The 144,179-nt window shown below is 42.7% G+C and overlaps 2 long non-coding RNA genes across 2 annotated transcripts; both read right to left on the bottom strand.

Moving 5' to 3' along the window:
- Positions 1–5,134: 5,134 nt before the first annotated feature.
- Gm39235 lies at positions 5,135–11,033 on the bottom strand. The gene is made up of 3 exons (XR_879137.1): positions 10,869–11,033; positions 8,826–8,932; positions 5,135–5,197 (listed from the first exon to the last, which is right to left on the bottom strand). It is a non-coding gene; the product is annotated as a predicted gene, 39235 (long non-coding RNA).
- Positions 11,034–53,352: 42,319 nt separating this feature from the next.
- 4933400L20Rik (RIKEN cDNA 4933400L20 gene) lies at positions 53,353–129,936 on the bottom strand. Its single transcript, NR_045730.1, has 5 exons — positions 129,853–129,936; positions 98,425–98,547; positions 97,963–98,244; positions 69,005–69,122; positions 53,353–53,613 (listed from the first exon to the last, which is right to left on the bottom strand). It is a non-coding gene; the product is annotated as an RIKEN cDNA 4933400L20 gene (long non-coding RNA).
- Between the last annotated feature and the right edge of the window lie 14,243 nt (positions 129,937–144,179).

Genomic DNA, 144,179 nt, shown 5'->3' with positions numbered 1-144,179 from the left:
AAAGGGAATAATCTCTGTAAAAATAAGCCAGTGTGGAGGCAGGTGCTATACTGTGAGGGAGAAACAACCAATATGTTTCAGAGGGAGAGAGTGTGTGGGCTAACTCTGCATAGGTAAGGCTGGCAATGTGACCTGGAGATAAGCACCGAAGATTCTAGAACACCATGCCTAGGGTGTGAGAAGTCATCCGGAATGTAGAAACCAGTGTGGTGGAAAGACAAGCTTTCTGAATTCTTGAAGCTGAAGCAGAACATACAATGATGAACTGAGAGGAACTGAGTCAGGCAGAACAAATGTTTGCTCTGGCCAATGTCCATGCAGTGGCCCAAGTTACTGGAAGCAGGTATGGAAGATCAGATACATTTAATCTATAGCTCTGTGTATAGAGTTCAAGTTTATTCCTGGAAGTAGCTTTGAGACACTCTGAGCAGATGTTCCCTTCCAGGATGTGGCTGACAAAGCAATCAGGTGTCTGGCACCAGGGAAACCTGAGATATAAATTAGCACCACTCAGAAAAACCATCCACGGAGTCTGAACCTGCAGGTTAACATAGCTAATTTTGTTGGGCACAAACAGCCATGCTCCAGTGGCTGCACACTGGGGGTCTGTAGATTTGGAACACATCTTGATGCTTCATTTTGCCAAAATCATTGCTGTTGCTTAGAACATTTTTCATTAGAGCAAAATTGTTGGCAAATTTTATTGCATTTTGTTTGAGAGAAGTTTCTGATGTAAAATATGGTGCTAGATATGGGTTAAGCAGAAGTTAAATTGCCCACAACTGTGGGGTGCTCTTCCTGTGTGTAGATAGAGTTACATGTGTAAAGATTAAAGTGCTGGGGCATTGCTTTACAGATTTCTTTGTTCAACCAGCCCAAAATAGATATGAAAGTACAGAGAGGGAAAGGAAGATGCCCGAGGTTACATAGCAAGTTCATTGCAAAGTTGGAAATGGTGTATGTGTCACAATACTGTTATTTCTGGTTTCCATGTCACAGGATAGCCAATCTTTCTTCCTCGACAGACCAATGTTAGAATCACTTGGCATCAAACAGAATCCAGAACAGAGCTCAAGAGAAAATATGTCTAAAGACGTAAAGCATGGTGTCTATTTCACAATCGAACATTCTAGAAAGGATGGCAGAGCTACACCTTTTTAAGTTCAGATGAGCAGTCTACAGTTCTGTAGACTTAAGTTCTGTATTTTTATCAAATCTAGCTTTATGCAGTTGTTTTGCTAGGCTTCAAAGGATCTTGCACAGGCCAACACTGGATGGACACTAAGGACAATTCTGATGTTTTTGGTCTCTGTCACCTGCTGTACTGGCTGGTTTTGCTTGTCAACTTGACACAAGCTGGAGTTATCACAGAGAAAGAAGCTACCCTTGAGGAAATGCCCCCATGATATCCAGCTATAGGGCATTTTCTCAATTAGTCATCAAGTGGTCATTGTGAGTGGTGTCATCCCTGGGCTGGTAGTCCTAGGTCCTATAAGAAAGCAAGCTGAGTAAGCCAGGGGAAGCAATCTAGTAAGCAGCACCCCTCCATGGCCTCTGCATTAGCTTCAGCCTTCAGGTTCCAACCCTGTGTGAGTTCCAGTCCTGATTTTCTTTGGTGATGAACAGCAGTATGGAATTGTAAGCTGAATAAACCCTTTCCTCCCCAACTTGCTTTCTTGGTCATGATGTTTTGTGCAGGAATAGAAACCCTGACTAAGACACCTGCCTTATGCAACACATTACCAGCTTCTGCTTATTTACCGTATAGAAATCTTCATGTGTCTCCTCTCTTCTGGAGCCAGTTCCTCTGAGTTAAAACAGTTGAGAAGAAGGGCTCAAATTCAGGAAGCTAAGCAAACTTGCAAGGCTCAATTAGTTCCTGAAACTAAAGAGGTTCAGGAAGCCCGGAAAGCTACAAGAATCACAAGTTGATAAATCAAAAAATAATTTGCTGGGGTGGAAACTCTTTGGCTGAACTGCCTTCAAGTTTTTTGGTGAACTCCAGGATTCAGTTCCGGAGACTTCACCAGGGAGGGGGTCTTTTTCATGGTGCAGCTACCTTTGCCGCTCACACATCTGTATATCCCCCATGCATGCTTTCATAAGGGAACTCTATAAACACCCTGGAGCAGAATTGGTTTTTGCTGTGTCATTGGCAACTTATCTTGGATGAAAAAACCGTCCTTCCAGGAAAAGCCACACAACATCTAGTGCAGTCCAACTTCATCACCTTTGATGATTGTGGGCCTTTGTAACAACCCACAATTCAGTCTTTCTGCCTTCCTTCTTTTCAAAGGGACCTATAACCCAGTCACCACACAGGATCAAGATTTAAAAATTTTAAAACCTGTATCTAAACATGTGTACCTGTTACTCTAGCTTAAATCCTCCTGACAGCATGTGCTTGGTTTGACCTGGTCCACTGGTCATCCATATCTCATTCCTAGCTACAGCTATGGATTTCCTTCCAGTCATCCAGACTCCCAAGGCTCTCTCCCACGACAGAGCCTTTTCACACCTGACCTTACTTGCACCTCCCCTTTGCAGACTTCAGATGTGATTTGCCTCCTCAGGTCTTTGTCTGATCTTCAGACTGGATCAGTTTCCCACATTATGCCCATGTACAGAGTGATGGAGTTTATTTGAGGTATAGCTTGGGAGTTATGTATGTAGCTTTTAGTTAGTATTGAGACTCCCCATCCAGAGTGTGCATTCTAAAAAGGATTGATTTCGTTCTATGTTGCTGAGCACTGTACTAAGGTTAGAACTCATCACAGTGAGAGGCTCTAGCAAATACTGTTGAATGAATGTCTTCCCAAGACAAACAAAGTCTGGATAAAGAAGTTCTAGCAACTTGGTTCTGCTTGCGATAAGATTATATTTCTAAGTTAATGACATTAGTTCTCAGGCAACATTAACAAAACAAAGGGTTGTGGCTGATATACTGGCCCATAAACAGGCTTAGCACCCGGTACCAGCCTCTGAAGTCTATGAATCTTTGTAATTGTTGCTTTATAGGTGAATCGCTGTTATAATCCTAGCCATACCCTTCATCTCCCCTCCACTTTTTGGTTCCATTGGCAGGCCTTAGTGAAGCAGCTTTCAGCAGTAGGGTCTTATTAGAGCCTTTTATGGCGTATATGAGGAGCTGAGCATTCTAGAGTGAGAAAAGGCAGAGAAGGACTGCCAGCTAGGACGGCCACAGATGCTGAGCTCACATCAGGGAGAAACTGGTGAGCAACCCAGTAAGCAAAAGCAAGGCCAAGCAGGTCCAATGCAAGGGCTTTGGGGAAGGGGTAGGAGCAACAGCAAGACAGTGCACTAGCTGCTTTTCTCACTGCTGGACAAAATGCTTGAGAAAGGTCACAGGAAGGAAGGAAGGAAGGAAGGAAGGAAGGAAGGAAGGAAGGAAGGGAGGGAGGGAGGGAGGGAGGGAGGGAGGGAGGGAGGGAGGGAGGGAGGGGAAAGAAGGAAAAGTGGAGGTTGTTTGGCTTACAGTTTAATGGTTCAGTCCATCATAGCAAGAGTGCCATGGTGCCAGGATCTCAAGGTGGCTGGTCACATTGCATCCACTGTCAAGATGCGGAGAGAGATGGATGCTAGTACTCAGCCCACTTTCTCCTGGTTTTGCTTAGCGAGGGGACCCCAAGCCTATAGAATAGAACTGTTTACATTTAGGGTGAGTCTTTCAACTTCAATCAACTCCAATAGAAACGACCCCACAGACATGCCCAGACATTTGTCTCTAAGGTAATTCTAGATCCTGACAAATTGACAATCAATATTAACCACCACAGACACAACCAATATGGGCACATCCCCTGTAGTAGAGAAGACTGCTCTATTATAGGGAGGTGGGCATTCTCTTGTGGATTTTGTGAAGGAGTGGTTTCAAAGTAGAATGAGCCAGCAAACATCCTCTAGTTCCCTCTTCTCATCATGGTTTTTGATTCTGATCCAAGTCATCTCATTCTGTTCTGGCTCCATTCCTCAATTACTCTCTTTCTATTTAACTTATAATTATTTTTTCTGCAATCTTCTTAGCTTGTGATGGGTACCGCAATGGGCAGAGGTCCTTAAAAATGCATCAGCAGGCAATTTTGTAGTTGTGTGGGCACTCTAGGATGGAGTTGAAGAAGCGTAGATGTTACCTGCGTGATATAGTGCCATGGGATCACTTTTTCAGATACTGTCTATTATTGACTTTGGCTACAACACTGTTACCTCAGTTCCGGATGGAGCCCAGTTTACAGGTATAAGCAGTATATTGTCTCTTTTCTCAAAGGACTTTCACTATCTTTACGGAAGCACAGTAGTACCTAGGAATAGTTTCCTATAGCACTTCTTCAACACTGACAAAATATCAGAAACCATCCTTAATATCCAACAGTCATTCTTAATAGGAACTTGAAGGTATGGGAGTGAAATTAAATGATTAAAATCTCTCTAGTAAAAAGAAGCAGTCAACCTGAGAGTAAGATGTCCACCAGTTACACGTGAGAAGATGGTACTCTCAGAGCAAAATCAGATAGATGACTAGTCAATGCTGAGGATGTTAGACACCAAGCAGGCAAAAGACACTTCACGTAGATCCATTTTGTTGGTAGGATTGGGAGGCAATGCCCTAACTGGAACCCCTAGGAGCTATGGAAGCATCTCAAGTCCTCTCATTAGTTTCTGGCTATCTGCATCTGTTTTTAAATCACTGTTCCCAGGATGCAGTGATGTGAAGAAGGGCGGGTGTTCTCCTGTTTGGACATGATAGTCAACCTCAACCCGGTATGGAAATGAAGTGGCAACTCCTCTGGTAGGTGGGAGTCACAAATTAGGAGCTAGCACTCTTTAGCTATGTTTGCCTAGAGCAGCTGAGAATAAATGGTATCTTGAGGATCAACATTGTCTTTTTCAAAGAGAACGAGGAACAGGCAGGGGATGAAGCAGTGGCTGTAACTGGAAATGGTGGGCACAACACTCAACAGACTCATGGTATCTTTCTATGCTGCCTCCAGCCTTTGAAAAGATTTTGCAGTAGATAAATGCTTTCTATGCACTGGAACTTGGTTCAGTAGTTAGATATTTTTAACACTTCTTCCAGCTTGAGATCTGAGAAAGAGATTTTTTTTTTTTTTAGCAGCCATCAAGGGTGCTTTTACCCACTTGTTGACTGTATCAGTCTGTCTGCCACATTCCAGTGTTTCTGTGAAGTGAATGAGTTAATATATCAACAAATAGAGCAAACACAAAAGGGTTTCTTTCTACTAACAAAAGATATACTTTTTGCTTAATTATTCACTTTTAAAAAATTGGATCCCTGCTTTTTGAAGAGATAACTAACCAACATGGGTCTGGGAAATGGCTCAGTGGGTAATGTGCCTGCTATGCTCTCGTGGGGCTCGAGTGTGGATCCCAAGCACCCATGTTAAGAGCTGGCTATGGCAGAATGCACTGAGTCTAGCATTGGTGACCGGGGCAGAGATGGGTGGATCAAAGGGCTCATTCAGCTTGTCTAGGGAAGATGGTTCACTCCAGGTCCAGTGAAACACTCTCATCGATCCCTCACTCAGCACACACTCACACACCACTTTCCACACACCAAGTCTAACCAAGATAGAGATGACTACCATCTTTTTAAAAATTAAGGAAAAACTCAACCTTGACCTCAAGGGGGGCATATTTACCTTTAGTGACCATGCTACCTCTTGCCTTCTTAAAATCTGTCTCTAGAGTCTAAACCGTTTCATCTCACATCTTTACTCAGGGCAATTAGTTGCCTTCTGAACTCCTTTTGGAGGTCATCTTGTCAGTTAGATTTTTTTTCCTCTGTGACAGTATATGGGTGTATGAGGTTAAGTAAGGAGTGAAGGAAGAAAGATTCACTTTAGATTTTGGTTTCAAAGATTTCAGTTCATGGTTGCTTGGCTCTGAAACTGCAGAGTTTACGCGTGATGAGGCAGACTGTCACAGCGGAAGGACAACGTTTCTCATCCCATGGGAGCCAGAAAGCAGAGCCTGATAGGAAGAGGCCAGAGCAAGACAAAGTACACCCTCTCTGACCTCTTTTGGAGAGCTAGGCCACACCTCCTAAGGTTTCTTGGCTAGCCCCTTCCCTCCCAAATAAGGTCACCAGCCGCAGGCTAGTCCTTCAGCACAGGAGTCTCTGAGGTACAGACTGTTTTATATTTAAACTGTGACAGTCACCAAATAGCTCTATGAAACAATTTCCCACACATCTCCTTGTTCTCTATGATTTCTGTGACATTTGTCATGCTGTCCACATTTTATATTTGAGACCCTTCCATGTTTGCTGCCTCTCTGACCAGCATGTGCTCACGACTCAGCCCTTTTTATATCTAGATCTGCTATTTCTAAGGACTTTAGGATATTTTTTTTCATTTACTTGACTAATTTGCATTTAGAGTTTACCAGACAAGGAACAGAACTCGAGATTAGCCACTGCAGACCTCTAACAATCTGTATCCTCCACTGCAGTAACCATCACCCTCGATAATCACAGTATAAACACTCCAACTCCTCTCATTGTCTACATGTCTCATTTGTCCTTTCAAGGATTCCCATTGCTTTTATGATAAAATCCCAACCACTTCCCTTAAATTAGTCAGTTATGCTGAAGATGACGTGAAGTGGATAGGCTAGTATTGAAACAGAGATGATAAGGAGGAAGGCACAGCCAATAGGGTCAGGCCAAAGGGACTATAGAAAAATGCAAGTCAAAACTGAGCTGACAATAGTGTATCAAGATGTATGTTCAGGAGTAAGGCTAGAGAGGCCTGACCTAAAGTGGGTAAAAATCTCCATCAGAGAGTAGGTGATAGGGTCTGTGGAGTGAAAGAGAAAGGTCAAAAAGTCAGCTGACCTGGAGAGTTGTCAGGTTTGAGATTTAGGTCACTGGTTTCCAGTCTTCCCTTTAACCAAGGGCCAACCTTTTACTGATCCCTGCTGGGTTTTTAAAGATATTTCTGTTACGCTGGCCTGGATTTTGCTGCTTGCAGGTTTGGGAAGGTTAGAGTTTTTTTAATGTTAGCAGACAGAACTAGGATGTGGGGAGAATGAAGTAGATACTGTCTGTCTCCGTCTAGATCAGGTCACCAATTTCTGGTTACAGAAAGAAGAGTCCTTGGCTCTTTCAAGTTTTCTCTCTGTGTTCTGACCTCTTAAAAGCCCTGCGTATTTTACATGGCTCCCAGGAGCCCTCATTCTTTGTAAGACACCATTGTGTGCAGCAAAGACCCACTTTCACTTTTCCAGAGAAGGATGACTGGGAGTCACCTAACTCAGTGCTGTCCCCCTTCTGTGGCCAATGCTCCCTGCTGGGAGCTTTGAATGTCTCTGTGGCTGAAGGAATGAGATGGAATGGCGTCAATGAATGTGACTCTGCAAACGCCTCACTTTCAAAGTTTATGACTTGAGATCACATTTCCCTGAGTTCTGCCAAGTCACACAGTGATTTGTGATAACCCATTCTGGTGGATGATTTAGAAGAGCCTAAACGATATTTCAACAAAGCTGCAGGAGAGTTAGGCCTGTAGAGATCCCATGGGGGCTCCATTCTGTATATTTGTATATTCCTCTCTTCTCTTTAGGGAAGTGGACCTGACTTTACCCGAGCTCTGTTCCTTTTGGATAGGCCCGGAGTACCCTCCTTTATCTTCTTTTGTACCATTGCTTCAGAACTCCCCCCAAAAATCACCGTGATGAAGAGAAGAAAACATTAGTTCCATACCTACATAGGGAATTAGAATAACAAAGGTACATAAACAAGTGCAAATGATTTTAGTTTATAGTAGAGGAAATTGAAAGCCTTAGAGGTTGGCTGACACTTTTGAGGCAAGCCAAGTGATGATATCAACATCATCCTATGTCTATTAAAGTTCCAGAGTTCCTAAGAAGGGTTGCTGAGGACTGGGGACATTTTCTTTGAAGAAGATGTCATGTGAGGTCTGGACCAAGGGTTCTGTGTGTCCCTGTGACTCTAGGTCATTGGAGGGAAGATTCCAGTTCACTATAATGAAAACACTTTCTGATGAAACGCATGCTTAACATGGCTCTACCACCCAGCGGTGACAGGGAGGTTGGATTATACAGTAACTGGGTCTCCCAGAGTCCTTACACCCTACAGTTCGGTTACATGTCACAGCTGTATTATTGCTCAGGCCTGAAAACATCTACATGCAACTGAACAAACAGTTCTAATGGAAATTGATTTTTTTTCTCCCCAAATCTCGTGTGTGGTTTTCATCATGATGAGATTACAGAATTATTCTTGTCATTGGTGTTGCCACGAGGCACTATAAAGTGTGTGAAGGATGCCGAGGGGTTTCAGATGTTGAGTTTAAAGTGTTTAGGGATAAGCCTAAAATTCTGTTAACTCTGAATATGGTTCCAAAATTGAGCTCCATTTTCTCCATTTCCTTCAGCTTCACCATCTAGAAGTTGAATGTCCCAATATGGTAGAACTAGCACATGTATGAACCTAATATGCCTATTCCACTTCTTTACCCAGAAGATGAAGTTTGCAGTGTTTAACACACAGTTTCTGTCCAGATCAAATGGCAGAATGCAGTCAAGGCATCTGTTGTACTGCTGGGCCCATGGTACTTATTAAGTGATGCTAGGGGTCACTATGACTTGTCCCACATCAGTCACTATGTTCACATTTCACACCGTGATTTCTGAGATTCATGGTGAACTATGACATTTTTTATATTTAAGGCAATGGTTCATGGACTCAGAGCTGACATGGACAAGGAATGCCTGATGAGTTCTCTCTCTCCAGAGCCTAGTGATCTCCCAAGTGTCCTACTTACCGAGGTAACACCCACCAAGACTTCCGACTGAGTGCCTGAGGACGTTATCATCAGCATAGCAGAAGGGGGCATATCCCTTTTCCTTCCTGAGACCCCATTCTCCTTGTCTGCAGTATAAGAAGGTTTAGAGTAAATGGTTCCGTAATCACCCCCCCCCCCTTTCATGTTTAACGGGCTCTGGAATAGCTCTAAATACAGATTAGGTATCCCATGCACCAATCTACACAGCAAGGCCACTTTGGAATAAGGCAAGTGTGGCAGCTAAAGGGTACAAAATTTAGGCAAGGTAATAGGTTAGGGCTTACTCAAATGTGAGCTAGGTACCCAAGAAAACAACTCAAGCCCCCTTTCTCACCCTACTCCTTCTTCATAGGGTGGGAGTGTACGTGGAAGAATTAAGCACTCAGTGTCCCCAGAGATTTATCTATTTTTAAACACCGGAATTGTGTACTATGATAGTTTTAATAAAAATTGGCTGGTACTTTGAATAGCTCCACTCAAAAAAGACATTCTTGAGAAAGGCTGCTATTCATTTGGTTATATATTTCTGGCTTCTGGGGGAAGTCAGTAGGGGTATTTGCTTGTACAAAATAGAAGTACCAAGAAAGGGAAGAGATGAAGTTACTGCCCCAGCCAATAGACATACCAAGGAACTAATTTCCAGTGATACGGCCATTATTTAAACAAGTGTCTCCCCTGAACAAACAAAGCAGACCAATGGAATTTTCACACTTAGTTCTTTGGTTTAATTGTCTATTTGTTTCAAAATGAAAGCTAATTAAAAGATTATTCTCATATGCTTTAATCACACTATGGCTAACTGTTGGAAAATTTGCAATTAATTGATGCAACAGTTGACATAAGAATGCATTTTTAAAAAATAACATCACTATTTGAGTACGCAGAGTGAAGCAATTAGTCCTTCATTAGCTCTGAGTTATTTCAAATACTTTGAAATAATATTGTGTTTAATGTTTAATCATCATGGAAATATATCTGGCAATGGTGCTAGCTCTAGCATCTTGAATTAAATATGGCCCATTGCAGGTCAATAGAACTCAGGGAGAAAGATGTCAGCCTTCTAACACCTGGCTGTGAGCAATTCCATCTTCAACCAAGTACCTGCAGGGTGAAAGTGTCTTAAAGTGTGTTCTTAAAGTGTCCATGGTGTCAATTGTAGTTCCAGGTATAATTGAATAGAGCCTACCAAGACAACCTAAGAATATAGGACCCTAATTAGAGTGGAGCTACAGAAGATGAGGAAAGGATTAGAATTTGGACTTAGTCTGGCCAGTTTTTTATCCATAGGAGATGCATTCTAAGGCCCCCAGTAGTTACCTAAATCCACGGATGTTGCTAAACCCAACATCACACACACACACACACACACACACACACACACACACACACACACACACACACCCCACATGTTCTGTGGAACTCTTTAGAGTTTTGTCTATGATTATCCCAAGAACTTTTGCCTTTTCACAATAAAAAGAAGCACTCTCCTGCTTCTCTTGAGTGTATATGAACTGTCAAACATCTCTACCCTTAAGGTTTGGTGCTATTAAGATAAGAGTTACCCGAACATATGCACTTTGGAAACTATTAAATGCATAGGGCTGGACAGAAGGGCAACGTATGCAAGATGATGGAGTGTGACTTCATCATACTGGGCACCTCCGAGTTTCTCCCTCCATTTTCTCTTCTCTTCTGGAGTGCTGGGGATAAAGCTCAAAGTGCCCTACCACTGAGTTCCAGTCCTAGCTTTCATGATGCTAATTAGAACAGCATGCAATATACAATTCAGACACTTTGCATGAAATTTTTCACTTGGTATTTTTAGATAATTATTGATTTTGATAACTGAAACTGTGGGAAGTAAAAGAAACAACATGGATGAGTGGAAGGAGGGGGCACTGTATTTAGACTCTGGGGATCAGCACTCCAGAGAGAGGGGTGCCATTGGTGCTGTAGGCAGGTGCATTGAAGTTGGATGGGATCAGGTTTCCCACAACAACAGAGTTGGAAAGAAAACCCTACCTGACAGTAAGACTTCAGAGGGATCAGACATCAAGAGGCTCATTGGCAGGCAATGGCCATGGCTTTAGTCCACAGCTGGAATCAAAGGAAGCTGCTCAAACCTGTGGCAACGTGCTCCTTCCCGGGAGCTTCCTTATGGTCATCAGACCCAAGTAACATCACAACTGTAGGTCACAATTCCCCTGGATTCATGGGAAACACATCAAAAGGCTGTAAGTTTCCATCCTCTGGAGAGATGCCCGTGGACAATAAACAAGCTTTCATATCTAGGCTTTGTACTGAGTTCTGTGTTCTTTTCTTATATACTTCTCATGGTAACTTTCTGAGATAGGCATGGTTGTAAGGCCCATTGGAAAGCTAAGGAAACTGAGGCATGGAGAGCATGATGGAAGCAGAGATTAGGACCAGACTTATGAGACAGTTTAAGGATGGTCTTTAAATTCCATTACCCACAGGAATCCGGATATCCTTCTATAGAGAGCTGGTGGGGAGCAAAGAGAGATTTGTATGTGGAGAATACAAAGAAACACATTAATGAGTGACATATAAAATCAGATCTATTGTCATGATTTCACTGTTGTCTTGTGGGGTCAATCAAATCACACAAGGCATTCTATCCTAGTATAGAGGAAAATATCACTTATAGAAAGTAGATCTATTCCCTTACACACACACACACACACACACACACACTCTTGGCAACTGGCTGAAGCAATGTTAGAACCTATGTATTTCTGACTCTGAATTCCCTTGTCTTGAGATGTGGGTGTGTTTGTGTGAGTGTGCTGTGTGTGCAAACAGAAAGCAGCAGCTCTCTTGGGGCACTGTGCCATATTGGAAGCTCCCACTGCCTTATCAATCAAGATAGAGACTTCAGGGAAACAAACATAGCTTTCACGAGCCTGGGATGATGTCTTCTTTTCTTACCAAAACCAACAAGGATTTTCAACTCAGAATCAAAAAATACTGAAGACCAGACTGGGTTAGTGGCAGTGATGCATATGCCAGACCACTTTCCTACAGATGTACTGGGAGGTCAGAGGTGAAGTTCTCAGGCAGTTAGGGTGGTATGGTGCTAGGAAATCTGGGAATGATAGGGCAATAGCATTTCTATAGCTTGCTCTTACAGTGAAGAACAAAGGGATGCCTCTTAGGTCTGTCTGTCTGTCTGTTTCTCACAACACAAGCCAAGGCACTATTCCTTTGACAAGCTCACCCTCTGCTATAACCCCAGAGTAGTCTATACTGTGGCTCCTCTCATAGGCAGTTTGGTGGGAGAAATGAACAGAGACTAACAGAGACATGACTCATTAGATTGGTGGCAACTACAGGTATCAGGACCCCAAGAAGATGTGGCTGAGGATGGAGTGAAGCTTCAGGTCTTATTCTTTTCACAGAGGAAGTGAGGGAAAAACAGTAGAATCTCAAGAGCTATCTTTGGTACTTTTCTATTGCTGTGATAAAACACTATGACCAAAACAATTTATGGAAAAAATAATTTATTTGGGGCTTAGAGTTACAAAGGCTGAGAGTTCATGACCATCATGGCAGGGAGCTTGACAGCAGGCTAGCAGGTGTGGTGTTGGACAGAGAGTTTACATCTTGATCCACAAGCATGCAAACAAGAGGGATACTAGCAATGGAATGAGTTTTTTGAAACCTCAAAACCAGCCCCAGTGACACACCTCCTCCAACAAGGCCACACCCTGAATCCTTCTCAAACAGTTCCATCTCCTGGGACCAAAGATTTAAATATATGAGCCTATGGGGGACATTCTAATTCAAACCACCACAGGATCCCTGTGAGCCAAGGTCTGGAGGACAGGAATGTGCTCTATAGATTGAAAGACTGAAAAGAAGTTTAGCATGACAGTGTAGAAAAACAGAGGACAACAGAGTGGAGCTCTTCAAACAGGATTGGGAAGATCTTGAAATTCTCTGTAGCCATTGGGGTCTCATTCCTTTCCTCTAGGCAGTCCTCAGGGAGTAAGCAGAGGTTCATAAGCAGGGGATGAGAAAATCATCATGGCTTTCAGGTGATAATTTGAACGTGTTTGTAGTGTGGCAAATGGTTAAAGGAAATGTGTGTGTGTGTGTGTGTGTGTGTGTGTGTGTGTGTGTGTGTGTGTGTGTGAGAGAGAGAGAGAGAGAGAGAGAGAGAGAGAGAGGGAGAGAGAGAGAGAGAGCAGCTTTTTCTATTGGAACTATGTACATTGGGGTGCACATAAACACATGCATTCATGTATATATTTGCTCATAGTCTCCCTCATTTCTTACAAAGAAGGGAACACACACACAGACACATATTAACATAAATGTAATAAATACTGATAGATAGATTAAGTTCCTGATGGAGTTGGGTTTATGTCTGGGATCAGTAAGTATATGGACTCTGTAGTGTGTTGAGTAACTCCAGACATAGCCCTGGGGTTCCCAGAGGCCACAATCAGGGGGAAACCAAATGGCTGAATTTTTCAATCTACAGTGGTCTCTAAAGGGAGCCTCCAATACCTCTAGAAATTCCAAGACTGGAGAAAGATGATCTGAAAAGCTGCCAAGGAAAAGGAGTGATGAACAACACACCCTCCTGGAAGAGCTCTAAAAACACCATTCTGCCTGGTGGGGTTTTGAGGTGGATGAGAATGGTCAGAAGATGGCTCCCGTGGATACTCATTAGCAGATTTTACAGGTGATTCCTAAAACACTGGCAAGGCACAAAGGAGTAAATTCTCTGGGCTCACAAAGTCTCCAGTTTCAGTCCTCAGAACATCTTAGAGAGTTCAAATCCCTGTGCCTGGAACCCAATACACACATGCCCTCACTGAGGCCCTAGCAGGAAATGCATTGCCTCTCACAAAAGTCTTCTAGAATCATCAGGTTGCTCTAGAGCAGCATTTCTCAACCTTTGGGTCACGACCCCTTTTGGGAGACTCAAACAACCCTTTTATAGAAGTCACCCAAGACCTTCAGAAAACACAGAGATTTACATTATGATTCATAAAAGCAGCAAAATTACACTTATAAAATAGCAATGAAAATAATTTTATGTCTGGGTTCACCACAACATGAGGAACTTTATTAAAGGTTCGCGGGATTAGGAAGGTTGAAAACCCCCACTCTAGACCTTTTTAACTGTTTCCTGCTCTGTCTTTAAGCTGAAATGTGCTATCTCTGTGTGTGTGTGTTTGTCTGGTGTCCCTGGGGGGGAGACGTGTGGATAATTGTTATGACTAGGCATCTACCTGTGAGCACTGTCTCTCCCTCAGCTGTCCTTTTTCACCTGAAATGGCTCTGTTGCAGCTCAGTCTCAGATGAGTTCTCTGGCAGCGATGATAAAGCACTCGGCTTAGAGAATCAAGTCAGTGGCTGATGCTCATGATGCTCAAGGTTTCTCCTGGGGATGCAGTGGCTTGTGCCTGGAATAGCTATGTAGCTGTGCGACCCCGGCAACAGGGATGGCTAGTGAGAAATTCCCAGAGGGAGGAAGAGGGTGGTTCCTCCTAGATATTTCCTATTGGGTGAGGGGCTAGCCTACTCACATCTTTAATTTCCTGTTGTAAAGAAGGGTTCAGTAGATAGGATACAAGTCTTACAGATGCTGTAAGGCAGGTGCACTGGGATCATCTGCTCTCCATCTTTTTCTGATCTTCTCTGTGTAACAGATGTTAACTACACAGATGCTATTACTGGTATCTTTTCTTGCTGCTTTCAAACTGGTTCAGTCAATGGGGGACTACAAGAAGATTTCACACAAGGGTCAGAGAATATATTTAAATCACTCATTTCATCAATGCTGGAAAAGTAGGGGAAATAAAGTCTCAGATTTCTTTGGATCCATAGTTAGTCTAATGCTGTAGGCTTATATTTTCCAAAACCTACTTTAATAAGTGCACTTAACGTTTTAACCTCCTTTGTAGTCTACCACCCACAAGAGGTAGGGGAAAGGAAAGGTTAATACAGGATGTGGACCTGTTTGGAAATAGTTCTTTAGGCAAAAGCCAATTTGTGCTGTCAGGATAGCAGCAGTTCAGGTCACACAAAGCAGCAGTGGTAGCTTGATCTACTCACAAACACCATTCATGAATCAGCAATGGCAGTTTGATCCAGAAGAGACTCTGCCAGACTGCCTGGAAGTGGCAAGAAACCACTGGAATACTACCAGAAGTTCTTTGGTGAGTTTCTCTCTATGAAGCCATGACAAACTGTGATAAGCAAGGAGTGGCAAGGCAAACCTATACTATGTAGTGTCATCACTGAAGACCAGTGTCAGAAAAGCCCAATGAGGACCAACGAAGAGTAGCAAGGTAATCTGATACAACACAGCATCATCCACTGTCTGTTGGGTTATATTTATATTCTTTCCAAACATCACATGTTCTCTCAAGTGTGTGCTCTAGCAAAACGTCACATTCCCTTTTTCTAGGCAATTTTCAGAGAAACACCACATGTCTGTTCTCAGCAAAACATCCTCCCAAGTGTCTGCTTCAGCAAAAACATCCTCTCCTAAGACAGTTTTTAGGAAAAAACATCACATGACACAACTGAATCTCCAAAGAAACCAGCTATTTCCACTTCATAACATGCTTAATCAGCCCACTTCATCATTTAGTGAAGGGTCATTGTCACACAGGTACTTTGTCAGACTAGCCTTGGTTGATTCTATGTTTCTGAAATAATCAGTATCGTCATAGTGTGGTCAGCATTCATCTCTCATAATCATCTCTTTCTTAGAATGCTTATTGGGTGGAAGATCGTTAACAGGCTCTTCTCTTCTGTCTCCTCCTAGCTTTTGGTAACTTCATTATTTCAGAAATGTTGGTATCAAAGGTCTGAGGCTCTACTGTTACCAAATCCTAGACTGCCCTATCTAATTAGTGAGCTTTGCCTGCACTCCCCCACACTGCATCTTCAAGATGAAGCTCTCTTTGAATCCCTCCCATCTTTTGGCACACTGCCTCTCTTGATTGGTACTCAGACTGCTTCAAGAAGGAACATGTTAATTCCTTAAATAGGATAACAGCTTTTTGAAATTCGAGTCTTAAAGAAAATGGGGATATGAATGGAAGATCTTAGAGGCAGGTCAGCTTGGAGTCGGGGTCTATACTTAGAACATAATCTACAGGATCTCATTTATGTTCCCGAACAGCTCCAGAGAAAGGCATGCTGCATCCAAGACCAGCCAGGCTTGTGGAGGACAACTGAAAACATTATTCTTATGTTCCTTCCTGTGGTCAGAGAAAGGACACTATCAGTCAGCTCACATCAAGGTCTCAAAATTGCCCACAGTCCCGTAGTTTTTCTTGTCAAAGACCTACCCTAAAGTCTAACCAGGAAGCTGGACTGGAGGGTGAACAGAGGTCTATAAAACAATGGAGGATGTGTCTGAGTGTCTAGCAAGAGAAGGGATGACTCTGGCAAGACTTGTTAAGAGCTAAGTTGTGTTAAGCAGTCAAGTCATGAAAAAGCATGCATGACGATTAATCTTGGTTACATTTGGAAGTAACTAAAACCCAAGAAACTAGGTGAATCTGTGAGGGATTTTTCTTGGTTGGATTATTTGAAGTGGAAGACCTACTTTAAATTTGGATCATCTGAGGTCAGAAGATACACCTTAAATCTGGGTCACATAAAAGGAAGAAGGGGCAGAAGAAGGAAGCCTATGGTTTCTGTATGCTTGTCTTTGCCCTCGCTGGCAAATTCATCTTTCCTGAGACATCCCTGCACTGTGTTAGAACCTACTTCTTCAGCATTCCAACATGGACTGAAAACTGGCAGCTGCTTAAGACATCCCTAGGAAGCCAGCATCCAACCTAATGAACTAAAGAACTACTAGATCCTGAGTTCTTCCTACAGGACATATCTCCCCACCTCACTCACCCCATGTGTGAGTGAGTGTGTGTCGGTGTGTGTGTGTGTGTGTGTGTGTGTGTGTGTGTGTGTGTGTGTGTGTGTGTGTGTTTGTGTGCCTTACTAGAACCCTGACTAATATGTCCGTGTTTGGAATCCCTGAAATCCTAATTAAGAAGCCATACAACCTTTCAGAGCCCACAATTCCTCAGCCATTGACTGGGGATCATGATAGAATCTGTTGCGAAGGGCCTTAATAAGACTTAAGTCACACAGAAGTTTGGCATACTCTCTTACCAGTATTAGGCATTTGACAAATAGTACTTATTGCCTTTGTTGGTAAACAAGAAGTGTGGCTGTTCAGGCAGCTCGGACAAGAGACAAATGAGCCATAAGAATGGTATGGGTGTGATAGGTAATTCTTGTCAATTGATTAGACTGAGTAGTGTTGCTGGGTATGTCTATGAGGTCATTGCCAGAGAGAACTAACTAAGGTATGAAGACCCAGGCTTGACGTGAACAGTTCAACCCTCTACGATGGGACTTGAGTGGAATATGAATGGTTGTTACCTTTTTTCCACTCACAATCATTCCCTTGATTTTTTTTTCCAGCCCAAAAGACAGGGTGGCTCTCACCTCTCAGATTTGTTAATATCTTTTTTTTTTTTTTTTTTTTTTGTGGGACATCTTATGAAACGATGCCCATAAATCACAACAAATTCATTCTTGGGAGAGAAATAACAAAGCTTGATTTTGCTCTGGTTGAAAAACATCCCCAGGGTCACATAACTCGTGGGAGGTAGAAGCAGGATTAATTAAGATGCTGCCTTTTCTGGCCTCCAACTTTATATGTTCTTCTATTTATCACACTCCTTCAGCCATTCCTTCATTGAAATTAAGAACCAGGCTTCTAAACAGAGCCACTTGCTTCTCACACTTACTTCTTTGCTTCAAGAAACCCTATTTTTGTGGCTAGCTCAAACATTGCTGCTTGTTAAAAAAAATGCCAAGGGACAAGGAAACAGGGCCTGAAATGTTTTATCTGGAAAAACAAACTCACATGCAGACAAACAAGGAGACAATTAGTTTTTGTTTGGGCTGAAGCCAGAAGGGTATTTGTGTCATGAAAGAAGAAGTCTGTAGAATGTAATAGGATTATTGTAGGGTGAGAAAAACCATTTGGTGGGTGATGGGCAGTACACATTAAAAAAAAAAAAACCAACAACAGAGGAGCAAAACAAGCCTATATACATCTTTTGTTCATACCAAAAGAATAATAATTAAAAATTAAATCATATATGTTGGCACCCAAGTTTACTGAAACTCTATTCTTAGTAGCAAGAAAATGGAGCCAGTTTAGATGTTATCAATGGATGAACGGACAAACAAAATGTTGTCCATACACACAATGTAATTTTATTCAGCCACAGAGAAAAATGGAATCATGAATTTTCAGGAAAATTGATAGATTTGGAAATTATTACATTAAGTGAAATAACCTAGACTGGGAGAGATAAATACCTCATATGAATATGTGAATCTCAGATTTTAATTTTCATATTGAATATAGATGGAGGGGTGGGTATAGGTTCTGAAACAGCAAGTTTAGGATGAAAGAAGAAAATGAAGCCTTAAAGAAGGGGAAGGGGGAAAGCGAAGGTAGCAGAATCATGGACATGGAAAAGGAATGGCTCTGCTAAGGAAAGGAGAGGCACAGGCCGGGGAGGCAGAATGAATATGGGCAGAGGAGCAACAAAGCAAAACGGCTATGGAAATATGATAATGAAATCCCAGTAATCTGCATCCAAATAAAAACAAGAAAGAATTTATAAGCCAAACAAAATAAATAAAAACCATTTAAAAATTCAACGTAGGAATGGCCTAGTGGCTGAAATCGCACTACTATCCTCAAAGATGATTGCTTCCTTTGCGAATCTCCACTAACTCTGAGTCACACGCTGTGTTAGGCACTCCACTTACATGCTATAATTTAAACTTCAAGGATGCTACAACGTACATATTGTTAGTTATATTTAAAACATGTTTTCCTACAAATATTTTGGTCATATTCTTTCCCCTCCTCCAGCTTTGCCCAGATTTTCTTCCCTCCCATCCTAAATAACATCGTATACTTTTTCTCAAAACCAAAAATAATGCCTACACACACACACACACACACACACACACACACACACACCACAAAAATTTCCCAAAACAAAATCATGTCCATTTTGTGGTGGCCAACTGTTTCTCAGCATATGGCTTGCCCTGGGCAAAAAGCGTCTTGGGCAGGGTTGGACTTTGTACCCATTTCCCTTTCTCTGTGCTGAAATTTGTCTAGTTTGAATTTGCACTAGTCTGTGCATGCTTATCGGAATCTCTGTGAGTTCATGTGTGCTTCATCCCCATTGTGCCTGGAAAATACCATTTCCCTGGAGTTACTCTCCACCTCTGGCTCTTACAATTTTTCTATCTACTCTCCTACAAGGATCTCAGAGCCCTGAAGGGAGGGCTTTAATGAAGGCACTCCATTCAGAGCTGTGTATTTTGCTTTCTGTATGTTTCCAGTTGTAGGTTTCTGTGGTAATTGCCATCTATTGCAAGAAAAACCTTATGTGATGAGGGTTCAGTGATGCACTAAACTAGGAGTATAGAAATATGTATTTATAATCCTGGTATTGATCAAAGGAGCACCTTGGTGGTGTCGTTAGGGGAAGACCACATGGCAGTCTTTTCATCCTAGCTTTGGTGACCAAAGCTGCCTTATGCCTAGGACTCATAAACATCAAATCAGATCCAGGCAGTGCAGCACTGGAAGAAGAAGACAGACAGAGACCCACAGAAATGCCATGTCACACAAGGACATTCCCTCTAGCTCACAGCACAAACGGACCACAGTTGCCCACTTGCTGCCTTGATGCATGTACGGAGAATGTCACTCAGGGGTCCTCTAGCTGCACACTCAGCTTGCAGGGGGAGCCACCACAATGTGAGAGTATGTGGTGGTCAGATGGGAGAGAAAGAGAAGTGGAAAAGCTTGGGCATTATGAAGAGAGATGGAACTGGAGACTGGAAGGTCGCTGTGAATGACAGGGCAAGAGTGCAGGAGAGCTGTCCCTGCCATTCAACTGGTATGATGTGGTGTGGGTACTGGGGTGAAATGCCACCATCTTCAGTAGTGGGGAGAGCCAGCTCTGGGGTGGGGGAGGAAGACAAGAAGGTAGGTAGGAATGGAGAGAACGAGTGCTAGCTCAGCTTTCTCATTAGCTGTAGCACTAGGTAGAGTGGACCCTACACGCTGCCTGTGTAATGCAATGGAGCTGGTTCTGGAGGCATGGGTGTGGGTGAGCCAGCTCTAAGGGCATGATAGCAGAAGAATTTATTCTGCCTCCTGGAGATGGCGGCATTGCATGTCTTAGCCAGAGCAGTGTTGGAGAGCTTGCCCTGATGGTTCAGATAAAGGAGAGCCCCCATGCTGACCAACCAGGCCCAGATCCAGGGTTCTCAGTTGACCCACTCACAAATCTATATCATCTTCAAACAGCTGGGATATAAGAAGAGTTTAGTCTTGCTGATCCAGGTAGGATCTCCATGACACAGGCCAGTATTGGGATGACCCAGAGGAGTCCCAGTGAGGATATCATATGGTGTCACAGAAGCCAGAGATCTCAGTCTAGACTGATGACTAGATTGCAATGAACATTTGCAAGTGAAGATGTGTGGACAGTAGGATGTACTGGGGGGGGGGTACTGTAACATACTACAGCTTCCGCACTGTGATTGTTTTTACGTAGTTTGTTCGTTCATTTGTGTGTGTTTTATTTTGCAGGGAGAGCAAAGGGTGGATATGAGGGGACAGGGAGATGAGTGTAACTGGGGTGGATGATGTGAAACTCACAAGGAATCAATAGAAAGTTTAAAAAAATGTACTTGGGTTGTTTTATTGCTGTGTTCATTTTGCAAAATAGTTGTCATAGGTTTTTATCCTAAGGCCCATGATCTATTTAGTTTTCCGATCTTGACCTCATTAACAGTGTCAGGCATGAGTGTCATCTAATGGACTGAGCCTTGACTTCAATGGAAAGGTGGTTGGTTACTCTTATAATGTTTGTGTCACTATTGTATCCATTGGTATATTTTTCAGGCAGGTCACTATTGTAGCTCAAAGTGTCTGTGTCTGGATGAAACTGATGATTGCTTTTCTCTTTGGATGGTTTACGGTATTAGGGCAAAATAACTTAAGAAAAAAATGAAGAGTATAAAATGAATGTGGATTCTGAGTCTCTGTCTGACTCATTGTTCTCATTTCTAGCTCCTATAAAACCTTTTAGGAGTCTGGATATGCCCCATAAACCTAGATGATGGACAGGAATGTGGATAGCTAAGCACTACAAAGGTCTAAGTCAAAGTTTATAATTGGTTCTGGTCCAAAATCAAATGCATTGTTTGTAAAATTCTCCTGAGGCAGCAAGACAGCATAATTCCAATGGAAATAGGCCCACTGTTGCCTATGATGTTAGAACTGTTATCCTCTGAATCATGGCTTTCTGTGGGTGACATATGGATATTTTAACTCTCTTCCCTGCTCCTGATATCTAGTAAAACCTGACCTCAATACAAACATGCTGATCTACTGACCAAATTGGTTGATTGAGTAATTGATATATTTGGAGCTTTACAGCTAAGAGCTTCCAACTCCTGTTGGGAATTGATTTTAAACTCTGTAGGTTAAAAACAAAATCTATCAACTCCTTTATAGGGAATGGTGATGAGGCCCAATCTTATTAAAGAGAAACTGGCAATTTATCATCCTTCAATATCTCAAGGCTCATTGTGTGTGTGTGTGTGTGTGTGTGTGTGTGTGTGTGTGTGTGTATAAAATCTTGCCAAGATCTCAATTTCTTATTCAATATCTAATTTATTTAAAGTTTGAAGTTTTATTGATGGAGGGGCATCTATAATTTTTATGTCCAATTTTCTGAATAGATAAGAAAGAAAAGCTCACAAAGATGAACAGGCATGGTGGACATAAAGGATTTTGTCTACTTAAAGAACCACTCTCTCTAAACCTTGGCTATGATGATTTTCTTCACAACCTAACTTCTTTGTTTTTGTTTTTTGTTTTCTCTTTTCAGGAGAGGAAGAGTCAAGCTCTTGCAAATGTAGCCCTGGGTCACCTACATCTGGAGTTCATGTTCTTTTCTGCCTTTGCTTCCAGAGTTCTGGGATTACAAATGTACACTAGCACATCTGCTATGGACCCCATTGCTTATGGTCTTTTTGTTCCTGACAAAAGAGTCCTTTGTCTGCATGGTCAACTTTGTTTTAGAAACCCTTTCTTTCTGATCAACACTCACACGGTGTTTACCAAAAACTTATCATTTAATGCATTTCACAAGCTAATTATACTCTCAAGCAATAAATTGAACCCTCTGGCCAATGGAGGCATCTACCTTGTCTGGATTGGTCATGACTTTATCTTATCGGACACATTCCACCTGAGAGCTGGGTATCAAGGAAACAAAGCTGGTAAGGTTTAGAAGTGAGTGCATGGGATTGACTGGGTATATTCTACTTCCTGTTGTGACAATGATGGGCTCTTAGTGGGGCATGGAATCTTAAGTATAGTCAGATGGAATAATTCTTGAAATAAATCACGTTTCTGACTGATTTATGGTAGCCCCCATTTTTGCAGGCACAGGAGGAGAGAGTCCTAACAGATAGAATAGGAAAGCAGAACCACGGATGGATGCAGCCATGTCCTCACTGAGATGCTCCTCATTTACGTGACCCCATGAATTTCTTCTTCCCTAAACACCTTCTAACCACTTGTCACCAAGAGCTTTCACCAGCCCAGGTGAGTTTATTTTCTCCACTTTGCACCGAGGTGAAGCTCAGCAAGGTTGGACTTGAAGATTACAAAATGATAATTGTCACAGCAGGCTCAGAGCCAGAACCAAGTGATCAGTCAACCCCCTCAGCACCCGACACCCGGGATGAGTCAGAGATCTGTTTTCCCATTATTCCCTTGAGTTACTTTATAATCATACTTGCTTATTTTTAATGTTTTCTAATTATAAAATTAATCCACACCCATCGTGGATATTACAAAGAAGCATAAAGAAGACGATAAATTTACTCACGATCTTGCCACCTAGAGGAAATAAGTGTTGCAGGGGCATGCTATTTTCTCTACAGGCATCAGAAGCCTAAATGTTCACTGAACTCATCTGCTTTCTTAATGAATAGATAAAATTGGCACAACCCTCCCCCTTCTCCGATTCTCATCAGTCCAATGTCGTGGAACCGAGCACACTCTCTGTCCTGCACTAGATGTGATATTGTGTTGGCAGTTCTTTAAGCAACTTGAGTCCTTTGTTGATCTGTCATTTGGAGTTCATAATCTTCAGAAAGTTTATATAAAAAATCTAATAAAATCATCAAATAATTTGAAGACATACAATGTTTGACCCTGAGGGAGTATAATAGTAGTGGCTTATGAGTTTGCTTCCATTTCCAGTTAGAAAACATTTTTGTAAAATCCTATACAGTATCATAAGATACAAATACGAATAAACAAATGATTTTTTTTTAAAAACTCAGAGCCATCTACAACCTATACATTACCAAAGATGAACTCTAGGTCACGGGAGAGTTATTTAGAAATCATGATTTTTTTTAAAAAAATATTTAGATAAATTTTAAGTGGCTTCCATTTTAGAAAGTAGCCAAACAAACTCTGCAGACCCTGAGGAGAGAGGGAGTAGACTAAGAGGAGAAGAAATAGAAAAAGAAAAAAAAAAGAAAAGAAAACAAAAGCAAGAAAACAAAAACAAAAAAACAAAGCAAAAAACACAGCAAAACAGTGCACCATTGCTCTTGAACACTAGAGTGAACTGGCACATGCGCAGCATCTGTGTAGGAAGGGGCTGCTGAGCAGAGAGCTCAAACAGTGGGCTTCTAGCCTTCTAAGCACAAGGACCTGAGTCCAGTCCTTAGATCTAAGGCACAAAAGCCAGATATGACAATCCTAGGGCTGGGGAGAAGAAGGGTCCCTGAGGCTCACTGGTCAGCCACCTTAGTGAGGAGCCCTCATCTTTTTCTTAACTTTATTTTTTTTTTTTTACTTATTTACTTTATATCTGGCTCAGTGCACTCCTCCAGATCACCCCCACACCATGCCTCCTTCCCTCTCCCCTGAGCCAGTAGAGGCTCCTCTGGCTATTTCCCCACACCCTGGTACTTCAAGTCTCTTCAAGGTTAGGTGTTTCCTCTCACCTTGAGTCCAGACAAAACAGCCCAGCTAGTAGAACATATCCAACTTACAGGCAACTGTTTTGAGGATAGCCTCAGTTTCAGTTGTTTAGGACCCACGGGAAGGTTAAGCTGTACATCTACTACATATGAGCAGAGAGGCCTAGGTCTAGCTGGAGTATGTTGTTTGGTTGGTGGTTTAGACTCTGAGGGTCCCCGAAGTCCAGGTTAGTTGACTCTGTTTGTCTTTCTCTAGAGTTCCTTTCCCCTTCAGGCCCACAATCCCTCCTCTTCTTCCATAAGAGACCCTGAGTTCCATCCTGGTTCCCGAAGACTGATACCTGAGCTTGTCCTCTGACTTCCACATATATAGACACATGTGTATCCCCTTACCACATTTATACACAAAAGAAGGTGAGGTGCTGGTACTATACTTAGTTATTGCTGAGTCCACTCAAGTTCTTTCCATGTTCTGACTTGTTCTAATTGTGTTGTAGAAGGGAATGGACCCATCCAAGTACTAATGACTAAGTATGTTCATGCACACATTTGGAGACAGTTCTGGGCTCTGTGGATCACCTAGAAAGTGTGTGGGGATCACTTGCTCTGCACCTTGTTGGATGCTGGAGATATCATGGATGTGAAAAGCAGCTGCAAGTTTATGTCTTCCATTTCCCTGAGGACTTACTCCTGATCTGGGGAGCCACATATAAGCAAAAAAAAAAAAATCATTAAGTTATCATAAAATTGTAATTAGTGTATGTGTCATATGAACACAGTCTGAGAGATCAAAAATTCTGTGGTGAGTCGATACCTAAGCTATGTTCTGACACTCGTAAGCACTCAAGGATGGAGGTTGGGCCATCCTTGAGTTGTGGTGGATGGGGTATTAGTTTCTTCTGCACACGGAAAGAAAATGTGTGTCCATAGCACAGGATGTGACTGAGAAAGGAAGCAGATTTGAGGACAAGCAAGTCCTTGTGGATCATGCTAATTATTTTATCCTTATCCTAGGAGTCATAGGAGCTGGGAGTCTTTGGCATCTTTTGAAAGATGATGAAATTTATTCCCAGGAAAGGTGAGGGAGAGATGGAGGAAGGAATTGTCATTTAACAAATTAAAGAGGCCTTAGCATAGATGTTACTGCACATTTTGATACTCTCCTGTCACTATTCTGAATGTATAAACTTAGGGCTTGAAATAAGGGGCATTAACTTCCCTTCAGCTCTGGTGGCTTGAATTCAGAGGTGAGCTAAAAATTCAAGTATCCACAAAGGTGATCTCTTCCAAGTGTTCCAGGGCAGAATTTATTCCGCATCTCTATCAGCTTCTAATGGTTGCTGTCACTCTTGTTTGTGGTCGCTCATTCCAGGTTCTGCCTCTGTTTTCATGCGACTTTCTCTCCTCTGTCATCCCATATCATCCTGCCTCACTCTCATAAAGAAACTTGTTGTTATATCTTCTTTGAACCACTGAGATGATCAAAGATACCTTTATTTCAAGATCCTTAATTTGGTCTGATTTTCAACATCCTTTTTTGCCAATAACACAGTATTCATAGGTTCTCTTTATTGATATTTGAGTATTTTGGGGGTCATTATTAAGTTGGCCATAGAAGAGAGCAGGATCTGGGGCATGGATGTTGCCTGGAATTTTGGCTTACAGACTGGATGGATAGTGGTGAGATGAAATTGTAGTCACTGATAAACTTAGCTTGATCATGCTGAGTTGTATATGTCTGAGTAATCTGAGAACAACTGTCTGACAACTTGTAAATATAAGTCTAGAGTCCAAAGGAAAGCTTGGATCTAGAGATTTTGGGAATTGACACAGCAGGGTATAAATAGTATGCTCCACCGGAAAGATTGCCCATTCAGAATATAAAGGAAAGTCTAGAAATGTTTGTAACCAAACCTTGATGGACTTAGAGGTGAATGATGAAATAAAGAGGATTGTCAAAGAATATTGGAGGCAAGCAAGCATAGGGAATACCTTATTACCTTGGACTCCACTTGTCTTGGACTATCTCCATACACTCTTGTAATGATGCTCTTGTCAACATGAGGCCATCACCCGCATGTACTATATATGTCCACCCCTCTTCTAATTAACATAGCAATCAAAATTCTCCACCTGCCTGGAGCTATGTGTGGGTACCACTAAAAATAATGAGATACATTTTTGTTCTTCAAATAAACATCAATAACTGCCTTTTGTTTCATTGAGAGTCTTTTATTCAAATTTATCTTAGAATATATGTAAGTACCAAAAGGGTAAATCTAGCCTAGACTAGTTTGTGGTATATGCTTAGTAAGATAAATTGTCTCCTCTTACTTTAAAGGGTAAAAATCCTTGTTTGCCACATACCTATGCATAGTTAAAATAAGATGCATCCTAAAAAGGAAATGAGCAGTAGAAAAATGATTAGGTATCTCAAATTTGTCAGTCATACTAGAGAACCACTGGCCCATTGCTACTCTTGACAGTGTATTCTGATCTTTACTATCAGATCTTTACTTTGTGTAGGCTTAGGTATTTCAAAACCTACTTTAATAAGGGTTCTCAAATGCTTCAACCTCTCTTCTAGCCCACCGACCCAAGGTAAGGGAGAAAAAGATGGTTAATATGACAAGAGGGATGTGGACCTGTTTAGAAGTAATTCTTTGGGGAGATTCCAATCTTTGTTGTCAGGATATCAGCAATCCAGTCTAAAACATCAAACACAAGTCATTAGCAGCTTCTCTATCTAGAAGAAATTGTGAGGCTCCACCCAACTGGCACTAGTCTGCAGAAGTGGGAAGAAGCAGCCAGAATACCACAAAAAAGTTTACTGGCACATTCATCTCTATGAAGTCACAACAAGCAAAGATCAGTGAAGAGCAGCAAAGTGTTGCAAGGCGAACCAATACAAGATGAACCTCTCCCTGTTTATGGGATTCCATTTACCCTGTTTTTAAACATTACACACCCTTTCAAGTGTCTGCTCCAGCAAAACCTCACATTCCCTCTCACATGTTTGTTTCAACAAAACATTTTCTCATAAGACAGCTTCCAGAAAAATATCACATTACTTCTGACAAGGCAGCTTCCAGAAAAAAAAAATCATGTGACACAATTGAGTTTCCAAAGAAACCAGAAATTTCCACTTCAACTTTGCTTCTGAATAAAGTCTGCTTGCCTCTTTCAGTTCTTAGGATAAGATGAAAACAACGACAACAACAACAACAACAACAACAACAACAACAAAAACACCAAACTTGGAAACGTCTGGTTCAAACACTAACTACCATTAGCAGATCCAAATCCAGAGGGGGTGGGAAGAGGGTGGGGAGTCCATTAGGCTTGTGCCAGAAAGCCAAGGGGGAGGTGATTTCAAAAAGGTAGTGGACTATTCTCAAATGTCGTAAGCCCCAGTTAAGTTGAGAACTGCAACTGCCCATGAACTTTACCACGTGGGTGCAAGTTTCAATGGTCTCTGCAGCTGCCACAGCCAACAGAGTAATGAGCCAAGTAGGTGGATCAGTTCAACACAATGAGTCAGTGTTGGCTCAAACCTCAAGAGTCTGACCTTGAGTGGTTTATTTTAGGCATATTTAAGAACAGCAAAGTTAGATGTGAAGCAAGTAAAGTGTGGATGGATGGACAAGTAAAACAAAGCCCACCATGCTGATTTTCTAGTTGTATATTTCTACACCTGCCTTCCTGAATACACGCTAAATACTTACTTCTTCAGGGAAGAGTTTCCTGGCTACTGGAGTCTCCCTTTTAAAAGTTCTCATAGCCCCGTCTCTTCCTCCTATTCAGTTATGGTTTGAATGTGAAATAGCCCTTGTTAGAGCCCTGGTCCTCATTTGTTGGTGCTATTTTGGGAGATGATGACCAGCCAATGAAGGTTAAGCATGTCTAAGCAGAAAGGTAGGGACTAGGAGGACCTAGGTTTCCTTTAGAAGATCTTCTCTTTTCCATTGTCAGTCTATCCATGTACCTGGCAAAGGAGGTGGGGCTTAGCTGGAAGAAGTAGTCACTAAGGAACTATCCTTGAGGATATCCTATCCCTGGCCCCTTCCTGCTTCCTATCTGATGTGAGGTGAGAGCCTCCTCTGCCTCACATTCCTATTGCAAGCAACCATGACTGAATCTCCGAAGCTGTGATGGATTTGACTTTTAGGTCATTCTTTCATGTAGTGGGTCACAGTGACAAAAGTTTATTGATAAGGTAACCCTCATCAACAAAAATTGAAATGTATTTATGTGTGTGATGATTTTATCTATGCCATTTATTTTATTCCTTGAAAATGGGATCTGGTTAATTTTCTGATGATTGTTTTCCCAGAACTCAGTCCCAAATTGGCACATGAATAGCTTTTCTGAACAACCCAAAGAGCTGATGAATGCTTCAGTTCTAAGTAAGACAGTGGAATACTTTCTATAAAGCAGACATGGGCTTTGGTATCAGCAATGCAAAGCTTTGAATCCAGAGGCTTCTGTTTTTTAGTAAGCCTTCTGATTTTGAACATTTAGATTATCTGACTAACTCTGGGCATCATGGTTTCACAGCTATACAGTGGGATGATTGCTTTTATCTATGGAATACCACCTACCTGTTGGAGTTTGATGCATTCTGCCCTAATAGCAATTCTTCCTTGTCAAAAGCTAATGATCAGACATACAAAACAGGTGATACATATGAATTTTGTAAATGTAACACTTTGGGATAGAAAATAGAGGTAGAAAAAGTGTGTGGCAAGAGAGAATGTTACCACGTAGTGGGTGTTTAATGAGTCCCATTCAGTGGTTGTGTTGGGTTTAGCTTTGCCCTTAGCATATGTGCTTGAACTCTGGTAGCTGATGAGGCAGGATTTTCTAATTAGAGAAGATGCTCTAGTGAAAGCCCCTATCTGTACATGAGGATGAGTGTTCAACACAGATCTGCAGAAAGGCAAGGACTTGGTGGACCTAGTTTTCCTTCAAGAGGGTCTTACTTATCCCTTTGCTGTTGCCATTCCAGATGGACACTGGGAAAGAAGAGAAGAGAAAAGAAAAGCATTTTGGGAGGCTGAGCTCACACCTCTGAGGTCACATGGGGAGACAGGCTGCTTACTAAAATTCGGGAGTGATTTCAGTTTATTAACTTGGGCCCCTGTAATTAAACAGTCCTGTTCATTAGCATCTCTGCTTGTATGCCTTCCCTTTTCATGTTAGAGTTGACGCTCAAAGTAATTATTTATATGATTTCTCAATTTGTTTTGGTTTCTGTTTTCCCAAAGTGATACTTTTGCAAAATTCATAGACAGCACTTGTTTTGCATGTCTGATTGTCAGCTCTTGACAGGAAAAAAAAAATGACTGCTAGAGCAGAATCGTCAGATGGAGTCTGTGTTCTGGGTGTGGGGATGTTTGGTAATTCTGAGAATGTGCTTCTTCTGAAGAATTTGCAAGGGGATTTACAAACTTCACATGCGCTTGTGTGTGTGTGTTGTAAATCTGGGAGCATTTAAGATTACTGTTGAACAATTATTAAGGTTGGCTTGGGCATGGCAACTGACAACTATTTTATTTCCTAGCATTATGCAAGAATAATAGTTTTCATCAAGAGGCAGATGGGGAGATAGAGCACTCAGTTTGAGGCCCACCTTTTCTTTTTTGTAGATCTTTTTTCGTGATTGATAGGAATAATTCCACCCAAGGGCATTTGTGGGACATATCTCAGGAACTGTCAATCAAGATAAGGCAAACTGTTGTTCTTGTCTCTGGAACATTTACTACCCTTTGCCATTCATGGGAGACAAAAGTCAAATTGATCCGTGCACCAACAAAAGACACTCCAAACATAACAGTAGTGGGAAAGAAAACATAGTGCCACATTGGTGACATTTATAACAAAGGATGCTGATGTAGGTATGTATGCACTTGTGTTAAGGAAGTAGAGATGAAGAGGAAAAATGAAAAAAAAAAGGGGGAGGAAAGGACCATTTACAGTGTTTTGGAGGCAGTTTCTCTTTGCAACTATAGTGAGCTGACAGCTTTGATATATAGCTTTTCTTTCCAGCTCCCATCTTACAGATATAAAAGTAAAATCTCAGTGGTACACCTGAGAACATCTACTAGAAGATGTTAGAGGCAGGAATTAAATGCCATCTATCTCCCTAAAGCCTGTGCACTTTCTGATGTCCCTTGTAGCTGCTCCAACTCCAATTACCATGTGTTCTGGGAAACAAAATAATTGACCAGTAACTCCAGATTTACTGACCAGTCACTAGATGCTGAGATTTTGGTTTTATGCCTGAATAATGCTCAGTGAAATGTGTGTGTGTGTGTGGGGGGGGGGGGGGGTCAGAGGACCATTTGGACTTAGAGCCAGGATGATATAGTCAGAAACCTTTAGGATGACAGTGTGAGCTAATACAAATACAGGAACCACTGTGATCCCACTCTATGGATGAAGGAAAGGAGAAACAGAGTAGTACATGGAAAAATGGATGATAGTTGGGATGCTATGAATGATGAATGCTGCTCCAGGGAAAACACAAGCAAGCAGAGGTATATAATCCACAAGTCCCAAGGCCTATTTTCAGCAGAATACCCGGTATGCCCAGCAGGGTAAGTGAGGTCTAGATAAGAAGCACTGAGCTTTGGGTTCAGAGCAATAGCATGGTCATGGAATGAAAAGGCAATGTGTGATCTTTGAAATTAAATAAATAAATAAATAAATAAATAAATAAATAAATAAAATCTGTGATATGCAGACCTTAGCCCTACTGCTTGTTCAGTAGGTGGTTCTGACAAGCCATTTAGCTTTCTAGAACTCAAGTCCATCTTCTGGCAAAGAGAACAAAGCAATAGGACTTTATTGCAGGATCCCAGTGAAGATTTCATAAGTTCGTATCTGCAAAAAGCCCAGAACACCACCTGATCCGCTTGGTTGAGGAGTACTCTATAAATACTTGAGGAAAGAGAAAAAGGAAAAGGATTCACAAGAGAAAACCACAAGATATTTCAAGGACTAGAGGGCACATGCAGTGAGTCTTCAAAAGCAGCAGGGTTTCCCTGGATCTTATGTGAACAAACTCCAGTGGTAGTCCAGGATGAGGCAGGCAGAATGCCCTAGGTACTTTATAACATTCTGGATGCTCTGGAGAGGATCCCATGACCCTGCACCATAGTTGATGATCCAGTTAGAAGTAAATACCCATGGTGGGTCAGTCTACCTGGTGGTTATCCTATTCTGATCTCCATGCAAGAGAAACATCCCAAACCACCAGGCTGAAGGCCTTGTACAGATTGTGCTGAGTCATGCTGAGTTCTGCTTAGTCACTCAGAGAATGAATTGTTAAGCCCTACTGGACTCGCAGCTCTTGCAGTCCTTGCAGCTGAGACTTTCAAGATGAGCTCTCAGAGCTAAGCTCTGCTGCCAGGACCCGTTGGGCTGATCACATTAAGGGGGATTGACTGTCATGTGGAGTTGAGCATCCCAATGAAGATGTATATGTGGCCCACAGAGGCTGTGATTTTTGACATGTCACCTCCAGCATAAACATTTCAAATTCCACAGCTCACTGTGGAAATAATTTGGAAGAAGGAGATGAAAGTTATCATTTATTTAGGGGGCTTTATCAACAGAGGGCTTCTCTAGCTTTAATAAATGAAGTGTGTGGCGAGTCACTGAGGCATGAGAGACCATGTCTGCCCACGAAGGGCTTTGAATAATTTACATCCTGGAAGGGTATTTTATGACAGTACTTATAATCTTCTTATTGGTTCAAAATCAACATTTACAGCTGATGTCTTTGAACTGATGTAGCAGGTAAGCTTATCTCTTTATTAAGTGACTGGAATCAAGCACGCTCCAGAAAAGGAGCTTTCATTGAAATTGATTTCTCTTTGGTTATCAATATTTTATTCTCCCAAACAGCCAATAAATAATAGAGGTCAGTTATTAATTTTTCATTTTAATTAATATATTAGTAGAGGGAACTCTTTTAATTTGAAAGGGCATAAGAAGGAGCTTTGGGATTTTACAGAGATGCCCTTATTAATGCCTCCATCCCTGACTATCATTTGGCCTCCCAGCAGAGGCCTGGAAATTGGTCACCAGAAGCTGTGAAGGGTATGAGAGGCACTTCCAGGTAAAATGTTGACCTTGAACAGTCAAAACGAAGAAAGCTATACCAGAATGTCTGTGAAACAGGAGGAGAGCATTTTGCTTCCACTATTTCTTCAATGTTTGGGATCTACAGGGAAATACAGCATGTCACCTAAGAGTCCACAGGACTGTTTGGAGATAACCATGAAACACTTACGAGGTAATCAAAGTCAGTATGTCCCTGGGAGGAGCAGTCTGGCTCAAGTGAAGGAGTGTGAACATTAGTGTTCTCCAATGTTGATGCCAGGGGTAGGAGAGTAATCCCCTAGACTCAGTTTCTCTTTCTTTCATTGTAGAACAGATTAGTGATGTTAGTAAGTTTATACTGACAAATATGCAATTTCTATAAACAGCACTGTACCTGTTTAAAGAGCTACTCTAAATATCCTCCACTGAGAGGCTCTGGTGTTCAAGAGTCATTCCACCAGGGAGCACAAACGTGGTGCTTGTGAATTGGATGCTGTGTTAGTTAGCTTTTCATTACTAATGAAATGCCAGAGACAATTAACTTACAAAGCATAAATGTTCTAGTGGCTCACTTTCAGGGGTTCTAGTTTAAGACAGGGAGTGAGAGCCTATTTGCTTTGGGCCTGTGACTAAGCAGAACGTTGCAACAGGAGTGCATGGTGCAGCCAAACTGCTCTTATGACCAGGGACCAAAAAAGGATGAAACAGAGTTCTCCAATCTCTTTCAAGGGCATACCTTTATGATTTAAGGTCTTCCCATAATGCCCTACCTTAGGGAACTTTCATTATCTCCATATAATGTCATTCTGAGGAATGAACCTTTAATATATGGGCCTATGGGGGGAGATAGTGGTAATCAAGATCCAAAGTACAATTGAAGCTAAAACATCTCCTGGGTGTTGTGGATTCTTCATGCCTCTAGACCAACAAGCAAAGAAGAGGTCTTTCAACTGGTACAAACATTTCACTTACCATGAAAAATCAGAATGCTACTACACAACATTGGAAGGATATCAGGGGAAGGTAGGACAAGGAGTTTCCTGGGGAAACTCTTAATTGTTCGTTTCCTGGGGTCTTAGCTAACAGGACCATGATGATCCAACAAAACCAAGACCATTGAGGACTGACTGGCCCTTTTCAGAACTGAAAGCTTGATTTACCTCCAAGATAGAGAATACCTTCTAGGAAGAGGGGGAAGATGGTTATAGAATGTTCAGTAGAAGAGACTATATGTGTACCAGTGACCAGAGGACTCAGGCAAGAGTATAACCAGCTGACAGCATACTTTCAATTGTTTAACAGCCAGTGGGACCTGACATATCCTGCTATTTGGGGCACACAGTCATTTGACCTGAAAAATCTATGGATGTCCCTTGCTTTTTTGTCTTAGGAGGATGGTCTTTCTGGAATATCAACCTACTCCTCACTTTTGCTTTTAGGCTGTAGCCAATGTAGCGAAAAGGAGGTCAGACAGAAAAGAAGAAGGTAGTATTTGTCCCCCGACTCCCTCTAGATCCACAAATTGCCTTAAGCTGTTTGATAAAGTACCTTTACCACAGCCTTATATGGATCTACTTATGAGATTATTAGGTCTCTTCCTGCCCCATTTTCTGGGCTGTTAAAGAGAAGACCCAGGCTAATGGAGAGATCTGTGCTCTGCACTCCATTTCCTGGATCGTTCTTAGTGACATCAATGGCTTGCCAGGTTTGAAGTTCCCTTCCGGTATGGTATAGTCCCTCATAAGCAAATTCATAATTCATGACAAGGTTTAGGGTGTACCTTGGAATATTGATGTGAACACAGTTTATAGATATATATGAGGAATTTAGGAACTGGAGGATAAATTAAGAACGGGTGCTGCAGAATCCCACTGCCTCTAGCAGATGTGCTTGTGACCCCGTTGCTTATGCAATTCAGCAGGTATTGCCTTTCCACTTGCCCTCTGCTGGCCAGGAGGCCAGAGAGGAGGCCAGGAAGCAAAGACTCAATCAGGCTTCTGTGGCTATACTTGAGGAGGTGTTTACTTCACGTAATTAAGGAGAGTAGGTCACTGAGTGCTCTTTTCTTGCCTTCCAATCAAAAGCAATACATTAGGCATGCTGCCTCCAAAACTCCTTCAGTAGCCAGTTGGACAGCTGCCTCAAGAATGAACACTGATTGGAGCTATAGAGAAAATTCCTGCCCAAGCTCACTGATGCTGACTGTCTTTGATGTAAAAAACAAAGCTGCTCCCTGTAGGCACCCCCAAGTGAGACTTTGGGAAAAGATGGAAACAGGACAGGGTAAGTTCATGGATTTTGTTCACCATGACAGTCCTTGGGACAATGATTCAAGATCAGTAGCAACTTGGCTTCCTTACACATATCTTTCTTCCAGAGCTCTGTTCTGAGATTGGTCTTGCTGTGCCAGAGGGTTTAAAAAGAATAGGACTTGGCTTTGAGGTGCTAGAGCTAAGCCAAGAGAACAAGGGGAAGAGGTCAGCAGAGTACAGTGTGAAACTAACTGGTTTATCACAAGACAAGGAGAAAACAGAACAGGAGGTGCTGAACTCAGTAGAGCACATCTGAGCTCCCCCTATGACTGGGTCCTCAGAACCCCACCAGATATTTATGCAATGGACGAACAAAGGAATGAATGAATGAATGAACAGATGCAGAAAAGGCAATAGAATTGTTGAGAAAGTCTTCTGTAAATATGTGTGAACCATCTTGAATTTCACATCATGCTGGCCAGAGGTGAGAAGAAAGAGATTGGTCACTACACATAGAAGATGCTGTAAGGGGATCCTTACATTTGATGCAGATGGCACAAAGAATCCCAACTATAGTTCCAGCATTCCATCTTTGGTGGTCACCTTTGGGGCACAATTTGATAGAGCTGGGAACACATGGGAAGCTGTCCAAAATGCAGAGTGCCTACAATATGATGCTTTTGAGATTAACCAAGCCCCATGGAAAAATAAAATTGGAAAAAACACCCACAATAACAATTTTGCTTTCTAACCTGTTATTTTAAAAGTTCAGTGTGCTTCGTCTGAGGAGAATTGGGCCAACAAGTCAGATGAGGCTTATTTTGAATGTGTGTTTTGGTTACTTTTGATAATACCAAAAAAGTGATTCATACGTCTTGACCTAACCAGGAAGTCAGTCAGTGCAGAGGACTGGACTCAGTCTCTCAACTTGCGGGAGAATCAGGGTTCCAGTACTCAGATGGGCAAGGAATTGGTGGCAAGTGACAAACAGAATCAAACACAAGGAAGTGTCAATCTGAATGTAATGTCTCAAAGTGAGAGTCAGACTTATAACACAGAAGAAAAACAAGGAAGTTAATGGATACATCAGTCAAGGTACGTTGAGATGCATAATGGCTCAGAGAAAATACATACACAAAGTCTAGCAGGAACCAGGCAGTGTTAACAACTGAGATAAGATCAGCCTTATCTAAAGTCACCTATTCACAGCATCCAGATGAAAGGGTTAATACACCCAGGTGTAATTCTGGTCTATTGTCTAATCCACCACCAGGGGTTTTCTGTTCTTGTTAACCTTTTCTTTTCTTTTTTTTTTAAAATTAGGTATTTTCCTCATTTACATTTCCAATGCTATCCCAAAAGTCCCCCATACCCACCCCCCACTCCCCTACCCACCTACTCCCCCTTTTTGGCCCTGGCGTTCCCCTGTACTGGGTCATATAAAGTTTGCAAGTCCAATGGGCCTCTCTTTCCAGTGATGGCCGATTAGGCCATCTTTTGGTACATATGCAGCTAGAGACAAGAGCTTCGGGGTACTGGTTAGTTCATATTGTTGTTCTACCTATAGGGTTGCAGTTTCCTTTAGTTCCTTGGGTGCTTTCTCTAGCTCCTCCATTGGGGGCCCTGTGATCCATTCAATAGCTGACTGTGAGCATCCACTTCTGTGTTTGCTAGGCCCCAGCATAGTCTCACAAGAGACAGCTACATCTGGGTCCTTTCAGCAAAATCTTGCTAGTGTATGCAATGGTGTCAGCATTTGGAAGCTGATTATGGGATAGATCCCTAGATATGGCAATCACTAGATGGTCCATCCTTTCGTCACAGCTCCAAATTTTGTCTCTGTAACTCCTTCCATGGGTGTAACCTTTTCATGAATAATACAATACTCTAGTTCCTCCTTAAACCACAACCCTCCTTCTCCCTAGACCATTGTAAATTCCTGCATATGGGAGTGACTCGGCTGTAATTCTGTTTACTTTGTTGAACTAGCCCTGAGATTTTTAGCTCTTCTCTAGTAAAATACTGGAAGAAAGCATGCAAGACCCTCCATACTACCACAGGGACAAATTTGGTTATGGGACACCAGAGACTCTCCAGGAGACAAATTTCTATGAAATTTTTTGCCTCAGGACTGTGACCAAGCTTTTGGACTTGCTATGCAGACTTCACAGGAGTGGGTGTGGCAAGTCAGGGACTTTCCTCAGTCATTTATTCAGGACGATGGGGTGATTCTCACTAAGGCTTCTAATTCAGCTCTTCTCTTCAAAAGCTGAATGAAAGCATTCACATGATTTAACAGGAAAATATTACTCAATTATATTCTAGTGAAGCCCCCCACCCCTGCAATCAAGGGGGTATGGGATTATATTCCTAGGAGCTGACAGTGTCATCGAAGCATTACTTGGTTTGAAGTCCGTTGTTTGGTCTTCAAAATCAGATTTTTAAAACCCGACTCATGAGGATAGCTGAGCTGGCTTTGTATTTGTATATATTTAAATAACTTACTAGTAAGCTTACCCTGATGCAGAGAGCTAGGTACTGTGTAAGAAGACAGCACAGAGATGTCTCTGAAGATTTGTCTGTAGATGTCTAGATGGATGTGCTTTTAAATGATGGCAAACCTTTACCAACTCAAAGGAGCCTCCTACTCAGAAGGAAGCGTGGTACCTCTAATAGGGGAACAGAAGGAAGGTTAAAAAATGAACTATGTATGACAGCTGGATGATGGGTTGGCGAAAGGAAAACTGAGGGATGGTGGACAGTTTGAAACCAAGCACAAATGAACGAACAAACAAACAAACAAACTGGAGCTACTGCTCTGGAGAGGCTTCAGAAAGTGAAACTAGCAAAGGTTACTGGAACCTAGAAGAAGCTGTCCTTACTGGAGAGGGCTTCGTGTGGAACTGTGGCTTTCAGAATGGGTCTAGCTATTGAGAGCCTGTAGATGGAAGATTGAACCATGGAGTTGACCCTACTCCCTTCCTTTATTCTATAGTGCAGGCTCAGACACTAGAGGCTGAAATCACAGCACAAAGGGATCACCTTCAGGGAACACAAGAGAGGAGCCAAATCCTTCTCTGGAAATAGCAGATTCTGCACGAGGCTGACATGAATGATTACGGCTGACCGTTTTGCCATGCTCAGTTCCTTCTAGAAAGTACAGGTAAAGATTGGCTGCTTGGCCAGAAACTGCAAGGAATCAGTTCGTGTGCTGAAAGCTCAGTGGACTCAGTATCCCTTGGTGACAGCCATGGGATGAACTTGAGGGATAGCTCTAGTTGGTGTTGTGCATACATTTAGGGCCCCACGCCAGAGCAGGTTGGAAATGGATTAAGGAGAGAAAGCACACTGAGGGAGGTGGGTGCAGGAGCAGAGAGAGATGGCAGCTATGTGAATGTCTGTGTGGTTAAAGACCAAGGGTTGTGGCTTTGAAGGTGAATAGGAGCACCCCACAACACATCCTCATCACCATCCTTAACTGTCTTTTCACTACAGCCACCATCAAGCTTCACCTTCTGTCGATCGACCATGTGTCTTAGGACCAGCAGGTGGGTGTTCCTGCCAGCATCTCCTCAGAAGACAGGAGCACAGAAGGCTTGTCTTTAGTGAGAGAGTGAAGAGGGGACATGGAGGAACAATTCCCATACAGTCCTGTGAGAGAGTCCAGCTCTGCCATTCTTGGTCAGGTCTTGACTTTTGTTTTACTACTGTCTGGAAACCTCCTCACTCAGCATCTTTGAGGAAGAATGACCTCAGGAAGTTTTGTGCATGCTCATGCTGCATGGGCATCCTGCATAAATGTAAACTGTCATTCTAACTGCCATTGTCATGCCATCATTTTATCCCCTGTCTGTCTCTCTCTCCTTTCTTTATCCTTTTGCCAGTCAAAAGCCTCTATCATTTGACTATAGTCTTCAAATATCAGTGTCCCATAAGACTGGCCAGCCACATTGGGGTTTTCAGAGCACCACACTGGGTGTCTCAAGAGACAGAGAACTGTGCCTTTTCTTCTTTATAACAAAGTGTGTGTGTGTGTGTGTGTGTGTGTGTGCGTGTGTGTGGTCTTTCTCTTCTCTTCTCTTCTCTTCTCTTCTCTTCTCTTCTCTTCTCTTCTCTTCTCTTCTCTTCTCTTACTTCTCTTCTCCTTCTCATTCCTTTCCTCCCTTCCCCCCATCCTTACCCCAGCATCCTAGGATAACCAACACACAATGTCTAATATTCTGATAGACTACCAACTACTTTCTGATAGTCCATGGTAACTCCCATTAGCTGTGTAGAAGCTGTGTAGATATACAACCTGAACCTCAAACACGGGGCATGTTTAAGGTTGTCTAATTCGTTTTACTCCAGGTCTGCCTGACACTGAAGCTCTGTGCCCCTGCTTCCTGCTCACCCTATGTCTGTTGGGATCCTATGGTCTTCTCCTTTTGTTGCCTCTGCTTTTCACTTTGGCATTTCTAAAGGAATTTTCCCCTTTCTCCTGGTGTCCCCAAGATGTCCTTGAGGCCAAGAAGGTCAGACCTTCAGGTCAGGTCCCTTCAATAGGCTGGCTCTGGGGAAGTTCAAATAGAGTCTGTGTGGGCCTGAGACAGGGAGGGACATCCCCATTGGCCTAGAGTAGGGATGCAGGAAAACTGTTGAGCCAGATTGCTAGCCTGCCCTTGGTGAGCATGCGCTCCTTCTGCCAAGGGGTGATCTGGAGCACCGAGGCAGTGATTAATAAAGCCCTCAAGCCCACGGCGCAGACATTTTTATTAGCAGTTGCATGTACAGATGTAGCAATTTTTAGAACAGGAAGCAGCGACACATACCCTGGGGCTGCTTCAGCTCCTGCAGGCTCCATTCTGTATCCCAAGCTCTGAGCTGAAGGAGGGGATCCTGCCTCATCTTTCCCATGCTGGGCTGCAGTCGCACAGGGAACAGCATATGGCTTTCATTACTGGCTTGCTCACAGACTCACCTGCAGAGCTGTGTAGCGTCCACACAACCCCTGTGTTTTGCCTCTGGTACATGTGCAGAGACATGTCTGGCATGCACCCAGATGATGCTGAGGCTGTTCTGGGGAGTGGGGGGGGGCACACACAGAATCATTGCTATAGGACCATGATCCTGGCCACTGTAGGAATCACCTGCAAATCCTTTAAAGACTAATAAAGCCTGAGTCTCACCATAGAGCAGCTGCAGTGGGGAATCGGACACGGTGCCTCCCAGAGCCCCCAGATGATTCTGCTGTACCAGTTAATACAGACTTTAACTCAAGATTCATCCACTCTTCAAATACCCTGCCGACTTCACAAAATTAAGAATGACCATCTTTGACCATAATGGCGGGGGGATATAACTAAAAAAACTACCTACACAACAGATAGCTCCCTCCTTCTTCACTTGTTTGATGGGTTGAATTGGCCAAGAAAACGTTACTGAGCACACACTGTGCACCAAGAGTTGGACTGAGCAGCAGATCGGGAAGAGCAATACAGACCACAGACATCCATGGACATAAGCTGGGGGCTAGTCTGTCGAAGAGAAAAGATTCAAAGTCGTTGAATATTTAATACATACATGCAGGTTATACCTAGTGTGAGTTTGTCTATGTTCCCATCCAGGTACTGACCAGACCCAATCCTGCTTGGCTTCTGTGCTGTGTTCAGGATGCACTGGGTGTGCTAAGGAGGGAATGGACACGGACAAGTGCACCCATTTTCAGGAAACCGCTCTGCTGCTTGTGTCGGCTCCTAGGTTTCTTCTGGTTCTGGCTGGACTGAAGAAGCCGTTCTAGTCGCCCTAGAGCTGACATCCCTAGGAAGCCGATCAAGTAAATATTCATCCTTCACTATGGGAGAAGCCCATCTGGCCTCCTCTATAGATGTCAGCCTTGCGTGAGACAATGTCTTGGACACACTAACACCATGCACTTGGCTGCTGGAGAATTACCATATGTGGAAAGCCAACCAGGCCAGGCTAATGTTGGTTATTTATTTATTTATTTTAGCTTTCCCATGAGAATTAACATTTTTAAGTGTATGCATCTCTGTGTATTCAACATACTGTTTGTGTTTATCAACAGAAGGCTCAAGTCATGAGGTACAGTGCATGGTCAGCTTTGAAGAAGTTTTCACCCGGCTCAAGTCAGAGATGGGATACATATTTCATTTGGGGACTGCGAGTCCTGGGGACTTGGGTACTCATTTTCTCTAATATTGTGATGGCAGAGAGGAAGAGAGTTCTGTGAATTCAACTGTAGAAGAATCACGGCTGTCCCCTCAGTGTACCAAGCGAGCCTAAGCCAGGGTTGGTGAAGCACAGTTTTTATAGAGCATCTGAGACGTCGGCATGTGGCTGAGGGCATGACACTCGGCCAGTGAATTCACCTCACCTCAGCCGCCATTTCTCCCTGCCTCCACACAAGGCTTCACATGGCCAGTGCTTCCAGAGAACGCAGCCATGTTGGTTACAATCTCTCTTTTTTAGGGAGGTGCTTCTTCAGTCAGTAAAGTGCTTGCCATGCAAGACCCGCGTTCTAGTCCCCAGAATCCATGTAAAATCAACACAGCTGGGCACCGCAGCGTATGCCTGTGATCCAGGTGCTGCAGAGGAAGCGACAGGAGGATTCCTGGGACATTCAGACCAGCCAGTCTAAGGGAATCAGTGCTCCAGGTTCAGCAAGAGATGCTGACTTGAAAAATAAGGTGAATGACCAATGGAACAGATACTTGGTGTCTATCAGTGGCCTCCATGTGCATGGACACACAGAATTTTATCTATGAGAGGAAACCTCAACAAATGGAAAAACACAAACCCAGAGTCAGACGAGGTACTGTGAGCTTTGGGGAGCTGAGAAGGATGGGTAGTATTAAGGTTGATAAGCCTGGCTCCCATTCTGCCTCCCTAACAGGGGAGAGGCTGAGCTGCCTGTCACTTGGCATATGGTTCCTGTAGATCAGTCCCTTGAGACAGACAAGTGGGTTTTCAGAGTTTTCATAGGTACAGTTTCTTCTACCCACATAGCATGATGAATATAGACTAATGACAAGTGACATGTGATTGTGAGGCAGCTTTTTATGTCACTCTCCTCCGTTGGGTCCTTTGTCTATGATGGAAGAAGGCAAGAGCCAGGCTTCATCGCTAGGACTTTGATGAGCCTCTAAGTCCCCTTGTCTGTCCTGGAAGAGTGGGCTTCCTGGTAACTGGGTAAGGCTCTCTGGAGGTTTCCCTTTAGTCACTCAACAAAGCAAGAAGAATCCTTTGCTAGAGAGAAAAGCTGATGTCACCTCTTCTTTAAGTGTTGCTTTTCTTAGTGATAAAAATTAAATATGACAGTGCCTGGAGACTTGGCTTGGTGGTAACCTGCTTCTGAACAAGCATGAAGACCGGTGTTTGGGTTCACAGCACCCACGCAAATGTTGGATGCGGTGGTGTTACACGTCTGGAACCACAGAATTAGAGGTACAGAGACAGAGAGCTCTAGGGGATTCACTGGCCGGCCAGCCAGCGTATCCAAAATAGTAAGCTGCATAGATGTGCATGTAGGCTAGTAAACCTGCACACACACACACACACACACACACACACACACACACACACACAAGTGCACACACATGCATGTGCACACATACACACTCACACACATACACACTCACACACATACACACTTACACTCACACACACACACGTGCACACACACAGACTCACACACACGTATACACACACAGTCACACAAGTGCACACACACGCACGTGCACACATACACACACATACACATGCACATGCACACATACACACACACTTACACACACACTCACACACACATACAAACTCTCTCTCTCTCAAAAATTAGCTATAATGAATGGCATTATTCATGGTGTTTAATTGTGTGCATGTCTGCATGCTTGAAAAATGGAAGATACATGATAATTTCAAGGCCCTGGCTTGAAGACCTGATTTTGTCTATATTTTCTGCTGTGTGGCCTTGGCGAATTCCCTTCTCCTCTCTGGATTTCAATTGCTGATCTGTCAGAGACAAGACTGGGTGATTGGCCTTAACATCCAATAGGCTCTAAGGAAGTATATTTACCTCAAACACCAGGAGGTTGCCAATTTAAAAAGATAGATGATGACAGTATAGACTCAAGACATTCTTCTAAAAGGCCATTATTTTCCTGGACGAGAACCCCAAGGTTTACAAAGAAGAGGAATGACCTGGTCCTCGTTCTCATTTAACATGGCATTCAGACTGCAGTAAGTTCAGATCCCAGCCCTGCCTTTCAATCATCAAAGCAGTTGCTGTAATTATTGTTTAGTCCACCCGAGGCTTAGTTTTCCTGTCTATAAAATGGAAATGACAGCCTTGCCCTCCTAATAGTGTGAGAGATGTCTCCAGCAGTCTACTAGGGAAACCCAATGAAGGATAAATGGGACATAATCTTTCCTGTTACTCACCTTTGATCCCTGTTTCTGAGCACAAGGCATGACACACAATGACACTAAGTATGAGATAGCAACAATACCTAGCTATGTGAGCCCAGCTCTTCTTATGCCCCATGCACAGAACATATATGATTAGCGAGTAGTGGGAGAAGGAGTAAATGTGGCCATCTGTGGTGTGTGTTCATTTCCAAAGCTAGGCTGGCCATAGGCTTTTAAGTTAATTGCTCTAGGTAGAGGTTTTACTTTTGCTATTTTTATTAAACACTGCTTCAAAGGACAAATCTCTGCCAGTTGTATGACTGCCAGTTGGGAAACTAGACAAGCTATGGGTGTAGGGAGCTTAATGGTTTCCTCATGTCAGGGCCTTGGGTATGAATTCAAAGAGACCCCATATTAAAGCAGATTTGGACTAGCTTTGCAACCCAACCACCAAGTGCAGAAAGAATTACCCTCATTGTGCACGTTCTTCATTGGTTGTGCTCTATGGTCCTTGTTACTTGAGTGGGGCATTCTTAAGTGGGGGATTGCATCCTCTTTACTGCCCCATGTGGACAGTGGCTTTAGGGGGCTGTAATTTATCATGTGAAACCCCCAATGCAGTCTTCATCCTAACGCAGCACTCAGTGCAGGGCCTGGGCTAGCTGCAGTGATTGCTTTCTAGTTCTCTGGTCTTCATCACACTCTTGCTATGGGAAACTGAACTCATGTTGGAGATTATGGAGGTAAAGCTCAGAGACCTTGTCTCTCACTTGCTCAAGGGCTGATAATCGAGTTGCCATACAGCCAGCAGCATCAAGAGAATTGGAATTGGTGTGTTGTTCGGTCCCCAGGGTCAGCTCCATGAATCATAGTTGCCTGAGTACTTTACCTTTGGTGGTGGCTTTTGCTCTCCAAGGAAGTCATACTGTTCTTTGCTACTTGTTTGCTTAAGCCACAACCTCCCATTTTTGAGTCCACCCTTCAGGAAGTTCTAGGAGCTTCTCCAGTGTCACCTCCACCTCTTGCCTTGACCCTATATCAGCCACTCCAGTTCCTGTGTCTGTCATTCGGGGCCCTGGTAATAATATCTCCAGCCTCGTTTTTGCCTTTTGCCTTCACCCAGATTCTCTTCTAGCATAGTTAGCTCTTCTTCTCCATTTCCCACAAACACTGTCTCCTGGTGTGGTTGCTGGTTCCAGCATCTTCCTGGGCAATGTATCATTATCCCTTCAGACACTTTGCTTTTAGTTTCGTGTCTGTCTCAGCCTTCCAATACATGGCTCTATCCCTCAGCTCCAGTAATCTTCTGTAGTGGCATCCATCAGAAGGGTTTGGAATCCTAGTGGGCTGGCTAAAGGGTAGCCAGTGGGGCTCCCAAAAAGAGATCTTCCCACAGAGGGCTTGCATTTCTAAGAAGTACTTAATAGTACATTGTTTTCCTACAACACACTGTGCCTTTGAGAATCCCGTGGTCCATGTATCCATCCAAGTTCAGTTTCAGCTTAGAATCACCTAGGGAGCTTTAAAAATATTATATGTACCTGCCCTACTCCAAGCAGTTGGTCAAAATCTCTGAAGCAGGACCAGACACTGTTATTCTCACTAACTCCCCTGAGGATGCTAAAATGGTGCCAACCAAGGCTGAAGACCACTGGTCCAGCGAGGGACCATCCATAAGGTAAACAGGGAGCCACTCTGCTAGAATCAGCAGGGTATTTCACTTTCCCCAGAGAAGTGTTAGGGCAAATGGCTTGAGCAAGGTATCCTCAGACCTGGGTTTCAGTTCCAGCTTAGGTTTGTATAGCCAGGCAAGGGCCTCAGCATCTCTGACCCCAGCCTGGGGCTTACAGCTGTGATGCGTCTGAAGGATCTGAGTGCCTTTTCCACATCAACCCTCACATCAATTCTCACATCGATTTTCACGACATGAGGTGGCTATTATTAGTTGTCATCTTGACATCTGGATTTAACCAAAACACAAATGGCTGGGTGTATCTGTGCAGCATTGTTTTTTCTTAAGTAAATCATTTGAAGTAGGAGAACCCACTTCTGATCAGGATGTTGGAGGTGAGAAGATCCACCTTTTATCTGGGCCCCACCTTCTGCTGTCCATCTATATGAAGGACATAGAATAAGCAAGCTGCCTCTCTCTTTGCCTGCTTGCCCTTGCTGTTGCTAGCAAGTCCATTCCTTCACTGGCATTAGAGACTACGTCTTCAGGATTCGGGAGTATACTGAAGACCGGCTGAGACATCCAAGCCTTGCAGACTGAACAACTACTGGATTATTGGACCTTCGGTTGGTAGACAGCCACTGTGGGACTAGCTGGACTGTAGTCTGTAAGCCATTTTAATAACTTCCTGTCATTCATACATATTCACATACACATATATACATATGCATATACATATATATATATATACACATATGCATGCATACACATATATTCCCTGACTGACATAGTCTCTGTCATACTGTAGATATTTCTAAACCAAAAGGCTAGGATGTTTACTGAACATAAAAGCGAACTAAGAAGCACAATGAACTGCTCAGTGGCACTAGTACCATGTCAGAAGATCTATGAATTTCATATGACCATACTGCCTTGTAGAAATAGTGTGGGTTTGCCAATGGGACTTTCTGTGTATCAAGAAGGGGTTCTTAGGCTGTGGACCAGCAAATTTACCCATGATCAATGTTCCTTAAGATCTTCTGAGAAATGCAGTTTGTTGAGTCATGCTCACCCAGACTACCAGATCGGAAGCAGTCGGGAGGGCCAAGCCATTGGGTGGTCACAAGACACATTTGTTATTACGAGCTTGAGAGATGATGCTGTGATGCGAGCAGCCTCTCCTTTTCCCTCCCCCATTATTGTGTCAGGAGCTGATGTTGGTAAATGCCGTGGGCATTTGGAGAATAACCAGTTTTACAGCCTGTTTGAAAAGAGAGTTTGAAAGCATGTATCCATTGCATTCATTGGCAATTTTTATTCACATCATGTAACTTTTTCCTGACTTTCATTTGGCCTTGGCATTGGATATCTTTTAATTAATATAGGTAAGAAAGGAAAGGCATATTATCACCTACTAGGGTGGTTGCTTTTCTTTCAAATGTGTCCATGCCCAGCTTCACTCTTGTGATGAACACACAGCTCCAGGGTCTGGGTTTGATTATAATGGGAGGAAAGACATCATTGGGATAGATGTTGTTCTGTGTGAAGGGTGAGCTAAATTAACAGCTGGACCATGTTCAGGTCAGAAGAGGGATGGGCTTAAAAGGCTGCAGAATGGCTGCATTGTGTCAGAGCAGTTAAAAGGGAAAGTCCCTTTTACTTTCAGCACAAGGGGGACATCTACAAGGATTCCAGGTCTGCTTTTATGAATATGAGGCTCTAAGAAGTATTGCCGTTTTGAGCTGCGGGGGACAATGTCACCTTGATCCGCCAATTTACTGCTGCCAGCAGTCAAAAGAGCCAAACATCTTCACAGGCTGTTCAATCCACTTTCATTTGATCACCCAAAGAAGAGCCTGGGACAATAGCTGTTGGATGTGACATTGATGTGATATATATTTGCTCCAACTGAAAGGAGCAGGTGTCTTTGAGGAGCTCAGAACTAAGAAGGGGGTCTGATTCCCCAGCTCCCTGGCACCCTGAGCAAGTCAAAACAGGGGCCTGCATCATCCTGACTCTAGCTTGACTGAAGTTTCTCCAAATGAAGACATTTTTCAAACTCCCTAATCCATCACTGATCAGACTCTTGAGTCACCCCATTTGTCCAATCTCAGGCAGATCCCCAAAGCATCCTTGTCTTACCCTGCTTCACTGCTTATTCATATACAAAGAACTCTTTGAATTCTATCTCAAGACCATAACACAACCCTACAAACATTGGGGAACAGCATTTTTCTGCCTGGTTTGTTTAATTGGTGTCTGCCAGGTACCCACACCCCCTTCAATCTAGCTCTGGAACCATCTGCTCCCCCCCCCCCCCGTTTTTAACCCACCAATAGAATCTCAAAAGAGTACCAAACCTGTTAGATAAAATATCAAAGTTATGACTTCTAATTTAATAAATGTGCCTTTGAGAGATGATTCATGGCGTATATGATGGCTTTCAATTGCTTTCTCAAACAGTTCATGCTTCATTTCATTAAGCGCTTCAGTCAGTGCCAGCTGACTAATTATCACAGTACTAGTCAGCTTTTGTTTTGCAAGTACACGTGCAGGACCTGCCTGGGACTTGGCCATATAGACATTTATTGAAAAGGCAAATAGCAATGGTACTTATATAAAAGTAAGTGCTAGAATCCCACCAAAGTGACATCCAAAATCGGTTTTCTTTTTTTCCCTTTTCTTTTCTTTTCTTTTCTTTTCTTTTCTTTTCTTTTCTTTTCTTTTCTTTTCTTTCTTTCTTTCTTTCTTTCTTTCTTTCTTTCTTTCTTTCTTTCTTTCTTTCTTTTTTTTAAAGATTTACTTGTTTTTATTTTATGTCTATGAGAGTTAGCCTGCATAGGTATGTCTACTATCTGCATGCAGTGCCCTCAAAGGCCAGAAGGGGGTGATAGACCCTCTGGAACTGAAGTCCAGAATAGTTCTTGTAGTGGACCAAGTGCTTGTCGTAACTGCTGAACTATCTATCTCTCCAGGTCCTGGAAATCATTTCTCAGCTTGAAATTTGCCTTAACAGGGACCTCCAAAACCAGGACCACCTGGACGAGAGACCTCCCCACTTCCGGGAAGCACGTGCTTTAATGGCCACAGCGCTGGTGTGGGAACGATTTCACTCTGAGGAATGTTGGAGTCTGGAAGCTGAAGGTTTAGGGTACAGAGCCTCAGCTAGAGCACATAGCATCCGTGAGACACTGCCCAAGAACGTGGTTACAACTTCCCTCACTTTCAACAGAAAGAGCCTATAGGACACAGGCTCGGATGCTTACAGAGGCAGCCAGACTACTGAGTGGAACTTTTCACTTCAGACCTTCATGCTCTGATTTCCCTGCTCTTCCCATAATTGCCGAAGTCACAGCCACGATCTCATTTATGGGTGGAATTAAAGAACTTAACGGGTAGAACCTGGTGACCTTTTTACTTTATGCATAGTCTCTGAAGATTTTGAATTTGTTTTAATTTCAATAAAGAAGCCCAAATCCCTTTTAAGCAAATAAATATGGCAACTTCTTCATCAGGGACCTTCTGGGAACAGCATACAGGGTGACTAGTCCTGGCAGCAGGAACCATTCACCCTGATCACCAGTTGTCCCTCTTGGTCACAATTTGACATATTCCCATGGCCCAGGGAGTCATTAAAGAGGGCGTGCCATGCTTGGAGGAGCCCTCCCTGTGTTAGCCTCTTGTTTAACTCAGTGTTTCCCTTTGGCTAACTGTGGCTTGTCATGACTGACAAGGGTAACCTTGAAGTGGAGGAGCATGTGTCGCAGGGCATTATGGGAGCCTAAGCAAAGTATATGGAAGGCATGAGAACTGCTCAGTGGCTGCCTTCCTGCTGGGAGCCAGGCTTTGTGGGACAGCTGAGCTTGCACAGAGCCTGGAGACCTTCTGAAGTTTGTATTTTTGGTTAAAGGTGTATTGGCCATTCTGCCTGAAAGGTGTCTTACTGCTAGGAGAACAGAGCTTTCAGTAGGCAAGGCAGGAAGACACTATGGCGATGGGGGAGATGATGCTATCTATTCTGCTAGAAGTATCCTTTTTTGGAGTGAGTTTTAGATCAAAGCTCCTTTACTTTCCTTGCCTGTAAATGATCGCGCTTTCCTGACAATGGCGTTGTTTAATGGGGGGATTGAGTGGGTTAAAGGTGGCAAAGGGCTAATGCCAATGACAGAATTATGAGTTCTTATAGTCAGGTTGAGTGCTCCTCTGTGTACATGCATCATTTCACACAGACAAGCACTTCACAGGTTACAAAGCAAGTCTGTAAGTGGGTTTGGCCCAATGCTTATATACTAAAGTTAATTTGGGTCCCCAAAATTGTTTGCGCACGAGAGTCTGACAATGCGTATGAGAGAGTAAGACAGCAAGGGAACCTGGCCCCAGTTGGCTCTGATTGGTAAATCAGGATGCCAACAACCCATACCTGGGCAGGACAGACAGGGAGGACTTTAGGATTCCCAGACTTGGGACCTGGAGGGAAGGAAGAAGGGATCTGTCATGCAGAGAGAGTGTAGAGGAGAGTAGCTACACCATGCCTGAGAGGAGTGCAGGGCAAAAAGGCATGGCCTCCATGTGAAGGGGCCAGGAGAGTGCAGCCCGGAGCGTGGCCCAGTTGGGCAGTAGCCAAGATATAGCATAGAATTAGTAAGCAATGACTTAGGATAAGCCACGTGGAGGTTAGGCAGCAACCCAGCTACTGAGCTGTATAAAGGCTGTGTCTTTCATTTGGGAACCTAAACCATTGAGTGGGTAGCAAACCCACTGCCGGGACTTCATTAAATATTAAAATCAATATGCGCCTACATTTCATGTCTCATGTGAGTCTTGCAGGTGTTCTGCAGAATATTGTAAGCTGTATCATGCAGATGAAGAAGGTCTAGGAGCACAGCTCAGCCCAGATTGCTTGTGGGTCAGTTCTCAGAACATTTCAGCCAGGAAAGACACTGGGCAATTGGCAAGCAGCTTCCTGATTGGCTAATTGAGTGTCGGTTTTCACTGGAGGTATAATGACCTTTCAATTCAACAATATTATTTTTTTTTAAAAAAATATTTTGATACAATGCTATTTTGTGATGATAAATTAATTAATGATAGTGTGTCTACAAGGCCAGTGAGATAACTCAGTGAGGAAAAGTGCCTGCCTTGCCACAGAAGTACTCACACCATGTGAGTAACTGGCTCCTACAAGCTATCCTCTGAGCACCACGTGCATGTATTGGTATACACACATGCTCAAATACATGCATGCATACCAAACAAATAAACACACAAAAAAAACCAAGCAAAAATGATGGCTATATGAATAGAATGTGCTCTATTTCTCTGTCTTTGTCTCTCTCTCTTTTAGAAAAGTGGGGGGGGTGGGGAGGAAGACATGGCCACCGCATGTGGTTGTGCACACATTTGCTCCCAGTGCTTGTAAGGCAAAGGCAGAGGCATGCTCATTTTTGTGAGTTCATGATTAGTCTACATGTGAGTTCCATGCCAACCAGGGCTACATATGAAAACCTCATCTCAAATGAAACGGAATGACAATACCCACGATTCAATGAGTCTAAGATAACTTTGAAATACGTGTCTAGTTCTTTCACGTCTGTCCTGGACTTGAGCATGCTGAATGGGACGTGGACTTATTACAGGAGCATTATGCTGCGTGCATATAGTATTTCAACATACACAAAGGAGTTAATATAACACGTTTTCTTATATGATTTCCATTCTAAACTTCACAAAGGTTTTAAGACCTGTATTAACTCATAACATAATCACCCAGATTCTTAATTTTAAAAATGCTTTTCTCATTGTTCCTTCATGTGTTCTCTATCACCAGCCCTGCCACCAGTTCATCTGTGAGAGCTAGTATTAATTATTAACTAGACAAAATTTAGAGCCAGGCTTCCAAGCTCGCTTATGAGTGTTTTGATCAAGGTGGGACACCTCCCACTATCCCCTAGGCAGGGGAATCTTGAACTTCAATGGCTGGCAGTGAGTACCAGCATGGAGTGCATTCATTGCTCTATCCCTGATCATGATGGTGATGCTACCTCCTATGACAGGCAGTGACCTGAAACTGTGATCTGAAATCATCCTGTTCTTTATATGTTGCTCTTGTCGAGGCATTTTATTCCAGCAACAGGAAAAGAAATCAGGACTCTGTCTGTCTATCTATCTATCTACCCATCCACCCACCCATTCATCTATCTATCTATCTATCTATCTATCTATCTATCTATCTATCTATCTATCTATCATTACTATGTATGAATATATATGTGTGTGTATATATATAGGCTATATGAACAGAATATGTTCTCTCTGTGTGTCTCTGTCTTTCTGTCTCTGTCTCTCATATATATATGTGTGTATATATATAATATCTATAAGTTGTGATATCATGACATCATCTATTATTACCCATTCATATAGCATCCATCATCCATCCATCTACCTGTAAAAACACATATGCTCCTGTCTGATCTGGATGCTTTGCCTCAGCTAGTGATATTTTAAAGTGAATAATTCCTTGCTGTGGGCTTTTTCTTTGCACGGCAGGATATTTATCACCATGCTTTGTCTATAACCTCCACATTCTAGTAGCAGTTCCCACCTATTTCCAGTTGTTATAAACTCAAATATTTTCAAACTTTACCAGGTTTCCCCTGAGGGAAAGAACAAATCCTGGCTGATGACCACTGTTTTATATCCACTTCCAAAGCTTATAGTTTAAACACACGAATTCACATCAATACCTTCAGTTCTGACCCAGTGCCACCCATCCAACCCCCCTTTCTATTTATGTAAATGCTTTTTCGAACATCAAAAACTTGGTTGCTACTTCTCTTACTGTAATTCTTGATTTGCTTAAATCACCTAAATGTACTCATTGTCCTTACTATGCTGTTTGCTTCTCCAGACTCTCAGACCCTTTCATCTGAGCTCTCATCTCCTTCCCTGGTCTCATGGCCACACCAGGCCACTTCTGTCTTTCCTATGAGCGCTTACATCTATCTTTCCCACTGCTAAGTTTCCAATCCCATGAAGGCAGTTAGCAAGTTTGTTCCATTCCTGCCTAATCTTGATGGCTAGCATAGTGCCAGTATGTAAACGGAGCTCATTATTTGTCTGATGAGTGACTAGATATGTGTATGTATGCTTAGCTTGTCAATCCCACGGAAACGTTGTTCCTAAACACATGGGTCATTGCCCTATGCCCATCTTCCAGGTAGTAAACACTGAGGCTGAGCTCTGTGCCTCTCATACTCGACTCCTTTGCAAACTGTCAAGTGGCATTTGGCTCAAACCCAGCTCTATCTATCTGTCAGGCAGTGTGCCCTTTCTGACCATGGAGGTTTTTCTCATTTTTCAGGGTTGAATTTCTAGCTGACAGAGAGTCTTTATTTATGTCTCTGTTTGACAATAGGGAAGATCTCCTCTGCCATCCCTTCCTGCTTGACCTCATCTCTAACAATCCTACCACCTTGCTGCTCTCTCTCCCATCCCTCCGTGGTGGCCAGTGATATTTGCTCTTCTTTTTGGAGCTTGCCTGGGGTAGAGCGATGATGGGGAAAAGGACTGTCTCTCTGGCACCCTGAAGGGTTTTCAAATAGAGCTCCTTGACTGAAGTTCAAACACACCTGACTGTCTAGCCCCGGCCGCGATAACTGAAAGGAGGAGGGGCAGGGATGTTGGGATTTCGCTCCATTTGGCCTTTCATCTGAACCTGATACCAAGGCTTCCCTTGCAGATAGTGAAAATAATTCTGAACCTTTTGCCTGTCTCTTATAGTCCCTAGCTTAGTGTGGAATGCTGACTTTCTATAGACCTGAGGGGCTTCTGTGTGATGGCGCTGCTGCTAGTGATGATAGTGATGATGGTGGTGGTGGTGGTGGTGGTGGTGGTGGTGGTGGTGGTGGTGGTGGTGATGGTGAGGGTGGTGGTGGTGGTGGTGGTGGTGGTGGTGGTGGTGGTGGTGGTGGTGGTGGTAACAAGTACAATATGATAGAGCAAGCAAACAGCCCATTAAAACATGACCAGTTTCATTTCAATATTTTAGTTCTCCCTTTTCACCGTGTCAAAATCTCTGAACTTCGCCCAACCTCTGCAAAACAAGGCAGAGTTTAGAGAAATGCAAAGGGCACTTTGACCTTGAGCATGCCAAAAGGGCTCCTTAGTGAGGGAAACTGCAGCAGGAGAGGAGGAAGTGCTTGACCTCAGGAGAGCCACCTTCTAGGATGTGTTGCAAGTCTGACCTTGGGGTCTTTATCAGTGTTTCTTACCCACAGGCCCTTAGAGACGATCATGACAAGTAGGCCTGCAGTAATCGCAGCCTCCGACTTCATTCTTTCTTGAGAGTCCCTGAGCTCCAGTGGCCTCGTCTGTGAAATAGGGATAGCAGCTTGTTTATCTGAAGATGGCTGAGAAGGACCCAGATGCTGGCTGCTGCAACCTGCGGACATTTTCATTGCTTGATCCAGTCCATATGTCTTTGGAACAGAGAGGGTGGAGAGGGAGAGATGGCAGGGGAAAAAAACCCAAACCAAAACAAAACAAAATTAAACAAAACAACCTTTTCCTATCCTGAGACTGGCATCCAGTAGTGAGTGAGCTGATCTGCAAGCCCTTATACTCGTGTATACCATTTCCGGTTGGATTTCAGCTCCACAACAATCCTGTATAGCTTAATAATGAAGATCATCACTAGGTAACACCCCAAGAAACAGTCCTTTAGGCAGGTGAGGAATTTCTGTCAGGCTACTGCTGAGACATTGTACCAGAATTCAAGACCCTATGTCCTCCAGGTTCCAAAGTGGAGTCCAGAGCTGGGTGCTCTGTCTACCCACTATCTCCCGTTAATGTGCCTGTTTAATGTATTTACCAAAGTCCACCCACTTCTCTCTGATGCAGAACTACCCAGATCTGTGATAACAGACTCCATTACTTCCAAATAGGGGTCTTTACTATTTATTTGGGAATCCATTGGCTGACAGTATAGATCAGGCCAATGGGTATCGACAAGGGAATAACTGTAGCATCATCACACCCACTAACAGTGTTTGATCCAGTGGCTAATGGGGTCATTAGCAAAGGAGAGTAATTGTAGGTGTGCCTTGCCCTACTGTTGCTGGACAGATCGATGGCCATTTATCATCTTCCGACATCTGTGCCTGGGGTGCAGGCAATGGCATCAAGTTGGGGTTGACATCAATTCCTGGGAAGATAAACATACTTTATAACTATCTGTAGTCCGAGGCACTGCCCTTCAAGGTGTACTTGTGTTGGGAGCCTGCAGCTGCCGAGGTGGTGTGCCTCAGTCCTGAAAAAGACCTTGGCATCTCAATAGTCTCCATTTGAGCAAATTCAGGCCCTGAGGGCACAGTGGAGATGGTATGTTTGATCCTGAAGGCACCCAGCAAGCCTCCTGCTTGAAACAGCACCAGCTAGACAGAATCAATTTCCCATTGACTTTCAGCTCCATCTCAGACACAATGTAATTCTCTTCTGAAGGTTTATAAAGGCCATTGACTGTCTTATAAAAGATTTAAACACTCACCTAGTGGCACACAGGAGCTCTATCTATCATGATGCCTTTTTTGACAATTTGTGGGGGTGGGGATAAATTGGGGGAGGGATGTTTGAGGTTCCCAGGGCAGCCATGGCTCAGCCTGCCAGTGGCTGCAGGATCTGCTCACAGAAAATGAATGGATCAATTGAAGGGCCCTCCTCATTTATCACTGAGGGGGCTCATCTCTACAAGAAGTCAGACTCCCCTTGTCCCACTTTGAGAACAAATCACATGTGACACCAGATAAACCTCACCCCCACATTACCTCTGCTTGAACTAAGGGCATGTAACTGGCATATGAGTGAAACCAGAGGTTACTTGCTTATCAGGCCCAAAATATTTCACAGTCAACAGCAGGGCAACAATGATGCCCCCCCCCCCTTGCACAGGCCTGTGCTATGAGATGTGCATCTCTGTTTTCTCTTTAGAGCTACAGAGTAAGTCTGGAAGGCAAATGACACCAGACTGCTGTGAGCATTATACATATATAGAACTGAAGTTCAAATGGAGTATATCAATTTGGATAATTCAATTTTAATTTTCAAGAGGAAGATCAACTTTCAGGGACTGAGGAGATTGCTCAGTTGCGAATGTTAGCTGTGTAAGCATGAAGACTTGAGTGAGAGTGTCAGCACGTGCATATAATGCCAGTGATAAGGAAGCAGACAGAGGTATCCCTGGGCATGAGTTCTAGTGAGAGAGACTGTCTCAAAACATAAAGTGGACAAATGACCAAGGAACGACATTTGACATCACTTTCTTGCCTCTACATACACATATGTGCCTGGATACCTAAAAACATGGGAACGTGCATGTATACATGTGCATATACATATTCATACAGGTAGATTATAGATAGGTAGATAGATAGATAGATAGATAGATAGATAGATAGATAGATAGATAGATAGATGCTAGGTGATAGATGATAGAGAGATAATAGGTAAATGTAAATAGATGATAGATAGATAGATAGATAGATAGATAGATAGATAGATAGATAGATAGATGGGTGATAGATAAATGATAAATAGATGATAGATAGAACATAGGAATTTCTTTTTTTTAATTAGGTATTTTCCTCGTTTACATTTTCAATGCTATCCCAAAGGTCCCCCATACCCACCCCCCCCAATCCCCTACCCATCCACTCCCCCTTTTTGGCCCTGGCATTCCCCTGTACTGGGGCATACAAAGTTTGCAAGTCCAATGGGCCTCTCTTTGCAGTGATGGCCAACTAGGCCATCTTTTGATAGATATGCAGCTAGAGACAAGAGCTCCAGGGTACTGGTTAGTTCATATTGTTGTTCCACCTACAGGGTTGCAGTTCCCTTTAGCTCCTTGGGTTCTCTAGCTCCTCCATTGGGGGCCGTGTGACCCATCCAATAGCTGACTGTGATCATCCACTTCTGTGTTTGCTAGGCCCCGGCATAGTCTCACAAGAGACAGCTATATCTGGGTCCTTTCAGCAAAATCTTGCTAGTGTATGCAATGGTGTCAGCATTTGGAAGCTGATTATGGGATGGATACCTGCATATGGCAATCACTAGATGGTCCATCCTTTCGTCACAGCTCCAAATTTTGTCTCTGTAACTCCTTCCATGGGTGTTTTGTTCCCATTTCTAAGAAAGGGTAAAGTGTCCACACTTTGGTCTTTGTTCTTCTTGAATTTCATGCGTTTGGCAAGTTGTATCTTATATCTTGGGTATCCTAAGTTTCTGGGCTAATATCTACTTATTAGTGAGTACAATTTGTGCGAGTTCCTTTGTGATTGGGTTACCTCACTCAGGATGATACCCTCCAGGTCCATCCATTTGCCTAGGAATTTCATAAATTCATTTTTTAATAGCTGAGTAGTATTCCATTGTGTAAAGGTACCACATTTTCTGTATCCATTCCTTTGTTGAGGGGCATCTGGGTTCTTTCCAGCTTCTGGCTATTATAAACAAGGCTGCTATGAACATAGTGGAGCATGTGTCCTTCTTACCGGTTGGGACATCTTCTGGATATATGCCCAGGAGAGGTATTACAGGATCCTCTGGTAGTACTATGTCCAATTTTCTGAGGAACCACCAGACTGATTTCCAGAGTGGTTGTACAAGCTTGCAATCCCACCAACAATGGAGGAGTGTTCCTCTTTCTCTACATCCTCACCAGCATCTGCTGTCAACTGAATTTTTGATCTTAGCCGTTCTGACTGGTGTGAGGTGGAATCTCAGGGTTGTTTTGATGTGCATTTCCCTGATGATTAAGGAAGTTGAACATTTTTTCAGGTGTTTCTCTGCCATTCTGTATTCCTCAGGTGAGAATTCTTTGTTCAGCTCTGAGCCCCATTTTTAATGGGGTTATTTGATTTTCTGGAGTCCACCTTCTTGAGTTCTTTATATATATATTGGATATTAGTCCCCTATCCAATTTGGGATAGGTAAAGATCCTTTCCCAATCTGTTGGTGGCCTTTTTGTCTTAATGACGGTGTCTTTTGCTTTGCAGAAGCTTTGCAATTTTATGAGGTCCCATTTATCGATTCTCGATCTTACAGCACAAGCCATTGCTGTTCTATTCAGGAATTTTTCCCCTGTACCCATATCTTCGAGGTTTTTCCCTACTTTCTCCTCTATAAGTTTCAGTGTCACTGGTTTTATGTGGAGTTCCTTAATCCACTTAGATTTGACCTTAGTACAAGAGATAGAAATGGATCAATTCGCATTCTTCTACATGATAACCTCCAGTTGTGCCAGCATCATTTGTTGAAAATGCTGTCTTTTGTCCACTGGTTGGTTTTAGCTCCCTTGTCAACGATCAAGTGACCATAGGTGTGTGGATTCACCTCTGGGTCTTCAATTCTGTTCCATTGGTCTACTTGTCTGTCACTATACCAGTACCATGCAGTTTTGATCACAATTGCTCTGTAGTACAGTAGGTCGGGCATGGTGATTCCACCAGAGGTTCTTTTATCCTTGAGAAGAGTTTTTGCTATCCTCTGTTTTTTGTTATTCCAGATGAATCTGCCAATTGCCCTTTCTAATTCGTTGAAGAATTGAGTTAGAATTTTGATGGGGATTGCATTGAATCTGTAGATTGCTTTTGGCAAGATAGCCATTTTTACAATGTTGATCCTGCCAATCCATGAGCATGGGAGATCTTTCCATCTTCTGAGATCTTCTTTAATTTTTTTCTTCAGAGACTTGAAGTTCTTATCATACAGATCTTTCACTTCCTTAGTTAGAGTCACACCAAGGTATTTTATATTATTTGTGACTATTGAGAAGGGTGTTGTTTCCCTAATTTCTTTATCAGCCTGTTTATCCTTTGTGTACAGAAAGGCCATTGATTTGTTTGAGTTAATTTTATATCCAGCTACTTCATTGAAGCTGTTTATCGGGCTTAGGAGTTCTCAGGTGGAATTTTTAGGGTCACTTATATATACTATCATATCATCTGCAAACAGTGATATTTTGACTTCTTCCTTTCCAATTTGTATCCCCTTGATCTCCTTTTGTTGTCTAATTGCTCTGGCTAGGACTTCAAGTACAATGTTGAATAGGTAGGGAAATAGTGGACAGCCTTGTCTAGTCCCTGATTTTAGTGGGATTGCTTCCAGCTTCTCTCCATTTACTTTGATGTTGGCTACTGGTTTGCTGTAGATTGCTTTTATCATGTTTAGGTATGGGCCTTGAATTCCTGATCTTTCCAAGACTTTTATCATGAATGGGTGTTGGATTTTTTCAAATGCTTTCTTAGCATCTAACGAGATGATCATGTGGTTTTTGTCTTTGAGTTTGTTTATATACTGGATTACATTGATGGATTTCCGTATATTGAACCATCCCTGCATCCCTGGGATGAAACCTACTTGGTCAGGATGCATGATTGTTTTGATGTGTTCTTGGATTCGGTTAGCAAGAACTTTATTGAGGATTTTTGCATCGATATTCATAAGGGAAATTGGTCTGAAGTTCTCTATCTTTGTTGGGTCTTTTTGTGGTTTAGGTATCAGAGTAATTGTGGCTTCATAGAATGAGTTGGGTAGAGTACCTTCCATTTCTATTTTGTGGAATAGTTTGTGAAGAACTGGAATTAGGTCTTCTTTGAAGGTCTGATAGAACTCTGCACTAAACCCATCTGGTCCTGGGCTTTTTTTGGCTGGGAGACTATTAATGACTGCTTCTTTTTCTTTAGGGGATATAGGACTGTTGAGATCATTAACCTGATCTTGATTTAGCTTTGGTACCTGGTATCTGTCTAGGAACTTGTCCATTTCATCCAGGTTTTCCAGTTTTGTTGAGTATAGCCTTTTGTAGAAGGATCTGATGGTGTTTTGGATTTCTTCAGGATCTGTTGTTATGTCTCCCTTTTCATTTCTGATTTTGTTAATTAGGATGCTTTCCCTGTGCCCTCTAGTGAGTCTGGCTAAGGGTTTATCAATCTTGTTGATTTTCTCAAAGAACCAGCTCCTTGATTGGTTGATTCTTTGAATAGTTCTTCTTGTTTCCACTTGGTTGATTTCACCCCTGAGTTTGATTATTTCCTGCCTTCTACTCCTCTTGGGTGAATTTGCTTCCTTTTGTTCTAGAGCTTTTAGGTGTGTTGTCAAGCTGCTAATGTGTGTTCTCTCTAGTTTCTTTTTGGAGGCACTCAGAGCTATGAGTTTTCCTCTTAGGAATGCTTTCATTGTGTCCCATAAGTTTGGGTATGTTGTGGCTTCATTTTCATTAAACTCCAAAATGTCCTTAATTTCTTTCTTTATTCCTTCCTTGACCAAGGTATCATTGAGAAGAGTGTTGTTCAGTTTCCACGTGAATGTTGTCTTTCTATTATTTATTTTGTTATTGAAATCAGCCTTAGTCCATGGTGATCTGATAGGATGCATGGGACAATTTCAATATTTTTGTATATGTTGAGGCTTGTTTTGTGACCAATTATGTGGTCAATTTTGGAGAAGGTCCCCTGAGGTGCTGAGAAGAAGGTATATCCTTTTGTTTTAGGATAAAATATTCTGTAGATATCTGTCAGGTCCATTTGTTTCATGACTTCTGTTAGTTTCACTGTGTCCCTGTTTAGTTTCTGTTTCCACGATCTGTCCTTTGAAGAAAGTGGTGTGTTGAAGTCTCCCACTATTATTGTGTGAGGTGCAATGTATGCTTTGAGCTTTACTAAAGTGTCTCTAATGAATGTGGCTGCCCTTGCATTTGGTGCGTAGATATTCAGAATTGAGAGTTCCTCTTGGAGGATTTTACCTTTGATGAGTATGAAGTGTCCCTCCTTGTCTTTTTTGATAACTTTGGGTTGGAAGTCGATTTTATCCGGTATTAAAATGGCTACTCCAGCTTGTTTCTTCAGTCCATTTGCTTGGAAAATTGTTTTCCAGCCTTTCACTCTGAGGTAGTGTCTGTCTTTCCCTGAGATGGGTTTCCTGTAAACAGCAAAATGTTAGGTCTTGTTTGTGTAGCCAGTTTGTTAGTCTATGTCTTTTTATTGGGGAGTTGAGTCCATTGATATTAAGAGTATTAAGGAAAAGTAATTGTTGCTTCCTTTTATTTTTGTTGTTAAAGTTGGCATTCTGTTCTTGTGGCTGTCTTCTTTTAGGTTTGTTGAGGGATTACCTTCTTGTTTTTTCTATGGCGTGGTTTCCGTCCTTGTATTGGTTTTTTTCTGTTATTATCCTTTGAATGGCTGGATTCGTGGAGAAATAATGGGTAACTTTAGTTTTGTCGTGGAATACTTTGGTTTCTCCATCTATGGTAATTGAGAGTTTGGCTGGGTATAGTAGCCTGGGCTGGAGTTTGTGTTCTCTTAGTGTCTGTATAACATCTGTCCAGGCTCTTCTGGCTTTCATAGTCTCTGGTGAAAAATCTGGTGTAATTCTGATAGGCTTGCCTTTATATGTTACTTGACCTTTTTCCCTTACTGCTTTTAGTATTCTATCTTTATTTAGTGCATTTGTTGTTCTGATTATTATGTGTCGGGAGGAATTTCTTTTCTGGTCCAGTCTATTTGGAGTTCTGTAGGCTTCTTGTATGTTCATGGGCATCTCTTTCTTTAGATTTGGGAAGTTTTCTTCAATAATTTTGTTGAAGATGTTTGCTGGTCCTTTGAGTTGAAAATCTTCATTCTCATCCACTCCTATTATCCGTAGGTTTGGTCTTCTCATTGTGTCCTGGATTTCCTGGATGTTTTGAGTTAGGATCTTTTTGCATTTTCCATTTTCCTTGATTGTTGTGCCGATGTTCTCTATGGAATCTTCTGCACCTGAGATTCTCTCTTCCATCTGTTGTACTCTGTTGCTGATGCTGGCATCTATGGTTCCAGATTTCTTTCCTAGGGTTTCTATCTCCAGTGTTGCCTCACTTTGGGTTTTCTTTATTGTGTTTACTTCCCTTTTTAGGTCTAGTATGGTTTTGTTCATTTCCATCATCTGTTTGGATGTGTTTTCCTGTTTTTCTATAAGGACTTCTACCTGTTTGGTTGTGTTTTCCTGTTTTTCTTTAAGGACTTGTAACTCTTTTTAATAACTCTTCTTTAAGTGAGTTATTAAAGTCCTTCTTTATGTCCTCTAACATCATCATGAGATATGCTTTTAAATCCAGGTCTACCTTTTCAGGTGTGTTAGGGTGCCCTGGACTGGGCAAAGTGGGCGTTCTGGGTTCTGATGATGGTGAGTGCTCCTGGTTTCTGTTAGTAGGATTCTTACATTTACCTTTCACCATCTGGCAATCTCTGGAGTTAGTTGTTATAGTTTTCTCTGTTTAGAGATTGTTCCTCTGGTGATTTTGTTACCCTCTATCAGCAGATGTGGGAGACTAGCTCTCTCCTCTGAGTTTCAGTGGTCAGAGCAGTCTCTGCAGGCAAGCTCTCCTCTTTCAGGGAAGGTGCACAGTTATCTGGTGTTTGGACCTCCTCCTGGCTGAAGATGAAGGCCCAAAACAGGATCTTTCCCAGAAGCTGTGTTGCTTTGCCCAGGAAAGTGGCCGGTTGTCTGGAGCCAAAAATGGCGCCGCCTCAGAAGGTCTCTGTCTCTTGCCTGTCCCAGAAACTGCTGGTCTCTGTATTCCACACCCTCACCCTGCAGCCTGCCCTCTGGGGAGTCCTGGAACCAAGGTGGCTCCTGAGGAGCCTGAGGCAGAAACCCCTCGGGCCGGGGGGACCCCTGTGCTCTCACCAGGTAGGTGGCCGGTTGTCTCAGGAATTTCAACGTATTTCCTTCGGCATCTTTTCTTGATATGCATCTATTCTGTAGCCAGCCAGGTGGTGAGAAAGGGAAAAACAGGATGATAGAATTTATCCCCCACCTCCAAAAGAGCTCTTCCCAGGGTGATATTGTCAAGGGGTTGGACTTTTGCATTCAGTGCATTAGCAGCTAGAATAGTTCTATGGTTAAACTATACAGGTGCACATGAGAGGCAGCAGTCAGAACTCGGTAGTAGGATACAATGGCATGGGATGTAGGTAAAAGTTTTAAGACATAAGGAAACCCAACACACTTGGGAAAGTGTGACCTTGAGTAATATTGATAAGATGGGTAATGCCTGAGGACCATAGTCAGGCCCTTTCCCTTGTGGATGGAAGCTCTCGCTTTTCCCCCTCATTTTCCTTGGGTCTCTCTGGTCTCTCTGGTCTCTGGGCTACTCCCTGTTATACTAGCTATACTCTCACCTCAGGGTCTTCACACCATCTTTTCCCATTTCCTGGAATGACATTCCTATGGATACATTCCTGAGACTTAAACCCACCTCCCCCACGTCTTTGCTGCAACATCATTTTCTGAGTCGGGTGTATTCTGATCATTTGGTTAAGATGAGAACCCCTCCTGATCCTCATCTCCAGAAATCAAGATCACCTTTCTCTGCCACTTTTTACTTTCCCCACAGCACTTGTTTCTTATTTGTCTCCTCTTCCTCTTCCTCCTCTTCAGTCAGAGTCTTACAATGAATCATAGGTGAATCTTGAACTCATGGTCTTCCTACCTAGGGCTCCAGCATCCTAGATTACATCACTACTGCTGGAACACAGACCACCCTCTAACAGTAATGCAGTTTGCCTTCTTATTAAGATTATTATTGGTTTCTTCTTCCTCAGCCAACACTGTTAGACAGAGATCAATGTCTGATTTATCATCAGTGCCAAGGGCACAGATGGCATAGGCTAGATACTCAGTAAAGGTTTGTTGAGTAGGTGAATTAACAAATGGCTGGACTTTGATGATTGCCAAGGAGAAAGGTACAAGTTCTTTGCTGTGGGTGAAGGAGTTGAAGGAAGTTGACCATAGAGGAGTTACATAATTATACTTGGTTCAGAGAGGCTTTTTCAGTGGGAAGACATGTAAGGATCAGAAAGACACAATCCAGATGATAGATGGGAAGGAGTCTCTGGGGTTGAGATGGGAGTGAGAAGCTAGGAACAGTAGCCCAATGAGGATTAAATAGATCTGACTCAGGCCTGGTAGTGGGCTCAGCAGTTTAAAGCACATATTTCTCTTGTAGAGGCTCTATATTAGGCAGCTTACAACAACCTATATTTCCAGCTTTAAGGGTTCTGATTCCATCTTCTTGTTCCTGACCATTCAGGAACATACACACACACACACACACACACACACACACACACACACACACAGTCACACAAATACACACAAAAACATTTTCACACACAAAAATACATTTAGCCACACAAATACACACATACACACACACACACATGGGCACACACACGGACACCCACATGGACACCTAAAAAAGGAAAAGACTGGAGAGAAAGCTCAATGGTTAAGAGCATTTGCTATCATTGAGGAGGACCTGGGTTCAGTTCCCTGGCAACTAGACAATGATTCACAGTATTTGTAACTCCAGTTTCAAGAGATCCAGTTCCTACTTCTTGCCTCTCTGGGCATCAGGCATGCACAGGCATACATGTAGGCAAAACACCCAAACACACAGACAAAAATTGATTAAAAATAAAAACCAACTCCTGAAAGAGGTGACACAAGTCTTGAAGCTCAGCCTCCCAGGGTTTGGTCGAATCAGGTGGATAGCTGTGAGTTTGCGAACAACCTGATTTTGCAAGCAAGACTTGGCTCTCTGGGCTACTCAGCAAACAAGAAGTGGGGGTCAGAAGAAAAGGTTGTGGATTCAGTTCTCCGCATCTATCTTTATCGGTTCCAGGGATCAAACTGAGGTAGTCAGGCCTCCAATACTGGGGTTTGGGGGGGGGCAAGCGCCTTTACATTGCTGAGTAGTCTCGTTGGCCCTCTAAAGTAGTTTTAAATCCAGTCATGTTGATGATGACTATTAACCACCACACTAGGGAAAACTTTGTGGGATCAGAAGCCTCATCCGAAGAAAGGATATTAACTCCCTGGAGGTCTGAATGAGAATGGTAGAATCCCAGGACTGAGGGTCTGGGAAAACTATGGGGCATTTTGTAGATGAAAGGGAGGAATATTAACTCATGAAATTGCAAAGCTCACAGTTAATAATGTTCAGGACAAGCACAAGTTATTTTTCGACACCTTCTGGTGTGTGGTGCTCCCTGTGGCAAGAAGACTCAATTCAAAAAATAACATGAAAACCTATTGCCTTAGCCCTCAGCTCCCCAAGACGGTCCTTGGGGGTAGGGGTCCTGCGTAACCAACCACACAGACTCCAGCAGCTGGATAAGAAGCAGAAGCAGAAGCAGATTCGTTTATTGTAGTAGTGGGGAGGGCTTAATACTCTCTGCCCACATCCCCTAGGTCAGTAACTGCTCTTCTCACACAGCTGGCACCAGCTGATTGGCTGTCCTGGTTCTCTGTCTTTGTTCTTCTCTGGGTGTCAGGCAGGTTCTGGGGTTAGTAAATGCGGAAGCTTGAGCTGCGCATGCGTGGGCCATTGCAGCCCTATAGTCAGAACATCATTACGCCTATAAAAGCCATTCCCAGTTAGTCTCAGTCAGCGGACTTCAGTTAGCTATGTATCGGTCAGTTTTCTATCACTGTAACAAATAGCTGAAGCAATGAACTTGTAAAGATAAAAGGTTTCCTGGGAGTCATCTACACATCTGGCTTATACAATCGGTTTGCTCCCTCTTCCATAGAGATTTCTGACCTCTGAGGGGAGGGGTTTAGCATAGACATCCATTTAGGGCTGAGTGCTCCAAAGTCTCCCACTGTCCGCACACTGTTCAGTTGTGGATCTCCGTTAATCATCATCTGCTATAAGAAGCTTCCCTAACGAGGGGTGATCCATTCGCTGACCTGTGGATATAGCTTTAGGAGTCATCTTGGTTATTTTGTTGCTATTCTGTTTTACAGAATAATAGTTGTAGGTTTCCCCTTAGAGCCCATGACCTATCCAGTCTCAGGTTTTTAGCGTCATTAACAGTGTGGGGTTCATCCCAAGTGTAGCTGGGCAATATAAAATGGACCCCAAGCTTTGGGTGTGTTTTTGTTTGTTTCTTTGCTTTTAGTCATTTTGGATTTTGTTTTGTTTTTTTGTTTGTTTGTGGGTTTTTTTTTTTCAAAAGAACATGAAGTTGAGTATGTAGCAAGATGGGAAGAATATGGGACGATTTAGGGGGAAGGGAAAGTATTTGATCAAAATATATCATATGAAAACTCTTTAAAAAATTCCAAAAGTGTAATAAATTAATAAAGAGAACTGGTTTACGTAGCAAGTCCTCATACATGCTCAGTGGGTTCTGTTTTCACAATGTGGCAGAAAATGGTTAGCGCGAGAACACTCGGCCTATTCCTAGGAAATCAAGAGAGGAAGAGGGAGGTTGGGGTCCTTCAGTATCCCCTAAGGCCACACCTTGCCTAGTATTCCTTCAGAGCACACCTCACACTAGCCTCATCTCTTAAAGGTTCTTCTACCTTAAAACAGCAGCATCCCGGGGACCAGGCCCTAAACGCACTGCCCTTTGGTAGTGGCTCTTATGGTAGCCATGCTCACTACAACCAGGTCATACGGACTCGTCCCTGTGAGGCAGTAGGGCCATTTTAAAATACCAAGAAAGAGCAAGAACAGGCCAATTTTCTGCATTTTTTTTTGTATGTTTGGTTTTGTGTCTTTATGGGCATAGAATAAGGGTAAAGATTAGGTGTCTTTGCATGAACTTGCAAGGCTAGACTGCATTACTGGTAGATGGAGATATGGGGAGTATTAGAAGTATTCATCCAATATAGTTAGGATGGATGTCCATTTGAATTACTGGATGGGTGAATTAAAGGAAGGGAGTCATGTACAACTCCATGTTTTACTCACTGAACTTGGAGTAAGTTCATGGGAAGGAAGACAGCAATTGGGAAGTGGCAGGTAATGGAAGGGGAGGGAAGAAACCAATATTAGAAGGAGCTGGCCAAAAGACAGAGGAGAGGGCATTCATTTTCAGTTTTTTTTGGTAGGGGGACTCTGAACATACTCACATGGATCTTTGGGGAGAGGAAGCCTGACAATTCAGAATGCATATGTAACAACTGAGGTGCTAGCACCACTCTCGAGGGATACATGGGTCTAGAGGAGAACGCCGAGCTGACTCATCTTCCTCTGAAGCAAGGAGAGATTTGGAGGCTTCTAAATGTGCCAGTAATGAATCTTAACGCTGAGAGTTTACACCCAAGTCTTTGCTCATCACTTTGCAAATGGAATGCAAGGCCCTCTTCTGTGAAGCCATGAGAGAAGGTGGACCCGGGGTCTTACAGACAGCATAGTGGATCTATCAAGAGCAACAGAGGAGGTATGCTTGGGTAACGAGATGTGCCAGTGTCACAGCTGGGACAGGGGATAACTACATTGTTTCTTTACCATGGGGTAGAGGCTAGTGAGGCAGGAACAGTGGCAGATGGTTGGGGCTGCCTAAGCAGTGTGACGGAGAGGCTGTAGAGCAAAAACCTAGAGACCGATTAAAGTGATGGATGACGATGGTGGAACGAAGGGAGGATTAATCTGGGAACTGATGTGTTAGGAGAACAGCTCAAAGGGATGGACATCATGATAAAGTCAAATCAAAGATGCCACATGATTAAGGGGGCTGTGAAGAAATGGAGCTGTAGGCAGAAGTTGGATTTATGACTTTTAGAGCCAGAAGCCGCTTCTTAGGTGATTACATGTCTCAGAGCATTGGAAGGAGAGGAGGGGCGATACAAATAGCCACTACCATGATGCGAAGCACAAAGCTAACTGTTTTACACATCCTCTCCTTGAATCTCATAACATTTCCTGGTGTGTGTGTGTGTGTGTGTGTGTGTGTGTGTGTGTGTGTGTGTGTGTGTGTATGTGTGCGTGCACACACGCATGCTCATGCATGTGGAGACCAAAGAACAACCTTCTCTGTCACTCAGGTCTCTAGTTCTCTTAGGACAGAATCTCACACTTGTTTCCTCTTGCCAAATGGATTGAGCCAGGTCTGAAATAGTCAGTGACATCTTACAATCCCAGGAGAAGAGATAACATTTCTCATGCCAGAGATGTTTCTGGATGATCCAGGATGATTTTTCAGTCACACTGCCCATCTCAGAATTTCTGCACCTGGTATCAGGTCTCTGGGGCTGGCAAGCCTTTGACTACGTGGGAGGTGAATGGTATGCTTTGGGTTTTATGGGTTTTTCCTGTAGTGAGAATTTTGGTTTCTTTTTTCTTTTAAAAAGAATACACAGAACTATTATAAGAATATGTTTTCTTCTTTATATCAGGTGTGGGATGTGGGGTTGCCTCAGATCGTCCACAGTAGCTGACTATGATTTGCCTCATGCTATAGCAGGGGCCTGATTTTGCCAACTGCAGGTACTTTCTTTGATTGTGTGATGCTTAGAATTCTGGGAGCTTTTTAGTGGGTTATGTAAATGCTAGAGCCCTCTAGGTTGGTTGTTGATTGGTTGTTGTTGGCTGTTCTTGGTTGTTGTTGGTCATGGCTTGTTGAGTAGTCATGTACAAAGAAGAAACAAATTAGATATCCTGACAGCAAAGATAAATGTCCTTCAAGGAATTCCACCCTGATCATCAGGGAGAAGCTTAATGATGACGTCACCCCATTTCCTTTCTATCCTTTTTGCTCTCCTATCTAGTATTAGGGGGTTGGAAGAGTGGAAGCAAAGGCCTGGAGGAAGGTATGAAAAAAAGGACTTGCAAAGTAGCAAAGGCCAAGCTACAGTTTCCATTCAGATAGTGCACTATGTGGCACCATGTGGCCTTTCTTCTCCAATACTGTGCCATTTGCCTGGACACAGGAAGCTTTTCAATTGTGCAGAAAGAACAAAAAGTGTCTAGTGAGGCCAGCTGTCATTATCACCTTGTCTCCAAATCTTTATGACAACAATCTCACAGGGTTCTTCTTTAGTCCAATGACATAGTGCAGGAGGGGACACCATGCAAAATTTGAGGAGCTGGGACAGGAGAGATAGCCCAGCAGCAAAGTGTTCCCTGTGCAAGCATGAACCTCGGAGTTTGATGTTCAGAAGTTCCCCCCCACACACACACAACAACAACAACAGCAACAAAAACCTAGCTATGGTGGCTAGTACTTGTTATCCTAGTGTTGAGAACTGCAGACAGGTGGATCCTGATTGCTTACTGACCATCCACCCTACTGTGTGTGTTTAAGGCCAGTGGGAGACCCCTATGTCACAGAACAAGGTAGATAATGCCTGAAGAAAACCCATGGTGGTCTTCTGGCATATGCATATGTGAATATGGAAGCACACCACACACACACACAACATGCACACATACATACACAAAGAAAAGAGCTCTTTTGATACTGCTTGCAGGTTTATTTCTATCCTGCTTCAGTTTATAAGCCATGACCTACTCTCTGATGATGGCCTTCAAGAATGAATGTAATAGATGTTTATTTGTTATTAAAATACCATTAATATTTCAGGCCCTTAATAGAGAGTCAGATGGAAAATTCCTCAGTGTTTATGCATTCACCCTCTGCTTTGAAGAGGAGCATTTGGATGGTTGGTATGAAGTTTTAGAATCCATTCCCAGTGTGTGTGTGTGTGTGTGTGTGTGTGTGTGTGTGTGTGTGTGTGTATACATATATATTAGTTTTCTGATAAAAGAACATCAATGCGCTATCCTTTTCACTTTAGTGTCGATTCAGTGAATGAAGTACACAATATTATCAGTGTTCGTTTAGGAACCACATCTGATTTCTCAGATTGCATAGGCCGGGAATGGTGAGAAAGCTGACCTGGCTCTAGGGACAGAACTCAGAACTGCCCAGTGTGCTCTTCTCTTTTGCCTTTGCCTTGCTAACAGCCATACCCATTTTAGATACCAAGTCCTTACCTGGTTTTGTTTTGCTCAAAATCTGTTTGGCTTCTGTCTTAGTCACTGCTCTACTGCTGTGGAGAGATACCATGACCAAGACAACTCTTATAAGAGGAAACATTTAATTGAGGTCTTGCTTACAGTGTCTGAGACTTAACCAACTACTGTCATGGCAGAGAGAAGGGCAGCAGGCTGGCATGGTGCTGAAGAAGTCGCTGAGAGCGACATCCTGATCCATAAGTAGAGAGGGAGAGGGGAGGGGGGAGAGAGAGAGGAGACAAAGGGGAGAGGGAGAGAGGGAGAGAGGGAGAGAGGAGGAGGGGAGGGGGAGGAGGAGGGAGAGGGAGGGAGAGGGAGAAAGAGAGAGAGGGAGGAGGGAGAGGGGGAGGGAGAGGGGGAGGGAGAGAAGACCTGAGCCTGGCATGGGCTTTTGAAACCTCAAGTCCCCAGTGACACACTTCCTCCAATGAGGCCACACCTCCTAATTCTCCCAAACAGTTTCACTCCCTGGTGACTAAGCACTCAAGTATCTGAGCTTCTGGGAGCCATTCTTCTTCAAACCACCAGAGCTCCCCAGTGTCAACTATATTCCCCAGAGTCTGGAATGTGCACTGACTCATTGCATTGTTCTTCCAGTCTCACCCACTCAGGATCTGGGTTCAGGTGTTGGTTTATTGTGTACTCACGGTCATCTTGCAAACCAGACTTGTCAAGATTAGCTCTCTGAGGAGGTCCACCTCCAGGCCCACATCATGAATTCCCATGATGTATCTCCACAAGAATCGCTTACCTTCTAAATGATGCTTAGTGCCAGCTTGCTTTCTGCTGTTATCTGTCTTAAGTGGAGCAGAGAAGAAGACCGTGTGTCGTTGGTAAGGTTGCATAGCTCATGGCCAGCTGGAGAATCCCTACGGGAAAGGTTGCTTTGTAAGACGATTTTCCCTGTAATCTAACATCTCCCTGTGAAGAGAAATCACCCTCCTATGAATACACCTGTTTACTCTGTGCAGATCTTATCTGTTCTGTAGCCTGCGAGCAAACTGGGGTACGTCTCACTGTAAAACAGCACTGTTTTTATTATAGCATGCCCAGGGAAAGTTCCCTCAATAAAGTTTTCCAAGTCCTTAATGCACGTAAAGGTTTTCGCAGCCATTGCGAGCATGCTACCTCAGCACCTGAGGTTGTCTATACTGGGTCTGTCAGCTTTTTAAAATTAAATTTATTTCTTTAATTATTAACTTTACATTTCACTTACTGCCCCCTCCAGGTTATCTCCTCCCACAATCTTCCCCCATACCCCATCCCTTTTCTCCTCTGACCAAGTTGGGCACCCCTTGAGCATTCCAACTTGAGATGCATTCTATGGACAAACACCAATCCCTAATACTGTTAATGATACTCTGTTATACTTACAGACAGGAGCTGAGAGGCTCCACCAAACAGCTGACTCAGGCAGATACAGACACTCACAGCCAAACAGTGGATGAAGATTGGGCACTCTTATGGAAGAATAGGAGGAAGAATTTCAGACCCTAAGGGGATAGAAACTCTATAGGAGTCAACTAGCCTGGACCCTTGGGGTTCTCAGAGTCAGAACTACCAACCAAAGAATATACACTGGCTGGACCTAGGCCTCCCCACAAATATGTATCAGGTGTGCAGCTGGGTCTTTCATTTTTATTCATGGGTTGGGAGGGATCCCTGAACTAAATGATTGATGACCTGTGGATTCTGTGATAATTCTTGCACACACAGGTGAGTCCAGCAGGCTTCAGTGGAAAATTTCAAACTCATGATCACAAGTAGGTACTGATTAAACTTAATGGAACTCAATGGATTACACACACACACACACACACACACACACACACTCACACACACACACAGACAGAGAGAGAGAGAGAGAGAGAGAGAGAGAAAGAAAGAGAGAGAGAAGATAGAAAGTTGAAAGTTGCAGGGAGGAATAGGGGGTGTCAGGGGAGAGAGGAGAGGTGGAGGGTGAGATCTACCAGAATTCATTATTCATGTCTGAACAAATTTAATAACAGCTATTTAAAAATCAGCAGAAAAGAGAAAATGGCTCTATGTGTTCTCGTGGGATTCTCAAAGCTTAGCACCATAAAGCATGAAATGTTGCAAATGTTGTGAGTATGGTAGCCCTTCCTAGAGCAGATGAAACCATCACATCATGAAGGCAGTGGTCAAAGGGTATTTTTAGAATCATATACATCACACACACACACACACACACACACACAATGAGAGAGAGAGAGAGAGAGAGAGAGAGAGAGAGAGAGAGAGAGAGAGAGCGCACTATAACAAGCTACTTGAGTTAGGTGACTTAAAATGGCACATATTTATTGCCTTACCCTTTGTATGCCCAGTGTAGTGGAGGTTTCACTGGGATAAAACCAAGTTATGAGCAGGACTGTGTTCTCTTCAGGGGTCCCAGGAGAGAATGCATTTACTGTCCCAGCTTTCTGAGGCTGCACACAATCCTGAGCTATGGCCTGAACCCCATCCTCAAAGGCAACGAAGCTGTAGCTCTTTGGCCTTTTTTTTTTCTCTCATCTAAGAAAGTTCTTCCCAGAGAGCTCTGCCATATGCCTCCTGCTTCTACCTTTAATGGCTTCTCTGATGACCTGGGTCCTTCTGAATACTCCAGGATAATCTATCTGCTTGGTTGACTAGCATTGTTAACTCACTTGTAATCTTCCATTTGTGTGTGTGCAGGCCAGAGATTCATGTCCAGTCTCTTCCTTGATTGTTCTTTACCTTACTGTTTGAAACAGAATCTCTTATTGAACCTAGAATTCAGTATTTTGGCCAGGCTGACTGGCCAGTGAGGTCACAGAACTTGCCTGTCACTACCTTCTCAGCAATGATTAGAGATGTACAACACTGTGTGTGGCTTTTTATGTTGGTGCTGGAGATATGAACCCAGGTCTTCGTGTCTGCATAGCAAGCAATGAGATATGCCCCTAGTCCTATATCTGCAGTCTTAGTAACTCTACTTTGCTATATAACCGAATATATTCCCAGACTCCAAGGAATGGGATATAGGTACCTTTGGAGGAGTCATTATGCCTACCACAGATACAAAAAGACAGTGACCTCAAAGTCCACTTTTATCTCATCTGGAATGAAGGCATTTGATATATGAGTTTTGCATGCTGAAATACCTTCTACTGAGAGAATTCAGGTCATGGCCATAACAGAACTCCTGATAAATACATCATCCTATGTTGCAGTAACTCTCTAACCCAAATATGCCCCACAATGAAAACACAACTCAATTAATATGAATACAAGGTGTGTGCCTAGATTGGGCAGATCTACTACTACACTAACATCTTCCCCATCTATGAGACCCCTTAGAACTTGAGGTTTCTCCAGGCTACACGCTTCTGCTCCATTTTCCTTCCACCTCCTCCTCCATCGTCCTTTCTCTCCCACTCCTCTTCCTTCTCTCTCCACTTTCAGTGCCACCTTTTCTTTCTCTGCCCAATCACTGGCTCTAGCCGATATTTTACAAATTAAGGTGGGAAGAAGATGTACAGGAAATCACCTGAGTGCTGACTCATTCCTTGTTTTCAACCCCTCCCAGGAGAAGGGAATTAGCATCAAATTACAAATAACCCCAGAGCTATATGCAACAATCCTACTGCCAATGAACCCCTGCAAAAGTTAGATGTCTGCTACATACATAGAGATCCTGCAACATCTAGTCCTCTATGGAAAGAAAAGATCCAAAGACACAAGGTGCTGTTGAAGGATCTTCAGAGAGAGTTTAGAAGAAGACATTGGTCATTGAGAAATGAGGACATTTATGGCAGATAATATGCAAAATGTAAAGATATAGACCAACACAACATGTTCCAGAAACAGGCAGATAGAGCTCTCCTCCTATGTAGGAGCCTACTGGCATCTGGACTTTAAAATGACTATAGATGGGGGAAACTTTGTCCCCAGGTCACTTCTGCTGGCACGATTTTTCAAACCAGAAGGCACACACAGATTTTCTTGAAGATATTTACGCCTGACGTGAAAATAAATTTGCTTTGGACAAGAGATATGCTTATGTGTACAAAGCAAAGGATAACACAGAATCTGTTAGCAGCAAGCCAATCAAAGCCAGAGTTATCTGGGGAAAGGCAACTTGTGTTCCAGGATACAGGACCATGGTTTGTGCCAAATTCTGAAGCAAATGCCTTGCTAAGTCCACAGAGACAGAATCTATAAACATTATATGGCTAAGGATTTAACAATCAGAGTAATCAAATAAAATTCTAAGCTTAGGGGTGAGAATCAGATAGTGGTTTGATGTTATTGGATAATATGTGGTGGGGGAAGAGCGAAGTGAAACTGACAAGAAGCAGGTAGATAAATTGAACCCCTCAAAATCTATATGTTGAAATCCCAATTCACAGTGTCTCAGGATGTGACTGTACTTAAAATATCCCTTTGGGAAAAAGTCACTAGAGCCAAACATGGCGGAAATGAGTGAGCACTAATCCAGTATGACTGGTGCTCCCCCAGGAAGAGGAGGCTAGGACACAGGCACATACAGAAGGGACACTGTGTAAAGACAGAGAATGCATGGCCATCGCCAAGTCAAGAGAGGGTGTTCTCAGAGTAAGTCACTCCCCTTTCTTTATCTCAGAGTTTTATTTTCCATAACTGTGAAACTAAATTTTTGTTGTTCGAGGAACCCACCTGTGGTGCTTTGTTATAGCATCTCTTGTGAATGAATGCAGTTGTGTGTGTGTGTGTGTGTGTGTGTGTGTGTGTGTGTTTTGTGTGTGTGTGTGAGTTCTACAAAACCATAAAAAATTATTGAATGTTATGTACTGAGTGCTCTGATACTCCACTCAGTGCTTCCTTCAGGAACTATGACTTTGTTTCCTCAACTGCTGAGAATGCTTCTGCCAGAGACCTGAGCTGTCTTATCTTTTTTTAAACTCCTCCTCAAGATTTGGCTTAAAGAGTTGTGCTCCATGGGGAGCCTGCTTCGAAGACTTGTTGACATAACCTTCTGAAGGCTTTCTTCCTTTGGCCAAATCTGATCAGAGCTGTCAGGTTCCCCAAAGGTGGCTGACATCTTGGTTGAGACTTGATGATGCTCAGCATCTCTTTAACCTGTTTCCCTTCAAATATTTTCCCACATTCTGTCCACTGTCTTATGGTCTGTGTCTGGAGAACACAGCCTGCAACACTTTATAAAGAAGTTGGGGTTTGATCAGCCAGAGCCTGGAGTCTAGTGAAACAGTGCATTTGCATTTGGCATTCTTTGTAGGAGGGCTGGTTTAAAGGGTAAGCTCAAGAAGACCAAATTGGATACATGTAGGCCAGTTAAATACCAGGACAGGAAGTCAAAGGAGAGGTGACAGTGGCCAGGCTGTTAGTGGTAGCTCATGGAGCTTCTTCCCCTCTATCTCCCCCACCAGAGCTCAGAACCATCCCAGCATAAGGAATGCATGGTCCTGACTTGACATCCCCTTCTTTAGAACACAAATTACATTGGGGGGAACCTCATGCCAGATCTATTTTTTAATATTCAAGAGCAAATTAAGACCACCACAGGTGAATACAACCCCGGGTGCTTGATGCTGCAGTACACTCGACACAAATCTAGAGAGAGATCAGAGAATAGCATGTGCCCTTTTCTCCCACACTGTACAGGTGTCTTCTGACTGGATACAAGCCACACAGTAGCCCTGACCGTGCCCTCCCCCCGCTCCCCCATGACACAGTAGTCCCTAAGCACCAGCTTGTACATTCCTGTTTCATGACCTTAATTTAATGTTGTTATCACTCAAACTCTTTTCTGCATGCACTGTTCCAAAAAACCAGCCCTGATGGCCTCTCCCATGCTGGGTTAGATAGATTTTTTTCCCTGTGTGTATTTTTATCATATTTTTATGTTTTACAACCAGACCATAAATTCCAGGATGGCAGAAACTATATTTTCTTCAAGAGCTGGGGCATAAAAAATCCCCACTCTTTATTTCTCCTCATTCAAGGTTCTGATCATTAGAGAATATATACACAAAGAAGAGGTTTCTGCATGAAGATCCCTTTAGCTGCTTTAATGATGCTATAAAATGCCCAAGCCATCAAACCTGGACCATGGTAACTGTGTGTGGTTTGTATCTGAGCTGGACTGGTATCTTTTCTTGTTTTTCTACATTTCCACCTCAAGATATGCAAATGAGAGAAAAATTATAAGCTATGTATCATGGTTTGCAGAATGGACTCCTAACTCCTATAGCCATTCAACCTTGCGAAACAGAACGGCCGGCCTGCCTACATTAACCACTCGAGTCACTGGAGGGCAAAGAGGAGAATGAGGGGGGCAGAGTGGGGCTGAAAAGGCTGAGCAGGCATCTTCCCTAGTAGGGCTGTGATGGAGAAGCAGGGATGAAAAGCAGGATGTAGGACATAAGGACCTGGAGGCCAAAGAGGAGCAGGAAAGTCTTTTTGACTTTCAAGTATCTCTGCTTTCAAGGGAAATGTCACACATGGAATTTAGACTAGCCAATTAGAGAGATTTTGTAATCTTTTTGTAAGGGCAGAACACAGAGAGAGAGAGACAGTGGAGAAAGAACAGCAGTTCCCTCCATGGCACCTCCCTATATGAGGAAGTGAGTGAGAATAAGGCAAAATTCCCATTTTCTTTTGCTTTTTTTTTTTTTCAATTTTTTAAATTAGGTATTTATTTCATTTACATTTCCAATGCTATCCCAAAAGTCCCCCACACGCTCCCCCACCCACTCCCCCACCCACACACTCCCACTTCTTGGCCCTGGCGTTCCCCTGTACTGAGGCATATAATGTTTGCATGGCCTCTCTTTCCACTGATGGCCGACTAGGCCATCTTCTGATACATATGCAGCTAGAGACACGAGCTCCGGGGGGTACTGGTTAGTTCATATTGTTGTTTCACCTATAGGGTTGCAGATTCCCCCCAGCTCCTTGGGTACTTTCTCTAGCTCTTCCATTGGGGGCCCTGTGATCCATCCAATAGCTGACTGTGAGCATCCACTTCTGTGTTTTTTAGGCCCCGGCATAGTCTCACAAGAGACGGCTATATCTGGGTCCTTTCAGAAAAATCTTACTAGTGTATGCAATGGTGTCAGCGTTTGGAGGCTGATTATGGGATGGATCTCCGGATATAGCAGTCTCTAGATGGTCCATCCTTTCGTTTTCATAATAAAGTGGAATATGGATATGGGCTGCCATCTATGCCTCCTGGTCTTTGTGCCCCCAGTAACTAACAGATTGTCCCAAAGCAGGTGCTTGCTAGTGCCTATGAACAGAATAGGCAAGTGGAGAAACAAATGGACAAAAAGTGGCACCAGCTAACAGATTTGCATTTCTCCCAGGTGCTAATTGATATTTAGGATGATTACATTCATACATTGTTCTCAGCCTCACACACCTGCCACTGCAAGCCCCCTAGGCTCTCTTGCAACTTTTCTTTCAGGTACACCTTCCATATAGGTGTATCCTGTCTAAGATGAGTTACTTCCAGGGAGGTGATGGGGTAAACAGTGGCTTGACCCGGGATCCAGAGGCTTCTGATTATCTTGAGGGAGTGGGCTCTGTTTGGAGGCAATTGATCATGCCATCTGACAAAAGTTGGCACAGTAGGAAACTTGCATGCATGGGGAGTATGGACGGCAATGGCAAGTGGGTGAGCTAATTTGCTCCTTTGCTTCATCTACTTATGGTGGAATGCAAGTAGCATGAATGCTTGGGTTCATGGCTGAATGACAAGTTGTGGCTCCCAGATGCTCAGATGGGGGTTCAGAATCCAACCTCAGTAGATAACCAGACAAAGAAGTGAAGGTCAACTCTGTCCACTGACAGAGTTCATTCACCCAGACAAGGATTAACAAGGGGCTCAAGTGGAGGATATCATCCTGAGTGAGGTATCCCAAGACAAAAGAACACACATGCACTCACTGATAAGTGGATATTAGCCCAGAAGCTTGGAATACCCAAGATACAATTTACTAACCACATGAATCTCAAGAGGAAGAAAGAACAAAGTATGGATGCTTCAGTTCTTCTTAGTAGGGGAAACAAAATATCCATGGAAGGAGTTACAGAGACAAAGTATGGAGCAGAGACTGCCCCACCTGGGGATGCATCCCATACACAATCACCAAACCCAGACACTGTTGTGTATGCCAACAAGTGCTTGCTGACAGGAGCCTGATATAGCTGTCTTCTGAGAGGCTCTACCAGTGCCGGACAAATACAGAAGTGGATGCTCACAGCCATCCATTGGACTGAGCATGGGGTCCCTAATGAAGGAGCTAGGGAAAGGACCCAAGGAGCTGAAGGGGTTTGCAGCCCCATAGGAGGAACAACAGTATGAACTAACCAGTACCCCCAGAGTTCCCAGGGACTAAACCACCAACCAAAGAGTACACATGGTGGGACTCATGGCTCCAGTTGTATATGTAGCAAAGGATGGCCGAGTCGGTCATCAATGGGGGGAGAGGCCCTTGGTCCTATGATGACTCTATGCCCCCTGTAGTGTAGTGTAGGAGAATACCAGGGCCAAGAAGCAAGAGTGAATGGGTTGGTGAGCATGGGGAGGCGGAGAAGGGATAGGGGGTTTTCGGAGGGGAAACCAGGAAAGGGGACAACATTTGAAATGAAATAAGGAAAATATCTAATAAAAACAAACAAACGAATAACAAAACAAAAACAAACAACAACAAAAAGCAAGGGGCTCCTGGAAAGCAAAGCCACTTTTCTGAATCTGCAGTATTCAGCAAGCACGCATGCTCTTTATTCTTGACTGGGTGACTTTGGTGTGAGGTCACATTGTCTCCCTACATCAGGAGGAGCTCTTTCCTATGGTGTGGACAACGGTAGAATATACTGCTCAAGTTTCCCTTCAATGTGGACCTGTTTTTTGTTTCGTTTTGGTTTTTTTTGTTTGTTTGTTTTTATTTTGTTTTGTTTTGTTTTTTGTTTCTTCCAGATGTGGGTAGCAGCACTGTGCCGAGACATTTTAGAGACTGCCAGCCTATTTAAGGTTAGCTGAATGGCAGCTTGTTAAGGTAATATCTCTCCTTGGCATGGTCTATCCAAGGACTAATAAGAATGTCTCAACTCAGGCTGTCCCTAGAGGGTCATTCTAACACCGCTGCTTCCTACGGGGTCTTCTGAACCTGCTGTTGGTTATCACACACATTTCCTGCTGTCTCTTCCCTTACTTCCCCTTCTTATAATTTAAATCTGAAGACACTCAAGCACCCCACATGCTAAACACATTGTTGCCTGTAACCCTCCCTTTGTACAAAGTGTTCTAACCTGGCATGAGAAGAGCCGGGAGTGAGTTTAGGCCATGTAGGGGTTGATAGGTCTGGGTAAACAGTAGGAAAGATAGAACCTGCTTTGATGATGCTGATGATGCTGATGCTGCTCATTTTGGTGATGTTCTAAAGGTATGCTCTCATGTAGAATAGATAACGGTTATCCCAAAGCATCTGGGCTCATGTTATCCAGAGTGACCAGCCAAATTCTGGCCACTCAGAGGAAAGTTTTTTGTTTTTTTTTTTGTTTTTTTTTTAATCAACTGCCCATCTGGGTGCTTCCTGGACAATATTTGTAAATTTAGAGTATAGAAATTGTTAGATTGCCACCCATTGCCAGGGCCCTAGAATGGATTTGAGCCAAGCCCCATCTGGAGAGAAGGGAGCTAAACTGCAGATTTTGTCTGGTTGTCCTGAGTATATTCTTTCCTTCAAGTCTATAAATCTGAAAAAACAAACAAACAAACAAACAAACAAACCCCACAAAAAACAAAAGGACAGGTTTTCTACTTCTCAGAGTTAACATAGGAACTGGGGTCAGGGAGAGAAACAGCCTTCACCAGAAAAAAAACCTAGAAAATTCACAGCTTCACCTGTCTTCTCTCTATCATTTGCCGCTCGTGGGTTCTCACTCCACTCCTCACACATCGATTTCTTACAACTCCTTTGAGCATCACCCGTGTGCCATGCACTGTGCTAAGCAGTGCAGAAAAGCACAGTCTTACTCTCAGGTACCTCTGAGTTTCGTGGGAAGCAGACACAAAGTAATAGAAATGACAAGGCATTGGGTTCCACTGGCTTTTCTGAAAGGGCTAAAGAAGGCTGGGGGCAGAGAGGTGGTACGGTTCCAAGTAAGGAGTTTATGTGACACATATTCAAGGAAAGGCCACAGACTTTCACAGTTTTGTTCACCAGACAGAGAAGCCAAGCTGTGACCCATTGATCTCGGTTTCCCAGTATACTATGGATTCACATGAACGGAAGCTTTAGGGACTATGCTACCTCAGCATTTGCCTTGGCCAAAGCCAGATCAGAGAGCCCTCCCTCTCTGAACACAAGGTGCATATGGGGAACTTAAAGATCCCCATGAGATTGTAGACTCCAGTGTATCGAAAAATAAGACTGATCGCTCTGCCATATTCCTTGTTATTGAGGAGTATACCACCAGTGCTGTCTAGTTGCTGGCTCCTATACGGTTAGTGAGGTAAGCCAGAATTCCTGATGCTCAAGATTTGTATTAACTGAAATTGGCAATCAATAAAATCTACAGTCAACAGGCGCTGGTCAATATAAAGTCTCATGAAGTTGACCAACCTTAATTTAGTGAGAGTGATCCATCACTTTAAGTAAATCACTATTGGCCCCAGAAGTAAGAAACTGATTATGTTAGTGGAGAATCAGGCTGCTTGAGGAGGGTGTATGGATGCATGTGGCACCACACACTCATTTACACCATTGATGCCACTGTATACACAGAATGGAGCCCCCGCCCCTCAGCAGCAGCCCTCAGACGCAAAGCTGTCACCGGGCAGTATTTATAGGTATCATTGCAATGGAAGATGTATTAAGTGTAAATACATTTAGCATACCAGAACACAAGTGCTGATCAGAAACTTCACTAAATACAGTGTGTTTTTGTCCTCCCATTGGCCTCAGTGTTACCGTTAGCATCCACGCCCACACGAAATGCAAATGGAGCTGTAAAATGAAGTTTGAAAATCCCAGTTCCTCAAACTTCTTAGTTCCCATGCCAACGGTGCACTTCCGACGTTCCTTGGGGTCTGAGTGCTTGGAAAACATCTTGTTCTTAGCTCTTCCATGAAGCCCTCAAACACGTGGCTGGCACTTTGTACTTTAGAGTGGAGAAGGTCCTTCATTGAAAGAATGCAACTTTGACGAGACATCTTGTCATGGGCAGCCGAGCAGCTGAAAAGCATCTGTGTTCTTCCTCCAGGTGATACCTGCCTTCTGTGTGTGCGTTTTGTGGGGTGGGGGAGGGATCTCCCCTGTAACAGAGCTTTTCCTTTTCTGCTGTTTCAAGGTCTTGGCCTGAAAACTTTCCCCCTCCCACCCTACTGACTTTTCTTCCCCTCCTATCTATTTTGTCCAATAAAAATTTGTTTTGCATCAATCATGAAATATTATTCCAACCATGTACAAACAGTAACACCATTCTCACCCCAGGTGCATGGCACAACAGTATCATGCAGGACTGTAGATTGATGACCAGTCCTCTATAGTCCTCTATTATACCTGTTGTCATGAGTTCTGGGTCCAGGTCACTTGAGCTTGAATTGATCCTGCTATTTCTGAGCCTGTGCAAGTCATTATTTTTGTGCCTCAGTTTCCCTGTGTGTGTGAAATTAGGAAATAGTGACAATCTGATTTTGGTGGGTAGGGCCTTTGATTAGTGAAGGGTGTTTAATCAATTCTTAGCATATGTTAACTGATTGGATTATTGCTCCTATCACAATCATAGGTACGCTCCACTGTGACAACTCTCAACATGTGCCAGTACCTCAAAGATTGAGCACATGCTCAATGGTGGCTTAAGGACGTGGCTAGACCAAATTTTATGCTGCCTATGGTCCTGCCCATACTCAAGCTGCTTAAAGTGACTTGTATCCTTTGGTCTTTCAAAACCTAACCCCTTTCCTCCTCATAAAACATTCTCTCTATTGAAACCTCCCCTGAATATTGTTAAGGACATGCAAATTTCCAGACCCCCTGGACTCATATCAGTCTCCAAATCTGACATTCTTCCATCTCCCTCTTCTGTGGCCTATGCGAACTCTTCAAGCGGTCTGCCATGCTACATCTAAGCTTTCTTGCTCCTTTCTTCCTCATTCACTCACTTGAAAGTGAGTTTCCCCTTTAACGCCTCTGACTCCTTTTCCTTTGCTTCAGTCTGTTATTAGTCTTGTGTCTGGATGTCAAGAATGACCTTCATGTGGGTGGTCTCCACATCTCCTTACTGGCCCTGATCTTTGAAAAACTAGGTCTCACAGCCTTCTGAGCACCCCGACATGAATGCCTTAAATTCACTAGTACAGTGGGTGAAATAAAACTCTTGATATTCTATCATGAATATTGTTTTTCAGAACCCAGGAAGCTCCAGCTTCTTCAGGAAATGACATCAAAGGACGAGTCTGGCTTTTGAAGGAGCGCAGGCTGACATCAATCGCTAGAATACCGACTCCCTTCTAAGCCTGACCATGGAAGTGGCTGACGACCAGAAGGGCGTTGGGTAGAAACACCAAGGACCCGTTCATTTTCTGTTCTGCTAGATCCAGAAGCTAAGCTTCATGCACTGAATCTGTGGCACATGCTGTGGGAAGCCGTTGCAGAGTGGCAGTTGGCTACTGCTGGCCACCACACATACATAGGCAGTGAAAGTTCTTTTGCCAAGACAAGTTAACCAATCAGATGTGAGACACGCCTCTCCTAGGCCTATGTAAGCAGCACCAGTTCTGGGCTCGAGGTCTTTTCGCCTCTACAATCAAGCTCTCCCAATAAATGTGTGCAGAAGGATCCTGTTGCAGCGTCGTTCTTCCTGGCCAGTCGAGCGCGCGCAAGAACATGCCTCAGTTTTTCTATCAAATTCTTTCATCCTAGGTAGCATATTGATAACTCTCCTGGAAGGAATCAGGCCCATCATTGGGAAGGGTGTAATAGTTTGGAAGCTGTGACAGACTTCTGGGCAAGAAAGTCTCAGTTTCCCTATTTCCTTTAATTCCATGGCTGTCCTTTCTAGATACTTTGAAATAACACACTTCCAATTTCTCTTCCTGTCCATCAGTTGCTTTTATGTTTCTATTCTTTCTAACTTGGCAATGCATGGACTCTTCTTTCCACATTCACTTTCCTATTTTCCTCCTCAAAAATGTTTAATTCTATTGGAACTTGAGCTCAGGGCCTCACACATGCCTACTGTATATCCCCAGCACTCTTCACTTTTTATTTAGACATGGGGTCTTACTAAGTTGTCCAAGCTAGCTTTGAACTCACTGTAGTCTAAAGAGACCTTGAACTTGGGTCCCTCCTGTCTCAGTCTCCCAGGCATCTGAGAGTATCAGCCGGTACTACCAGGCCAGGCTTCCTTTCTAAGTTCATACTCAGCTTTTTATAACTCACTTTAAAGAGCCTTCTGGGCTTATCTACCTCTAACACATATTCATGTGTGAGTCAACCTCTCAAATACATTTCTCTTTTTTTCCCCCCAGAAACTGCTCAAAGCCTTCTTTGATTTCTTATTATCTATTAAATAAAGTCTGGCCTTCAAAATCTATGTTTAACCTCTTTAGCTGGGCTTGTTCCTAAGTAATTCTTTTTGTTGCTATGATAGTTTTTTTTTCTCTCAATTTCCTTTCCAGACAGTTAATAATTGGCATTTAGAAACAACTGATTTTTAAAGTTGATTTTATATTCTATAATTTACTAAAATTGTTTGTTAAATGTAGCAGATTTTTAAAAAATGGAGTCTTTAAGGTTTTAAACACACATGATCTCTTTACCTATAAATGAAGATAATTTTACTTCTTTTATGACATAGAAAACTCTTATTTTTATCATATGTAAATTCTTAAATAAAGTATCCAGAACTATTTAAATAAAAGTGCTAATATTTGACTAAAAATATTAGACACAAAGAACCCCAAAGCAGTAAAAAACCAAACAAAACAATAGTCTCTGCTGCCTAGAAACAATTGTTAAAAAACCCATATACTATTGGAAAAAAGTCTACAGGTTCAAAGCAATCTCTGTGAGATACCTAAGATTTCTCTGTGCAGAAATAGGAAACCGCAGGAAACCACAAAAGACCTGAGTAGCTGAAGCAATTTAAATAAAGAAAACAAAACAGACCACAAAGCTACAGTGTGCAAAACAGGACGGCACTGGCATCACAACTGACTCTTTAAACAGAATTGATAGTTATTTCTCAGATATGTGATCAGTTAATTTCCACAGGAGAGAGCATAATCTTTTTAAGTGAAGAACTTGACACCTATAGGCAAAAGAGTGCAACTGGACTCTTATTTCACATCACACAGAGAAGTCAAAATAAAAATGGGTGAAAACTTAAAACTCAGAACCAGGGGCGAGGGAGATGACTCAGTGGGTAAAGGTGCTGGCTGAACAAGCTTGTGGACCCGAGTTCGAATCATCAGCACCCACAGAGAAGATTGGGCAGAGCTGAGCATGCCTCTCCTCCAGTGTTGAGGGGGTGAGACCCTGGGAGCTCACTGGTCAGACAGCCTAGCTAAAATAGGGAGCTTTTGTTCCAGTTCAGGGAGAGACTTTATCTCAAGGGAATGATGTTGAGAATAATGGAGGAAGAAACCTGAGGTCCTCCTCTGGCCTCTGTGTGCACAGGCCTGTAATAAACCCACACATGCTTGCATGCATGTAATCATGAAATACACGAGAGGGAGAGAGAGAGAGAGAGAGAGAGAGAGAGAGAGAGAGAGAGAGAGAGAGAGAGAGAGAGAGAGAGGCTCTAAACCACAAGCCTTTAGAATAAGACAGAGCAAATCCCCTGATTCATTTCAGCAATGATTTCTTGAATACGACATACAAATCACACAGATGATTAGAATCAGAGCCAAGTGGAAGCAGACCACTTTAAAGTCTTCAGCACAGCAAGGAAAACGGCCAGCAGAATGAAGAGGTAACCTATGGGCTTGTAGAAAGTATTTTCAAGTTTGCATCTCATAGGTCTTAATTTCTGAGATGTATAAGGAAGGAACCCTTACAATCCAATTTCTAAAGTTTAAAACAAATGGACAAAGGACTCAGGCATTTCTTCAACTGAGACATAAAAATGGACAATATGTATATCTAAAAGCTTTAACATTATCACTCATCAGGTAAAGGAAAATCAAATTATCAGCTGGGAACAGATGGCATCAAAAGGAGAAAGTCTAAGTGAGAATATGGTTTTAAAAAGGATGGGGTTCTTTTATAAAATGTGGGTGTGAATGTAAATTAGGAATATATATATATATATATATATATATATATATATTACGGAGGTTCTTCAAAACATTAAGACTAGAATGCCACATAACCCATAATCCTACTTCTGGGTCTACATCCAAAGGATGCAAGTATGACACATTGAAGGGATTATCTGTACTCTTGTATCCACTTCAGCAGTATTCATGGCAGCCAAGTTCTAAAATCAACCTGTGCCCATCAGATAAGGTGGGTGGATGAATGAATGGAACTAGAGAAACTGATGCAGCAAAATAAACCAGGGACAGAAAGAGAAACACCCCATGTTCTCACTGACACATGGCATTTACAAATGCCGAACTTACAGAAGCGCAGAACTGACTAGAGGGGTCCCACAGACCAAGGGACAGGAGGCATTGGAGGTCTTAGGCAAAGGAAACAAAATCATAGAGAAAATGAACAGGTTTAAGAGCACCTGTCATGTTGATGATAGAAAATAATAGTTTTATATCTTAAACATTAAGGGTCCACAGTTGGAATAGTCTCCGTGGTGCTAAGCGGTACATGGTATATTTCATATGCTCATTAGGTTGAATCAGCTACTCCACAACGTACATACCTATCAAAGCATGCTCCATATGGTCATAAAGTACAATTTTTACTTAGTAAAAATTAAAAAAGAAATTCTGTCCTATCATTTGTGCCCATAGACCTGAAAGGCACACTAAGGAAAATATCATCCACAGAAGGACAAACAACCAGGAGTCCTCTCAGATGGAGCATCTACCATTGTTAACATATAGAAGCAGGTGATGGAGTCTGGCTTGTGGGAATGGGAATTTTTCAATGACTATAATGTTACTGTTACTTCAGTAGATTTTACACACACACATACACACATACACACACACACACACACACACACACACACACACACACACACACACACACGAAGTGGTGACTGCGTTTATGACCCTGATCATGAAGATGGTAACCTGAATGTATACGTATATTCAAACTCACTACATTATAGACTTTTTTCCAGGTTCTTTGTGTATCAGATATAGCCTAATAAATCTGAGAGTGGTGGGCAGAAAATTATTTACTGTCTTGCGCTCCATTTGTAATTATTCCTCACTAATCAACTGCTGTATCCAACATTAAATTGTATTTTGAAAATAGCTGGGGGCTGAGGGAGGGGCGGGAAACTGTGGCTTTCATTCCTCCAGGGTCTGATGTGGCTGGTGAGTTAGTAATTGTCCTGCTTCATTTCAATACAACCGAATGGGACCCAAGAAGGAGTCTCAATTGAAGAACTGCCTCCATCATATTGGCCTGGGGACACAACTGTGAGAGATTGGCTTGATTTGTGATTGATGTGGGAGGATTCCATTGTCTGTGGGTGGTAACAACTCTGGGTGGGGGAGTGGAGGTGCCTGGGTTATATAAGATGGGCAGCTGAACACGTTGGACAATAAGCCAGTAAGCTGTGTTTCTCCATGGTTTCTGCATCAGTTCTTGCTTGAGCCCCTGCTCTAATCTCAATAATAGCCGATAAGCCAAACAAAACAAAACAAAACAAAACAAAATTCAAAAACAACCCTCCAAAAAAGCAAACAACAAACAAACAAAAAAACCCCTTTCTCCCCCAAGTTGCTTTTGGTCATGGTGTTTGTCACAGCAACAGAGAGTTAGCTCCAGTGGTAATCCTGACCTTTTCCTCAGGGGAAGGACTGCAGGATCGAACCTGAAGCACATGAGCTGACCCTAAACCAATCCCAGTCCTGTTGCAAAGCCCCACAGAAGCTAAGTTTATTGCTCCCAGGATTCACTTGGTGCCTCTATATGGGCCCTGAGTGAGACTGCAGTCACTCTCAGGACCTTGTGTGGCAAATGCAGCAAGTGAGGTTTTTGGCTTCTGTCGCAGGGTGGAGGGCGGGAAGAGGTGGAAAGGGGGACAAGCAGTCCTTAAAGCAACCTCCTTTGCATGTCACCTCCTGCCTCCTTGGTCAGCACAAAGAATCTTACCTTAGTTAGGGTTTTACTGCCATTAACAGAAGCCATGACCAAAGCCACTCTTACAGGGACAACATTTAAGTGGAGCTGGCTTAGAGGTTCAGAGGTTTAGTCTACTATCATTAAGGTGGGAGCATGGCAGTGTCCAGGCAGTCATGGTGTAGGAGGAGCTGAGAGCTCTACATCTTGTTCTGAAGGCAAACAGGAGAAGACTGGCTTCCAGGGAGAAAAGATAATTGTCTTAAAGTCCATATCCACAATGACACACTTCCTCCACCAAGGCCACACCCACACCAAGGCCACACCTCCTGAGCCAAGCATATTCAAACCATCACAAATCTCTCTAGGAAAGGTACTTTTCTCTTTTAATCCCCAAGGATTTAAAGACATTGCCTTTATGTGTGTGCTTATTGCCTGCAGAGGTCAGAAGATGGTATTGTATCAGTGAATCTGGAGTTACAGATGGTTGTGAGCTGCCATGTAGGTGCTGGGGGAGCAGATCAGAACCTGGGTCCTTTGGAAGAGCATTAAGTGCTCTTAACCATTGAGTGATTGCTCCAGTCCGCATCATTATTTTCTTGCTTCATTGCTTCATCCCAGGACCCAGAATTAAGTTTGGTAGGGGCACAATAAACATTTGGATGAATACACTGAAGTATACACTTGTCTTTTCATTAGAAGGCACAAATATAGAAATAAATTTCAGCAAACTGAGGCACCTGAGTGGTTATATTTTGTGCAGTTGAGGTCTTTCCCATGTATGCTTTTTCTTTCAAAAGATTATTTTTTAATGTTCTGGAGATCTGGGTTAGTAAGCACCGGGGTGCTGATGTGAAGTGCTTTCAACAAAGAGATCCCTGAAAACATATTGGGAAAACCCTGAAGTGCGCTATCCAGGGGCCACAGCATGCAACCATCACTAGGAACCTTGCTGATCAAACTGAGCTTGCTATCAAGAAAATTTGACAAAACGTTGTAATCCTGAGGAGGGCATATCAGGGAGCTTGTAGAGATGTGTCAAAAGGTTGTTTGCATCTGTTTCAGAGAAGACTTGTTTGCTTAAACAAAAGTGCTGAGTCCCGTGTCATATAAATTAACTAGTGGCACCCATCTTTGGTGCCCAGGAACCCTGCAGAGACCTCTGGTGGGCAGCTGTAGAGGGTAAAACTTGGCCACCAGAAGCCCATTTACAAAGTAGTGTGTCTCCGGGTGAGAGCAAGCTTTCTTGGGCTAAGAGTTCTCAAGGAGCAGCAAGAGAGAGCCAGCCCTGTTTTCCTACTCAAGCCCCAGTCTCTCCATGAAGCCAGCACTCATTTTACCCCACTCTCTTTTGTTTTAGTTAGAGATACCTAATGGCCTGAGATTGCTGGAGTCCAAAGCATTTCTATGCAGATTTTCCTTTTCTACTCTCATGCCACCTGTGATGAGAGACTTACAAAACAGGTCCTTTCACCCTTCCTCTGGGCAACTGATCAAACTTGTAGATGGCAGACCTGAGGAAGTCTCCTCCTGGATTGGTCAGGTCATTTCTCCTTGCACTGTGTGTGTGTGTGTGTGTGTGTGTGTGTGTGTGTGTGTGGTGTGTGTGTGTGTGTGTGTGTGGTGTGTGTGTGTGTGTGTGTGTGTGTGTGTGTGTGTGTGTGTGTGTGTGTGTTGTGTGTGTGTGTGTGTAAGTCATAGGCCAGCATCAGGAGTTCTTCCTCAGGAACTGTTTATCTTGTTTTCTGAGACAGCGTTTCTTCACTGGGGCTTGTTGCTTAGGCTAGTCTGGCTTGCCAGCGAGTCCTGGGGGATCTGCTTCTCTTTACCTTCCTAGTGTTGGCATTAGAGTCTGTATTACCATGCCTAGCATTTTCACATGGATACTGCAGATCAAACCAAGGCCTTCATGATTGCCAGCATCTAATACTTTATTTACTAACCCTTCTCCAGAGCTCCCCTACTGAGGCTGAAGCTTTTTCTCATCCCACAGTCTATCTTCCTTGGGCTGCAGCACTATCTTATTCTTGTCTTGGGCTATCCTTAGACTTTCTGTAGTGATACATCACAACAAAGCTCATATTCACTGAAGGCAACAAAAAAGAACTTTAAAGGTTGCTAACAGAATCTCAACTGTAGGGAGGGACATTCATTTTTTTCTCCTTAATGAATGAGAGGGACTGTCTTCCTACACCCTTTCCAGTTTTGAATATTACTCTTTTTTATTAGTCTATGCCAAGTTAAAAGACTATGATGGGATTTCATTACTGGCTCCATTTTATTAATTTTCCTTTAATTATCCAAAAGATGGAGCAATTTTCATATGTTAATCAATCATTTGCATTTCTTCTTCTGCAATTTATCTTTAACCTCGATGGATTAATTAAAAAAAATCCCTCCACCCCCAGAAATGCTAATCTAGTTTTTGGCTTTCTTTGGATAAATTCCTAAAAATGAAATAGCCAGTGTACAGAACATACTAGTGTATTTTTGTGTACACTGCTATGACTATTTGTTCTTTTTTACCTTATGCATGTGAACCTTCTCATAGGCAGTGACACACACATACACACACAGACAAACATAAAATATGTTTGTGTATATTCAGTTATCTGTGATATATATATATATATATATGCATATATATATATTCAATATGTATTAATGTGTGTATGTGTGTATGTGTGTATGTGTGTGTGTGTGTATGTGTATGTGTATGTGTATGTGTATGTGTATGTGTATGTGTATGTGTATGTGTATGTGTATGTGTATGTATATGTATATGTATATGTATATGTATATGTATATGTATATGTATGGGTTGGAGTTTAATGGGAAAGTCTTGTGAGCTACAGCTGAAGCAAGGGTATTTTCCAGTTAAGGCAAAGGAGGATCTGTGAGTGAAAATACATTTTTCTTTACAATAAAAGCCAGCATTGTAAACTCTGTAAAATTAGCTCCCGGGTTTAGCATCACATACCGTGAGCTAGTCTTTACCCGATGCCCTTCTGGTCACTGATCACTTCCCTGCTATGACAGAGAGGCAGAGTCAGTATTCTAGTGTTTAAGTGATGTCATTCTGTGCTTTGTTGAAAGCCAGAATAATCTACTGATGCCATTTCCTAAAGCAAAGTGTTTCTTAGCAAAAAAAATCTGCACATGTGTGGTGTGATTTTTTCAGGCACTGACAATAGCATCCTTCTGGGACTTGCATAGAATGCCCATTCCGTGTGGGAAGGGACTCTCTGAGATTAGGCAGGGCTTCCACAAGGACTCACTGGAAATGTTGTCTGGGATCCTTCAGAAGCTGCTGATCATGGTACCTGTGGATTTATGAAGTATATATTATGGGAGCAACAGGGCTACATTTATTAGGCCACAGCACCGGGGCACTGGGGTGGCAGGGATGCAAATCTAGTTTATGGTAAAGATGACTTACTCCATAAAATTCGTTTATTAAAGTGCTCACAAGGTTTGATGCTCAGCGTTTGAATATGGTGTACGTCTCCCTGCAGCCCACCTTAGTTGCTATCTTTTTTGCTACTCGATCAGAAGCACAGATGTCTGGTGGGCCCATATCTGAAACTTGCGCTTCTGGCTTTTGTAGCTAAGGTGGACGACAGTGAGATCCACCTGTCTGCTGAAAGTTCTGTTCCTGCTTGTTTGCTTGTTCAATGTTGCACATCCTTCAACTTATATATATATATACCCTGAGCAGATCCCTGTGTCCCAGCTGTCTGACCTCTCCTTAGCTTTCCCTCCGAGCATTCCTCCCTTTACCTCTCTAAGTGTTCTTCAGTACCTTGCTGCTATGGACAGCTCTTTTAAGCTGTTCCTTCAGAACCAGAGAGTTCTCCTCCATGGCTAGCAGCCCTCATCCTCGTGCACGTGCCCACTGGCTTTCCACGTTTCCACAGTTTCAGCCTATTCACTAGTCTAGACAAGAAAATGCTTTCAACACTTGGCTTCTGTCCCAGGGGACCCATGCCAAGCTGGCTGCTTCCTCGGTATTCCCTGTAAGACGAGGGCATTCATAACCATAAAATCTTCAGAAGGGAGAAAATAAAGATCCATGAAGGAAACATTCATTTCTGGACATTCAGTGCTACAGGGTGAAATGGTAAGGAGCATGGGCTCCGTTCTGAGTGAGACCATGATCTGGCATTGGGGATCAGTTTGGGGGTCTGAAATTTCAGAGAAAAAATGAGAGTACAATGTCAGAGACTCCCTGAGATGGAGTCCCAGAGGATCAGAGATGGACAAGCCCTCAAAGACACTTGTAAGCAGGGCCCTTAGCACCCTCTACAGAAGGCTGCACATTTTCATGTGCTCTGCTCCCAGCAGCTGGGGCAGGGCTGCTCAAGTTGAGCACGTCACGAGTTCATTTTGACTTGTCAAAAGTCAGTGAACTGTGTTACAAGAACAAGAGCTTGGAGGCCTGTTTTCTGTTTTGTACAAAAGTGGAAGACTGGGAGCTAGAGAGAGGGCTTGGGGAGTCAAAGGATTGCTGCTCTTCCAGAGGACCAGGGTTCAGTTCCCAGCACCCACCTGGCTAGCCACCATCTGTTCTGTCACTCTGGCTCAAGGACATCTGATGTGCTCTTGTGGTTTATGTGGGTACTACACATACATGACACAGGCATACATGAAGGCAAAATACCTATACACCAAATAAATGAATAAATGAATGAATGAATGAATGAATGAATGAATGAATAAAATAATCTAAAAGGATGATGACTTGGGACTCCAATGGTCCACACATAATATTTCCCATCAAAATATTTTTGGGGAAGGGGTTCTAAAGGCCTGAACTGACATTAAAGAAAGCTATGGAGATGTTCATTTCCACTTCCCTTTATTATAATAATTTAATGAGAAACTGGCCTGAGTCCTGGGATAGTGAACAATTTTATAATAGATATATTCAGGAACAAAGGCACACAAGCTGCTGCTCATTTTGCTATGGGGAGAGATTCTTAGGTGGCTCAAATGGTGTTATCATTTGGGGGCTGGGTTGTAGCTCAGTTGGTAAAGCACTTGCCTAGCGTGCGTGAAGCCCTGAGCTTGATTTCAACACCCAATCCATCCAGGTAAGATGTTACAGGCCTGTAAACCCACATACTCCAGAGGCAGGAACATGAGGATCAGAAATTAAAGGTCATTTCATTCTGACTACATGGTTAGTTCAAGGTTGACGTGGACTATATGAGACCCTTTCTGAAAAGTGGGATTAAAGAGAAGTTGGTGAGTATTTCTTGTGGAGAGACCACTTAAAGGTGACTCACTGGAAGGCACACTAAGTTACTAAAGTCTTCCATGCAAGCACAATGTCTTCAAAGAAAGGAGGCAAGATGATGGGGTCATGAAGGATGCTCAGGTCAGGTGGAACAGAGAGAAAGTTTGGGGTCTGAATGTTTGGGGGGTGATGGAGAGAGGAACAGGCAGATTAGACCTCTCTTTAGGGCAAAAATCCAAAGTAATGAGAAGATTTTTGTTTCCTAGGAAACTTATGGGCGTGGCTGCAGGTTTTGTTCTTATTAATACATGTCTTCTAGGTAAATCATTCACAGGCCCAAACCTCAGAAAGATGGATCCGATTGCTTCAGGCAGGAGTGGCACCAGATGATAAAGGAGGGGAGGAACGCTAAAGTGGGGAAGGCCAGTACTCAGGCAGGAGACAGTTGTGTGCTTTATGGCAAAGCATTTCCACCATTTCCCCTTGTCTGCTCCCTAGGATGGCTTCTGTTTTAGGGACTGCATTTCTCTTTGAAAATCCATTTCTATTCAGATGGATTTAAACACTATATGTTGAACATCATTTAGTTCATTTCACAGAAGTTACTGGAAATTACAGTGTAGAAGATAAGAACAGAATTAGACATGAGATCCAGAGCTCTCTTATAGGAACATGAGCCTCATGGGCCACAGGACACACAACGTTTGCAGGAGCAGTAATAAGGGATATGCTAATGCCTGTCAACACTGTCCAACTCAAGGGGACGAGAGAGTTGAAAACGGGATGCATTTTGTGGATGGTAGTTTTATGTGACACATTTTAAAGCGCCCACACGGTGGTTATGGGAACCATGTTTGGAGTTGACAAGGAGGCAAAATTTGGGCTGAATCAGACTGCTGGGGTGAGAAACAAAGTGGACACAGTGGGAGCCTGAGGGAAGTTCCTCAGAGCTGGTCCTCTGGCTTAGAGGGTGTAATCATAACCTCATTTCAGGCTCCATCAGGACTGGGCTTGGTCATCTCCACAGTTAGGCCTCTCAGATTTCATCAGGGTCTCACTCTTCATAGGCAATTCATCCTGCCTCTTAGAAGAAGAGTCGTCTTCATGACAGAAAAGCAAGTCCCTAAAGAGATATGTAAAGAAGGCTGTGTAGAGGGCCTCAAAATATAGACAGGATGAACTGGGAGCCAGGCTGGGGGCTGTAAAGTCTTCGTCATAGGTGGAAAAAGAATCTCTGGAGATAAGGAAGGGGCAGGGTCTGTTCCTTGCTGGCAGAACACTGAACAGTTGGCTGCCACTGAGTGTCAGTTGGAAGGAGACTGCTTCTGTTTCAGGTTGGTAGAGATGATCTGCTGGGAAAACATTTAGGGGGAGCCCTAGAATCCTGGGGACCCCCACAGCTCCTAAACCACGTGTCCAGTGCGCCCTAATCAGGCAAGGCAGTGCGAGAGCATCAAATAGGAGTTGCTTATACTGTTCTACTGCCAGGTACCCAGCCAAGAGCAATGGAATGCTAGAATGTTTTTAAGAGCCAACAAACTTGAAGGAGCCCAGTCTTCCAAAGAGACCAATTAAGCTTCTCTCGCAAAATAGCATCTCCTACTCAGCAGTATAAAGAATCAGCTACCAAGAGCAGAGAGACAGTTCAGTCAACTGAGTGCTTGTCTTACAAACATGAGGACCTGAGTTTGACCGACAGAACTCACGTTTAGTCCTGGAGATTCAGACAGGAGGGTTCCTGGTGTTTGCTTCAAGCCAGCTGGGCCTACTTGGCAAATCTGTGATTGACTAAGAGACCTGCCCCCAAAGGTAGATGGCTTTCCTAAAGAACAGCACTGGAGGTTGTCCTGTTGCTTCTACCTACATCCACATGCCTGGATACCACCTGCACACACTTAGAAATGTGCGCATGCACATACACAAGAAATAAATTGCCAATGGAGTAACATAAATGACAACCACAAACTGAGAAAACGGGGCCAGATGCAAAAGAATGTTAGGCCATATGATTCATTTTTAAAGATGCATAAGGGATGAAAAAGAAACAAGTGAAGGAAATGGAGACAGTCGTCTTTGAGGGGTGAAGGACAGGGTGGATTTCCAAGGAACAGGAGAGAACATGGGAGTGAATTGGAAATCCCTTATCTTTTCCTTTGAGCTACTTAACAAAGGAATACACATTTGGTAAAATATTCAACTGAACCTTTAAGACCTTATGGTTTTCAATTGGAGAATCTATATCTATAATCTATATCTATAACCTATATCTATCTATATCTAACCTATCTATATCATCTGTCTATCTATCTATCTATCTATCTATCTATCTATCTATCTATCTATCTATCTATCTATCTATCTACCTATCTATCTATCTATGCTAAATTTCCTGTCTTACAATCAAAGGGTCATCCCACAGCAGGAACTCTGAAAGCCACCAAACTGCAAGGGAAACCACTCAGAGAACCTTATGAAGTCAGACGTGGGGCTGGACTGGGGATGAGCATGGCTTGAGACAGTGTCTGTCATAAGACGAGCAACCCTTGGGCAAGGATGAGTGCTGTTACCCGTTCAGAGATAAATTCTGTCAGTGAGTACCCACTAAGAGCAAGGAAGGGTCTGGGTACAGGGTGTCTCATCCACAGATTCAGTGAGAATGCTAAGTCCGTGACACCAAGTGGCCAAATAAGGGCTCTAAAACATCCCAATCAGTATGCTTCTGATAAAAATGTGTCCATAACCAAAGAGACACAATGAGGGGTGGGTTACAGAGACACCACGGGAGTACAACGTGGAGTAAATGTTTAATATAAGATGGACAGAGTTTGAAATCAAGGTGGCCTATGGTGGTAAACCTTTCAGAACTACAACTTTATGACCTAAAGGTTATCTATAGGGTGGCTTTACCAAGTGAATAAAAAGCAGCAGACAGAAGCTGTGTGAAAGAGGCAATGTCACTAAGTATATCAATTTGGCCTCTGAGAAGGGACACAGATACATTGTAGAGGCCCCAGGAGATCTGGTGGGCTCTGACTCCCTTGTCCATCTGGCTTTTCATCCCTTTTCCATTCGAGGCCCCAAAGCTCTAGTGAAACATATACCACAGACCCCACAACCCCCAAACTGTGTGGCGTCTTGTGTGCAACATAGGAAAAAGCAGTAAGAAGCGCAGGAGCTTGGAAGTGAACCTCGTTTTATCCTTAGAGATGAGGAACCTCTCGATGCTAACTCCTCTACCTCCCTTCCCGAACCCACCCAACCCCCTCACTGTATCCGGCACACATTCTGGTCTGACGTCTCAAAGGCCTGGATACGAAGTAGCTGGTACCCACTCACTTTTCATTTTGGTGTTGTGCGGATCGGATCGCTAGGATTCGTCGCAGTAATTACCCTAAATGAAAAGGTTTTCGGCACAGCTTGACTGGCTGCAATGCGGCCAGGATGATCTGGGCCATTGCGCTTTATGTTCTGTGGCCATGAAGAAGCCTGGACATCGCCAGGGTTTTCAGGACAGAGTATACCCAGAAATCCCTATTTCTCCTTCAGCTCTCCCTTCTGACTCTCTTCCTTTCTGTCAGGCCCGGCCCTGAGTGGAGACTCCATCAGATGCCAAGAAGAAAGACCCTACTAATGTGGCCACAGCTCCTGCCATTTCTCACCTCCCCAGGCCTGGTGCTAAAGCCTTGTCTTTCAATCCCTCCTCCAGCAGGAGGGACTCCGCAGTATCAGTGTGCACAGCTAGCCACCCTCCTCTCCCCTTCTCTGCGGCTCCTCTATCCCCCTCCCCCAGAAACCGTCCCACAGTTTTTCCTACCTCTCCATCCCATGACACTGAAGATATGCGTTAGGAACCATCTCCGTGGCCTGCAGAGATGGACATGGATACCATGCCCTCTTCTGAGGCAGCTACTCTGAGCTCACCCACAGATCACAGTTTGGCAGCAACAACCTCTTCGAGTGATGCCAAGGATGTTGAGTTCATGGACACCACCCCTCCTTCTACAGCTGTCATACTGCATTCTTCCCCTGGCACTAACTGTGCTTCTAACAGTTTAACTACCTGGTCAATGTGGAGGTTTCCTACAGCTTGCCACTCTCATAGAGTTCAGTCTACCCGCACACGGCCCAAAGAGCTGCAGTCTAATGGCCGTGTCCTTATAAAGAAACCATCCCCTGCAAAGGCAGCAGTTGGCTTCCCTTCACAGTCTGTTAGTGGTAGTAAAACTCGATTTGCAGGCTCAGCATCACCTGCTGACTGTGGTAGGCCTTCTGGCACGAGGCAGGCCAATGAGAAGCGCCCACCTGCTTCCTACATTGCCCCGTCCATTTTGGGGCATGTTCTCAAAATGGGAATGGGCACAAGGCAGTGCAGTTCATCATCCACCAACCTTACTCCCAGCACAGCAACATCAGTGAGACCTGTGGTGCCAGGAAGTGGAGATAACCACTCCATGGCAATGGCCACCTAGCAACACCAGTACTGGTGGAAAGAAGGGCGGCACGGGACCTTTTCGTAGTTTTCTGCTTGCCTAAACACAGCAGTGCACCTATGAAAATGAGCTCTGGAAGAGAATTTTGTTTACAAAATAGCATATGCATGAGCAAAAGTTGATATATTCACTTCTGTTTGGGCCCCCACCAAAATCTACCTGTTGATTAACTGTAGTTAGTTTCTATGAATTTAGTTTGAATTTTTGGGGCACACTGATTATTTCCCTATTTATTCTGAGTTAATTTACTACTATTCTAAGTTAATGTGTTCTCATGTTGATAATGTTTGTGTAATTTTCAGTTATTTATTAAAAATATAGTTGCTGTTGTTATTCTTGTAAGTAACTTTGTATTTTCGGCATGGCTGAGTTTCATCCACACATGTATTTTGCCTTTCAATAAGACCGACATGATTCTCTACTAAAATTGTTAAAAATGGAGAGGAGAGTTGAGGGGAAAACACCAGAATTTAAGTTCCACTCAACTAATGATGAATTTTCTGGGGGTTTGTCACAGGTTTTGTTGTCATCGTTGTTTATTTGGTTGCTGTTCTTCCCTCCCCGTCCCTCCAAGTCTTCTGGACTGATTTCTTAAGCCATCCCAAACCAGCAAGAATGCAGTTGTGTGGACAGAAAGAGTTCTGTGAGAAGACTTCTATTTCTAGTATTTTAAAAATATACAATGCTTTATGTTTCTCCGCCACAAAAGCAGTTATATGGTGAGAACCCTCCCCCCCCCCCCGTGTTAGCGTGTGCATATATAACTTTGCAAATTTCTTATTGGTAACAGTTTAAAGGAGCAAAGATCTGTCTGGGTCCACGTTCCTACAGGTTTCTGTGCACTGTGGGTCCGTGTCTGTATGCTTTCGACCTGAAGCAAGGCTACACAAAAGGTAGCAGGGGGAAGTGGTATAGAAAACTTCTACCTTCATGGGAGCCAGGAACCTGAGGGATCAAGAAGAGCCTGCGTCAAGCTAGTTCCCTCAAAAGTACTGCCACCTACGTCCTCCATGCTAGGCATTGTCTCCTAACACTCTTAGCCCCTCCCAAAGAGTGGCACCAGCTGGAGGCCAAACCTCCAAACACATGAGCCCGTAAGGACATTTCCTGTGGAAACCCACAAAAGCCCAAATCTCTAGTGTGTCTGCGCTTTGGAAATGCTGCCTGTTTGGAAGTAATTACGCTTAAGTGGGGTCATGGAAAGGCGACTCTAAATGCAATAGTGTCCCCACGAGAAGTTAGCAGAAAGCACTGATTGCCTTCTTCCCAAGCCCTTGAATGACAAAGAAGAAAAGGCCCAAGTCCTTACACACAATAGCATGTAAATAGATACCCATTGGGAGAGAAGCCTCATCAGAAAGCAAAAACGAGGATACTTTCATCATGGACACGTAGCCTCCATGACTGTGAGAAAATGAATGTCTATTAGGACACTCAGTCCAGGGCATTTTGGTAGCCCTACAGAGGGGAGAGGGAACTTGGAGAGCCCACCTCCAGCAGAAAGACAGGGCATCAAGTGAGGGATGGGGTTGCCATTCCATAGTCAAAAACTTTGACCCATAGTTGGTCCTGTCTGAAAGAACTGCAGAGACAAAAATGGAGAGGAGCCCAAGGAAAAGGAGGTCCAGCGACAGGCCCAAATTGGGATTCAGCTCAAGAGGAGGACCAAAGGCCTGACACTATTCCTGAGACTATGGAGTGCTCACAAAAAGGGTCCTATCATGACTGCCCTCTGAAAGACCCAACAAGTAGCTGAAAGGGTCAGATGCAGATATTTACACTCAACCAGGGAACAGAAGCTGCTGACCCCTGTGGTTGAATTAGGGAAAAGCTAGAAGAAGCTGAGGAGGAGGGTGACCCTGTAGGACAACCAGCAGTCTCAATTAACCTGTTGCCCTGAGGTCTCTCAGATACTGAACCACCAACCGGGCAGCATACACCAGCTGATAAGAGGCCCCTAACACATATACAGTAGAGAACTGCTGGGTCTGGACTCAGAGAAGATGCACCTAACCCTCAAGAGACTGGAGACCCCAGGGAGTAGAGATGTCTGGTGGGGTGGGGGGCTGAGGAGTAGGGGGTGGGGACATCCTTGTGGAGACAGAGGTGGGGTGGGGGGAGGGGACAGAAGTACGGGATGGGGAACAGTCAGAGGGTGGCCTGGGGGGGATAAAATCTGGATTGTAAAATGATTAAATAAATAAATAAATAAATAAATAAATAAATAAATAAATAAAAGAAACAGAATAGAGAAATTACAATACTAGGTTATTGAATAGAACCCACCTAAGACCCTGAGATATCCCAAGCCGGGATTTAATAAAGTTATATCTTAACTCCTAGGACTACCTCCAGTTGTGCATATGCAGATCTGACCCATACACCAAAACAAAACCCAGGATAAGAAAGATACAGAGCATCCCATGGCTGGGGTCTCAGTGGCCTAGCCACTAGCATGTAAGGAACAAATCCAAATAGCTCTATAAACACTAGCTGGCTAGCTTTAGCTCAGTCTTGTTATAGAGACCTCAGCTGTACAAGCCATCTACACTGAACATAGGTAAAACTGCACCCAACACCAGCAGCTACCCCTTTTCAAGTGAGCAAGGGACATGGCTATGGTAGTCATATATTAGGGAACAAATGTCAACATTTGATGATGTCTATTTGTGCTCTTGGATTGAACCAGTAGAACAGGTATATATTATAAAGGTGGTTCATTAGGTTGGCTTACGTAGTACAGCCCGTGAAGTCCAACAGCAGCTGCACAAGGAACTCCAGCAGAAGGGAAAGAGCCCAGGCTTTCACCGGTCATAAACTGCACTCTTGTCCATATTTGGCTTGAGATTTCAGTCAGCCCATTTCCCTTAGGCATTCTTCTTAGGTTGGTCAAGGAGGAGCTCCAAGGAGAAGAGTGGCAGTTCTTTCTGGGAGACGATTCGAGCCCAACTCTGTATACAGCAAGTGTTGATTTACGCCTGCCTCCTGCAGCCTTGTTGCTTCCCCTTCTACAGATCTAGAAACCGAGGAAAGAGCTTGTTGGAAGTGGGACTTTCAGTTGGACAGAGCGGCCTGGGTGTGATTGAGGGGTTTCCATTGCCCCAATCCTCCCATTCCAGTATGGGGCCTGCTCCTCGAATTAAAATGTAAATCAAAACACGATCGACTTTGTGTACCCAGTTTGGATAAGATTTACCTTTGAAGAATGGCTCCTTTTTCTATCCCAGCAGGCTCAGCTCCACCAGCCCCACTTGCTCTTAACGATGACCAGGGAGCAGGATCATAAATATTGCAAACGATGTGGCTTGAATGAGACACCCTATGAACCATAATAAAACCCCCGTGATTAATTCCAGGACTTGCTCTGCTCATATGAGACCTGCGGTGGCTTCCCTGATGAGATCAATACAGCGTGGCCGAGTGATCCTAATAGAAGTGTTATTATCTTTTAATCTTCGGGAAAACGCCAACTTCTCGAATCCGTCACTGGGCCGCCTGCTTTATTTTCTCGGTACAACCTTGAAGGCAGTTGTTTTCCCTGAAATGAAGATACATTAGAGTCTTTTCAAGGATTTATCAATAATAAGACTTGGGCCGTCTTTGCAGGGCCCACCGCTAAAAGGCACATTTGTATGCTTCGAGTCAAACCTGGTCGCAGTGACCTTTGCTGTCAGCTGCTATTTTCCCTGCAGACAAATGCCTCTGGAGAAGTGAGTGGTAAAGACAGATATTCATGGGAAGGAGACAAGGAAGCGAGAATGAGGAGAGAAATAACATCACCAACAAATAATCAGGAGGGTTTTAGAAAGCCAGGCATGTCCCTTGTTTAGGACTCTGACAGCAGAAATGGTCTCCATGGCCCTTGCAGGCAGTTGTATTTTTTTTCTTTCTTTCTGTTGCTTCTACAGGGTCTCCAGGGACTGGAACATAGCAAAACCAGCTGTGCACCTCAGCAAAAAAAAATAAAATGTCACTGTCCAGTAGGAGTGTCCAGGGCCAAAGGAAGAAAGGCAAATATCTCTCTAGTGTCATGCCTCCAGGGTGGTAGGCCACATGGGGACTGCAGGAGACAGGGGACTTCAGAGAGGGGGAGGGTCCCTGTAGGCTGAGTGAGTACTTTTCTTGGAGAGAGAGAGAGAGAAGAGAGTGGGGAAGTGGTCTGTCCTTAGGCTTGTTGGATGAATAAATGCACTCGCTGGTAGGTGCCCGCTTCTGTTCCTGCCTATGTCCTGAACCTTTCTATTCATTCCTGAACGGAGGCATCACTGGACCCCAGAGAGTGCCCGTCAGCAAGAGCTGAAGAGGAGGAGAAGGGCCCCCCATCCCTCTCTGCTCCTTGGTGCAGCACTTTCTCATGCCCCTCTTCCCTCCTTAAAGGGACATAGCATCTCTGGATGGCAGGCACACAGTCACCCTGGGTGTCATCTAGACACACCACACCTCTTACCTTGCACAGAGAGGGAAACTGAGGCTCACCACCGGAAAGGAAATGAGGAGGTATGTCTTCCAGAAGATTAAGTGGAGCGCTCTGTCTCCTGGGCGCCTAGGGGCCCCCTCCCCTCCATGTGTGTTCCCTGATGCCTTTCAGGGATCTAGGGTTCCCTGCAGAGCTCTAAGCTTCTGAGACCAGCTCCTTATCTTCTGGATTTAGCCAGCCACAAGGGGAGTGAAGCATAAAGCACCCCTGGTTGGGGAAGAAACAAGCAGGAAGCCTATTCTTCATCTAGTTCCATTGGGTAGAACTCTGCCATGTGGCTTTGCCCACGGGACAGATGTTGAATGTGTGCTGTAGAAGGCAAGAACAGGAATTTGTAAACAACTGTGCCCCACTTTCATCTATAAACTAATGAGATACATGCTGCGCACTCGATCTGAAGTGTCCTCTTCAGTGTCCCCTAATGTGGGGAGAGAAGCTTGCTCTTCAGGGAGAGCTAAGGACAAGTTTTCGACACTTTAAGAGGTGGAGAGGAGCGGGAGAACTTCAGGCCGCTGGAAAGGCCTCGAAGGAAATGGTGAGTTTCTAGTCTCTTTTCCTCTTTTGTCTCCAGGCTACCCAGGGAGCAGTTTTGCTCTTCTGTGCAAGTGCATGTCACTATGGGTCCCAAATCAACGGCATCAAAATTCTGAACCACAACAACCGTTTCCCTTGTATCCTGTGATTGTCTTGAGAATTTGTTACAGTGACAGAAAGCTACCATGATAGAGACATAAATCAACTTTTAGATGGGCTACAGAAGGGGCTACAGGAAAATAAAATATTAGAGAATGCCTGCCTGACCAAGAGCGGGAACAAAATAAATGTCAATGTCAACTAACACAGGCCTGAGAGGCTGCTGGGAAAAGCCAGCACCTGCCCCCTGTCCCTTCCATACTGGTCTAACCTTGTTCTCGTGGTCCCGCTGTTCTGAGATGGACCTGCATTCTGGATCTGGAAGAGACTCCCTGACTCCTGAGATAGATCTTTGCCACATCTGGTTTGTGCATCATGGTCCATGCCTATCAACTGAAAGTGTTGACAGCAGCTACCTCCCGTTATGACCTTATGACCTTTGCAAAGTAACCCTCACTTGGATTATATGGACCCTGCTTTTTTTGATTTTTTAAGTCAGAGATTATGAAGAGGAAAAACAGAAGTCATAGCTGTGAATTCTCTGACTCAAAAGTCCAGCTAAGCAGGACAGGGACTGAGTCTGCCTCAGATGGTGGCAGTGCAGGCTGATGCTCCTCAGTTCTCACAACCCGGAAGTCAGGATGCTCAGAACGGGCTCATCAGAATGACAGAAGTGACAAGGGAAGAGACGTTGCGCAACAGCACCCAGTGTTGGTTTCTCTCCAGAGCAGACTTACGAAGTTCTAGCACATTTTTCTCTTCCCTCGTCCCCTGTGTCAGCTGAGTCATGTGCTTCTTTGCCACTGACTGAGACTCAAGAGACACCATGGCAGTTGCCATCCTGTGTGGGAAATCCATCTTCCTAGGAGATCACGCAACTGAAGGGGAACTTTAGTTCTCTGGGGATGTTTCTTTCCTAAATCAGCCCTCTGCACCCCGTGGAGCTTTTAGCACTCAGCAGATGGTCTCTGGTCTCTGAATAAGCCCATTATAGAAAAACGGCAAGCCGGACAGGTGACAAGCAGCGATGACAGGATGGTGGGTCCTTGCGTGGTGAGATAGCAGTATCTTGGCCATCCGTTCTTGCTTTAGTGAAGTGCTTCCAGTTTTATGGAAGTTTAGGAGAGTACTCTCGAGGAGGCTCAGGCCATGCCGAAGGGCGCCATCAAGCACATGTTCCATTGCCTGACGGTTAAGCACTTGCCCGTGCAGGTGCCTTAGTTCTGCTATTCTTTAGCCCAGTCCTATCCCTTGCTTATGCGGATTCTTTTTAGCTTACTCAGGCGTTTATAGAACTGTCAGAGTCCTCAGGATGCTTCAGATGCTCCAGCATCCAGGGACATTTTTTCCCTCCAATGCATTATGTCTTTCTCTTCTCTACCTGAAAGGGAACTCTTGAACTTTCTAGGCGATGGATTAATGCACACCTCTCTTTACCTAGATATCACTACATCATAACACTGACCGTTATTGTTGCACTAGTTACAGTCACCTTTACATCAGCACATCTGCAAGTGCCAAAAGGCCGACTGGTGCCTTTAGCTGCTAGCCCTCCTAATGACTTTTGGGGGTGAAACCATCAACACCACAGGTGAGGAAACTAAGCCATGCGGAGCGCAAAGAAATTATTGTCAGTCCTCCAGGCAGTAATTGCTGGATCCAGGGTTACTCCAAAGTCTCATGGCCTCCATGTTAGTGTTCTTATATATTTAGACAAGTTCTGTCTAGCTCAAGATGGCCTTGCACTTGTGACCCTTCTGCCTTAGCCCTCTAAGCACTGGGGATTACAGGTGTGCGCAACCACGCCTGTTCTAACACTATGTTCTTCACCACTAAGGTTTGTCTTCTTCCAGGCTTTACAGTTAATATCGCATAGGTGAGTTCTCTGTCATATTGTCTGACATAATATATGCAGAAAAGATTATGAGATTTGGAAACAGACAGTCTTTTTTTTGGAATCATCCTCTGGACTTAGGACCATATCATCTTGGTTAAGCTACTTGGACTTTTGTTCCTCCATTTTCCTTCAGTGAAGTACAGAGAAGCATGTGTACCTCAGGGTTGGATGTGGTGAAGCTTAGCCGGTAGCAGGCATGACTAGGCATTCTGATAGGAGATCACTGTTTACAGTGTTAGCTAATATTTATTAAACATCCACTCTGTGGCACATGCCTTCTTATGTGATTCATAGGGATTAATTCATTTAACTCCTCATAAAAATGCAGAAAGTGGAATGACTATCCTAAAGTCATATAAATTAGATTTTAGCCTTCAAAAATGCTATGGGAGTTCAAGAGGAATATTTGATAATGGTGGGATGGTCAGTTCATCAGGAAGTCACATATATAAGCGCTCACACACATGAGTACACATGCACACATGTATGAACACACAAGTGTGCAGGTATACACACAGAGAAAGGGGGTGTATCTAAAAACTGAGCTTCAAAATATTATAAATTGAGGTTAGCTGGTCTGAGGAGAGAGAGAGAGAGACAATTAAAAATAAATTGTATAGATGTTAAAACCCCATCAAGAAAAGAAATAGAGAACCCAATTAGTAAAGTAAATGAAAAAAAAAAGGGATATTGTTACCTATCTTAAAGAAATAAAGCTAGATATACACCAAGTCATATTTCAGAAACTGGATAACATTTGAACAACATTATTTATAAGTTAGGCCCATTCACATTTGAAGAACTCTCAATACGGGACACATCAGAAGACACATTCTTTTCAAATTCAGATGAATATCTAGCAAGGACTGTATTCTGGGTTACAAACAAGTTTTGATAAATGTTGGGAGAATTAAAATTGTGCAACATAGTCTTTGCTAATCTTTGGTAATCATGGAATGAAAATAGAAATTAAGAAAGTCATCTATGAAGTTCACAAATCTACAGAATTTGTGGGTGGGGTAGAGAAAATGGCTCAGAGCAGAGGTGAGGTCTTCTCGCAGAGGACCTGGGTTTGGCTCCCAGCATCCATGTTGAGTGGCTCAAAATTGCCTTTAACTCCAGCTCCAAGGGATCTGATGCTGTCTCCTGACTTCCACAGGCACTAACACTCACCACAATAAAAATATTACATAATATGGAGGTATATTACATATAAGGAGTTTGATTCACTACTAAATAACAGGTGGTTCTAAAACAAGTCATAAATAGATTATAATACACATTGTAGTTAATGGAAGAGAAGATGCAACATATCAAGACTTATCAGTGGTAATTAATCAGTGCTTAGATGGAAATTTATAGTTGCAAGTATGTACAGACATAAAAGAGAGGACTTGCAAGTACAAACTACAACATTCCACCTGAAAACAGTTAAGACAGAAAAGTAAACTAAGATGTGAATGCACTAAGCTACTTAATGATGAAGATTGAACATGTTCTCTTTCCTCCAAGTAATTCATCATACTTTATTTTTCCATTCAGGCTGCTTAGGTAATTCCTGGGCCAGGTGATCGCTGTATACATTTTTGAGATTGTGGTATAATTAGATCATTTTCTCCCTCCCTTTCCTCCCTCCCAGTTCTCCTATAATATGCTCCTTGCTCTTTTTTAAGTGCAGGGCCTCAATTTTATTAATTGCTGTTACTTGCATACACACCACTAAGGAGTGTCCACTTGCCTCACTTCCATGCATCATTGGACTTTAAGTAACACATTCTACTTAAAATACTACCAAATTACACAAAACATCAAAGAACAAATTTAACAAAACAAGGGAAAAATTTATAATTGGAAAACTATAACAGCAGGCAGAAGGAAGGGACCTCTAAGAATTGGAAGTCGGTAAAAAGTAGAGGATAGAAAAAGAGTAGGGAAATAAATCAACTCCATAAGATGTCATTTCATCCAAAGGACCTATGATTTTGACAACTATCTATTAGGCTCAAATTAACAAAACTAGAAATGAAACAAATATTGTATGAAATTATACTATTCATAACTGCAGGTCAACAGTGCAGAATGCCTAGGAAAAAGATAAAAATTACTGAAATTGAATCAAGCAAACAAAGCAGGTCATAAAAATACTTTAACACATGCAAAAGTTGAATTAGGAATAAAGATTTTCTGTAAAGAACTTCCCATGATTAGATGGTTTCCATGGGTGAGTCCTACTAGGTATGTAAAGAATTAATAGCAATTATTTGCAACTCTCCTAAGAATCAAAAGTAGTGTAGTTTCCAACTGACTCTGAGAGTTCAGCGTTGCTCTTATATACAATCCAGAAAGAGATATTCGAAAGGAGCAGACTAGTATCTCATAATATGGTACTAAAAACCTTAACAAAATTATAACAAACCAAATCCAATAATGTACAAAAATTATGCACAGTAACCAAGTGGGAATTATTCTAGGAATGCACAGCTGGATTAACATTTGAAGATCAATTAACTTGATATACTACATTAATAAAACAAAGGTCAGAAAGCACATTATCAAAATTTTGACAAAATCTAACACCTCTTCACGATAAAAAATAAACCTCAACAAAAGGAAGGACATTTCTACAATCTGATACAGGAGATCTGTCTTAATAAACAATGTGGGTAACATCATAATTATGAAGACTGAAAGCTTTCCCTCTAGAAGCAGAGATGTCCATTTTCATCTCTTCTATAAAACACTGGATTTAAGTAACACATTCCACTGAAAACAGTACCAGAATGAATAAAATAGTGAAGAATAAATAGCAAAACAAGTGAAAGTTTTATAATCTGAAAACTATAAAATATCATTAAAGGGTATTAGAAAGATTTAATGAAGACAAAGGTATCCTGAGATGGTAGAAAGACTGCTCATGATGGAATCTTTCAATTATTAGCTAATCTGGCAGATGCTCATATGTTATATGCTAGGTTTATGCAACATATTTAGATTAAGCAAATATGTAGAGGCAGAATATGAATTAAGGGTTAGCTAGGCTAGGCAGGGTGGAGAAGTGGTTGAGGTAATGCTTGCTAACATTGTACAGGTTTGGGGTTGTGATTGTTAAATTGTCAATTTGACTCAACCTAGAATCACCTTGGAAGACAATCTCAGTGTCTCTCTCTCTCTTCTCCTTCCTCCTCCCTCCTCTCCTCTCCTCCCTCCTCCCTCCTCCTCTCCTCCCTCCTCTCCCCTCCTCCCTCCTCCTCTCCTCCCTCCTCCTCTCCTTCCTTCTCCTCTCCTCCCTCCTCTCCCCTCCTCCCTCCTCCCCCTCCCTCCTCCCTTTTCCCCCCTCTCCTCCCTCCTCCTCTCCTCCCTCCTCCCTCTGCTCCTCTCCTCCCTCCTCTCTTCCTTCCTCCTCTCCTCCCTTCTCCTCTCCTGCCTCCTCTCTTTTCCTCCCTCCTCACTCTTCCCTCCTCTCTCCTCTCTCCTCTGTGTGTGTAATTGATGTAGGGAAATCATACTCACATCATTCCCTAGGAGAAGTTGCTGAACTACATAGGAGTGGAGAAATCAAGAAAGCAAACAAGCAAATGTATTCATTCTCTTCTTTCTGCTTTTGACTGTGAATGCGATATGACTCCTTTAATGTTCTTGCCTTGACTTCCCCATTATGATGGACTGTAAACTGAAATTAGAATAGCGTGCTTTTTCCTGTAAGTTTCTTTTCATCAGAATATTTTATCATGGCAACAGAAGTGATACTAGGACAAAGAGGTAATGAAATATTCTGTTGATTATTGCAATGGATGCACAATGTAGAGTATGCTGCGAATACACTAAAAGTCTTTGAACTATATGGCTTAAATGCATGAATGAAATAACACATAGGTTATATACCAAGATATTTGTTGTATAACAGTGGATAGATATTATTATTCTTCAATGCATTTCACTGAGAGGTAGACCAAGGTATGGAGAAACTATGAAACATGTCCATAGCTTAAGTGTATGAATATATAATATAATATAATATAATATAATATATAATGTATTATATAATATACATTATATAATTGTATAATATTGTATAATATATAGTATGTAATATATTAATTATATAATATATGAAATATCTCAAGATATTTGCTCTAAAACAGCAAATAGTTATTACTCAGTGCATTTCACTGATAAGTAAACTAATGTATGGAGAGATTATGAAGTAAGTTCATGGATCAGGCTGACATCATAAAACATCACCTTGAGTAACAGTAGGTATAGTTGCTTTGATAGATTTATTCAACAAAGACGAACAGGCCGAGGACTTCATCTCTGAGATGTCAAGTCAGAAAAGCAGTGGAGACACCTTGCTTCTTATTGATTCTACTAACAGATTCTGTATGCAGCTCAGTCTGGATAGAGGGCCAGGGTAACCATGAGCATTTAAGGGGTGTCTTTAAGTCAAATTAAATAGCAAACATGTACACAGTTGAAGGCCTGTCTTAATTTTGGCTTGTTTTATTCAACCAAGTTTGAGACCCTGTTGCATGACTGAGCTCATATGTGAGAGTCAAAAATATTTGTACATGAGCCATGAGTATGGAGGCATGATTTACTTTTTCATGTGTTCTTATGTGTGGCAGCCAGTGCTCAGGACTAAACTCCCTCCTCCAACCGCCCCCCCCCCCTTTTCACATTAGAAAACATTTTTTTTCTTTTGTGTTTTAATTTTTGAGACAGAACCTCACTGAGCTCCCAAAGCTGCAGCCCAGAGAGGGTTTGTATTTAGGATTTTTTTAAACTTAGCCTCCCAAGTAGATGAGAATACAGGCCGACACAAGAAGCCCTGGCTTAGGTCCAGCACTTTTGATCAATGACTGTTTGCCTTTGGAAGGCCACACCTAGGCAGAAAGGCCAACATCAGCTGCTGCTCAGGGTGAGAGACAATGATGAAAGTGGTCTAGTGGTCACTGAATTATTCACCAGAGTCAACATGAGCTGAAGACCAGTATTAATCAAAGACTGGTCACGCTTTAGTGTGACAGATACAAACTACTCCTTCACGTGCTTTCTGCTCTGGGATACTTATTAGAAAGAAATCCAAATCTAAACTAGGATTTGTCATGCCTCTAATCTGTGATGCTATTAAATGATTACTGTAGAATGCTGCTCCAAAGCAATTTAGGAGTTCGCAGATTCATTGAATGGCCCAGAGTAGAGAAGATATGTGGAATTGGCTAAAGAATGGGAGCTCTGGGTGGGTACTAGATTCACATTTTAGTTTGGGCATTGTAGAAGGGTTATAACCATTGGCAAACTATTTAATCCTCAGCTTGGCTTACCCTGTCTGTCAATCCAGTGACAATAGGAATGCTCTGTCAATTATCTCAAGGATGAAATGAAATAATGCATGGTAAGTCCCTTCATTTGGTAGAACTAATGTTTGAAAAACGCGATCTGCTCTCATGATAAAGATAAAGCATCATCCATATCACTGGCACTGACAATGGTCAGTATCCATCATCAAGGATGTCAGAGGTGGAAGGCTGCCTGTGGCTATTCTAGACATGTCCTGTAAATATTTTGGGACAAAGAGGCAAATGGCATTCAGAAGGGTAAGATCAGTTCTCCAGTGACCTCACAGCAGAACAGCTGTTAGAACATGCTCATCCTGACCGCTCTGCCTTTCTCCTCCCTTGCCTTCCTCATACCACAGAAAAGAAATACATCATTAGGTTAGGAGCTCATCTTGGTATTGGCCAGGGACTTAATTAACCATCCAGCTTTGCATCCTAATTAACCATCTCTTTCCCAAGTGCTCTGTTCTCTGGGTGAAAAGTCTTTTGGGAATCTGGGGGTGAGCCAGGAGGAATCTGGCCAGGATGCTGGGTGATAGAACATACAATTGTTCGTGGCTTACAGTGGAAGTGGATAATTCTTCATTAGTCAGCACCATCCCTTCTAAATGGACGGTGATCTGGAAATGCCACTAGCCATCTCTGTTGGACTGCCAATGCCTTTACATAGCATGGTGGTCCGTGTTTCCTTATGGCATTTTTGTCTGTCTTGTGTCAGCTTAAGAGCTTTCTTTACTTTCCTGTCCTCACCATTGTCAAGCTCCTGCTGCCCTTCACAGTTCGTGTCCTGCTCTCTGCCAAAAAGCACAGTTGTTTACTCTTGGCCTTGTGATTCAGATTTAAACAGCAGGGATTTATCATAGAAATATCAAGTCATAATTACTCATTTTTTCCTCTTTGCAAATAAATAAACTGAAGCACCAAGCAGTAACGTGTTTGAGGTCAAAATGGATAACGAGAGGCAGGACTTGGATGCTACAAAGCCTAGTAGATGAGGGAAGAAGAGACTGGACTGAAATTTTATGTTACCTATGTCCTCTTTATTTATTCTTGGCTCTCCCCTTTGATTTGGGGTGAAATGGGAACACAGGAAGAGCAAGCATGTATGGGACTCAATCTTAACATACACTGCAAGTGAATCCTTGAGGGAGGAAGGATGGGTGAACTCTAAGACAAGGAGTAAAGAACTCTTCTGTCAGAATGGATGGTTTCCTGGGAAAACTAAGGGTAGCAGTGCTTGTTCTTTCAGTGCATTCTCTACAAGCAGCCCCTAGGTGCCCATCCTACCAGAGGATCCTGGGAATGAAACCTCTGAAGTAGATTACTAAGAGAGCCCAGAGGCTTCTGGATTTAGCTGAGCTTGGGTTGTGTTGTTTCTGCAGTCCCCCCCACCTTTGATATTGCTCTGTATTTTAGGCTTTGGGAGCCTTACCTTCTCAAATAAGGAGCAAGAGGCCAGTTGGCAGGTTGCAGAGAAGGTACTGATGGGGATAGCCCTATAGAAGATATCGAGTTAGAGGATCCTATGAGGCTGTAGGCATATATTGTTAGGTCTCACAGAGAGCTGCTCGTAAGCCTGTGAGTGACAGGTTGTAGTTTCTAGAAGATACTTAAACAGAGAGGAGATAAATAAATATTAATGGGAGTGAATTAATTAGTTAAGCAAAGGAGATGGTAAAGTACAGAGGGCAGACAAGAGAATGAATGTAAGCCTCGTGTATGGTGGTAACAGTTACCATGAACTTGGGTACTTAAACACTCTGCTTCTCTTATATTTGTGAACGTTCCCATCAGTCATGCAGGTAAATGTTTTTACATGTGGTTCACAGGCAGAGAAAAGCAAAGCCAGGGAGCTCTAGAGGCTTTCCCAAGGTCACCTAGTCAGGACACCAGAGAAGACCAGGACCCAGTGCCTCCCAAGCCTGAAGCCTGTGCTCTCTTCAGTAGCAGCTGTTCCTTCCTCTCCATCATGACTCAGGAGAAAAGTCAATTTTCCATGGTTGCGGTTGTTTGCTGAAAGGAGCAATTCCCTTTCCTCTATCTCTAATTTTCCCCCAACTAATTGCAAATTAGTGGTAATTTTCAAATGAAAAGAGGGATCCAGCAAGCTATCCATTTGTGCTTACCCAGCAAGACCCTGGACTTGTGACAGCTCTGTCACCATGGCAACCCTGCCTACAGGCCTTTCTGGGATCCTTGGCAGAGCTGCCTGGGCTCTGAAGGTGGGGCCGCTGGCCCTCCAGGTTAGCCTTGTCTGTTGCTTGAATGCTCCTGCAAGGGCAGAGAGTCTCAGTAGTTAAAAAAAAGCTCTGTGCTTCCTATTTACTGTTCCTTTTGATGTCTCCTGTTTGGAAGGAAGTTAAGAATTAAAACAAGAAGAAGAGGAAGAGAAAAGTAGAAAAATAATCACAACAAAAGAAACTTAGTAGAATGAAAACCTTAAAACATGCCATCTCTTTCCTCAATTCATTGCTGAGTTGTTGGGTTAAATTCCTTACCCCACGCCCTGGGGATGCAGAGGCCATAGGTCGTGCTCACAAAGGAGGAGTGACAGGAGGTTGTCCGATCTTTCTAACCCAGATCAGAAGGGAATCCCAGACCTAAAAGGAAAGATCTGTACAAAGCACTGCTCTATTAACTTGAGGTTGGGTGTATGTAAGTACCCTATCCATAGCAAATATTTGTTGAGTACCTACTGTGTACTCTGTGGCTAAAAGAATGAAGGATCTATGCCCTTGCTGGGACATTCAAGCAACAGACAAGGCTAACCTGGAGGGCTAGCAGCCACACCTTCAGAGCCCAGGCAGCTTTGTCAAGGATCCCAGAAAGGCCTTGATGTTATTAAGCAGCTGTTGACTAGTGACAAGGATGGATGGATGGATGGATGGATGGATGGATGGATGGATGGATGCCTAGTGCTGCCTGTTTTGTGAGGTAGGAATAGGGTCGGCATGATCAGTTACACTTATAAATGTAGGGACAGCTCAGTCTTGGGAAGATGTAGAAGTTGGGAAGATGGAAGAAGCTTGATTCTTCTTCTCAGCCCCATGCTCCCCAAAATAAAACTAAAACTCAAAGTTTATCTATAATACCTTATATATATCTATAAAATATATCTATAATACCTTAGCCATACAATTAGTTATGATCTGACTAGATCATAACTAAAATATACCAATTATTTTCCCCTACCTTTTGACACATGGGTGGTTACCTATGCTCAGGTACCATGCTCACATCTCCTGGGAGGATTATCCAAAGACTGGCTCTATCCCAGAACCCTTCCTGCCTCCTGGGTGTTCCACCTCCCATTTCCCGCTTAAGCCATAGGCCATTGGCTTTTCAATTGACAGGTGATGCATCCATACAATACACAAGATATTCTCTCTACAGGAAGAATTAGCAAACTGCTCAAAAAAGAAGAAATAAACCCCAGGCAAAGAGTATAATATGTATAAAAGTATGAAGGTCAAATGGGATATAATATATTTTAGTAATTCCAAGATTGGCTACTCTTACCATTCAGAGTTAACAAAATATGTTCAACTCTAGCAAAAATGAATTGAGTACTCAGGATATGGCTTGGGGAAGATGGCTTAGTGTGGGGACCACAGGAAGCCAGAGTTAAGTAATGCTCTGAGTGGGTGTGTATAGTTTGACATGGGAACAGTTATGTCAAGGAATACAGAGCCTTAGGCTCAGAGACATGGCGGAACCTTGCTCTGGAGACAGGGTTTGAGTGTCAACAGTGTGTGCAGAAAATGTCTACCATTGCTTTCTCCTCCTGAGTATTTATGGCCTGAAGACTGTTCCTTGACAGAGACTGCTCCTCCTAAAATTAGTTAAACCTGTCCCCTTAATCCAGGTGTGTACAACAAACCCTGTCTCCTTGGATATGTGTATATAACAATCCTACCTCATGTTCAATGGAATAAACACACCGAGCTTCCAGGTGTTCTGCCTTTGCTGGCAGACAGTACATTTTGTGGAAGTGTTGTCTGAAAAGTGCTTGCAACACAAGCATAAGAAGCCGAGTTCGATCCCCAAGAACCAGTGTAACAAACCCCGGGCATGCCTATAATTCCAACACTGAGGCAGCAGAGACCGTAGATTCCTGGGAAGCCCTGTCCAGTCAGTCTATAGAAATCAGCGAGCGACCTGTAGGTCCCGTTAGAGATCCTGTCTTCAAAACAAAGGTGAGAACTGTATAGGTTTAGTTTTTGTCAATTTGATGCAAGGTAGGGTTATCTGGGAAGAGGGAAATTCAATTGAGAAAATCCTTCCATCAGTCAATGGGAGTATTTTCTTGATTAATGATTCATGTAGAAGGACCCAGGCCACTGGGTGGTGCCACCACTAGTTAGTTGGTCCTAGGTTGTATTAAAAAGAAAACTGGTTGATCCATGAAAAACCAGCCAATTAGCAGTACCCCCTCATGGTCTCTGCTTAAGATCCTGTCTCCAGGTTCCTGCTTGGAATTCCTGCCCGGGCTTCCCTTGATGATGGGCTGTGACTTGTAAGCCAAATAAACCCTGTAGTGGTTTGAATAAAAATGGCTCCCATAGGTCAATAGAGAGTAGCACCAACAGATGGTGTGGCCTTGTTAGAGTAGATGTGGCCTTGTTGCAGGAAGTGTGTAACTGGGGGTGGGCTTGAAGTTTTAGAAGCTCAAGCCAGTATCCCTTTATCTTCCTGCTGCCTGCCAATTCGGAGATAGAATTCTCAGCTACCTTTCCAGTACCATGTCTGCCTGCACACTCCCATGTTCCCTGTCATGACAACAATGGACTAAATCTCTGATTGTATAAGCCACCCTCAATTAAATGTTTTCCTTTATAAGAGTTGCCATGGTCATTGTGTCACTTCATGGCACTAGAAACCCTAACTGAGACTCCCCAAATGGCTTTTAGTCACAATATTTATCACAGTAAGAGAAGGAAAACTAGGACAAGAACAGTTAAGGAAGACACCTAATTTCAGCCTCTGGCTTCTAACTGTATAGTTAGAAAAATGCACATGGCCTTCTAAACATAGACACAGATACAGGCACACACACACACACACACACACACACACACACACACACACTCACACATACTCACACAAAAAGAGAGAGAGAAAGAGAGACAGAGAGAGAGACAGAGAGGGAGAGAGAGACAGAGAGAGAGAGAGAGAGAGAGAGAGAGAGAGAGAGGCAGGAGGGAGGGAGGGAGGGAAGAGAAAGGGGAATAAACATGTACCATGCACATTCCAGAAAGTTTTGTCTGGCATTGACATGGACTTGGGCCTCTGTAGGGTCTTTTGTTTACTCAAAACAAGACAGAGAACTTAGGCTGACATCAACGTCACATTATCACGGTGTGAACAGAAAACTCCTCAAACTCAAGTAAAGGTGGTGGTTCTCTTGTTTGGGGGAATGTAGGAGATGCTGACAGCTTCCCTTGCCTCATCCCCAATGTCAATTTCAAGAGAATCCCTCTCATGGACAGGAGCTGTCAATGACTAGATAAGGAACTAGAGCCTTGGCAGATCATCTGAGCTGGGTCCTCTCTTCGGAGGCCAATGATTTACACTTGATGCAAGATGAGGTGCCAAGGATGATATGAGTAAAATTAGATCATGGAGGAAAGGTCGGGTACTGATGGAATAGCACAAACTCCTAGAGATCCCAAAGCCTAGACCACTCCTGTGCAAGGGACAGGTGAAGAGTGGATTCAAGACCCTCTGGGTGGTTGCCTTGATTGGGCACCCCATCCCACCCCAGCTGCTTGCAATGCTACCTTCTGTGAGCTCTGCTTCTCCCCTCCCAACTCTGCATTTTTTTAAAAATATTTTTTATTACATATTTTCCTCAATTACATTTCCAATGCTATCCCAAAAAGTCTCCCACACCCTCCCCCCCACTCCCCTACCCACCCATTCCCATTTTTTGGCCCTGGTGTTCCCCTGTACTGGGGCATATAAAGTTTGCCTGTCCAATGGGCCTCTCTTTCCAGTGATGGCCGACTAGGCCATCTTTTGATACATATGCAGCTAGAGACAAGAGCTCCGGGGTACTGGTTAGTTCATAATGTTGCACCTACAGGGTTGCAGATCTCTTTAGCTCCTTGGATACTTTCTCTAGCTCCTCCATTGGGGGCCCTGTGATCCATCCAATAGTTGACTGTGAGCATCCACTTCTGTGTTTGCTAGGCCCCGGCCTAGTCTCACAAGAGACAGCTATATCACAGTCCTTGCAAAAAAACGTTTGCTAGTGTATGCAATGGTGTCATCATTTGGAGGCTAATTATGGGATGGATCCCTGGATATGGCAGTCTCTAGATGGTCCATCTTTTTTTCTAAGTTTTACAACTTGTCTAGTGGAATGCAATTGAATAGCAACTGATGATTCTATTGTGTATCCAAAATCCCAGCAAGGTATGGCATCTTCCCAACTTGTAGAAGTTTCTCCCACCCTTTCCCACAGTCCTTGTTTTCCATTGGCAGCCACAGTAGCACGATCGTTTACCCTATCATTGAGCTTTATGTAAAGGAAAGTGCCTTTGTGTCTTCTTTTGTACAGGTACCTTTGATGTAGCTTCTGTCTACTTCTACTGTCTCTTGTTTCTTTCTTCATCTTGGAAAACAAGGGACTCACCAGAACCCATCATCTCCCATCCCTTGGGGACTCAAGCAGGAGTCATGTCATTTCCATGATGCCCTTCCTGATGTCAGCACCCTATCTCAGTGCCTTGTAGGTGGTGTTATGGTTTGTATATGGCCCAGGGAGGGGCACTATTAGAAGATGTGGCCCTGTTGGAGTAGGCGTGACCTTGTTGGAGTAGGTTTGTCACTGTGGGTGTGGGCTTTAAGACCCTCATCCTAGCTGCCTGGAAGTCAGTATTCTGCTATCAGCCTTCAGATTAAGATGTAGAACTCTCAGCTCCTTCTGTACCATGCCTGCCTGTATGCTGCCTTGTTCCTGCCTTGATGATAGTGGACTAAACCTCTGAACCTGTAAGCCAGCCCTGATTCAATGCTGTCCTTATAAGAGTTGCGTTGGTCATGGTATCTCTTCACAGCAGTAAAACCCTAACAAAGACAGTATGTTCCAGAGGATGATGAGCAAGAGTAATGGAAGGCTGGAGAGGTTCAGAAAGCAACACCTCAGAGGATCTGCCTTATCCAAGTTGAAAGGCTCAGGTTCTGGACCTACACCTCCATCTCAAGATCATGCTGCTGTGCCTTCATATGGCAATCATAATGAGGGGATGCTGGAAGATTCTAATAGGATTCTTGACACTAAAACAGACACATGGGGTATATGAGGTTAAAGGGGCACAGAGACAGGTGTCAGAGGTAGAGCAGAACTTAGCAAGCTGCCTTATCCCATTCCTAAAAGGAAACTAATTTTCACTGTTTATAGGGACCTTAGTAGGCAATGGACAGGCACTGATCTAAGTGCTTTGCTTAAAGTTTTTATTGTAGTTCTCACAATTCCGACAAAAAAAAAATAATAATGAGTGATGGGGGACAGAGAAGTGTAGAACCCGTTGCCAGGGGCAATGTTGCACCTTCATCCAGGTTCTTGACTTTTTGCTACTGGCTTTTTCAGGTAAGAAGAATTTTGAAGCATGACACAAATCTGGGTAGGTTTTAGCAGGGCATGAGTTACCCAGGAAATGTATCCACTGATCAGGACATCAGGACGTAAGACTCTCTACCTTAGAATATGCTTAACAATCAGAGGTTCTTTTAAGTAACAAGGGAAGAGGAAAAAAAATCAGCAATGAGATTTGTAGCCAAGCAAGCAATCAACTGGAACAAATCTTTCTTCACAAATGGGGTTTATACTAAGGGAGAATAGTCCATGTGCTGAAGAGCCACATTAAGGATTAATCAGAGACAGAGTGTTCCTCCCGAGTGCCATGCAGGGCACTTACTTTGTATTCGCATAAAAAAAAAAAAAAAAAGACCAGGTTTTGCTGAAATGCAGATGACAATTGTGGCCTGTGACATGACAGAGGGAGTGGCATTTTCCAGAACATTCCCTCTAATGGTTTCAGGCGCTGCATGGGGGAACAGGAAGTTGGTACCTTAGAGTTTAAAGTCTATCACATACAATGGACCTTTCAAAGAGCCTAATTGGTGCTGGAGGTGCCCTGCTTTCTTCTCCTCTCCTCCCCTTCTCTTCTTTCTCTGTTGAAAAAAAAAATCCCCTTAATCTGGCCTCAAACTTGTCAAGTAACTGAAGATGACCTGTCCTGAACTTCTGATCCTTCTACCTTCATCCGGCTAATGCTGGGATTACAAGCAGGAACCATCACACTCAGGTTACTGGATACTGGATGAGATTGTGTATGCTAGGCAAGCATTATCCCAGCTGAGCTACATCTCCAGCCTGTCTTGTTGTGTTAATGGGGATGTTCTTACCTGCCCCAGGCTCCAAGTCTTTATATACACAAGGAATTCTTATTCAGAGTGACAGACCATTTAGATTCTGCCATTAGACTTTGGGAATCATGTATGCTTGCAAATTCCCTTCAGTGCATTACTGTATATTTAGAAGTCTTTCCCACTTCTTTATATTCTTTGGATCTAACACTCTAAAAAAAAAAAAAAAAACCCTCAATTTCTTTGCTTATTCAGTGAGGATACCAAATTCAATAGAACTCCCCAGGGAGTAAATGATGTGATGTAAATATTCTTCTGCAAATGGCTGGAGTGTCTGAAACCTTCAGCTTATCTTCAACACTTCTTAGTCTTCTCCCTTAGCACTTTCGTTCATGTGAACTCAGAGAATGGGATCCTTAATTTATCTTCTCCTTGCTAAAGCCCACAAACCTGCCTTCTGGGGATCTGGGAGAGGTCCTGATATCTTCCTGCCTCTTTCAGCATCCCACTTCTTTGCAATTCTCTGCAATAAGCCCGTTTCCTATCAAATTCTAAACAATAGATTTCTCATAGTCATAAGTCTGCTATTTATTATGGGTAATGATAAATCAAATTTAGGAAAGTAGCCACCAGTTCCTTTCAGAGGCTGGGTATTATTTTAAACATGAGATTTCTGGAACATAGATGATAATTAATAATTGATTGTCCAATAAATGAATGAGGATATTTTATTTTTACACTTATGTCTGCCAGGCAAAGTGTCCCAATACCATCATCCTCTCAACTGACAGATGAGGAAAGAGTTTCTGGAAGGTTGAGTGAACTCCAAGTGAAGAATATCAAAGATCTAACATCTAAGACCTGGTCGGTGTGTGTCCAGATCCTTTCATGGCTTCAGAGCACTGCCCCCTCCCCGCACCTTGTGAGCCCATAGAAAAGTCTGTTCTTGGGAGTTTGCCTTGCTGCCATTTATTTACAGATCCCAGCCTGCAGGCTGGTTCTGAATTCATGATGCACGCTCTGGTCTTTCATGACTTGTGCTCCTGGAATTTCATTAGGCTGACCTGTAATTGTTGTGGTAAATGTTTACGCATCTATAAATTATTATTAGGTAAGTGAGGCAAGGTCAACCTTTATCTTTCAAGGCACTGGAAACAAACCCCCGAGATTTCCCAGCAGACAGAGGGGCTGGGATCTGATTAATTATGGACTGTGTTGGTGTCATATTGACAACACTATTTCTTGCTGTTAATTTTGAAGTCCCAGTTGGGTCATCCTTCCTGAGCATGAAAAATTATCGCCCTTCTACTGATTGTTTGCAAGTGATTCAATTTTAAATCACTAATGACTATTGATAGCTGATCTTTTTCCTCGAGCCGCAGAAGCTGAACTTTCTTTCACCACACTTCTTGTTACTAGGTTGAGCAAGGCCTTTATTGCCAACTCAAGGACATTCTGCACTAATTGCTTTAAAAAATGCCATAACTATATTCTTAAAGCTTCTAAATAGAAAGTAAGTTGTATAACTACATACCCACTATGTGCTTGACAATTTTACTTATTGTGTTATCTAATATAGCAATCTGTGAATCATTATCTCCTCCTCCTCTTCCTCCTCTTCTTTTTCATTGCTAAGGATTGAATACAGCTCATGTTCTATCATTGAGTTGGAGCTCCGGTCATTTTTTATCTACCTATCATCTATCTATTTGTCTATCTGTCTATCTATCTATCTATCTATCTATCTATATATCTATCTATCTATCTATCTATGTATATACAGGGGAAATCCTGCTAATTAAGGTATTAGTCTACCATGACCAGATAGCTCCTCTGAGCTCAGCACAAAATGGAGAACTCCCTATACCAGCAAGTCTTCCTCCTCTCTGACCATGTCTGGAGAACCAGAATCTACTTGGGGAAGGTTAAGTAGTCCTTGGCAGACCAGCAAGTTCAACTCCCTCTTTTCCTGATAAGAACCAGCACAGGAACTACCTGGGATTCCTGGAATATTCCTCTATACAAATGAGGCATTCACAGTACTTTAAACTCTACCCAATGGTTTTCATTTAACCTGAAAACTCTTTTGCCACTCTCCAAAAGTTCAAATATAGCCCTTTTCCACACTGAGTAAAGGTATTCACACGAGCTGAGATCATCTATGAGAGCTGTTTTGTTGATTTTTGAAGAAGGCCTTTGTCTAGAAGAGCTGTAACACTAAGATCCTCCGAGAAGGTCTTCTTCTCTCTTTGTCCCCTGGAACTTGCTTCCAGCTGGACCAGGATCCTGCAGACCCCATCCATTCCTGACTCTGCTTCATTCTTCCAGCCTGGGGTGGAGCAGTGTTTGGACACTCTGAGAGGAAGAAAATGGAGGACTTTGAACCTCTATCTGCCTGTCTACCCACTCATCCATCTATATGTATGTATGTATGTATGTATGTATGTATGTATGTATGTTTCTATCCATCTATCATCTATCTATCTATCTATCTATCTATCTATCTATCTATCTATCTATCCATCCATCCATCTATCTATCTATCTATCTATCTATCTATCTATCTATCTATCTATCTGTGTTATTTAAAGTTTGAGCCAGAGTTTCACTAGGTTATTCAAGTAGCCCTCAAACTCCTCTGTAGCTCAGGCTTACCTTGGACTTGTGACCTTCTGCCTACAACTCTGGAATTATAGGTTAAACTGCCACCATCAGTGCCTGGTGAGGTAGTCTTACTATTCTTAGTAGCTTAGGTATCTGACATATAGTAGGATGTTAGGTTTCTTCAGAGAAATAGAACCAATTGGATAGGGGGAAGGATAGATAGAAGATAAATAAGTAGGGGATAAAAACAAATCTCTGTTTCTTATAGAATATCTATAGAAACTAATTTATGGTGGGAAAATTCATACATGTGAATGAGATCAAGAAATCCCATAGTTTTTGCAAACTAGCAGCATGGAGGCCTCATGGTATAATTTCCCCAAAACCTATAAATCCTAGGATGAAGGAGGCAGTGTTGTAATCCCCAAACCTAGTCTGAAGGCCTAAGGGCCTTCCTTTATCTGGAGGCATGCCAGTATACTGCAGAGGTAACACCACTGATCCTAGGCCCCTGTCTGTTTGCGTATGTGCAACCAACCCACATGAAAACCATGTTGGTTTAATACCCATCCTGGCGAAGCTTACTTGGCTTATAAACAACCACCAGTTAACCACCACCCAAACCCGACCTCCTTACCAAGGATGGTTCATTAGGAAGCATTTTATGAAACCAATGTAAACATCACTTGAAAAGAGTCAATCTATTTCATGAAATAATTATACCAAAGTTTCATTTTAGCCTGTCTAGTTCTTTGGTCAGAATATACCCAAGCCAAATGCCTTGCTTCCCAGGCTCTGGGGTCAGTTTTATCGAAAAGTTACAGTGAACAATTCCTGGCCTGAGCTGATCCATTCTGTATTTCATGAGATGTTTCCTTAATGTTGCTTGGTCCTGGACTGCATCCTACATCTTCACTGCCGCTATGTTATCTGTGGTTTCACTTTCCTTTAGTCATGTGAGGTCCACTGTAGTTCCGGAATCGTCACATGTGCGTGCCTCTGAGCCAGAGGTGTTAGGTGTCTTCCTCAGCAGCTCTTCACCTTAGTTTGTGATACTTGGTCTGACACACAACCTGGAGGTCATCTACACAGCTAGGCTGGCTGGATAGGAAGCTCTAGAAATCAACCCACCTCTCAGTATAGGAGCTACCAAGGCAAGCTGTCCTTTTGATGTAGGTCCCAAGAATCCAAACTCAGCAGCCATTTCACCAATTGAGCCATTTCTCCAAGAAGTTGAAAAGTCTTTTGCTTGTTTTGCCCAAATGGACAATATGAGAACCTTCAAAACCCTTTGATACATGAAGGGCAGAGTCATAGATGGGGAAACTGAGATACAGATGATGCGAGTTACTCTAGAACTCATCTCTAAAACACCGGAGGCAGACCTCTGGGATCCTGTTCACTTCCAGAGTGTTCCCTTGCTCCTTCTTCTTTCGGTACTCTTTTGTTCTGAGATGCATGGCTTTCACAGTTATGAGAGAAGTTTAATGCAATTTTGATTCTGAGTTAAGTATAACACCCCCTCCTTTCCCTGTCTCTCATAAAAGCCTGAAGCATTCAGGTGTGTGAATCTTCATCCCAGAGTAACCTCTGCTCCTCACGTCAATGACAGTGCCTCACATCTCAGAGGTCGGGACAATCAGAGCAACGAGCCCAGGATGTATTGAACTGCAGCTTGTTGGTAATTATTTTCTCCCCCTTTCCAGCAAATACCTATTAGTTGGTTCAAGGTTTGCATTTGCAGAGGACTCCGTGCTCTGCATATAATTCTGCTCACCTCTTTGCCCGGGGTCTAAACCTGAGAGCTGCAATCAAGCCCATCACCACTCCCAGTCTCTTCTACTCTCCTAAACTTCCACCCTACCAATCAATCACCGGCAGCATCTTTCTGCCCTTCACGAGACCTTCCTAATGCTCTCTGCCTCCATTGCCTTTAGTTTACCCTTGCTGCATTTCTGCATTTACTTCCTCCATTTGGTCACCTGCCATATTCTCTCAGCACCCTGCCTGACAGACAGCCACCTTCAGTGCCCCATCTAATCCGTTGTCTTCAGCACAGTTAGCAAACTTTTTGAAAGTGCAAATGGCCTACTTTCAGCATAGGAAGTCATGGCAATTTGTTGTTGTGGCAGAAGCTGCATGGAGAAGTGATCAGAGCCCATTGCTCTGTGATCAGGACTTGTGTCTGCATTGCTCCAGGACTGAATTGAATACAAGCTAATGGAGAGCAAAAATTGTATGGTGTTGCGGTAAATCTTTAACACAAAAAGCCCAGTCAAAAAATTCACAGCTCAGATAATTGGTATACAAAATACACGCCTAGACTGGGCAGCTCTACTACTACATTACTCTATTCCCATCTATTAGATCCCAAATAACTTGTGATTTCTCCAAGCCATGTGCTCTAGCTCCATCTTCCTTCTACCTCATCCTCCTCTGTCTTCCTCTTCTGCTCTCCCCCTCCCCTTCTCTCCCCGCTCCCCTTCTCTCCCCCCTCCCCTTCTCTCCCCCCTCCTCTTCTCTCCCCCCTCCCCTTCTCTCCCCCCTCCCCTTCTCTCCCAAACTTTTCCACTCTTACTGCCCAATCATCAACTTTAGCCTTTATTTGAAAAGTTAAGGTGAAGAGAAGGTTCATAAGGCACCTGTGTACGTGATTCACTCCTAGTCTGTAGTCCCTTCCAGGAGAGTAGAATTAGCATCAAAATACAAGATCCACCACATATGGAATTTACACCCATGGTCTTAGCAATGTACATAGCTTCTATAAGCCTGATGCAAAATGTCAATGAAGAACAGCTAAGGAAGAGCCCTGAGGTCACAGAGGAAGACAGGGATACCGGCTTCTAGTTTTGAACTAAAGGAAAATTGCTGGATAAATACCCATCATGGCCCCAAATGTTCAGGGCTCAGCAAGTCAGATGCATGTGGATGATAGAATAGTAGTGGTGATGTTAGTTTTGCTAGATCAATGTGATGGACAGAAAGACAGCCATGAGTTTCACTGAGGTCTAACTTAATACCTAGATATATGTGAGCCCCTGACCAAGACCATTCCACATCACTATTCCTTTCCTTGCTATATTTCTAGGAGCTTGCTTAATCTCTTGATGAGTCTCAGGATTTCTAGGTTCCTGGGGGAAGAATGAGAGAGAAAAAAGAAAGGGTCTGCCTCTTCTATCCTGCCCATCTTGGCTGTTGGCTCTTTATTGGTCAATCAAAAACCAAGTGGGGACAGGGACCTTCAGCATTTGGACACACAGTTTCCTGATTTGGGGGTTCAAGTTAAGACAAAGCATTAGAACCAGTTCCTAACAGATAACTAGGAACAGAAACACTGTCCCTGAATTCAATCCTCATAGCTGGAAAAAAAACCTAAATATTAAATCAAGTTGAAGAACACTTCTGTGATATAGAAAAATGGTCCGGGTTGGGGATGGTGGTGGTGGTGGGGAGGGAGGGTGGTATAGTTTCTTGAATTGGATGGGCCTGAGATTGAATCTCAGTTCTGTCCTATATTATCTGCATGAAGCAAATTATTTATCTCTGTCAGTTCCATAGGCTACAGAATGGGCAATACCAACTTCATGTGAAGAAAAATAGACAGAGTGGGTATAAAGACATAATAGGTGGGCCATGCAAAGAACTTGCTAACATTCTCTTACCAAGACTTTCCCCGGCAGCCTCCTTCCCCACTTCCCACCTAGGGCTCATGGTCCATCGAACCCAGAAGCCACAGCTCACCCTGCTTAATGTCTGGTCATTACTACCTGACTTTTCCTAGTATGGTTCATTATTCTCCCTTGTTCTCCTTTCTTCTAAAGAAGGAAGAGGAGTTTTACATCTTTGGCTGTGGGTGAGCTCTTGACATATGTTAATGTTTGCAAAATCAGCCTGGAATAGACAGGGAACTCTTCCTAACATGGGCCCGGAGGCAACAAATAAATTACTTTACAGGGATGGTTCTGTCTGCTTCAAGTTAAAACTTAACAAAGAAAACAATCTGCTTCTGTCTTTGATGGCCTGGAAGCTGTAGGCACTATTGCCTCTGGGTCAAAACTCTGCCTGTTCTGCCAGGGAAGAAGCCACTATCAAAGGCACCTTGTACCATGTGCCTGGCACTGTGCAAGACCTCTAACTCAAGTATTACAGACGAGGAACAGAGTTTAGCAAGCTTAATTAACTCATCCAAACTTATGTACAAAATAGATGGTCAAAGTCAAATTTGAAGGCAAATCTGCTAGACTCCCTTGACCGTGTTAACTGCTCATCTTCATGACCATCCTTAGCCTCTAAAAAGACAGAGACAGTATGATGATTTTTGTTGAGAGAAAGCATTTGGGGCACTTGCTTTTGATGTACCATGAATGGTTAATAGCAAAATAGAGGTAGGGTACCAAATGAAAGCCTCTTTGTGCTTATCAGTGAACAGAAAGCTATAACTTCCCCAGCCTGGAAAAGCTGGGGTTTGTTGTGGGATCCAGTATCTTGGGATTTCTTTAGTAATGAAGATGGACCATATGTTCTATCCTGGACCACTAGATAGAGTGTCACTATGAGTGTCCACTGTGGGCTTCTGTCCAGGGTATTCAGATTCATCTTTGAGCTTTGCTGTCTCTTCTTCTAGCACAATGTGGTGGATTGTGAACACATGTCCACAAAAATTCCTCCCAACCCTAATTTATGTGACACTGCATTTTCTCTTCAAAAAATGGAGTTTCTTTCTTCATTCCTTGAATCTGTATTTAGGCTAGTTGATGGACTCTTGGGAAATATGTTGTAATAGCTAGGGGACATATCTCAGTAGCAGAGAGCTTGACCAACATGCACAAGATCCTAGGTTCAATGCCTAGGACTGGGGAGAGAAATCCCACAATTCAGTTTTTATTTGATGTCCCACTGGGAACATGTAGGGTCAGTGAGATGGTTCAGTGGGTAAAGGTACTTGGTGGTCAGACCTGGCAATTTGAGTTCAATTTCTGAAACCCTTGTAAAGTGGAACAAGAGAACTGATTCTGCCAGGTATCCCTCTGACTTCCACACACACGCTGTGGCTTGTGTAGCATTACCCACCACGCCCCCACCCCACTACCCCTACTCCTCCTACTAAACATATTTTATAAAACTGAGATGTGACTGAAGGACTTGAAAACTGCTTGTCCAATGATGCTCACCACCATCTTACGCTCTTGAGTGCTTTTTGAGCCCCCGAGAGACCATTCAGAGCCAAGATGAACAGTCCCAGCCAGAGCTCCCTTAGACTCACCAAATATCCAACCTCCAGGAATGCAAGTCTCCAGGAATGCCCTACGACATCCAAGAGAATGCGACTCAGCGAAGAGGCCAGCTGATCACAGGGATCTGTGTCAGTCACAGCCAAACTCCTGTCTAGATGACCCACATTTTGTTGCTTGGAAACATTAAAATTTGGGATTTTTGTTTCCTTAAGAAAATGAACTAGAATACTGGAGTGGCATGGCAGAAGGAGACTGGGGTGCTTTTGCTTCGGAATCCTCCTTTGGTACTTGGATGTCAGAATATATCGTTTTCTCTACATGGAAGAACAGTCATAAAAATGATCCTGGAGAATCTGGGTCAGAGGAGGAGGTGAGACTGATCGCCGACTTTTCCAAGTTCCGCATCTGAACTCTAGGTTCTGGGGACAAAGGCCAGATCATAAGAAGTTTGATGTCCTGGGAAAGTTTGATGTCCTGGCTACATCCTGAAGGTGTTTCTGTTCCTTCCAAGATTTTGTATGTTCTGATCGAGGAACTAAAGCTACTCTATGTTGTTATCATGATTTTAGTGGGCATCCATCAAAACCTACAGAGATGTATACTAAAAAGGATAAATATTGCTTTATCTGAATTATTGTTCTTTATTTTTTATTTTTATTTACTTTTACTTATTCACTTTACATCTTTCCCACTGCTCCACCCTCTCAGTCACCCCCCTCATGTAATCCCCCCAATCGCCCCCTCCCCTTCTCCTCTGACCACCAACCAAAGAACATACACAGGCTGGCCTCCCTGCACATATGTAGTAGGTGTGCAGCTTGGTCTTCATGTGGGTATTGAACTGGCTATCCCAAAAGCTGTTGCCTGTATATGGGATATGTTTTTCTAGATTATTCTTTAATAAAAGCACTTGAACAAACAATTTCATAGAGATGGGACGTGAATTGGAATGAAATCTGGACCCTCAAGCTCCCATGATATAAACCATTGTTAGTCTGAGTATATTTTATCTTAAATAATTCACTAAGAAAAAATTATATGACTTTAATTCTTAATGAGTGTTTCAGCTAAAGACATTGTCTTGTGAAAGAAGTACAGAGAGGTAAGTTTAGAAAAAACTAATTCTAGAAATATAAAGTAGGTTGAAAAAAAATCCTCATATAATTCACCACATGTGTCCATGTTTCAATAGAAAAGTCACCTAACAAACCAGTAATGGAAGGACCTTCAGCTGCAAGGGAAGAAAATATAACTGATAGGAGCATAGAGAAGACAGACAGTACAGCGACCCTGTAAAGATTCTAAAGCCGCGATCATAGAACACATTCAACAAACGATTTCAAAGTTACCTAGAGCAAGGAACAAAGAGAAAGCCACTGAAAAGGTGTGGAAGATGTAATGGAGAATGAAGTAGAATTTTAGAAGTACGGAAATAGCAGCTTACAATGAGCTCACTAGCAGAATGGAGATAGTGGGCGGAAGAGGAAACTTAAATACAGGAGGTGATGATTATGCAAGAAGAACCACAGAGAGCAATGAGACCAAAAGCAAAAGGAAGCATGGAGCATCCTCTAGGATTACAATCTAAACCAAATGTCAGTGTGGTTGAAGTCCAAGAAGAAGAAGAGAAAGAAGGTGAGCCTGAAAAACTACTCAAATGATAATACAAATAACCTGCCAAAGATGATACGCAAAATACAGAAAATCAAGATGCCATGTGACCTCAAAGAGGGATAAATTCAAAGAGTTCCCTGAACATGACAATTATGCCTATAGCCCTAGCACTTGGAATGTTGAAGTAGGAGGACTGTTGCCTATGTTGCAGAGTGAATCTTTGTCTTATTTAATAAATAGGAAGAGAGAGAGAGAGAGAGAGAGAGAGAGAGAGAGAGAGAGAGAAAGGAAGAAAGAAAGAAAGAAAGAAAGAAAGAAAGAAAGAAAGAAAGAAAGGAAGGAAGGAAGAAAGAAAGACAGAGAGAGAGAGAAAGAGAGAAAGAACAAGAGAAAGAAAAAGAGAGGAAGGAAGAAGCACTTATTCCCAAAGCATATCATATTCAGACTTCTGGAAACTGAAGCAAACAATAACATCTTAAAAACAGGGAGGTAGTAAAACAAATTGAATGGCAGAGGACTCCTCATTTTTAACGAAAGTTCAGAAAAGTAACACAATAGTTTTCAAATACTCTCCTTTTCCTTCCTATCTGCGTGTGTGTGTGTGTATATATATATATATATATATATATATATATATATATATATATATATATTTTATTAGTCCTAACCCTTTACTGCAAATTAGAATCATCAGGTAGCTTTTACAAAACTTGCAAGCTGGAGCCTCTCTCAGTTTAATAGTTTCAGATGTTCCGGTGATAGGCCCAACTTTTACCATGGTTTGAAAGCTTTCCAGGGTGAACTTTATCGGCCGTTCCTTGTTCGCTGCGTGTTTGCTGATCCCTTTTCTTTCTTTCTTTCTTTCTTTCTTTTTTTTTTCTGTCCATGTGGTTGCTGGGATTTGAACTCAGGACCTTTGGAAGAGCAATCGGTGCTCTTAACCACTAACCCATCTCTCCAGCCCGCTGATCCCCTTTCTTACACAGCAACTGGTTAGTGATTCCAGAACGGGCATAGGTCAGTCTCTCTCTCTCTCTCTCTCTCTCTCTCTCTCTCTCTCTCTCTCTCTGGAGAAAGAGACTTACGCATAAGAAAACCATGACTCAGAATAGGTTAAAACAGCTTCCCAACTTGCAGGCAGAGGAGGTAACACTATCTTACTCCAGGGCAAAAGCAAAACAAACACCGTTTCTAAATGGGAACAAATATCATTCCCAAGTTAGGTAAGGGAATAGAAGGGAATAGAACAAGGCTGAAAGAGGGCATGGTGAGGGGGCTCAGGCCTTCTAATGAAACTTAGACATTTTCCTCAAGGTGACATATGCAGCAATGGTCTGGCGACAGCTACAATGAAGGTAGCAATCTCAAGTGTCCTTGTTGCCCAGTCTGCTCCAAACTCACTATGTAGGGAAGGATGACTTGAACTTCTGATCTTCGTGGCTCCACTTCTTTAGTACTTGGAGTATAGACATGTGCCACTATGCATGGTTTATACGTCAATGGAGATAAAACCCAGGCTTCCTACATGGTAGGCAAGCCGTCTACAAACTGAGCTATCTTTCCAGCCCCACCCTTATGCACTTCTGCATCTGCCAATCCCAGTATAAAATAAGTCAAGATCCTCATGGGCTTAAAGTAATCAGTACCTGAGTCTCTAAGTATCAGTATCTGATCTGATATATGAATGATATATGTTCACAGATGATCACATAATTCTAACTCTGGCTCTGCTACTTTCTCCCACCCATCTCACAAGAACTAAGTGTGGTGACAGTAAAAAAACAGTCTCTGGCCCCTCCTGTCACTCTGCTCAGCACAGGATCTGGCACTGAGTAGGAGACCCAGCGACGCTCCTGAATTGAAATGCACACATCCTCTTGGTGCTTCTCCCCAGCTGCCGCTGAGCAGATGGTAAAATTCCTCTCCAGGTGTTTCTTGACCTAACAGGTGTGCACTTAGAAGGCCTTCCCCCCTTTGCAGAGCGTCTGCGTGTCTGATTTATTATTAACAAGACGTGGTGAGTTCAGACCAGACCTGAGACACAGGCAGAGATGGGCGGAAAGGGATAGCAGCACCTTAGAGGATGTGTTAAAGCAAATGCAGTCCTCTAGTCAGAGAGGATGAAGGCCTTAATGTATGAGGTATCAGTCCTGTGAGGGGACTTTGGCAAAAAGGAACTCCTCTTTCTCCTCCACCTCTCTTCCTTCCTCCTTCCCTCCCTTCTTGTCTTCTTTCCTTTCTTCCTCTTTCTTTCTCTCTCCCTCCCTCCTTTTATTCTTTCTTTGTTTCCTTCCTCTCTTTTTTCCTCCTTCCCTCCTCTCTTAGTCCCAAGCTGTGGATTCTCAGCTGTTATGAGGTTTTACTTTTCTTTCAGATACACAATTTCTCTCCCCTTACGTTCTGCTCCCTCCCCACCTGCTGGCCTGATGTAAATGTTGTTTGAGCTCCTGTCTCATGCTAGGTCCCATGTTAATGGATGGGAAGGATGAATAGGTTTATAATGCATACTCGAAGCCTTCAAGGCATTCGCAATATGGCAGGAGACAGGAAATGAATAGCTATAATAAAACAACAAGATTAATCGGTATGGGAGGTCACAGGGAGGAAGCAGAGATCACTTCTAGCTGTGGGGAAGAAGAGGTGAGCTTGAACTTGAACTGGAGTTGAAGGAGAGTCTGGATTAAACTAATAGGGGTCTTTAAGAATGCTGACTTCATTTGGCAGATCTGATGTGATGGGATTCCTGATTCTCAGGTGATCAGCTGTGTTTACTTAACAAAATGTCTCTACCTCTCTATACCTTGGTGTTGTTCTCTGTAAAAATGAACAAAATATTCAGCTATTGTTCTCTCACCAACACGATGGGTCTGTACAACTCTAGCTTATCTCCCTTATGTTGTCATAGCTCCCTCTGAAAGCAGCTGTCTATTGATATCATCTACTGCCGATTTTGCCATCCTCTTGCAAAACAAACTTTCTAAGCAAGTGGTCCATATTTGCCTCTCTGTCCTCTCCTTATTCTACATTGGCTGTATCCAACCAGGCTGTCACCTTCATTATCCTGCTGTGGCTACTAATGACCCAGGATCCAGAATCCAAGAGCCAGTTACTCATTCAAGTCTTAAGTCACTTAGAAGCCCATCAACCCTTTCTCCTCTTCCTGTTCCTTCCAGGCTCTCACCTAACCCTGCTTCTCCTCCCAGCTGCCAGGCTGTGCCTTCTCAGCTGATGGTTGTATTCAGGTCTGTTCCTGAGTCAGTATCCAGAATGAGCCTTTCATACTGCCCCATGTTGTGGTATGCCACGACATACCATGCCATGTTATCCTTCTGTCGCCAGAATGAAAGCTGAAGTCTTGTCATGTTTCTCCTCTCTCCCTCCTCTACCAAGACTTTATCTGCTGTCATGCTCTGCTTGCTCTGACCCAACCATGCTGGCTCTTCTTAGGTGAACCTCAAACTTACCACGTATGCCCTCTCTTCAAAGTCTCAGCATTTTAAAAATAATGTCTAAGAGGCATCTTTGTTTTCTTTTGTAGATGTGTGTATTTGCCTGCATGTATGTCAGTGCATCTCACAGTGAGCCAAAGAGACCATTGAATCCCTTTGAATGGGAGTTACAGACAGTTGTCAGCCATCATATTGGGACTGGGACCTGAACTCTTCTCTTCTGCAAGAATAAATGCATTTAACTGTTGGGCCATCTCACCATCCCCAAGTTTTAGCATTTTTTAAACAGCCTAGGACCCTTATCTAGAAATCTTCAAGATCTGGTCTATAGTTCTCTTGTGCTGCCATAGCATAAATGCCACTTAAACAAATAGAAATTCATTTATCACAGTATGTAGGTGTGTGTGTGTGTGTGTTTCAAGTAGGTGTGTGTGTGTGTGGGGGGGGTTTCAAGGTCAAGAATTGGCAAGGTTTGGTCACTGGTTATAGCTTCCTTCCTACTTTGTAAATGGCTACTGACTTACCATCATTTTACAACTTCTCCCTGTAAGTACACAGATTTTTTCCCTCTTTCTTATCTCTGTAAACTCTCTAACTCTAAGTAGGGCTCACTTTTATACTCCCATTTAAACCTAGTTACATCCTATTCTGTTTTCTCCCCTAACTTGCATAAACTAGAGTTATCTGGGAAGAGGGACAACTTCAACGAAGAAAATGCCTCCATCCTATTGCCTATAGACAAGTCTATAGCGTCTTTTCTTGATTGATGATCGATATGGAATGCTCCATCTTGCTTTGGGCAGTACTTCCATGCTAATATTCTTACTTATGTATTTACATACTTATTGACACTGCTTACACTGCTTAGGCAATGCCTGGAACATGAAAGTGTTCAACAGCATTATAACTATTTATTATAAGAGTATGACAAACGAAAGGCTCTTTGAGGGAGGGATCTCTGTAAATGAGAGACCAATTTCATAGATATGGGAAGTTTATCTTACCTTTGGGGAAAACAAAGGGAAGCCGGTTCCATGGTCTTTGGAGAGCTTTGCTAAGTTATCCCAGGAGGCAGCTGACTGTCACCTTTGAGGTGACAGTTACTGAGTGGCAGTTACAGAGTATTCTCAGGCAGGAGAATGTCATAGTCTGAATTGGATTCAGGTCAATTAACCTGTGCTGAGGGACTTGCACAAGGTAAATCTTGAGGCAGATAGTACTGAGAAGAAAATTTCAAATGGGTCAATTTATCCAATTGAGATTTCAGTATTAGACAATTTGTGACCTTCTAAATCTGACTTCTATATAGGAGTATATTTCAATAATTTATTCTCACTTAGAAACAATGATTTTTGATTCTTTTGTATATAATTATCCTAATTACTAAAGAACTTTTTGACAAATCTAAATTAGAAGATTTCCTTATTTCTCTTGTTCTCTTGCCCTCTTGTAGTACTGTTGTTTGTATTATTGCCGTGAGATCTCAGAATGATCCCTCTCTGTGAACTTTTGCATATTCCCAAAAGTTCAGTGGTTTCTCTTTCTCTCAGAGAGAAGTTCAACTTGTTCATTGCAGGAAGAGTAAAAAGTTTAAACGAATCTTTATTAAAATTTTTGAGATGTGAGGAGGGTGCTGTGCCTTTCTTGAGGCCCATGCTGATTTGCATAGGGATATTTCTGTGCAGAGGGGAGGGTGGAGTGCATAATGTCTCCATTATATAGTAGTGTGACTTTCTTAGGTCTGTAGAGTTGACCTGACATAATGAGCTTCTCGTTGATCCCTTTCTCAGTTGATGATCAGGCCCCTGCCCTGTCCATCAAACCTCTTCATTTCATTGTAACCTCCTTAATACCAGGAACCTGTGAGGGCAAACTGGTCCCAGCAACCCTGGTGACCACTGCGTCAAATACATTCACCTTGATTGATCTCTCTGGCTTTCAAATTCTATGTGCTTGTATCATGTGACCATTGCTTTTATTAAGGAGATGTTGAACCCACATTTGCTCTTGCTTGACCACAGTTTTGTCTGAGCACAACTTAGAGTTTCCTGGAAAGCTTGGTCGACATGCAGATTCCTAGCCTTGACTGAGGACCATCCATATGAAAACCTTAATTCTATTTCTTTTTTTTTAATTTAAAACATTTTATTAGATATTTTCTTCACTTACATTTCAAATGCATCACCAAAGCCCCCTATACCCTCCCCCTGCCCTGATCTCCAACCCACCCACTCCAGCTTCCTGGCCTTGGCATTCCCCTTTAATGGGGCATATAATCTTTGCAAGACCAAGGGCCTCTCCTCTCATTGATGGCCGACTAGGCCATCCTCTGCTACATATACAACTAGAGACACAGCTCTGGAGGGGTACTGGTTAGTTCATATTGTTGTTCTTCCTATAGGGTTGCAGACCCCTTTAGCTCCTTGGGTACTTTCTCTAGCTCCTGCATTAGGGGCTCTGCGTTCCATCCAATAAATGACTGTGAACATCCACTTCTATATTTGCCAGGCATTGGCATAGCCTCTTAAGAGAGAACTATGTAAGGGTCCTGTCAGCAAAATCTTACTGGCATATGCAATAGTGTCTGGGTTTGGTGGTTATATATGGGATGGATCCCCCGGTGGGGCAGTCTCTGGATGGTCTTTCCTTCTGTCTCAGCTCCAAACTTTGTCTCTGTAACTCCTTCCATGGGTATTTTGTTCCCCATTCTAAGAAGGAGCAAAGTATCCACACTTTGGTCTTCCCTCTTCTTGAGTTTCTTTTCTTTTCTTTTTTTTGGCTTTTTTTTTATTGGATATTTTCTTCATTTACATTTCAAATGCTATCCCAAAAGTCCCATGTACCCTCCCCCCTGCCCTCCTCCCCTACCCACTCATTCCCACTTCTTGGCCCTGGCTTTCCCCTGTACTGGGGTATATAAAGTTGCTAGATCAAGGGTCCTCTCTTCCCAATGATGGCCAACTAGGCCATCTTCTGCTACATATGCAGCTAGAGACACTAGTTCAGGGAGTATTGATTAGTTCAGATTGTTGTTCCACCTATACGGTTATAGACCCCTTCAGCTCTTGGGTACTTTCTCTAGCTCCTACACTGGGGGCCCTGTGTTCCATCCTATAGATGACTGTGAGGATCCACTTCTGTATTTACCAGGCACTGGCAAAGCCTCACAGGAGACAGCTATATCAGGGTCCTTTCAGCAAAATCTTGCTGGCATATGCAATAGTGTCTGCATTTGGTGGCTGATTATGGAATGGACCCCCGGGTAGGGAGGTCTCTGGATGGTCCATCCTTTCGTCTTAGCTCTAAACTTTGTCTCTGCAACTCCTTCCATAGATATTTTATTCCCTATTCTAGGGAGGAATGAAGTATCTATGAGTTTGTCTTCCTTCTTGCTTTTCTTGTGTTTTGTAAGTTGTATCTTGGGTATTCTAGGTTTCTGGGCTAATTTTCACTTATCAGTGAGTGCATATCAAGTGACTTCTTTTGTGATTGGGTTTCCTCACTCAGGATGATATACTCCAGATACATCCATTTGCCCAAGTATTTCATAAATCCATTGTTTTTAATAGCTGAGTAGTACTCAATTGTGTAAATGTACCAAATTTTCTGTATCCATTCCTCTGTTGAAGGACATCTGGGTTCTTTCCAGCTTCTAGCTATTATAAATAGGGCTGCTATGAACATAGTGGAGCATGTGTCCTTATTACCAGTTGGAGCATCTGGGTCTATGCCCAGGAGAGGTATTGCTAGATCTACCTGGAGTACTATGTCCAGTTTTCTGAGGAACCACCAGACTGATTTCCAGAGTGGTTGTGCAAGCTTGCAATCCCACCAGCAATGGAGGAGTGTTCGTCTTTCTCCACATCCTCGCCAGCATCTGCTATCACCTGAATTTTTGATCCTAGCCATTCTGACTGGTGTGAGGTGGAATCTCAGGGTTGTTTTGATTTGCATTTCCCTGATGATTAAGGATGTTGAACATTTTTTCAAGTGCTTCTCAGCCCTGTGGTATTCCTTGGTTGGGAATTCTTTGTTTAGTTCTGTACCCCATTTTTTAATGGGGTTATTTGAATTTCTGGAGTTCAGCTTCTTGAGCTCTTTGTATATATTGGATATTAGTCCCCTATCAAGTTTAGGATTGGTAAAAATTCTTTCCCAATCTGTTGGTGGCCTTTTTGTCTTATTGACAGTATCTTTTGCCCTACAAATTTTTTTATGAGGTCCCATTTGTCGATTCTTGATCTTACAGCACAGGCCATTGCTGTTCTGTTTAGGAATTTTTCCCCTGTGCCCATATCTTTGAGGGTTTTCCCACTTTCTCCTCTATAAATTTCATTGTCTCTACTTTTATGTGGAGGTCTTTGATCCACTTAGACTTGAGCTTTGTACAAGGAGATAAGAATGGATCAATTTGCATTCTTCTACATGATAACCACCAGTTGTGCCAGCACCATTTCTTGAAAATGCTGTCTTTTTTTCCACTGGATGGTTTTAGCTCCCTTGTCAAAGATCAGGTGACCATAGGTGTGTGGGTTCATTTCTAGGTCTTCATTTCTCTTCCATTGATCTATCTGTCTGTCTCTGTACCAGTGCCATGAAGTTTTTATCACAATTTCTCTGTAGTACAGCTTGAGGTTGGGCATGGTGATTCCCTCAGAGGTTCTTTTATTGTTGAGAATCGTTTTTGCTATCCTAGGATTTTTGTTATTCCAGATGAATTGGCAGATTGCCCTTTCTAACTCAGTGAAGAATTGAGTTGGAATTTTGATGGGGATTGCATTGAATCTGTAGATTGCTTTCATCAGCATAGCCATTTTTACTATATTAATCCTGCCAATCCATGAGCATAGGAGATCTTTCCATCTTCTGAGATCTTCTTCAATTTCTTTCTTCAGAGACTTGAAGTTCTTGTCATACAGATCTTTTACTTCCTTAGTTAGAGTCACACCAAGGTATTTTATATTATTTGTGACTATTGTGAAGGGTGTTGTTTCCCTAATTTCTTTCTCATCCTGTTTATCTTTTGTGTAGAGAAAGGCCACTGATTTGTTTCAGTTAATTTTATATCCACCTACTGCGCTGAAGCTGTTTATCAGGTTTAGGAGTTCTCTGGTGGAGTTTTTAGGGTCACTTATATATACTGTCATAAAATCTGCAAATATTGATATTTTCCCTTCTTCCTTTCCAATTTGTATCCCCTTGATCTCCTTTTGTTGTTGAATTGCTCTGGTTAGGACTTTAAGTACAATGTTGAATAGGTAGGGAGAAAGTGGACAGCCTTGTCTAGTCCTTGATTTTAGTGGGATTGCTTCCAGCTTCTCTCCATTTACTTTGATGTTGGCTACTGGTTTGCTGTAGATTGCTTTTATCATGTTTAGGTATGGGCCTTGAATTCCTGATCTTTCCATGACTTTTAAAATGAAGGGGTGTTGGATTTTTGTCAAATGCTTTCTCAGCATCTAACGAGATGATCATGTGGTTTTTGTCTTTGAGTTTGTTTATATAGTGGATTGCGTTGATGGATTTCCATATATTAAACCATCCCTGCATCTGTGGGATAAAGCCTACTTGGTCATGATGGATGATCGTTTTGATGTGTTCTTGGATTCAGTTTGCAAGGATTTTATTGAGTATTTTTGCATCAATATTCATAAGGGACATTTGTCTGAAGTTCTCTTTCTTTGTTGGATCTTTGTGAGGTTTAGGTATCAGAGTAATCGTGGCTTCATAGAATGAATTGGGTAGAGTACCTTCTGTTTCTATTTTGTGGAATAGTTTGAGGAGGGTTGGAATTAGGTCTTCTTTGAAGGTCTGATAGAACTCTGCACTGAACCCATCTGGTCCTGGGCTCTTTTGGTCGGGAGACTATTGATGACTGCTTCTATTTCTTAAGGGGAAATGGGATTGTTAAGATCGTTATTCTGATCCTGATTTAACTTTTGTACCTTGTATCTGTCTAGAAATTTGTCCATTTCATCCATGTTTTCCAGTGTTGTTGAATATAGCCTTTTTATGGGATATGATGATATTTTGGATTTCCTCAGTTTCTGTTGTTATGTCTCCCTTTTCATTTCTGATTTTCTTAATTAGGATACAGTCCCTGTGCCCTCTAGTTAGTCTGGCTAAGGGTTTATCTATCTTGTTGATTTTCTCCAAGAGCCAGCTCCTGATTTGGTTGATTGTTTGTATAGCTCTTTTGGTTTCCACTTGGTTGATTTCACCCCTGAGTTTGATTATTTCCTGCCTTCTACTCCTCTTGGGTGAATTTGCTTCCTTTCATTCTAGAACTTCTAGGCGTGCTGTCAGACTGTTAGTGTATGCTCTCTCTAGTTTCTTTTTGGAGGCACTCAGGGCTATGAGTTTTCCTCTCAGGACTGCCTTCATTGTGTCCCATAAGTTTGGGTATGTTGTGGCTTCATTTTCATTAAACTCTAAAAAGTTTTTAATTTCTTTCTTTCTTTCTTACTTGACCAAGGTATCATTGAGTAGAGTGTTGTTCAGTTTCCATGTGAATGTTGGCTTTCTATTATTTATGTTGTTATTGAAGATCAGCCTTAGTCCATGGTGATCTGATAGGATGCATGGGATAATTTCAATATTTTTGTATCTGTTGAGGCCTGTTTTGTGACCAATTATATGGTCAATTTTGGAGGGGGTACCATGAGGTGCTGAGAAGAAGGTATATCCTTTTGTTTTAGGATAAAATGTTCTGTAGATATCTGTTAAATCCATTTGTTTCATACTTTTTGTTAGTGTCCATGTGTCTCTGTTTATTTTCTGTTTCCAGGATCTGTCCATTGGTGAAAGTGAGGTGTTGGAGTCTCCCACTATTATTGTGTGAGGTGCAATGTGTGCTTTGAGCTTTACTAAAGTTTCTTTAATGAATGTGGCTGCCCTTGCATTTGGAACATAGATATTTAGAATTGAGAGATCATCTTGGTAGATTTTACCTTTATTGAGTATGAAGTGCCCCTCCTTGGCTTTTTTTGATAACTTTGGGTTGGAAGTCGATTTTATTCAATATTAGAATGGCTACTCCAGCTTGTTTCTTCAGACCCTTTGCTTGGAAAATTGTTTTCCAGCCTTTTACTCTGAGGTAGTGTCTGTCTTTACCCCTGAGGTGGGATTCCTGTAAGCAGCAGAATGTTGGGTCCTATTTGTGTAGCCAGTCTGTTAGTCTTTTTATTGGGGAATTGAGTCCATTGATGTTAAGAGAAATCAAAGAAAAGTAATTGTTGCTTCCTGCCATTTTTGTTTTTAAAGTTGGGAATCTGTACTTGTGGTTATCTTCTTTTAGTTTTGTTAAAGTATTACTTTCTTGCTTTTTCTAGGGCATAGTTTCCATCTTTGTGTTGGTGTTCTCCCTTTATTATCCTTTGAAGGGTTGAATTCGTGGAAAGATATTGTGTGAACATGGAATACTTTGGTTTCTCCATCTATGGTAATTGAGAGTTTGGCTGGGTATTGTAGCCTGGGCTGGCATTTGTGTTCTCTTACTGTCTGTATAACATCTGTTCAGTATCTTCTGGCTTTCAAAGTCTCTGGTGTGAAATCTTGAGTAATTCTAATAGGCCTGGCTTTATATTTTACTTGACCTTTTCCCTTACTGCTTTTAATATTCTGTCTTTATTTAGTGTATTTGCTGTTCTGATTATTATGTGTGGAGAGGAATTTCTTTTCTGGTCCAGTCTATTTGGAGTTCTGTAGGCTTCTTGTATGTTCATGGGCATCTCTTTCTTTAGGTATGGGAAGTTTTCTTCTATAATTTTGTTGAAGATATTTGCTGGCCCTTTTTATTTGAAAATCTTCATTCTCATCTCTTCCTATTATCCGTAGGTTTGGTCTTCTCTTTGTGTCCTGGATTTCCTGGATGTTTTGATGTAGGATCTTTTTGAATTTTGCATTTACTTTGATAGTTGTGTCCATGTTCCCTATGGAATCTTCTACACCTTAGATTCTCTCTTCCATCTCTTTTATTCTGTTGCTGATGCTCACATCTATGGTTTCTGATTTCTTTCCTAGGGTTTCTATCTCCAGAGTTATCTCCCTTTGGGTTTTCTTCATTGTTTCTACTCCGATTTTTAGATCTTGGATGGTTTTGTTCAATTCCATCACCTGTTTGGTTGTGTTTTCCTGTAATTCTTTAAGGGATTTTTGTCTTTCTTCTACCTGTTTAGCAGTGTTTGCCTGTAGTTCTTTAAGGAGTCTACCTGGTTACCAGTGTTCTCCTGTGATTCCTTGAGTGATTGTTGTGTTTCCTCTTAAGGGCTCCTACTTGTTTAGCAGTATTCGCCTGTAATTCCTTGAGGGATTTTTGTGCTTCCTCTTTAAGGGCTTCTACCTCTGCAGATACTGGGAACTGAATGGAGGTCCTCTGGGGCTGGGGGTGAGGAAATCAGTGAACATTCAACCACTAAGCTATCTTGCCAGCTTATGAGGACTCTAACAGAAATGTCCCTTTATTTTGTCTTCTCCAGGGGACTGTTGCCTGTATTATTTATTTCATTGAAATATATGCAATGTGCATATATATACATATATATACATATATATATATATATATGTATATATATATATATATTCCAATTATATTTATTGGTCATTTGCAATGGAAAATTTGGAGGGTGGAGTATTAAGTCTGCTGAAACGATAAGACACTTACCATCCTATCCCATCAACTCAATAGATGAAATAGTTTTTATATTCATTATAAGTTTTTATTAGGACAATAAAACCATATTGCAGAAAGCTGGGAAGATAGGTAGAAAGATATAATTTCCCCAATTTGATGCAACAACTGTTTCCATGCTGCTATGGTCCCTCTGGGTCCCTGTGCAGGAGCATCTGTCAATGTGTGCTTTGTCATTGTGAGTGTTCACACCATTTACCGTGATGTATAGTCAGAGAACATAGGCCAAGATCACAGGCTGCTCTGTGCTCCATCCTTCTCAGAAGACCTAGCCCAGTAGAGTGCTAGGAAGAGATTTACTACCCATGGCTCATCCCAAGGCACCCTGAGCCCTCCTGCTGCATGAGATTCACAATCAGTTAAGCCCAAATCCCCAGTTTACCTAAGTCCTGGGCATCTCTTGGCCTGGTGTACACAGTGTTTTTCAATTTTGCCCACGTGTGTTGTCACCTCCTGCATGGCACAAGATGAACAAGATTTTGTCACTGCCCCAGAGCTTCCAGACTGGGGGGGGGGGGAGACAGACACATAAACAGCAATTACCACATGGTGAAAAATGTGTAACACTAGAGTTTGGTACAAGGCAGAACTCTGGAGGTGAAGCCTAGCCACTGGCTGATCCACCTTAGAGCATTACTCTCCTGTTCTTCCCTCAGACTTACTCCCTGTGGAGCTGTGGGACTTGAAATGATTGAGATCCCAGAAACTCTGTTGTGTAAAGGATATTGTAGTACTTTTTGGCATCACCTTGGTGTCATACTGCCCCTTTTACATTTTATTATATTTTTGTGGGAATTCTGAAATATCTAAAATATGTAGTAAAGGACAGAAACATGATCAACTAAATATATGTCCAAGAAACACTTAAACAGAGGAATTTCACTGCATTTGTTTCCTTTATTCTATGAAGCAACTAAGAACCCCTGCTGTTGAAGTGCATCCATCTTTAATCCCCTACCATCACCACCACTTTTCCCTCCTTTATTTCCTTTCTCCTAAACTAGACAAACACCATTTAGAAGTTGATGTGGGCCCTGGCTATATACTATTATGCTGTCAGATTTTAGGTGTCTGCTAATGTTTTAAAAACACATGTGCATGCACACATGCATACATAAGCATGTGTACATACACAGTAATACATATGTGTTCCTCAACTTACCTTGCCCTTGCCTCTTCACAGTAAATTCTGTGAATCTACTTATCCTTATGGACCAAGTTTTCAGCTTAAGATCATGTGCTTTGGCTTAAAGACACTGTGATGTATTTATCTATTCTCTTTTGGATGAACATTTCAGTTGTTACAGAAAACATCCTCCCTCCAAGCTCTTAATGGAAGACCACCTGAATGTTCAGAAGTGTGCATTTTCAGATTCAGTAAATGGTCCCAAATTGCTCTCTAAAGTCTTTGCATACTCTTGGACTACCACTAATAAAATGACAGTGCCTGCCATCCAGCACTGGGGTTATCACACAATGCAATTTTATATACAAGAGACACCATTTAACTGTGTAACTGAATTTTCTATTTCTCTGATCAAGAGAGAAGATTGAGAAGTACTTATATCTTTATATGTAGAAATGATATAGTCTGTGTTTGGATCCCCTTTTGCTTAGATCCATTGAAAATGATTGTTTCTTTCTCAATCTTTGGCTATCTTTTATTGTTATATTTGGAACCTTCTCTCTTATGGATATTTAGAATCTTATCATGGTGTAGTTGTGCACTGAACATTTTGTTTAAGGAGTTCCCCTCTCACAGGACCATAAATACAGTCCCCCAGTATTTTCTGACAAAGGATTTAAGCTTTAATTTTTATCATTAGTTCAACAATATAAATGGGTTAAATGCTTTTAAACTATAAATTATAAAATTAAAGCATAAACTTTGATGTTAAGATGCAACTTTGATGCTTTATTATGATAAGTGTGATGCAACTGCTTCTGTTCCAAGAATTAATGCCTTGGGGTGAGAGAAATCCCACATTTGCTTGCTATCAATTATAAATGCCTTGCTTTGCCCAAATTCACCATTATTCTAATTATGATGGCAATCATATTGTTGCCTCTAATTGTAGTTTTAGTAAGTATCCAAACAGCCTGAAAATGAGTAAAAATAATATTTACTATTTAAATATCTTTAAACTCTATAGTTTAATTTTGCTTGTATTTTCAAGCTATTATACTGTAATTCTACAGTAGTACTCTGCATTAAATCACCTTCCTCTTGCTATATCAAAATATTTGAGACTTTGTGGCTTATAAATTAAAGACATTGTCAGCTCATAGTTTCGGAGGCCAAAAGTCTTAGTTGAATAGCCTTGTGTGTTTGGTCTCTGATGAAGGTCCCCTGGGCCTTGCATCCTATCATGACAGTTGATGTAACAGTGCAATGACATGTAAGGGGAGAGATTAGTAGGTGAGATAGGAAAGCAGAGAATGACCAAAATCTGGCCTTGTTCTTTTTGTAGTCACAACCCTCTAATAAGAACTAATCATGGTCCCAGGCAGTGGTGTAATGACCTAGTCACCTCCCTAGATGTTGCCTTGTAAGGGGCCTACTATCTCCATCCACATGGGAAACCGGACTTCAGTACATGGAACTTCTAGGGATGTACTCAGACCACCAAACATTAGTCTTCCACGTCAGCATTATTTTCCCAGGTGCTCAGCCTGTTGAGATTAGTTCAAGTGATAATGCATAGACTGTTTTCATGACAATGTGTTATACTGCCATGTGGACATGCCACAGTTCACTTCTGCATCTTGCTGCTGTCAAACTTTGCAGCCGCTGTGGTTTGAGGACACAGAGGGGTTGGTTGCATCTCTATGGATATCCAGACATCACTAGCCATTTATCAAAAGGTTCTCTTCCCACCCCACACCCACATTCTGTGGTAGGTAGCATCTTGGTCATGGAACAAGCCTCTGTATGTGTGGGCTCTTTTCTGTATTTTGTTTTGTGATGTTAATCTATTTGTCTCTTCTTGTATCATTACTACTCTAACTTAATTAACCAAACTTATAATCACTCTCAGGCTAAGCAAGGCAAAATATCCCCCTTTCTTCTACTTCTTCAAATTTCCTGGATCTCTATATTTCTAGCTTTTAATTAGCTTTTCAAGAAGCACACATGCACACACATATATGCACACACACTTTTTTCTTTTAATTGGAAACCATCTGGGTTTAATTTCAAGTACATTATGAAGTTGAGATATAATTTTATTCTGTTCTAGTTTTCTTCTTATAGTGACAGTCAATTGTCCCAGTTTCATTTATTGACTGTTCATTGACTTATTAATATAGAAGCTGCGTTTTTCTATCATGTGTATAGTTGATCCTTATTATTCATGGATTCTGATGACTTCTTCTCACTATAATTCATTTGAACTCCAGAATCAATACTCAGGGTCTCATTGTGGTCAGTTTCTGATATGTGCAGAGCAAAGACAATTTTGAGTTAAATGGTATTTTCCAAGCTGATATCCAACAACATGACCTGTGCCGCCACTCTGCTTCAGTTCTCAGAGTATAAACAAGTGTCCCTTCTGGAATTTTTAAATTTTGTCAAATTTTATTTATCATAAATATGTATATGAAATGTGTGTGTGTGTGTACATGCCATGGGCATATGTTGAGGCCAGAGGACAACTGTGTAGTTTCTTCATTCTACTTTATTGTAGGTTTCCAAAGTCTTCAACCTGTACAAAGATTTCACTTACCTTCTGAGTTATCTCACCAGCCCCTCTAGAATCCTCTTTCAATTTTTTAAATTTATGCTTTTGTTGGTGATCTTATAATTAAAATGACCTCCAAGCATAGTGCTAAAGTGCTGAGTAACATTTTATATATCAAGGAAACTGTAATGTGCCTTACACATTAAATAAGTCTGTATCATGAACTGTAATGCTCCTAGCTATGAGTTCAAGGCTAACAAGTCAACAATACACATTTAAAAATTTTTTTTGAATAGACACACGCAAACAATGTCATGTGTTGATGGCCAATGAAGTTATTGTGAGTACAGTCTTACAGGAACCTACCTGGATATTTTCCCCATAACCGATGGCTCAATTTAGTGTTATGGTGAATTTATAAAACATAACTATAATCAATATAGAGAATTGATTGCATTTGATTACAATGGCTTTTTAAAAGTCTCTTTACTTTTAATATTTCTGTGAGACTTTAACAAACATCATGTAGCTTATATCCCCTCCCCAATCTGCTATGAGAACATCTGAGTTTAAAATGATAGTTAATTTGGTCATCAATAGTGTCCCATATTGACTCATCTCTGCCACTTCCCCTTGTAGTTTGCATTTCCCTGATTGTTTTGTTTCTCTCTCATTTTATTTTCCTGTTACATTCTCAAATTATATTTATTGATTTTTACACTTTATGTTTATACTTTATACACTTGATTTATTCTTTTGGTAGAGGTATTGCTCTTAAATTTTAACATATAGCTTTAGACAACAAAGACTAAGAAATTATATTCCTTTCCTTCCACCTCAAAATATGGGAATGACACAATACTTTTGCTTTAAATCTGGCTGCAGATACAGCCCTATATTAGAATACTTGCCTAGCATGTGCAAGGTCCTGGGTTCAATGCCCAGTGCCTGCACTCACAAAACACACACACACACACACACACACACACACACACACACACACGATAGATAGATAATTTAAATTCTACATAACCAGGTACCTACCTTTAATACCAACACTTGGGGGGTAGAGGCAGACAAATCCCTGTGTGTTCAAGGCCAGTCTTGTCTACAGAGTGAGTTCCAGGCCAGTGCTATGCAGAGAGACAACATCCACAGCAACAACTAAAATTATTCACATAAGTACCATTTCAGTATCTGTTATTGAATGGTCCTTATTAAAATTTAAATCTGAGCTAGATCTACCCCCATAGATATTCTGGTGCTTCCTTCCCTTCCCCTATCCAGTTCTACCCAGTTCCCTCCCTCTATCCACTTCCAATATCTATTTTATTTCCCTTTCTGAGAAGAATTCAACCATCCTCCCTTGGGCCATTTTTATTCTTTGTCTTCTTTGGGTTTGTGGTTTGTTGCATGGTTATCTTGTACTTTTGGCTACTATCTACTTATAAGTAAGTATATATCATGCATGTCCTTTTGGGTCTGGGTTGTCTCACTCACTCTAAGCAGCTACTTTGTATAGCCAGGCAGGGTGGGACTCCCAGTGGAGGGATAAGGATAGCAGCCCACTCACAAACCTTCTGCGCAAAATGTGTTCTGCGTACATGATGTACAGGGACAAAGAACAGAGACAGCAGGAATGGGCAACCAATGGCTGGTCCAAATTGAGACCATCCCATGGGCAAGAACTAATCCCTGACACTATTAATGATACTCTGTTATGCTTGCAGATAGGAGCCTAGCATAACTGTCCTCTGAGAGGCTCCACCCAGCAGCTAATGGAAAGAGATGCAGAGACTCACACCCAGTCATTAGATGGAGTGTGGAGAGTCTTATGGAAAAGTTGGGGAAAGGATTGGGGAAGAGGACAGGGACTCCACAGGAAAACCAACAGAGTCAACTAACCTGAACCCTTAGGGGCTACCAGGGCCCGAAGCACCAACTGAATATCAAGCATGGGCTGGAACTAGGCACCCTGTACATATATAGCAGATGTACATCTTGGTCTTTATGCAGGTCCTCTAACAACTGGAGCACAGCTAAAGCTGTTGCCTGCCTGTGGATTCAGTTACCATAATTTACCACTTTGTTTGGCCTCGGTGGGATAGGATGTACCTAGTCCTTCAGGGACTTGGTGTTCTGGCAGGAGTGAGGGAGTAGGGGATACTCAGAATGCCCTCTTCTCAGAGGAGAAGGGGAGTCGGGAATGGGGGGGCTCTCTGTGAGGGAGAACTGGGAGGAGAGGGGGAGCTGATATTGGGATGTGAAGTGAATAAATAAGTAAAATGTTAAAAAATTGAATCTGAAATGCCTCCCCCAGACTAATGCTTTGAAATCTTAGGCCAATCCACCTAGTTGTGGTATTTAGGGCAGGATGTCAAATTTTTAGAATATAGGGCCTCACCGGAAGGACGACTCACCGAAGGCTACTGTTTGGTCCTTGGTCTGTCACCCTGGTTCCTAGTCTGTCATGACAAGCTCATGCACCATGAACTGAAATGTCCCACCACTCTGCCTCCCCACTCTGTGACCAGACTGAGGTCCTCTGAAACACAAAGTAGATCTTTCCCCAACTTAAGTTGGTTTATGCAAGGTATTTAATCTGAACACACACAAAAAAAAAGATCACTGGAGTAGCCTTTCTAAGCTGTGAAGAATGGGTGATCCCAGCCCAGGAACTAGGCCTCAGTGGCAGCTAGAGAGAGGGGATGGGAGCTAGTGCTTGCACAGAATTTTATCTTCATCACCTGCTTCTTCCACCAGGATGTATGCAGCTGATGCTAAATGCAAACCCCTCTCAGTGTCACACCAGGGACATAAAGAGCAGGCTGGCCTTCTTTGCTTCTGCTCTGTCTTCAGCATAGTACTAAGGGATTGCCATTCTCCCAATTCTTTGCCCATCAGCTGATAGCCTTGCTGACGAAGGACTTCGAATTTTGAACATTTTAAGCAATTTATAACT

This window comes from Mus musculus, chromosome 8 (assembly GCF_000001635.26).
Source record: "Mus musculus strain C57BL/6J chromosome 8, GRCm38.p6 C57BL/6J".
Lineage (NCBI taxonomy): Eukaryota > Metazoa > Chordata > Mammalia > Rodentia > Muridae > Mus > Mus musculus.
Note: the sequence above shows the minus strand (reverse complement) of the source record. Positions and strands in the feature narration are given on the sequence as shown.